The sequence below is a fragment of the Pediculus humanus genome, genomic scaffold, assembly GCF_000006295.1.
Source record: "Pediculus humanus corporis 1103172107591 genomic scaffold, whole genome shotgun sequence".
Taxonomy (NCBI): Eukaryota; Metazoa; Arthropoda; class Insecta; order Psocodea; family Pediculidae; genus Pediculus; species Pediculus humanus.
Window position 1 is genome coordinate 10,138 of NW_002987205.1, and position 116,992 is coordinate 127,129.

The 116,992-nt window shown below is 29.1% G+C and overlaps 13 protein-coding genes across 13 annotated transcripts; 5 read left to right on the top strand and 8 right to left on the bottom strand.

Annotated features, from left to right (window-relative positions):
* Window positions 1–8,943: 8,943 nt before the first annotated feature.
* On the top strand, window positions 8,944–9,761 carry Phum_PHUM227900 (uncharacterized protein; the record flags this gene model as incomplete). The annotated part of the gene is made up of 2 exons (XM_002425876.1): window positions 8,944–9,082; window positions 9,673–9,761. 2 exons carry the CDS (start codon window positions 8,944–8,946, stop codon window positions 9,759–9,761), a joined length of 228 nt encoding a protein of 75 aa, XP_002425921.1.
* A 1,798-nt stretch (window positions 9,762–11,559) lies between these two features.
* On the top strand, window positions 11,560–66,821 carry Phum_PHUM227910 (Nesprin-1, putative; the record flags this gene model as incomplete). Its single annotated transcript, XM_002425877.1, has 56 exons — window positions 11,560–11,563; window positions 11,723–11,784; window positions 16,242–16,379; window positions 16,742–16,864; window positions 27,445–27,724; window positions 28,004–28,107; window positions 28,204–28,422; window positions 28,524–28,685; window positions 28,764–28,990; window positions 29,096–29,294; window positions 29,395–29,523; window positions 29,609–29,848; window positions 30,093–30,334; window positions 30,413–30,641; window positions 30,729–30,998; window positions 31,095–31,269; window positions 31,353–31,525; window positions 31,602–31,872; window positions 31,941–32,139; window positions 32,214–32,340; window positions 34,197–34,422; window positions 34,660–34,728; window positions 35,355–45,166; window positions 47,380–47,526; window positions 47,620–48,042; window positions 48,121–48,559; window positions 48,647–48,803; window positions 48,889–49,089; window positions 49,191–49,494; window positions 49,578–55,382; window positions 55,468–55,622; window positions 56,055–56,331; window positions 56,409–56,957; window positions 57,046–57,334; window positions 57,503–57,630; window positions 57,703–57,853; window positions 57,923–58,056; window positions 58,106–58,383; window positions 58,468–58,722; window positions 58,803–58,940; window positions 59,032–59,145; window positions 59,331–59,378; window positions 59,662–59,715; window positions 59,803–59,871; window positions 60,124–60,295; window positions 60,393–60,510; window positions 60,614–60,882; window positions 60,948–61,065; window positions 62,570–62,655; window positions 63,892–64,032; window positions 64,826–64,942; window positions 65,126–65,312; window positions 65,394–65,526; window positions 65,622–65,735; window positions 65,861–65,923; window positions 66,290–66,821. The coding sequence occupies 56 exons, from the start codon at window positions 11,560–11,562 to the stop codon at window positions 66,819–66,821; spliced, it is 25,845 nt and encodes an 8,614-aa protein (XP_002425922.1).
* Window positions 66,822–69,001: 2,180 nt separating this feature from the next.
* Window positions 69,002–70,722, top strand: Phum_PHUM227920 (Phenylalanyl-tRNA synthetase, putative; the record flags this gene model as incomplete). Its single annotated transcript, XM_002425878.1, has 4 exons — window positions 69,002–69,523; window positions 69,613–69,913; window positions 69,984–70,382; window positions 70,574–70,722. The coding sequence occupies 4 exons, from the start codon at window positions 69,002–69,004 to the stop codon at window positions 70,720–70,722; spliced, it is 1,371 nt and encodes a 456-aa protein (XP_002425923.1).
* Window positions 70,723–71,623: 901 nt separating this feature from the next.
* Phum_PHUM227930 (uncharacterized protein) lies at window positions 71,624–74,477 on the bottom strand (the record flags this gene model as incomplete). The annotated part of the gene is made up of 11 exons (XM_002425879.1): window positions 71,624–71,771; window positions 71,847–72,097; window positions 72,186–72,325; window positions 72,417–72,622; window positions 72,710–72,843; window positions 72,985–73,065; window positions 73,371–73,457; window positions 73,553–73,699; window positions 73,813–73,908; window positions 74,026–74,265; window positions 74,349–74,477. 11 exons carry the CDS (start codon window positions 74,475–74,477, stop codon window positions 71,624–71,626), a joined length of 1,659 nt encoding a protein of 552 aa, XP_002425924.1.
* A 3,203-nt stretch (window positions 74,478–77,680) lies between these two features.
* Window positions 77,681–84,132, bottom strand: Phum_PHUM227940 (uncharacterized protein; the record flags this gene model as incomplete). Its single annotated transcript, XM_002425880.1, has 22 exons — window positions 77,681–77,904; window positions 77,969–78,103; window positions 78,182–78,356; window positions 78,428–78,590; window positions 78,665–78,842; window positions 78,921–79,063; window positions 79,128–79,531; window positions 79,610–79,795; window positions 79,878–80,065; window positions 80,166–80,397; window positions 80,472–80,609; window positions 80,695–80,922; window positions 81,018–81,252; window positions 81,330–81,457; window positions 81,566–81,736; window positions 81,813–81,968; window positions 82,030–82,161; window positions 82,242–82,459; window positions 82,550–82,717; window positions 82,806–82,994; window positions 83,061–83,215; window positions 84,065–84,132. 22 exons carry the CDS (start codon window positions 84,130–84,132, stop codon window positions 77,681–77,683), a joined length of 4,014 nt encoding a protein of 1,337 aa, XP_002425925.1.
* A 1,847-nt stretch (window positions 84,133–85,979) lies between these two features.
* On the top strand, window positions 85,980–88,719 carry Phum_PHUM227950 (glucose-6-phosphate isomerase, putative; the record flags this gene model as incomplete). Its single annotated transcript, XM_002425881.1, has 10 exons — window positions 85,980–86,110; window positions 86,216–86,309; window positions 86,437–86,628; window positions 86,705–87,001; window positions 87,143–87,382; window positions 87,696–87,835; window positions 87,902–88,091; window positions 88,178–88,382; window positions 88,459–88,525; window positions 88,599–88,719. The coding sequence occupies 10 exons, from the start codon at window positions 85,980–85,982 to the stop codon at window positions 88,717–88,719; spliced, it is 1,677 nt and encodes a 558-aa protein (XP_002425926.1).
* Window positions 88,720–93,170: 4,451 nt separating this feature from the next.
* Window positions 93,171–96,697, bottom strand: Phum_PHUM227960 (protein ariadne-1, putative; the record flags this gene model as incomplete). The annotated part of the gene is made up of 12 exons (XM_002425882.1): window positions 93,171–93,401; window positions 93,492–93,630; window positions 93,742–93,905; window positions 94,001–94,135; window positions 94,210–94,429; window positions 94,699–94,706; window positions 95,159–95,395; window positions 95,466–95,620; window positions 95,695–95,875; window positions 95,950–96,129; window positions 96,223–96,430; window positions 96,510–96,697. 12 exons carry the CDS (start codon window positions 96,695–96,697, stop codon window positions 93,171–93,173), a joined length of 2,046 nt encoding a protein of 681 aa, XP_002425927.1.
* A 95-nt stretch (window positions 96,698–96,792) lies between these two features.
* On the bottom strand, window positions 96,793–97,901 carry Phum_PHUM227970 (protein Vhl, putative; the record flags this gene model as incomplete). The annotated part of the gene is made up of 2 exons (XM_002425883.1): window positions 96,793–96,814; window positions 97,441–97,901. 2 exons carry the CDS (start codon window positions 97,899–97,901, stop codon window positions 96,793–96,795), a joined length of 483 nt encoding a protein of 160 aa, XP_002425928.1.
* A 192-nt stretch (window positions 97,902–98,093) lies between these two features.
* Window positions 98,094–98,767, top strand: Phum_PHUM227980 (uncharacterized protein; the record flags this gene model as incomplete). Its single annotated transcript, XM_002425884.1, has 4 exons — window positions 98,094–98,126; window positions 98,220–98,386; window positions 98,461–98,548; window positions 98,684–98,767. The coding sequence occupies 4 exons, from the start codon at window positions 98,094–98,096 to the stop codon at window positions 98,765–98,767; spliced, it is 372 nt and encodes a 123-aa protein (XP_002425929.1).
* Window positions 98,768–99,720: 953 nt separating this feature from the next.
* On the bottom strand, window positions 99,721–100,789 carry Phum_PHUM227990 (the record flags this gene model as incomplete). The annotated part of the gene is made up of 3 exons (XM_002425885.1): window positions 99,721–99,854; window positions 100,073–100,265; window positions 100,559–100,789. 3 exons carry the CDS (start codon window positions 100,787–100,789, stop codon window positions 99,721–99,723), a joined length of 558 nt encoding a protein of 185 aa, XP_002425930.1.
* A 1,120-nt stretch (window positions 100,790–101,909) lies between these two features.
* On the bottom strand, window positions 101,910–106,230 carry Phum_PHUM228000 (Exportin-2, putative; the record flags this gene model as incomplete). Its single annotated transcript, XM_002425886.1, has 16 exons — window positions 101,910–102,064; window positions 102,142–102,302; window positions 102,449–102,643; window positions 102,719–102,936; window positions 103,043–103,254; window positions 103,337–103,488; window positions 103,578–103,778; window positions 103,861–104,059; window positions 104,138–104,327; window positions 104,414–104,577; window positions 104,714–104,840; window positions 104,923–105,090; window positions 105,171–105,368; window positions 105,466–105,611; window positions 105,725–105,917; window positions 106,000–106,230. The coding sequence occupies 16 exons, from the start codon at window positions 106,228–106,230 to the stop codon at window positions 101,910–101,912; spliced, it is 2,910 nt and encodes a 969-aa protein (XP_002425931.1).
* Window positions 106,231–108,402: 2,172 nt separating this feature from the next.
* On the bottom strand, window positions 108,403–111,608 carry Phum_PHUM228010 (tryptophan transporter, putative; the record flags this gene model as incomplete). The annotated part of the gene is made up of 14 exons (XM_002425887.1): window positions 108,403–108,501; window positions 108,639–108,806; window positions 108,901–109,101; window positions 109,185–109,325; window positions 109,416–109,528; window positions 109,600–109,724; window positions 109,804–109,907; window positions 109,985–110,124; window positions 110,195–110,328; window positions 110,412–110,721; window positions 110,808–110,939; window positions 111,009–111,206; window positions 111,281–111,352; window positions 111,545–111,608. The coding sequence occupies 14 exons, from the start codon at window positions 111,606–111,608 to the stop codon at window positions 108,403–108,405; spliced, it is 2,001 nt and encodes a 666-aa protein (XP_002425932.1).
* Window positions 111,609–115,403: 3,795 nt separating this feature from the next.
* Phum_PHUM228020 (uncharacterized protein) lies at window positions 115,404–116,011 on the bottom strand (the record flags this gene model as incomplete). The annotated part of the gene is made up of 3 exons (XM_002425888.1): window positions 115,404–115,456; window positions 115,529–115,681; window positions 115,765–116,011. The coding sequence occupies 3 exons, from the start codon at window positions 116,009–116,011 to the stop codon at window positions 115,404–115,406; spliced, it is 453 nt and encodes a 150-aa protein (XP_002425933.1).
* Between the last annotated feature and the right edge of the window lie 981 nt (window positions 116,012–116,992).

The window sequence follows — 116,992 nt, forward strand, 5'->3', positions numbered from 1 at the left end:
CTCCCTCTCTCTCTTTTTCGAATTTAGGGCTATCGGTTTCTGTTTTTGCCCCATATTTCAATCGAATGATTCATATTAAATATGATTTTTGTAAGTGACGCCAATAGTCTTATATAAAAAAAAAAAAAGAAAAGTAGTCTTAGTCATCTTTTAATCAATCACGACGACGATATATGGTTTGGTGGCTCTTTATATACAGAGAAATGCTGCGAGATATTAAACAATTGTTTCTTTTTTTAAATGGTAATTTATGTTTTTGAATAATAAATCGGTAAATTTTTAACGTCTACTGCTTTATTTAAAAAGCATCACGGAGGCAATGTTTTAAACCGGTTTTTTTTTAACTCACTAAATATTTTTAATGTTTATTATTAACGATGAACAGGATGTATATTGAGTAATAAAAATTTCGAATCCAAAGTATTCTTGATTGATTGGGATTGTATAAAAGTGATTAAAGTCGAAATTAATTCTTGTTCAGTCAGGTTCCGTACCCGAATCCTGCCTGCATGGGTTTTATTCTTTTTGTATGATGTGTGCACCGCTTTTCGTAAAAACGGGTTAACAAATTAAACAAGCATGAATCACACGATAAATATTTCAAATACATAAATTAATTAAACAAAATGGATTCAAATAAATTTATTTTGTAAAAAAGGTTAAAATGAAAATAGTAGTGAATTAATTCAAAATGAACGCATCACAACCCAATAACTATATATATATATATATATAAAACGATTGTGTGTGTGTGTGTGTGTGTGGGAGGGGGGGGAGGGGAGCGCGCGTACAAACACGTAAATGTTATACATGTTGTTTACACTCTCTTATAAGATAGACTTGAAATCGAATGATTTGAGATTTTACTTGTACAAACTACTTTTTTTTTTTTTGAACTTATTGAGCTGGTACCTATGGGTAGTACTAAAGTGGGTAACTGGGCTAATATTTTACGGGGTATAATGGTAACAAAAAAAAAAAATTTATTGGAATTTATTATTATTCAAAGTGATTAGCACATGCGTTTGTTTTTATTTCAATTTCTATTGTTTTGTTTTGTTCCTGAAAATATTAAACGTAATCGTTACGGAGAAAATATAACGTATATTATATTAATAATTTATTTTCTCTCTCTGTCTCGCATGATGACTGATTACATTATAATATTACGCTCTATTATTCTCACATTCTGTTCCACCCCCTTCCTCCCCCCAAAAAAAAATGTTACGTTATAATTTTCCCGCACTTTAAAAGTTCCCCCCCCCCCATTTTAATTCTTGAGAAAAATTTAAAAATATGGCGGCGGTAATTTTTTATTTTCATTATTATTATTATTATTATTATTTAAGGCGTGATAAAAATTATGAAAGGTTGTAGGAAAAGGATAGAAATTTACAAAAAATAAATAAATAAATTTTGAGAATAGTTTAAACAAGAAATTGTTGGTGTTTTTTTTTTTTTTTTTTTTTTGTCAAAGCAAACCAATGAACCATAACTCAAAAACCGGAAACACTTTTTTTTTTTTTTTTTTTTAAATTATAATAAGCAGGTGAATGAATTTGTGAGGAAACTCCCAAACAGTTGGTGGCTCATTGTATTCAGGTGTGACAAAAAAATTTATCCGGTCAAAAAAGCTTTTTTTTATTTATTTTTTAATAAAAAATTAACACACACTGCAAAAAATTCCACCAAAATTATCATTTAATTTATTATTATGTTGTTCATTTCCTTACCGTAAATGATAAATATTTTCGTTTTAAAGAAAAGAATCATTATTATCAATCTATTGTATTAATTATTGATGTTTGAATTGATGTTTGTTTGTTTGTTTGTTGTTAAAAAAAAAAAAATGACGGTAATTGTTTTTGTAGTATTATATACACGTTTTGCAAATTCTTTTTAAAGAGACAACGTCAGTAATTGGGGGGGGAGGGTTTGTGGGAGGAAGAAGGGAAAAAGAAAATTTTATTTTTAAATGAGAAAGAGAGAGAGAGAGGGAGAGAGACCACCGAAGATGTCGGTTTAATTTTAGTTTTAAATGTATTATTTATATGACCCACATGTTGGTTTGAATGCATCACGATCGTCGTAGTGGTTTTTTTGCCAAGTTCAAAAACAGGTTTTTCGTTTTTTTTGCATTGCGTTCGTCATTGATTTCCTTTTTATAAATTTTTTTTTTTTAAACTTCCTGTCATTCAAAATTCATTGTCTTCGTTTTTATAAATACTTTTTTCTTTTTGTTATACTTTGCCTCTTATATCAGTTAAAAAAAAAGGTTTTTTAAATTCCCATGAAAATAAGTACGGATTTTTTTAAAAACTATTTGTCACGAATATTTCTCAAAACGTGATATGTTAACCTTTATTGTTTTATGTTTTATAAACAAAACAAAACATTAAGAAAAAAAAAGTCGTAATTTTTTCAGTTGTAGTAAAAACTAAATGATTTGTTATGTCAATATTATTGTGTGAAATTGTTTAATTATTAACTTTTATACGAATCAGGGGAAAAAAAACTTTTTTTTGTAGTATTCGAAAGAAATTAAAAATACATTCATTTGTTAATTTTATTTCGTTTTGTTTAAAAAAAAAAAAATAATAATAATAATAATTTTTAAAAATGTAAACAATTGAGTTTTGTTTGGTAAATCAAGGATTACCATAACGGTGTTGTTGTTGTTTTTAACAAAATGATTAACAGCGCCGCCCTGTGTAGTTTGAGAGAATTAAAAAGAAAACATTTTGTTTTTCAGGAAAAAACCGATAGAGGTCGGTAAAACGTGCCTTTCCCCCCTTTATAATATAATAGTTGGTTCGTTTTTTGACTCGGCTTTTTAGAAGGATGAATATTGGCGAGGGGCCAGAATGTTATGTATTGAGTAAGTGATGATGCCTAAATTAAATTGCTTTAAAAACGGAAGAAAACGGTTAAAAGTTAACCTGTTACGAAAAATTCTATTAAAAAATAAATTGAAAAACGTCTGATGCAAAGAGTTACCAATTATTATTATTATTATTATTATTATTCTGGGCGGATGATTTATTCGGCGCCATCTGTCAGCAAAAACCGGTTTTTATTCTATTTCTTTTAATAATTAAACTTTTTGCAAATATCCCCTCCCATTGACGTTTGTTTCAGGTTGTTTAAAAAACAAATTATAATCGTTGTTGAATCGATCGAAATACTTTTTGCCATTACACCGTAACACAAAAGAAAAAATTAAAACAATTTTTATGATTTCATTCGTGAATCACACACACACTCTATTATATAATGTTTATTTTGGGAAAATAAAAAAATAAATAAAATGAATGAAAAATTAGTTTTAAATATATATATACGTTAAGATTGAATTGAGGGGTTCTTCTAAAAGTTATTTTAAAAATAATAATAATTTCGAATGGATTTTGTTTTGAATTTTGTAAAAAAAAAAAAAAAAAAAAAAAAATTAATGTTTTTTAAATAAAAATGGCGTATGTTTATTAAAATGCAACAGCACCATCTATCGAAAGTTTTTTTAACTAGGAATCTTTTCCTTTACGGTTGGTATCTGGTTTGTAGTGGTGCATGTTTAACCGATATATTTATAAGTGCAACAACAATGAATCGGTTGAGAGGGGAAACGGGAGAAAATAAATAAAAGAACAGGTGCTGACACCTGGCGACAATAAGTTTTAGTTGTTGTTTATTTATAACTACGTTAGTACGGTAGAGCCGGTTAAGTACGAGTTTCAAATAGTGGGAAAGGTTTTTTTTTTTTTTTTTTTTTTTCTATTTTTTTTCTATTATTTTTCTATTTTTCTAATTTTTTTATTATTTTAAATAGTTATCAGTTATAGAGAGGGGAAAATAATAATAATAATAATAATAAAATGTAATACATAAGTGTGAACATTATTTGTACGTTATTCATAAAGTCAATGTTTTTTTTTTTTTTTAAATAATTTTTTGTTTTAATTTTAATTTTTTTTGGTTGATTTTTTTTTTTTTTTTTGTTTACAAAACGTTAATATTTATCGAAAACAACAAGATTATGTTTTTTGTTTGATTGTTTGTTATGTAAAACATAAAATGAAAGAATGAAATTATGTTGTTCTCTATGCTAACCGTGAAATTATTTGTAAATTCGCAATTACGTGTGTTCCGAATTAAGCAATTTAAAAATCCAGTACATAAATAACAATTATTATTATTATTATTAACAAAGTAGGTTTTTCAGATAGAGCAGGTTTTAATATAAAAAAAAAAAAATTTTTTTTTTTTTGTCAACCATAGCAGAAAGCTAAAGTTTAAAAAAATAATGGCGATGTTAGCACGTTGACTTATTTCATATCACAATTTGTCATTGTTAATTTTAATTCCATTGTTATCAGTTGTTGTTGTTGTTGTCGTCGTCGTCGTTTCTTTTTCTTTCGATCGGCTTATTGTTTTTATATGTTAATATTATTATTATTATTATTATTATTATTATTATTGTTTTTAAAAATTTTATTTTGTCTAGCTTTTTTTGTAAACATTCGATTGGTGGGTATTGATTGATTGATTGGTACGTACGTATGTGTGAGGATCGATTGGAATTTGTTGTTGTTGTTGGAAAGCAGTAGAAAAAATTTTTTCCAGGGTATAATTTTTATAATAATTTGTTGTATTTATGTTATCAAAATGAAGAGAGAGCAGATGGTAGATGGGGGGAGGGGGTAGTAATTTTATTTCATTATGCATTATTATATGTCGTTTAAATTAACGGTAGTAAACAATTTTTTTAAAAATATAATTTCATTTCGTTACAAATGATTTGATGTCCGAAAATAAATTATTTAATTTAAAATGATTTGATGTTGAAAAATAATTTGTACGGGAAAATTTGACGAACGAAAAAAAAAAAAAAACTTGTTAATGTTTTAGTAATCCTAAAGTAAAAAGACATTTTTTCGACTTCTTTTTAACCTCAAAAAAGTTTAAGCTTTTTTTTGTAAAGAGAAAGAGAGAGAGAGAGAGAGAGAGAGAGAGAGAGAATGTGTATGAACCCCTTTTAAATGACCTTAGAAAAGAATTTTAAAAAAGAAAAAAGAAAATGGCGAAAAAATTTAATTGAAAAAAAGAAAAAAAGAAATTGTTCATTAAAATTAAATTACGGAAATTGCGAAAAGTTTAGATTTTAATGAGAGGTTGGAGTTTAAAAAAAAAAAAAAAAAAAATCTCATGATATTTTCTTAGAACATACAATTCAGGTTTTTTTTTTGTTAAAAAAATTATTACTATTATTATTATTATTATTATTATTACTACTACTACTTGAAATTTATTAAAATGTTTTAGTTTTAATTCACTGTTATATAATATTTTTTTCACAATCATTCATTTTCAATTTTTTTTAAAAAAAAACTTTCTATCGAAAACCGGTTTTTTTTTTTTTTTCGAATGTAGTGTAAAAATATATATTATTTTTAACGGTAGTAGTAATATTAATAATAATAATAATAATAATAATAATAATAATGATAAAATATGAAATGATATTAATAATAATCAATCAATTATTTTTAAATTAGACATGTATGTGAATGATTATTATTAATTAGTATAATTTTTTTTCCTTTCAATTTTTTTTTTATTTGCTTAACCTAACATGGTCTCTCTCTCTCTCTCTCTTTTTTTTATTATTGTTATTTTTATTGTTGAACAATATGTACAGGTTTTCATTCAAATGAGAGATACCCGCGTTCATAAAAAAAAAATTGCCAAGTGGCGCCTGTTGAATAAAAAAAAAAAAGGCCCTTGAGAAATGATTCATTATAAGTGTCATGCTTCAAGGTAATCACGATCCCAAATGTGACTGTTGTACTCGCACATTAGGACCCCCAAAAAAAGGGGGGGAGGAATTAATACTTATTTGTTCAAAAATTTCAAATTTGAATTAGACACGGATTTAAAAAAAAAAAAAATTTTCGTGGAGGGGTCATCCATAATACTTAGTTTCGTTCGAATCAAAAAAAATCAGGGAAATTTTTTTTTTTTTTTTTTTGCACGAATTGAGAAATTGGCTATACTGGCTATAGTGTCGTCATTATTAATTACAAACAGGCTTTAACATGGTGCAACCTCTAACTATATTTTAATGCCTCTTGTTTTCTTTTCTTTTTTTTTTTTTTGCACAACCGGCAAGAAAGGTGTGACCTGAAATTGAATGAATGAATGAATGAATGTTTTTTGCATTTTCCTTTATATATTTATTTTAAATATAATTATTAAATGATCGAGGGGGTCATTCGATTCTGACACTTGTTGTAACCCCTTAACAGCTACCGTATTGTATTTTTTTTAAAGTTATTTATTATGTGAGGATGTGCACCACAACCTCAAGGTTGTTGTGTCGGGTAGTGAGTACCATTGCTTGCCATTTATTTAATCTTTCGTGCAATAAATTTAATTTTTTAACTGAAAAAATAATTAAAATTTTCATTGAACTATATTTTTTTTTTTATATTATTGCACCGGATTTACAGTCATTTAATTTCCCTTGCGTTCCACATCGTTTCACCACATATTTTACCACGTAACGAATATTACGGATTGAACCTACCTGCATACATACCAGGTAGCAAAAGTTTATTTTTGAAATCCGTTTTTACACATGACATCAGGTACAAAAAAAAAAAAAAAAGAAAAAATGTCGATTGTAATTTTTTTTTTTTTTTTAATCTGTTTTTACCTTATTTGGTATTTTTGGATCGTATGATTAATAATAAATTTTAATATAACTAATATATAAAATATATTTTTGTTATTAATTTTGATGGATGAATTAAAAGTGGATTTTTTTTTTTTTTTTATTGGTTGACTACCTTCACTTTTTTTTTTTTTTTTTTTTCAAAGAATATCGCCTACGTTTAGAAAAAAAAATTATTTTATTTAGTGATTTTTTAAAAAAATTATCGTCAAAATGAAAATTTTTAAATTAATTAGCTGATTGACCTTTGTTGGGAAAAAACGGAAGCCAAATTACCTGACCTAATTGTTGAAAAGTGTTAAGAATGAATATCTTGAATGGTGTAATATTATTTAGGTTCTTTGTCAAAAAAATGAACGGGAGATCGTAGGTGTTGTATTGACTTATCTATAACGAACAGTAGAACTTTTCATTCGGGAACAAAAAAACATTTTTTGGGGAGAAATTTGTAAATAATGAATATCATGTGTAAAAGTGCATATCGAATGCCATATCAATCTGAAAATTTTGTAATATTAAACACCTTTTTACTTATTTTTAATAGAGACATTTGTTATATTTATCGTAATAAAAAAAAAAAAAATGGCCTTTAAAACGTAAAATTAGCCTCTTGGCAACTGTCAAAATTTTTAAAAAAATTTTTTCGGTTGGTACTACTAACCTGTTTGTGTTTAATGTTTACCTTTTCTGATATTGGAAGCCTTTAATTTTTTTTTTTTTTTTTTTTTTTTAAACTTGAGGAGAATAATAAAAAAAGAGAGAAAGAGAGAGAGATAGGTCTGGTAATTAAAAATGTCCGTGACTTATTTTTCGGTCGGCTTTTTTAAAAAGAAAATTTTTTTTTTATATTGAAAATCAGATCGGAAAATTCATAAAGTATATATATATCTATCTTTGTCTATGTATTTAAAATAAAAAAAAATTTTCATAGTCGTTTATGGGTATATAAATTACTCGATAACCGTAATATTTTAAAAAAAATTTGTTATTGATTTTGCGTTGGTAGCAGACGACTTCCTACCTGTGAAACCGTTGCCATCATCCTCCCACGAATAAAACAAAAAAAAAATTTTCCCTAAATAGTCGTTCTCGTAGAAAATTTTTTTTTAATGGTTTTCTCTAAATCGAATCGATTACGTCGTCGTACAGGTATATGTATACATATGTGAGTGTTATGTGCGTGCGTGATTGCGTGTGCGTGGGTCCTCAAGACTACTACGTCAGGATCGCGTGAGTGAACAACTTTGTGTTTTTCGACACCTCCCAGTCATTTTACCGTCCATAGTACTCTCTCATAGCTTTTCTCCCACCGCATTTAATCAGGCAGAGAGGAAAAACCTCTTTTTTCCACGAGTGTACTTTTGGGACAAACTACCTACATATTTTATTTTCGGTTTCGTTTTCTCTCTCTCTCTCTCTCTCAACATTCTTCTGTAAGTTGTTAAATACAATCAGTTCACCATCATCGTTTGTCTGGTACGAAAGCTTTCGGTGTGTTTTTTGTCGTTTGCCGTAATAATAATAATAATTTGCGGGTTAGGTGTGCGGTAAAGTGTCTTTCGAAATTAAATTTATGGCATTTCATTTCATTTTTATAATTTAACTCAATTTTTTTAATTTTTGGTAAAAATTTAATTCGCCGGCATTTTTAAAATTTATAATTAGCATAGAATAAACATAATTTTTTTTTTTTTTTTTTAATTATATGTTGTAGGCTTGCTTATATGAGGTTAAAATTTAAATTTAAATTACTTATCATTATTATTATTATTTTACGTTAAGATAATTAAAATTAATTTGAAAAAGTTTTTGTTTTTAATAAATACGTACGCGTGAAAAAATTTATTTCGTTTTTTTTTTTTTTTAATAAATTATTTTTTTTTTTTACAGTAATTTATTTTAATAATTACTCAAATTTTTTTTTTTTTTTAATTTTAATTTAATTTATTAAAAAAAAAAAAAAAAAATTTCTCTAATGCGAAACTAAAAGTTTTTAATTTAATTTAATTTAATTTAAAAAAAAAAAATCAACCAAAATTTATAACGTAAAAAAAAAAAAAAACAAATAAATAAATTTTTTTATAAAAACCAGACGGCCATACCCTCATTTTTCAGGTCGACTTTTTATTATTATTATTAATAATAAAATAAAAAATTGAGTTTTTATAACGAAAAAGAAAGAGAAAAAAAAAAAAAACCGCGTGTGAACGAAAATGTCAACGCAATCTTATTACAAAGAAAGATTGGGATTCGATCAAACAGAATGGAATGATGGCATCAGTACTCCGGTATATGAAGCCAACCTTACCAAATCGAAAGGTTTGTGGCAGTTTTTTATCAAAGCCACATCAGGTACGCATTTTATTTCATTTTTGTTATTCCAACATTGAGTTTTAATTTGTGCCTGCGTGTGTGTGCGTGTGTGATTTTATCACGAGTTTTGTCGTAATCACACGCAGTTTTTTTTTTTTTATTTTATTTTAATTAATTATTTAATTACTTTCGTGTGAAGTAATAATAATAATAATTATTATTATATTTATTTTTTGTGTGTTTTTCGAGATTTATATATATATATATATATAAAATATAACAAAAATCATGTTGGAATGCTAATGAAATAACATGCGTATTGATTTTATTTTTTATTTTTATTTTTGTTTTAAATGTTTTTATGTTGTATAAGATTGGTAAAATAATAATAATAATAATAATAATAATAATAATAATAATAATAATGCGTAATATAACCGAGAAGATTATAAAGAATGTATATATGTGTGATGGATGAACGGGTAGATAGGTAGATGTTCAGGCGAACACACATGTTAAAATTTTTATATAAAATTTTAATTCAAAAAAAACGTTTCCACGTCGTTACCACGGTCATCATATTTAGAAGCGAATAAAAAATAAAAATAAAAAAAATAAAATGGTTGAAGGTCTTCTAGATTGTAGAAAAAAAGCGAGTTCGGAATCGACTATTCAGGAAGAACCAGAAGTTCAATATTATACTCTAAGGCGTGTATAATAATGGCAGAGGTTAAATATTTCATTATTATTATTATTATTATTATTATTTTTTATCTAAATAATAATAGTAGAGAAAAATGAATTATTATCATCATCATCATCATCATCTTAATTTTTTGATTTATTTATTTATTTAGGGTTTATTTTTTAGGAGGGTTTTTTTATTTCAATTTTATTTTACGCAATAAAAATTAACAATAATAATGATGATGATGATGATGATGATGATGATCTTGTTTTACTCCCAAAAGAAAATTATTGAAAATTAAAAATTTAAAGCAATTTTTTTTTGCACGCAATGTGTTGATTCCATTTACGGTCTCTCACGTTATTTCAACTCGTAAAGAAAAGAAAAAATTGCATTATTATTATTATTATTATTATTATTATTATTCGCAGTAAATTTAATTTTACAATTAATAAAAAATAATGTAAAACATTTCCGTTATGAGTGTACCAATAATACCAATTTAATTTAATTTCAATATTTAAAATGTTTATTTAAATATGTTTGAGGAGGTCCTCCCCATTTTTTTGTTTTCTCTACGCGAAAACATGCCTGTTTTTTTTTTTCTTGAAATCGTAAACAATAATTATGTTATTTTGCAAGTCGAAATAAATTAAAAAATTTAAATACTTGTGCGATTTAAACAAAAAAAAAAAAGAAAGGAAAATTTGCATTGTTATTATTGTGCGTCTCGTTTGTTTTTTAAGGGAAAACACGAAATGTTTAAAGGGTGTGTGAGTGCGTGTGCGTGCGTAGTAAATTTTTTTTTTTTTTTTCCCATTAAAAAAATTATTTTACTAATTAGGGCGTAAACGAAACGTTTAAAACTTGAAAAAAAAAATTGATTTGCGTGTAAATGTTTTTTTATTGATTCATTAAAGACGAATACGAATGAGAGTAATTTAATAAATTATTTTTTATTTTATGTATCCCTCTGTTGTACAATAATAACTGTTACATAACATTAAAATCATTTTAAATAAATAAATAATGTTTTTTTAAAAATGAAAAAAATGTCGTCGATAATTCATCTAAAATACTATTTACGTAATAAAATGTTTTTTCGAACATGTCTGTTTATGAACAAACAACAGACAAAAAAAAAATACAAACGAAAAATTTTATTCAAAACCGAGTCACGGTTTAAACCATTGACACACACACACACACACGTGTGTGTGTGTGTTATCCTAAAAATGTATTCCCATAATTTTCAAATTTTTTTTTTTTTACCACGTGACGTTTCCGGAAACTCGCAGTCATTCGACAATATACATTTTTTTTTTCTAATCGTTTACTTACGTATTTAAAAATAAACGATATTATTATTATTATTATTATTATTATAATTACTTACGTTGGTAAATTTTTTTTTTTTTTTTGTTGACGTGAGAATGACACGAACACTACAACATGGAGTTTAGAAAGGAAAAATTTAAAACGGAACTTATTTAAAACAAAATAAAATCAATTTGGATATTAATTATGTGTTTATTATTATTATTATTCGATTTGTTTTTTTATACATAAAAAAAAAACCCCCCGTCATCAAATATTTAATATTTAATTATTTAAACTGTTATGTGAAAAAAAAAAAATACTAATAATAATGATTAACTTTGAGTTTTTTTTTTTTTTTTTGCACATATTAATTTTTTATGGTTTTTATTTTTACTGCAATTATTATTATTATTATTATTATAATTAATGTATTTACCACACTTTCTCAGTGATTGAACGTAAAAAAGTTCTTCTGCTCGAGACTTTAAATAATATTGCATTTTATTTAATGAGTAAGTGGTGACCCCCCGATAAAATCATTTTTTTTTTTTTTTAGGTTTATCATAAGGTATCGTATTTTGATATTTTATAAATAAAATGAAAAATTTTTTTTAAACGAATTTCGAAGATTAAAAGTAATAATAATAATAATAATTTTGTTTTTGTTTCAGACGAAAGAGATGCGATACAAAAGAAAACATTTACGAAATGGGTGAATAAACATTTGAAAAAGGTGAGAATTTTTCCTCTTCATCATCATTATTATTGTAATTTACCACCCCCCCCCCCACTCATCCCCCCGGTCTGCTAAATGGTCATAATATTTAAAAGAAAGAAAAATTATTATTATTTACTTTCGTTTTCTGTACTTTTAACATTTTACGTATCGAAACGCCTACGTAAAAAAAAAAAAAAAAAAAAAGGTGCAAATTAATAATTAGTTAGGTTCATTCATAATAATAATAATAATGATAATGATAATAATAGTTTTTACCGAATTAAATAAATAAAAATTTTAAATTATTTATTTATACGTCAATACGTAAGGTAAGGTAAAGTGTAGTATATATGCCATATATTGATATCATATTAATATTATTATTATTATTATTATTATTATTATCATTATTATTATTGTTGAATAGTTGGTACGAGTGGTGGAAGGAAGGACAAGTTTTTTTTTTTTTTTTTAATACCTTACGACACTCCATATGTACTACTCGCAAATACTCGATTGCCTTCGTTTTACGACGACCCACGTTTTCATTATTATTATTATTATTATTATTATTATTGTTTTCCGAGAAATTAAACAAAATTATTACGTTTATCCTATCTATCGTTATCATTATTATTATTATTATTATTATCATAAAATTTTATAATAATAAAAAATAATTAATTTCAACCTCCGTATGAAGTTATAATAATAATAATACTAAACAAAAATTATTATTGTTATTATTATTATTATTACTATTATTATGGCGCATTAACCTAATTGTTTTAATTTCTTTTTATTGATTCGTTTTGCGTTTTACAATCTACCGAAAATTTATCATTATCATTATTATTATTATTATTATTATTATTATTATTATTATTATTATTATTATTATTATTATTATTAAATTTTTTTTCGATGGCCATTTAGGAGTTTTGTGTGTGACATTTTGTGAATATTAAACAAGTTAGTCGTTGATGACATTAATAAAAAATTATTTATTGTTTATTTTTGTTTTTTATTAAAAGCAGCATTGGAAATACGTTAAAGTAAGTTTTTTTTTTTTTTTTTTTTTTTTTAATTATTGCTCGAAATATTCGTAAAGTGGTAAAAATTCGTTAAAGTGGAAAACAAATTTTCATCATCATTATTATTATTATTTTTTTGTATGTAAGTTACCGAGCACCTTGCTCCCGAGAGTGTATTATTATTAAATAAGTCACGTGGTAATTGTTGTAAACATTATTATTATTATTATTAGGTTTTTTTTTTTCGTTAAATGCAGACAGACCAAAAAAAAAGATGTTTTATAATGATTTATAAAGAGAAAACGTTTATTATTATTATTATTATTATTATTATTATTATTATTAACGACGCCTCGGTTATTTCGAAATTATAATAAGACAAGGAGAGGAAGAAAGAAAAAAGCAATAATTAAAAGAAGAGAGAGAGAGAGAGAGAAAAAATTACCTTTATTGGCATTTGGCGAAACTTTAAGAAAAAAACTCCCACCACCCATCCTCTCTCTCTCTCTCTCTATTTCGAACACACATTGATTCAATCAATTTATCATGTTAATTTTTTTTAATCTGTCTAAATTATTATTATTATTTTTATAGGGAGCCCTTGAGTTGAGGAAGAAAAGCCATTTGTCATTTTTATTTAAAAAAAAAAAAAAAAAAAAACTTGCTTGAAATAAATAAATAAATTGTCGACGTGTCGTATTATAATAATTTTATAACTGCTTTTAATAAAAAAAAATCATTATTATTATTATCTTAATTAATTAATTAATCAATTTTAAAAAAAAGGTTACGATTGTCTATAATAGTTGTAAAAAAAAAAATTAATAGCGTCGGAGTATTTTTAATATTTTTATTAATAATATTTAATTATATTTAATGAAAAAAAAAAAAAAAAAAATCTTTTACAGAATTACACGTGTCTTCACGTGTGCATCAATCATCCACAATTTGGCCCCTGCTGTTCTCCCACAGTAAGTCGTCCGAATTCAATTATCGGCTAATCATTTATATATTGTTTTAAGCACGATTTTTTTTTTTTTTTTTTTTACATAAAGTAGCGCTTTGTGTGTGTGTTGTGCTTGTTTTTTTTAAATGTTTTTCTATACTACCCTTGTGTCTTTGTTTTCAAAAAAAAAAAAGTAGCTTTTACCCCCTCACCCTCCCCCTCCCCCTCCATCCCCCACTTGTTTGATTTTTTTTTAGTTACGTTTTTTAGATTTTGCAGTTTTTCGATGTTTGTTTTTTACTTTTTAATCCTGACTAACTGTATTATTTCTTTATTTTTTTTTTTTTTTTGCTCTGGCGGAAACGGATGTATTGTTCTACAAGAAATTTTTAAATTTATCTCCTTGAAACGAATATGTAGGAACTTGACTTGATAATAAAATTGCTAAAAGTTTTTTTTTTTTTTTTTTTTTTTTTTTCGTTTAAATTTGAATTATTTAATTGGGTTGCATTTAAAAAAAAAAAAAAAATTAAAAAACAATGCGTATATTTTTTTATTTATTAGGTTGGCATCAACTTCCCACATTGCAATTTTTTTTTGTGAGTTAAAAATGAGCGTTGGAGGAGTCCCCCCCATATACGTAAATTTTTGACCGGTTTTTTTACAATGGCAAATTCTTAATTCAAATATTTATTGGTTTATTTGTTGTCCGCCTTTTTTTTTTTTTTTAGATAATGTTAATTTTTTGTACCTTGATAAGTTGATGTCGTATTGCCCCCCGTCCCTCTATCCCCCCAAATAACAATGACACATTTATTTTATTTTGGCAAAAAATCATTTTTTAATTTTCAAACGAAATCGTGATCACTTTTGACTTCATCAAACCATATAAGTTGAAAAAAAAAGGTTTCAGGTGTAATTATCTACATTTCCCAACGGCAAATCGATACAATAATAATAATAATGATAATGTTTTTTTCCAACTGTTACGACATGACAAAACGTGTAAAAAATGTTTTTATATAGTCGAGAAGGAATCTGGTGGAATTAAAATGTTTATATTATTAATTCTTACTCATCGTTAATCCTATTTTTTCTTTACGTTTGTCGAATTTAATTAATATATATTAATACGTCACGTGTCATTATATTTATTTATTTATTTAGAAAAAAAAAGAAAAATTATTTTGTATTATTTAGCAAAGTTATCCAAGAACGCTCTCAAAACCTGTTAAAAGTTTATGAAAAACCCTTTATTAAAGTTTTTCTACTACCCCTGAAGGTTGTTAATAAGAGACTGCAAAAAAAAAAAAAAAACTCGTACCTGTTAATTAATAATAATAATACTTTTTTATTTATTAATAATACTCGAGTACGCTATTAATTTGTTATGTAAAAAAAAAATCAAATCAAATTTTATTTATTTATTTATTTATTTCTTCCTACCAATTTTTGATTTTACGTAACAAATCGTAAAAGAAAAATAAAATAAATAAAAAATGAGTCAGAGCAAGTTTTTTTTTCTCTCTCTTTCTTTCTCTTTCTCTCTCTCACTCACACACACACACACAATCTTTTAGATTTCTCGTAACACAAATAATAATAATAATAATAATAATAATAATAATAATATTTTAAATATCAAACAAATATTGTATTTAGAAAGTTAAATTTATTATTATTATTATTATTATTAACAATAAAATTACATTAAGTTCATAATGTTTTTTTTTTTTTTTTTTTTGTTAAGTGAATTTTCTAATGATAATAATAATAATAATAAAGAGTTAGAGTTGGGGAAAAGGTAGGAAGAGAATTTTCGTTGTTGTTGCAAAGGTGTGGGGGGGAAGGGGAAAAGGGGACTTAAATTTAAGAGGTTAGATAGATAGATAGATGATCTAACTATCCGGTTGATTGCCTTGACCGTTTAATATTAAGAGCAAACGTTAAATAAATACTATAATAATAATAATAATAAAACATGTTGTATGTTAATAAGTTGGGTTATGTGGACAGGGATGAGCCTAAATAAATATTATTATTATTATAAACGAAATTAATTGTTAAAAGAAAAGAATTTAATGATTTGTCACGGAGTAGAAAATTTTTTTTTTTCTCCACACTTTCCAATGTGAAAAAATTTTACTAATAAAGTTATTAAAGTAGATGATTATTATTATTATTAATATTAATTTACCCCGATGACAATAATAATAATAATATTTAATAAACGTTACACACACACACACGCGCGTATATAAATGTAAGTGTTTTTGTGTTATTATTTACAAAAACCTGCCTACCTGCCTGCCTGCCTGCCTGCCTGCCTGCCTGCCTGCCATGATGTTCGATTTTATTTATTTATTTATGTATTTTTTTTAATAAGTTTTATTATTTAATTAATTTATTTGAATCGGCTTGAAAAAAAAAAAAAAAATTTGTTTGTTATTATTTTATATAATGGTTAAAATTTTTTTATTTTTTTTGTTTAGGCTGGCCGACACGTCAATGACCTTTTCGAGGATTTGCAAGATGGGCACAATTTGATAAGCTTGTTGGAGGTTTTGTCTCAAGAAACCCTTCCAAGAGAGCGAGGCCGGCTTAGATTTCATATGCTTCACAATGTCCAGGTACGATAACCTTTTGAATTAAACAAGACTGGATTATTATTATTATTATTATTTAAACAATCCGTGGCCTCTGCCATTGTTTTGTTTACCTCAAACCGTAATATTGAATTTTTTTCTCCTTTTTTTTTTCCTTTTTTTTCCTTTTCTTTTTGGATCTTTGACCTTGGCATCAGTTTTTATTAAAATAAAAAAAAAATTATTTATTTTTCTATTCGTCCATTTCCGGTTACTTTTACCATATTACAAATTTTATTTAATTATTATTAATAATGCACGAACAAACACAAACACATTTGAATGTTTTTCCCCAAAAGAGATAAATGATTATTAATATTTTTTTTTTTTTCCTTTCTTCCCTCCAGACGTGTTTAGATTTTCTGCGATATAAAAAAATCAAGTTGGTTAACATCAGAGCAGAAGACATAGTCGACGGAAACCCAAAATTGACTCTGGGTCTTATATGGACGATTATTCTCCATTTCCAGGTAAGTTTTTTTTTTTTTTTTTTCGTTTTTTTTAGCCGCGCGAAATTTTCGTGATAAAAATATATTTAAAGTTTAATTTTAAGTTAAATGTTAATAATGGCGGTTGTTGTTTGAATAATTTTATCTTTTTATCGCGGTTGTGTTTGTGTATGGATTTTTCCGTTTAGTTTGTCGAACAAAAAATAAAAATGGAAAAATGGTGTAAACGCGAGTTGGGGTTTTTCTGCAGCTTCGTGCAGTTACTTATTTAAAATTTTTTTTGGAAATTACAAATTTTTTTAAACGTTTTTGCCTCCTCACGAAATTGTAAGGAAATTGGTCGTCACATGGCGCGATGATTAAATGTTTAACTCCTTAAAAAAAATGATTGCTTGAGTATGTAATTACGAGGGATTGATTGATTGATTGATTGATTGATATCGGTTGGGATGGTTAATTCGTTCAATGAGCCGTTATATCGAATATTTATTTATTGGTTTGTCATTTATAAATAATAACGACGTGCAGGTTTCAGGTTGTATTATTTCCTTCTTCTTCTTGTTCTTGTTTCAATCGAAATAATTTATTTGTGAAAAGTTTCGAGAAAAAAAAAGAAATTGACGGGATATTATGATGTGGTAGTCGGTGTAACTTGCGGTTTGATTTTAACCTATTTGAAATGTGACGTTTCACCGAAAGAAAAACTATGTAAAAAAAAGAGAAAATTTATTAAGTTTGTCGTAATACTGAAATTGTTGTCACATAATCATAATCTATACAAATTTTATTTTAGTCATGATTCGGTACAAGTTCTTTTAAATGTCAAATTTAAATGTCTAATTGTCGTTCGTCATGTTGTTCGTTTTTTGTCAATGTTCTTTATGCAATTCAAATCCTGTCTGCTTGTCAAAGTGTCTTTCAATATTTATTCCAGGTTTTTGAAAAAAATTTCCTCATAAATATATATATATGCTCGAATTGTCGTGGTGTTTGTTTCAACCCTCTTCCCCCCTGCCCCTGCCTCCCCCCTGATATTTCATATTTTTGATAAACGTGATAGATTTGCTGACTGATGTCACAGATGTCTGTATGTATTTACAATTGTACGAAAAGTCTCTACCTTAAACGAGGTTGTTGTATGATTGTATTGTGCTCTCTAATTTCACCTGTACCTTATCGATCGACGACATTTCGAGTCAGTTACAGGCACCCATTATTTGTATTTTATCAAAAAAATTCTTCTAGTCTTTTAAATTTAAATTCATTAAAATCTGTTAAATTTCACTTATGCAAAGAGTGATGCTTTCCTGTTAAACAAATAGACTATTCATGATTTGGCAGGCGACGACGTTCTATGAAACTACTATTAAATTGTAAATTTTAATAAGTTTGTTATTAACTTATGTATGTATATATATATATATATATATATATATATGTATATATATATATATGTAAAATTATTTATTTTTTTACTGGGAGTTGTAAATTTATTAATTAGGTAAAATTTAAAGTTTTTTAGAATTGGGGATTTCACAATTTGGGTGTCAGAGTTTGTTAAATTTTATGATTGCTCAAGTAGTTTAATTGAAGTAATGAGGAAGTGAAATCGAAGTGCCTTTTTTTTCTCCGTTCAAGCAAACTAAACAATCATAGTGGGTGGTAATTCAATGCTCTTGCAAAATGCAAACCTTCAAATTCGAACATAATAATAATAATAATAACCTTCTTCTTATATCATGCCTTTAACACAAATTTATTCGTTTGTTCTTGGCTTGTCTTGGCTTGGCTCGGTGTATCCATGTTTAAATCCAAAGGTTTGAGTAAGTAACTTTCACAGTTACAAAAAAAATTAAATTGAAACACGAAAGCTATTCAAAAATTATTTTTTTCACACATTAAATATAACTTTAAGTATTATTTTGTATGTGGAAAAAAAACCCAAGTTTTCAAGGCGATTCTTTTTTTTTTTTTTTTAAATAATGTATAAAAGTAATTTTTATTTTCACGATCATGGATTGTTTGTTTGTTTGTTTGTTTGAAGTGTAATATGGCGTCCTTGATTGACGAAGTGGAAAAAAAAAAAAAAAATATTTCGTGCGTTATAAAATGTATGGTTTTTGAAACCCCAACAACAACATTTGGTTTAAAAGCAAAAAAAAAAGGATGAAGAAAAACTAATTTAAATATATTATTATTATTATTATTATTATTTATTAGTCGTAGTCGTTTTGGTTCATGATTTATCCTTTTCGACTCATAATATAAAGCTTTTGTTGTTGCTGGAATTAATAAATTTTTTTTTTTTTTATTTACGGCATTGTTAGTCGGTTGTTAGAATAATTAGTTTGTTGTTTGTTTAGCAAGGTTAATTTTAATGAATTAATTGTTTTGTACCCTTACTCCGGATTTAGAATTGAAACAAAAACGCGTTTCCGTAATAAAACGAAAAAAATTTTGTTTGTTTTCTTATCAGGTCATGAGAGGTGCGGTTGTTTTGATAAAAAAGAGAGAGAGAGAGAGATTGATGATTGTACGACGACATCTTGATTATCTCTTTAAAAACAAAAAAAGGTTTATACAATAAGTAATAAATTTGTTTTAAACAAACGTCGTTTGTTAGTTTGTGTTTGTTTCGGTTTGATATTTGTTATTAAAGAAAAATTATAGTTGAATTTCCGGTTTATTTTTTTTCGGCGGTAAATTTAAATTTGTACCCTTAAAATTATATTTGTGAACGTTTTCGATTGGATATTATCATATATATTGTATGTATAATTTGTTAGAGAGAGAAAGAGAGTGAGAGAGAGAGAAAACTCGTGACGTAATAATAATTTGTTCGTTTTTTTGTTAATTTTCCACAATAAGTGTGATTTTTTTTTTGTACGATTTCACCTTGTTTTAATATTATTATTATCATCATCGGCGTCGGGCTGGGATGGGCAATGAATGAAATTTCCGTTTTTAACCTTCAACATTTTCGCAATATTCTTACCGACGAGATATATACCACCTCTCACTCCTTCCATGAATTTCTATTTTCGGCGATTTGCCAACGCAATTTTTGTGTTGTTGTTTGTTTTGACCATTTTTGGAGTTTTGCGTTATTGGTAGTATATACTAATGTCGATTTTTTAAGACACCCATTAATTTAGTTTTTCTTATTTTGTGTGTGTGTGTGTGCGTTTGTTTGTTTGTTTGTTTGTTTGTTTGCGTTCGAAATGAAAAATAAAATTTAAAAAAATTCCTCCTTCGTTTTTTATAAAATGATCATTAATTTAAAATTTTTTCGGTAGATAACCGCCTATATCGATTGATTGGGTGTGCGGGGGGGGGGTATTTGTGCCAATGTCGAAAAAAAAAAAAAATTAATGTTTGTTCAATACGTACACTACAATTCTAAAATGAAAATGGTGGTGGCACAAATTAAATTCGTATTTTATTTTATTTTTTATGGACGAATCTAAAATAAATAGATTTTAGGGCGCTAATAAAACGGTTAAAGGTGTGTGCGTGTGAGTGACATAACTTTTAAAAATTCTATACATGGAACGTCATTTTTACGTGGAGAGACCCAAGTAGTCGTCGTAGTCGTCGTCGTGGGCTTTTTAAATTCTCTCTTGTATACAATCGAGCAGTCCGGTTGCGGTTGGATCAGGGACTGGTTGGTTCTGTTCTTGTTTTGTGTTTTTGTGTTTTCTTGTTTCTGTTCTTGTTTTGTGTTTTTTTGTGTGTGCAATTCTCATCAGGTAGTTAGTTAGTTTGCAGTATTTAATAATAATTTTTTTGTGTGTTGTCTTTTTCTTCATAACGATGTGATTATATTCGTTATATCGACTTTGCTAATTTTATTGTCGTCGTCAGGGTTTGATGGTATCTCTTTAAAATAAATAAATAAATAATAGTAGGAATCATTGTTTTTTCTTTTATCAATTTTATCAAATATTTATTTATTTATTTTTGTTTGTTTGTTTTTGTTTTTTATAATAAGTTTGTATTTGTTGAGTGTATTGTTTGTTTCATTTCTCTCTTTTTTTTTTTTTTTTTTTAATTTTTGCAATAAATTTTGGGAAATAGGAGCAAAAAAAAAACAACGTTTTGTTGTTTTTGTAATCGATTAGGAGAATTTAATTCCAATATTATTATTATCATTTGATTGATATCAGTGCAAAGTCGTTTAGTTTAGTTTGGTTTTTTTGAAATTTTACAGTTTGTTGTGATTCCGTAATTTTTTTTTTTCTGAACTTTTGACGCGGGGAAATTTATAAAATCCTGATATTTGGTTATGATTTAATAACAACGCAAAAAAGAGGACATGTATCGGTTCGTTAAAGATTCGGGCTCTTCTAGATTGTTCGTTCAAGGAACGAGAGAAGGGTCGGATAGGGAAAATGTTTACGATAACGTAGATCCTACTAGCGATCGGAGACGGAGGAGTAATAATAGTAATAATAATGTCAATGACGATTTAGAGGCTCTCCATACGAGGAGAAGGTTCACGACCGAAATGGAAGGGTCCAACGAGGAATCCTCGCGGGTTCTTCGTAATAAATCCGAAGGAAGAAAATTGATAACGACGAGAATAATTCGGAAAACGACGACTCTTACTCGCGGAGAAGAGCAGACGGTGTCGGAAAGTCTGTTGCACTCCGCCGGAAGCGTTGTCAATGTCGTACCCATAAGGAGTAGTCAAAATTATTATCCGGCAATACAACCCAAAAAGCAAAAGGTAAGGAGAGCAGACATGTTGAAAATGAAAATTTCGGAATGGAGTAAATTTTTTTTAAAAAAATATTATTATTATTATTATTAAATGTGTTCTTTCAAGGTTATTTATTTCGGTGTGAATGGCACACAACAACATTTAATGCGGTTGTTGGCTATGGGGTACCCGTATATTCGTAACTCTCGTACATGGGATCGGCCGAATTGATGATGATGACCTTCTTGGTTTTTTTTTTTTTTTTTTCGTGACTTCGTTTGTTCTAAATTAATGGCACGCCCCCTCCCCATCCTCCCCATCCTCCTCCCCCGTACTCTTGTAAACTTTTCGCGAGAGAGAGAAAATTACGTTGCTTTTTTTTTTTTTTTTAAGGAGCTGATTAATATTACAAATATATATAAATAAATAAATAAAAAACGTGAATCTCTTTTCGATTATTGCGCCATTAAAAAATTTCGTGCACACGGATAAACGTTTAAACGTGAAAATTTTTTAACGATTTCATTTAATGGTTTTTTTTTTTTTGGGGAGGGGGGGTAAAAAATTGAATTTGAAATTTTTTAATCAATGAAGTATAAAGTAAAAGCATCCATTTCCTTTAACAAACAAACAAACAAACAAACATGGAAGCAAACAATTTTTTTTTTTACTTTTAAAATTAAATACCTAAAATGGATTTTCACGGTTTAAAATTTTCCTTCTTCTTTTTGACCATCTTTAATTAAAAAATAAGTGGTTGTTGTTGTTGTTGTTGTGGTTGTTGTAATTGCATTCCGTAAAAAAAAGAAATTAGTGAGAAACGATAAAGTGAGTGATAAACTTACTTCGCAATTATTTTTCCTGTCGGCTCCCCTGCCCCCCATTTTTTTAGTATTTGATTTTTTTGGTTTTGCAAATGATTGACAAACGACGACGTCGTCGTTTTAAATAAGAAAACCCACGTTTAAAAAAATTTCAACGTCACAAGGTGTGTGTGTGAGTGCGTGAGTGTGCGTGCGTGCGTGCGTGCGTACAAATTATACCATTTGGCATCATTCATTGATTGACTATTCATTAATTAAAAATCACGTGGGTGAATTTTTATTTATTTATTTATGTTTGTCTCTTTCCTTTACCTCTTTCATATTAAATTGAGTTATTAAGTTTGAGACTTGAAAAAAAATGGGGGGGGGGGGGGAAAAACCTTTTCTCACGCATCGCCAAAAAAACATTAACGAAAAACTAGCGCCATGTTGATGATGATGATGATGATTTAAACGTTCAATTGTGTGATGAGTTTTATTATTGTGTGTTAGTCTCGAGGTTATTATTAAATTTTAAATGGTGAAATCATCATCATAGAATAGTTAAGAGGAATTTAATAAACGGCGCAGGATTTCCGTTGTATTGTTATTATTATTATTATTATTATTATTATTTGCAAAAAATTTACCGTCTGTGGTCATATATTGAGTTTTTTTGGTTTGTTTGTTCATTCCACCTCTTTTTCAATCGGAAAATATATTTAAAATGATAATTGTTAGTTTTAATAGTAAAAGACTGTAATTATAAACAACAACAAATTTAATTTATTCTTTTAGGATTTGTTTAAAAAATTTCAAAATGGATGACATGATGAAAATATTTATTAATAACACAACAATAATAATAATAATAAAAGTAATGATAAATAATTGCGCGTTCTATGTATTGCAAAAAAAAAAAACTAGAAAAGAAAGTAAAACAATGAAAAGAATTATTATTATTATTATTATTATTATTGTATGCAAAAGTTTTGTTCGTTGTTGCTTAATAAGTAGTACTCGGATTAAACAATGAAAATAATAATAATAATAATAATAAAAAGTTGTTTAATGAGTTTTTCTTTTTCGAAATGTTATGTAAGATTTGAGTTGGGTTCCATGATTGCTTTATTTAAATTTTTTTTATTCTGTGTGTTGTTATCATTATCATCGAAATTAATAACTGCATTTGGGAAATTTTAAAGTATCGAGAAAATTATTTCCCCCCCTCCCTCTCTCTCTCTTTTTGTATGAAAGAGATGAACGAACTTTTGTGTCTCTTGTCTTTTTGGTTTTCATAAAAAAAAAAAAAAAAAAAAAATTGTACGTTTCGATTTTTCTAAATTGTACGAACAATCAATTTATCGTAATTGCTTTTTTTATTTTATTGCATTAAAAGGATTTTTTTTTGGGGGGGGAAGGGAAAGAGTGGAGCATAGGGAAAAACCGGTTTTTTTCTCTCTCTCTCTCTCTTTCCTCTCCCCCGCCCCAGGTGTTGTCAAATAATATATATATATATATATATATTTTTTTAGCCTTAATGTTTTTCCCGTTTCCTCCCCTCACCTCACTCACACCTTCCCCCCTCTCCCCCCCATTATCCGACGTAATAAAACGTGAATTCGACAACGTCGTCGAGGAGGAGAGGGAGAAGGAGAAAAACGTGTTAAAAAAATTCTTTACACTGTTGCAAAAAAATGGTTTTGTTTCTTTATTTGTTGATTTGTCATAACCTGGTTGTTTGTTGGACTGTTGACTGGTTGTTGTTGTTGTTGGTTGTAAATGAAGTCATTTCTAAAAAGTTTAAAATAAAACGAGAGAGAGAGAGAGAGAAAATGTTTAATAAGTCGGGGGCGATGAAAACACGAACCAAGGACGAAAACGTGTTAAACGAATTCATGTTGTCAGCCCTGTTTTTTTTTTTTTAAACATGGCAAATATTTTGGCAGTTTTATTATTAAAACATTTCAAATTTTTTTATACCATTTTGAAATTTAAATTTAAATAAGTAGACGGAGAGGGAGAGAGAGAGAGAGAGAAAGAGAAAACAAGTTTTTTTAAATATAGATAAAAATAAACGTGTTTTAATGGCACGAAAAATTGGCGGAAAAACTATTATTATTATTATTATTATTATTATTTCATTCAATTTCGGTCAGAGAGTGTTATCAGTTTATCAGTCAGCGTATTTTTTCACAAAATTTTGATAAACTATTTAGAATCGTGATTATTATTATTATTATTAACACTATTTTGTTATCAATAAACGATTTGTAATTATTATAATCGATAAGAATGGCTTATCTCGTTGATAAGGGGGGAGGCAGGGAGGGGGGGGAAATAAAGGGACGACTAAAATATGTGTTAAGGTTCAATTCACGAACAATTTTTTATGGATGAACCTAAATTTGGGTTGAATTTTTTTTTTATTTTTATAACGGTTTTTTTTTTTTTTCGTGTTCGAATGAATTTATTTAGTTGAATATTAATATGAACAAAAAAAAAATACTCTCTATAAATTCTTTTTTTTTTTGCATCGTGATTTTATACGCATTGTTAATGTCAGTTCATAGACCTTTATGCGTGCGTTTGTGCGTCCGTACGTGCGTGGTGCTTTTCTTTTTAAATTTCTATATTTTGCCCCTCGTTAAATAAACGTTAATTATTTCTTTCTTTAAGAGTTTCCTCTTTAACCTTTTCTTTTTTCTTCCTCCTTCCTTCTCCTTCCCCTCCCCTCTCTCTCTCTATTCCTCCCTCCCTATATATCTATCTATCTATCTCTTTCTCACACACACACACAAAAAAACGTTAAAAAAACAATAAAAAATAAAACATTTAGGTTTTTTTTATTATTATTATTTGTTTCGTCATATATATTATTATTATTATTGGAACACATTCATTTCCGATAAATGTTTCGATATAATGTTTAACTTATTGCATCATCATCATCACAAAAAAAAAAAAAATTTAAAATGAATTTGAAAAAAAAAAAAAAATTTTTTTAACAATAACAATAACTGATGGCGATGCTTTCACTAGAATAAATATTTGTTTTAACATAAAGATAAATTTTATCTAAATTGTCAAGAGCAAAACGGTTTGTTTTGTTTAAAAATAAAAACAACAACAACAACAACGACAGAAAAAACACGCACTCACGCACGCACAAACGGGGGGAGAGAGAGAGAGAGAGAGAGAAAAATTATTTAAAGGAAGTTCAGTATAGTTGTATTAGTTGTTGAATAATCAATGTGTTGTCAGATTATGGTTGGCAGCAGTGTCGATAGTAAATAGAGAGAGAGAAAAAGGAAGAAAAAAAAGGAAGAATGAATAATAATAATAGTAATTCGATAATTTGTCAGTTAGGTGTTAATAATTAAAAAATAAAGAAAAGAATTTTTCTTTTTTTTTCGCGAATAAAATGAAATGGTTATTGTTTTGCAATAATTGTTGGAGGGGATTTTTGAATTTCGTGAGAGAAGGTTGCGTGTCGTTACGTGAAAATGAAAATTGGAAAAACTACGGAATGGCGGCATCGATATCATCGGCTGTTTTCATAATTATATTTTACTTATTTAGGAACAAGAAAAGAAGAAAAAGTCAAATGGCGAGTAATAAAAATAAAAAAAATTATTATTATTATTAGTGATAATTTAGTGTGTTTAATTTATTGCTTTGCCATCCTGGATCACCTCCGGAAAATTGCGTAAATAATAATAATAATACAAGCGATGGCGTAAAATTTTCTCTCTCTCTCTCTCTCTCTCTCTCTCTACCGTACCTAAAAATGATAAAAGTTTTATTTTTTTATGCTTGAATTTAATACGTATTTCAGGGAGTTGTTTGTTGATGACGTTGTTTGACGTGATGACGTTTGACGTACCTGAATAATAAATATTTTTATGTTGATATCGATAGATCGATCGATCGTTCGATTAATCGATAACTTGGAAATTGTTTTTTTCGTTTTGTTGGAATTTTCGAATATGTTTTAACGTTAATTATTAATAATTTTTTTTTTTTGTTGCAAAAAGTCGTGACGATGACGCAAATAATAATAATAATGATAATAAATGCAATGAAAAGGTAACTTGCAGAGAGAAAACTAGTTTTATTTGAAATTTATAGCAGAAGTTTTTTCTTTTTTTTTTTTTTTTCTTTTTATGCCGATTGAAAGCCTTGAATTTTATTTTTTGTAAAATTTTCCTTTTTTTCTTTTTAAATTCGTGATTATAGTTGTTTAACCGATTGTTGGAATTTATAATTATTTGCCACGATTCTTTTATTTTTTATTTTTTTTCTAATTACACGTCGAATCTCTTAAATTAAAATGAAATGTTTTCATATCTAATGGTGCCCACATTTTTTTTTTTTTTTTTTTTTTTTTACTTTTGTTTTTGTTTATCGAGGTTTTGGGATGATTTTCTATTTTTTTTTTGTTTTTCTGGGTCGTTTCATTCGACACAAATATCGATCGGTAATCGACCTTCGTTGTTGTTCCCCCCTTCCCCCCCAATCCCTTCCCTATCTGTCGTCTGTTGTTTTTAATCTTAGGTGTGTTCAATGCCTTTTTTGGATCTTTTACCATACCACACGTAATAATATTTATTCTTCACTTTAATTATTCTTTTTTTTTTTTTAATCTGTCGTGTTAATTTGTCTTTCGTGGTAGGAAAAAAAAAAAAAAAAAAACTTGTTAACTTTTATAACCGGCTTATTTATTTTTTGAATGGAAAAAAAAAAAAAAACTCGTAACGAAATTTTAATGATTTTAAATACAAATATAGGCAATTTGATTCCGATAAAAAAAATTTTTTTTTTTTTTTACCGTGGGAGTAGACAGATAAAAATTTGTGAGTGCTTTCAAGTGGGCGCGCGGTTTTTTTATATTTCCCCCCCTCCCCCTCTCCCTCTTAGTTTTTAATCTGTCTAATTTTTATTAGAACATGATTCTTATGTAATATCCTTTCTCATTTGATTGGAATGAATTTCAAGTGTGTAAAAATTTGCATCCAATCGAAAGGCGGAATTTAAATTTATTTATTCTATGACGTGTTAATTAATAATCGACCATCTTTTGATTTTTCTTTTAGATTTCCGACATTATAATCGGACAAGAACCTAATGTGACGGCGAAAGACGCATTGTTAAGATGGGCCAAGAAATCGACTACGAAATATCCGGGAGTGAGAATCAACGATTTCACTTCCTCCTGGAGAGACGGTCTTGCCTTCAATGCCATCATTCATAGAAATAGACCTGACCTTATAGATTGGCGAACGATTAGATCACGACAGATTCGAGATCGTTTAGAAAATGCCTTCCACGTAGCCGAAAGAGAATATGGAGTCACTAGACTCCTCGATGTCGAAGGTAAGAAAAAAATTCAAAAATATTTTCCTACGGGGAGGGTGGGGGGAGAGTAAACATGAGTCGACGAGTAAAAAAAAATTTTTCCAGTTGATTACGTCATAAGTCACGACTCTGTTTTTTAACTACCTTGATGGGTTATAGGTTAAGATTAAATTTTTTTTTTTTTTTTTTACATAATATTAAAATATTTTTCCTTGCTACGACGATGAGGTGAGGAAGGTGGTGGTAGCCATTATGCTTGTTTTCAATATTACAACTCGAAAATTTTTTCTGTTTCAGATGTTGATACGAACGAACCAGATGAAAAATCTTTGATTACGTATATTTCATCACTTTACGATGTTTTCCCAGAACCACCCGTCCATCATCCGATGCAAGAAAATGTAAGGAAGGGGGGGGAGGAGAAAAAATTTTTTCTTTTTTTTTTGTATTTCAACGGGGTTAATTTTTTTTTTATCATCATTATTTGGTTTTTAAAGGAATCTCAATCTCGAACAACTGGCGGTTACCGCGAGATGGCCATTCAAATGCATTTATGGATTCGAGAAAAATTATCATTGATGCAAGATCGTTCTTTTCCCAATTCTTTACCCGAAATCAAAAGAATGGTTGCCGAATCTAACAGATTTAGAAATGAAGAGATACCAGCTAAGCAAAGGGAAAAGCAAAGATTACACAGCGCTTTTAGAGATCTTACCGTATGTTTGTTTTTTTTAAATTTATGAAATGTCGCCGTTTATTTATTTACCGGAATCATTCGACAAAAAAAACGGTTATTTTTTCTTATTTAAATCTTTAGAAGCATCATGATTCTTACAACGATTTCGACTTAGAACCCGAACTTCATATTGATAATATCGAGAAAAATTGGACTCGACTTTTGAAAGCTCATCAGGACAAAGATTTGGCCATACAAGAAGAACTCAAGAGATTGGAAAAACTTCAAAGATTGGCCGACAAGGTACGAAACACGTTAATTACACGTGTCCTCATATGGTGAATTATGCATTTAACGGTATCATTTAAAAAATTTTCTCAGGTTCACCGTGAAATGAAACAAGTTGATACGAGATTAGAAGAATTGGAACAACAAATCGAAGTAGAGTCGACTCGATTGGATCGATTACATCCCGTCGATGCTAAAAATATCGTCGAACAATTGCAAATGAATATACGAATGGTCGAAGAAAACATTCAATACATACTATCGGATGTGCAGTACCTTAGAGAAGCAAGATATCCTCAAGCTCCAGAGCTTTACAAACGGTAAATTATTAACTTGCTTATTTCAAGTAGAGAGAGAGAGAGAGAGAGAGAGAGAGAGAGAGAGAGAGTGGAAATGTTGTATTTATATCGAATTATTTTACGTAGCGTTGAAAGATTACGTCAAAGATGGGAATCACTTCAAAATCTCTTGCATTCTCGTATCATAAATCAAATAACGAATTCATCATTCGAAGAACGAACCGTGATACGTCAAACGAGAACCGTCCTTGAAACCAGATTGGTCGACAGTAACCCACATTTTCGACAACTTCAGGATTGCATCGATTGGGTTAAAAATAAATTGGTAACGTCATTATCATTTTTTTGGGGGGAGGAGGAAGGGGAGAGGAGAATTATTTGGTTTAAAAAAATCTTTTTTTTTTTTTTTTTTTTTCCGTTTTTAGGCTTCGATTAACGAACGCGAATACGGATCTGATTTGCCGAGTTGTCAAGCCGAATTAGATGCTGTGCAACGAGAGCAAAAACACATTGAACAATACCAGCAAAAAATTCAGCAGTGTGCCAACTCAAAAGTAATTTTCCCCCCATTTTTTTGTACGTAAGTTAAATCGGTCGGAATTGAATTGTCTTGATGATATTAAAATTTTTATTACGCAGAATAATTTCCACGGAGAAGAACATCAATTGTACATTCAACATTTGAATAATTTACAAAAAATCTACGCCGAATTGTTGGTTTTGATAAATAAACGCATGACGGATCTTGAAACGCTTCAAGATTTTCTTCAAAGTGCCACAAACGAACTCGTTTGGCTTAACGAAAAAGAGGAAACGGAAATAACGAGAGATTGGAGCGATAAAAATTTAGATTTGTCTTCTGTTCATCATTATTACGAGGTATTATATTTATTTATTTATTTATTTTTTTTTTTTTCCTTCTCCCCGAAAAAAAATGTCAAAAGTTTTTATAGACTTTATAATTTTTTTAATTTTTCTTAGTGTGCTTTTGGTTCTGGAGGCACGGTAAGGCAATTAATAATTGGTTTTCATGAAAATTTTTTTAATTTTGTTGTATGCTGACACGTTTTTTCAAAAAAAAAAAAAAAAAAAAAAAAATTTCAAGTCATCTTTTTTTTTGTAGTCGTTGATGTCTGAATTAGAAAGACGAGAAATTCAATTCAGCGCCGTTGTGGACAGAGGAGAAGCACTCATCTTGCAAAGACATCCTGCTTCCAAATGCATCGAAACGTACATGACAGCACTTCAAAATCAATGGTCTTGGGTTCTTCAATTGGCTTTGTGTCTCGAAACTCATCTTAAGCAAGCTCAAGTTTATCAGCAATTTTATAAAGACGTGAAGGAAGCAGAAGATTGGATTTCAAAGTACGCATCATCGTTTTTCTATCAAGGAAAAAAAAAAAAATAAATAAATAAATAACTTATTTTTTTATTTCATTATAGGAGAGACGAAATGCTCAATACGATTTATAGCCAGTCAGACTTTAGTTTAGATGATGGTGAAAGGTTGTTGAAGGGAATGCAAGATTTGAGAGAGGAATTAAATCATTACGGTGATGTTGTTAGTCAACTCGCGGAAACGAGTAAAGATGTCGTACCATTGAAACAAAGAAGGCAACCAGTTACCAAACCATTGAAAGTTCGAGCCATCTGTGATTATAAACAAGGAAACGTGAGTTGAAAAATCTTTTTTTTTTTTTTAACCTGACCTAAAAAAAATTTACTCTTTGATAAAATTACGAAATTTTTTTATTCTCAGATAAATATCGACAAAAACGAAACTTGCGTTCTTCACGATAATTCCGGTCGCGTTAAATGGCGTGTTAAAAACATGGCAAACGTCGAAGGAGTCGTTCCTGGAGTCATATTAGCCATACCACCCCCCGATAAAGACGCCATCGAAGCAATCGAAAGATTGAGACGTCAATTTGACAGAAGCGTTGCTTTGTGGCAGAAAAAACAATTGAGAATGAGACAGAATATGATATTTGCAACTATAAAAGTTGTCAAAACGTGGGATTTGGCTCAAGTAATGATTTTTTTTTTTTTTTTTTTCTGTTGGTATCTCTTGTTTTAATTTTCTGCCAACCGAAGAATAATTTTTTTTTTAAAAATAATCTTTCAGTTTGTCGCGATGGGACAAGAACAGAGAAACGCAATTAGGAGAGCATTGAACGATGATGCCGAGAAGCTCATATCCGAGGGAGATCCGACTGATCCTCAATTGCGAAGATTAAGACGTGAAATGGATGAAGTGAACAGATTATTCGATGAATTTGAAAAACGAGCCCGACAAGATGGTAGGGGGGGGTGTAATACCTTTTAATTATTATTATCATCACTCCGAATGATATTACGTTGTGTTCTTTTGTTCATTTTGTAGAAGAAAGCAAAAACATGGGAAGGATTTTCGAAACTCAAATATCGACCCTTCAAATATCTTTAGACGAAGCCGAAAATGCTCTAAATTCGAGAATATCCGCTCCTGTACCGAGAGATCTTGACAGTTTGGAACATATGGTTATACAGCACAAAGATTTCGAACAACGTTTATTGGTACCTTTTTCCTCTTAATTTTATTTATTTTAATTAAATCGTGCCTGGAAAATTTTTCTTTTTCGTTACCTTTCAGACTTTGAAGACTCGCGTCGACGAAGTTCAAAAAACATTCAGAGAAATTCCGAAAAAGACGCCGCAACAAGAATCGAAATTGAAAAAATTATTGACTCAATGGGATGCTTTGTGGCACAGCAGTCGATTATACGTCGAAAGGCTCAAATGCATCGAAATCCTTTTGTCCAGTTTGGAAGATGTTACCACAAAAGTTTCAGAAGTTGAACACAAATTGGCGAGTTTTACTCACATGCCAAGCGAAATAAAACCTTTGCAAAAAGTAATTTGCCGTCTTTTTTTTTCCATTTCTACTCGAAGCAAAAAACATTCATTTTGTTTTTTTTCTAGGTTCACGAAGAATTATTAGTTTTACAATCTAAAGCCACGGCACAACAACACGTAATGAATCAATTGAGTGACGATGCACACAACGCGAGAAGAATCGTAGAAGAATCTAGAAAACATCGAGGGCCCTACGATGATCTTAACCGTTTGGATTCCGACATAACGAGATTAAATAACAGATGGTCGACTCTTGTCAATCAATTGAGCGACAGGTAAAATACCAAAGAAAAGGTTTGTTTTGCCTTAAGAAAGGAAAATAAATAATAATAATAATAATAATTTATAGATTGAGAAGTTGCGAAACGGCTTACGGAATGTTACAAAAATTCACGAATGCTTACGATACCGAAGTGAATTTCGTTGAAGATTCTTATCAAAAATTAAACGCTCCGCAAGACCTCGAGACGACAAAGGTAAAAATATTTTCCCCAGGTTTTTATTTTATAAAAAAAAAAAAATGGCGCCCCCCCCCTCTTCGACTGCCGTGTGAAAATTATAATTTTTTTTTTTATTTTTTAGAATTTGTACACGAACGTCATCGAAAGGACTCAACACATAGAACAAGTGAACATGGTCGGAGGAAGATACATTCGAGAAGCTAAAGTAATATATAATGATTTTTCTTTTCTTTTTTTTTCTCTCTCTTTTTCTCTCTCTATCTCTCTCTCTCTCTCCCTTTCACACACACACACACGCCAATGCAATCAAAATCGAATTTTTGGGGTGTAGTGGGTGAGTGGGGGTAAGGAGGTGAGGAGAGTGAGGGGAGGGAGGGAAAATTTAGTCGTTAGAATTTTTTTTTTTTTATTTTTTTTGTGTGTGAGTGTTTCGTGTGCTTGCATTTTCCTACTTCACCTTGTTTTTTACGTACTCAGCCTCATTGCTTTTATTTATTTATTTTTTGATCACGTGATTTTATTTATTTATTTTGATCACGTGATTTTTTTTATTTTTTTAATAGTTGTTTTGTTCCGCAGGATTTTTTTTTTTTTTTTTTGAATTATGTAAAAAAAATTCAACAGCTTTTTTATTTTTTTATTTTTTTTGCATGTTTTTTTATTTGCAGACTACTAAATATGCACAATTTGCAAAAATTTTTTTTATAATAATAATAATAATAATTACACGTGCACATAAATATTATTTTAATAATAATAATAATAATAATATTTATCGGTATATAAAGCAGAGCACCTTCGCCAATCACGTTCGTAGTGAACGAATTAAAAAAATTTTATATTTTTGTTGTTGTTATCATTTACAGTTTGTTTGTATGATAACTTTTTTGTAACCGCCATTTTTTTTTTTTTTTTTTTTAACCACTTATTATCATTATCATTTCGATTGATGACATCATCTATCGCAAGCTAATTTCTTTTAGTTAAACTAAAAATTAATTTGGAATGCACATCTTTTTTTTTTTTTTCTTTTTTTTTTTTCTGTTGTTTTTGTTTTTGTTGTTGTTCTTGTATAGAATTAAATGAATTACTGCTCAATTAAAAAACTTTTCTCAATGTGCTTCATAGAATGTTTAAAGAACAGAAACGTTTTCTAGAAGCTGCTTCATATTTTTCACTTTTTTTTTTTTTAAAGCAAAAAAAAAAATTTTTATTTTATTTTATACAAAGCATGGCTAATTAATTTTTTGTGTATATATGTGGTTGGTTTAAAGAAGAAGAAGAAGAAAGAAATTTTGTGTTTATTATTTATTTAGTAGTTGTTTTTATTTTCGTTTCTTTTTCGTATCTATTGTCTTAAATGAAAAAAGGTTTTAGGGTTTTTTTTTTTTTTACAATAAAAAAGAAAAGAGGAAAAGAAAAAGAAAAAAAATGGTGCGCTTCACAACACGTGGGTTTTGCACTATCATCACATTACGCACATTTTTTTTTTTTTTTTGATTACGTTACCATCTTTCTTGTCTCTTAAATTTTTTATTATTAACTCTTATGGTATAAAAAAAAAAATTTTTCTATCTCTCTCTCTCTCTCTCTCTCTCTCTTTCTTATTTTTTTTACTTGATAAAATTTTAAGAGACAACGAAACGGTAACGATTTAATAATAAAGAAAAGAAGGAAAAGAAAAAAAAAACTAAAACCATTTCATAATATTAATATTTAAATAAATAAATAAATAAATTGTAATATAAGTAAATATAAACTTATTTATCTATATATATATATAAATAATGAAAAATGAAAGAAAAAAAAAAAAAAAACTAATGCGAGTAACCCAATTACTTGAATAACAGCTATAACACTAACATATTTAGATATATGATCACGGGGTCGACAAATACGTGGATTGGTTGTTGGCGGACGTTCATCCATCTTTGGACGCGACCGTCAAATTGTCTAAAACGGATTCCAGCGGTGGTGATATCGTAGCGAGTCGTCTGGATGATTTGAACAAAAAATTCCTCCAGTTATCGTCCGACATTCGCGGATTGTTAAAAGATTATTCGGCGAGAAATCCACAAGATAAACGAATCGTTGTAAGTTTTTTTTAAATTTATTATTATTATTATTATTAAGTATTTTTCTTTCACGTTTTTTTTTTTTTTTTTGGAATGATAATAATAATTATTATTATCATTATTATTAAAAGAATGATTTATGTTTTGAAAAAGTGTAGGATTTTTTTTTGAGATATTATGGGTGTTACTTTTTAAAAAAATGAAAAATTTCAACTTTCCGTAATTGGAAAATTCATAAAATTTTCCAAAATGTGTCCAGTTTTTTTTTTTGTAAAATGTCCAGCGTGTGGGTGTCAAAATGTTCTTTCCCTCAAAAGGATTTGTACAAGTTTTTAGTTTTTTTTTTTTTTTTTTGTTTTGTTGCCATCTTGGTGGCGTTCAATACCACCGTGAATTTTTTCTTTTCTTTTCTTTTTTTTTATTTTCCTGGTTTATTTTTTTTATTAGTTGTGTATGACGTCATATTTTTTTTGGGGGGTTAAAATTATTAAAAATATATATTATGTGTGTAATTTTTTGTCGGACACACACACACACACGAGGAGGAGGTAAATTAAATTTTTTTTATTTTAGTTTTTTAGTTTTAGTTTTAGTTTTTTTTAAATAAACTAACCAAACGTTTTAAAAAACTTAAATTAAATTAATTTCGACAGGTTTTCCTATACGAAACGGAACCAAAACCGTTAAAAACGTTTAGAACTGAATTTAGCATATCGGAAACGGCAACATCGCCATATTTAATCGAAAGGTAAGTTTTTTAAAAAAAAAAAAAATGGTTGTTTAAAATGAAGTTGAAAAAGGTACTTATCGAAAATTTCCCTATTTTTTTCAATAGAGTCCCGTCCGTGCAACAGCAGCAGCAACATCGTACCTTACATCCCGTAGTTTCAAATAACGTTCAGCTGAATGGGGATTCCCCTGATAAAAAAAATAAAATTAAAAAAAACGTTTTAGAATCGGTAACGTATGTCGATTCGCCGTCGGCCGAACAATTTTTTAAATCCAAAATGGATTTAACGGAAAATAAATCGTTTAAAAGAATAAAAACGGTCGGAGAAGGTATCGAAAGGGATTCGGTGATCGACATATTGGGAATCGTTCATCCGGAAACGAATGAATTGCTAACCGTGGGAGAAGCCATTTCCCTTCGAATTTTAGACGTTCGAACGGGAATGTTTAACGCGATTGTAAATAATAAAATAACACCGATTTCAATAGAATCCGCTGTCAAGTACGGGTTGATTGACGGAAAACTCGCGGAAAAACTTTTAGGTCCGTGCGGCGTGTTCGAAAACGACAGAGAGATTTCACTTTTGGAAGCTATACAGCAGAACATATCCGATGCGGAATCCGGTAGCAGTCTGGAATATTTAATGAAGGTAAGAGGAACGCCGGTTGAAATCGATAAAAAAGATCCGATTTTGTATCAAAAATTTTATTTTTCGAAATTTGGTAACAATTCTCCCAATGATATGACCATTCAAAACGCTATAGAAAAAAATAAATTAAATCCCAAAACGGGATTGATGACGTTGGAAAATGGGGAAAAAATCCCCGTTTTGGATGCTTTTAAAAGTGGAATTTTATCTAGTCAATTTTCTCGCGGCAAAGAAAAAGGTTTGAGTTTGATGGATGCTCTCGAACACGGATTAATCGATGGAAAAGGTTTGATTTACGATCGTCAAAATGGCGGCAAATTGGATTTGGACGAGGGTATTAAAAAGGGTTTGATTAATCCGAATTTTCGTGAAATCGTCGACTCGGGAAAAGACAATAAAATAACCGTTAAAGAAGCAATTAATAATAAAATTATTAATCCGAAAAACGGTAATTATTATCACGTGGCATCCGCGGAATTGTTGCCTTTTCACGAGGCTCATCGTCGGAGGTTGATCATAAAGCCGATGACCTTGAAAGAAGCCGTCGAAACCGGCGTGTATTTGGAAGGTGATCACCTTTTGAGTCCGACTCATAACGATAAAATTAATTTGCTCGAATCCATCGGACGTGGAGTCTTGGATGAAAATCGAATCAAATGCGTAACGGATGTGAAAAACGACGAGTTAATAACGTTGGGCGAAGCAATAGGTTCGGGTATAATTCTAGTCGATGGAAAATACGTTGATAATTCAACGGGAGAAATAATGACCATTCCGGAAGCAGTTAGAAAAGGTTTGATCACTTCCGTGACAATCAGAAGCATTTTCGACATTGACGCATTCGAGAATAATAATGAATTTGTCGGTTTGAACACCGCACTCGATCGTAAGATTATCACTCTTCGAGGTGATGAAATTTATTTCAAACACGATAATAATTTTGTCACGCTCGAAGAAGGACGAGCGAAAGGAATTATAAGAGCAGAAGTTTTAGAAATGTTGAACAAAAACATTGGAATAAAAGATGAAAATGGGAAGGAATTAACAGTTATCGAAGCTGTTTTGAAAGGATACATAGATCCGAAGAGAGGAATGATTGCCAATCCGAAAACGCAAAAATTAATTCCTACAAACAACGCCATCGCAAAGGGGATCATAACAGAAGAAGGAGCTGCTTTATTCAACAGTTTATTGGTCGTGTCTTTGACGACGCAAACGATAACCAAGACGATAATAACATCCGCAGGAAAACTTCAACACGTGGGTTCTGTCAATTTCGAAAGTTCAGACAGAGGTTCTAACGTGTCTCCAGCAAAAATGGAATTCCAAGTGACGCCAAAAAAATATGCTCACGAAGAATTGAAACGTTTTCCCGTGGAAGTTCATCATCCGTCGAAGAGATTGAAAAGCTCTCCCGATTCTACGGATTTCATCGTTTCCGAAAAGATCAACTTGCGAAAAGAGTATGTCGATGATCAACCTGGTGACGTAACCGTTCATTCGAGTATTCACATAACGAAAGGTCCCGAAAAGAAACGTGTTAAAAAATTAATAGAAACAATCTCTTCGGAAACCATACAGAAAACGGAAACGATAACGGAAAAAATCATTGAAACCCATTACAGTTCAAGTGAGAGAAAAATCAAATCCAAATCTCAACCCGATGTGCTCAAATTGGAAACCGTAAACGTTGAAATGCTCGAACCTCCTGAAAGACCAGTGAGAACCAAAAATTCAATCAAAAAACCCGAAACTGACGAAGTTGTCATGAAAATCCATCCGGAACAAATAACCGTGCCGACGGGAAAACACGAAGATCAAAGTCTGGAAACTCCCGAAAAAAAAGAAAATTTTCATTCCGTTTCAACTGTTGTAATTACCGAGGGTACTCCCTCCCGTTCCGCGTTAAAACTTGATCCCCAGTCCCAGTTTCAGAGCATAAGCTCATTAACGATAAAGGAATCAGTTTCCCCGATTAAGGAAGATGTCAGTCCGGAAAGGCCCGCACGTAAAAAAAGTAAAAGTCCACCCGTGAAATCTGTGCCTAAAAGCGAAAAATCTAAGTCGAAGAAACCGGAAATTTTAGACACGTTTAAAAAGGACGATCCGAAGAATGAAACTCGTGATACAACCGATATGGAATCACTTCAAGGAATTCCTGAAAAAAAGGTGCCTGAACGCAAGGACGTTACAACAACAAATAAAATCGTCATTGATAATTCAGATCAGATAAAAGAACCCGGAAGAAGCAAAGACGATAAAAGCCCTGAGAAAACAATAAAAGCTTTTATTACTGGTAAAAATGATGTCACAGACAAAACCGAACCGGAAGTAAAAGTGCCGGTAATCACGCCGACAAAACCTACGAATGAAAGTCCATCGAAAACCGTTAAGAGCGTTAATTTAAAAATTGATTCTTTCGAAGAATCAACAAACGTGAAAGAACTTCCATCAAAATCGGACGATGTGCCCAAAGAATTTAAAGATAAACCAATGCAAGTCATAAAGGATGATAAAGACGCGTCAAATTATTTCATTGCTCATGAAAAAGAAATTATGAAACCGGAAGTGATAAAATTTGACCTCTCCCGTGACGAAAAAATTAGTCCAAATGTTGTTGATGATGGAGGTCGTATTCCTAGTCAATTAGTTCCCGACGAAAAATTTATGACGGCCATACAAAACGAAATATTGGAACTTCCCGAAGAAGGTTGGTATTTGTCGGAAGTCATAAATGAAAAAATTTTCGATTCCGAATCTGGATTGTTCATCATTCCAAAAACGGACAGGTTGGTGTCATTCGAAGAGTGCATCAAACTCGGGATAATCAATCCAGAATCCGTACTAGTCGTAAACAATGTCAATTCGACGTTGATTCCAGTCGACCGAGCATTAGAAAAGCAAATAATTGATTCGACGGGTCATTATTATTTCGATCGCGAAGGAAAAGAGGAAAAAGCGGGGGCGGCGGTGATCACGATGAAAGAAGCCATCGAACGTGAGTTGATTATCCCGAAGGAACGAGATTACGAAATTGAAAAAAACACTCGTAAAAAATTTACCATAACGAAATATTTTGATTATCCGTCTCTTGAAAGTTATCAGTCTTTTTCGGACGCGAATGAAAATGAAAATTTAAAAAAGAAAATGAATGAAGTTGTTTTGTCGGATGAAGAAATTGAAAATGTTATTAGCGAGACGGGATTGCTCAACGATCAAATCGATACGGATTTGATAAAGGTAAAAGATCCGAGGTTCAAAGACGCCATAAGTTTTAAAGAAGCCGTAGACAGAGGTATAATAGATAAAACTACCGGAACTTACAAGGATGTTCACGGAAAATTAATTCCGTTGCGAGAAACCGTTAAAACGGGTGTAATAGTTTTGCTAGGTGCAACTGCTATGAGTCCGACAAAAATTATAAAATCAATACGTGCCACATTTATTAGCGAACCGAAAACCGGAAAGGATTCATCGGTTGAAGAAGAAGAAGAAGAAGAGGAAACCTTGCGAAAGGAATCGATGATAAGTCGCGATGAGCCGAAGAGTTTAGAGGTTGAGGAAAATAAACGTTTTGAATCAAAGGATCAAAAACCAGATGAAAGAGTAAGAGACAAAACTGAAATCATTCCTTTGGAAAAATCTACCGTAAATAAACCCGATGACGATGTAAAAACTGAAGAAAATGATGACGACATTGAAGAATCACTTGGAAAGAAAACAAGGGAAAGAGTAACAACGGAACCCAAATATAGAGTTGCCATTGGTCGCGCTCACTCTTTATCACCGAGCCTGGAACAAAGAGCGAAACCCGTCGTGCTTCAAAAAATGCGTAAAAAAATTATAAAACCAAAAGAAGGACTCGAACATGGAATCATCGATGAGAAAACGATGAAAATGTTTGAAAATAAAGATCCTCATGACACAGTGCTTGAAGCATTGAAAAAACAAAAACTCGACGGAGATCGGGGATCGATACGGGATCCTCAAATCGGGGATATTATAACGATAAAAGAAGCAGTAGAGAGAAATATCATCAATCCTGAAGTGAAAGAAATAGAATTATTGATTCCCGTTGCCCGAAGTTTAAGTATACCGGAAGTTTTAAAACAGGGTCTCATAAACGAAGAGGGAACCATCATACATCCGGAAACGGGTGACGATCTCAGTTTGGGCGAAGCCATAGTTTGCGAAATCGTCAATCCCTTATGTAATCTCTTGGACGATACGGGGAAAAAAATAACATTAAAAGATGCCATATCGAAAGGAAAAGTAGATGAAAATAAATCCGTTCTTAAAACGAAAGACGGTGACATGGATTTGATGACGGCGAGTAAAAAAAATATTTTCCTCAACGACGAAAGAGAAGAAATAATGGGAATTCCAAAAATCGGAATGACGCTTCCCGTTCTCGTTCAAAGGGGATTAATTCAACCCGATGGATACATTGTTCATCCTGTGACGCAAGACAAAATTTCCATTAAAGACGCCATAGATAAAGATTTTATCATGTCGTACAGTCCTCATCCCGTCATGCCCAAGAGCATACCCCTGATGGATGCCCTGAAAGAAAATCTCGTGAACACCGAGAAAAAAACATTTTTGAACAAGGAAACCGGAAAGGAAATTCCCATCGAAGATGCCATCACATCGGGATTGTTGGTTGTCAAACCCGAACCCAGCGAAACGATAGTCGAAGTAATAAAAAGTTATCAAACGATTCGACGAAAAACTATGGAATTGAAACCTGGATACATTTTGATAAATCCAAACGAAATCAAAAACGTGAAAACTGGAGAAATCATGAGCCTGAAAGAAGCTTCGAAAAATGGGATTGCGTACGAAATTTCGGAAACGGAAGAAACGATACAAAACTTATCGGATCCGAAAAAGGAAGAAGTCAATAAATCGAGTCCCGTTGAGGAAAACTTGAATAAAGAAAAGGATAAATCTGGAATCGTTCCCGATGACGTTCGAGTTGACGAGACGATCGAACCCGAATCTCCAGTAAAAACAGTACAAAAGACACCCTTGAACTTGTTGGAAGCATTAGAATACATATACGATGACAAAACGGGACGTTTTAAACATCCTCAGAAAGAAGGAGAAACAATCGATTTGAAGGAAGCAATAGCTTATAAAATAATCGATCCGACAGCTTTAATAGTCATCGACGGACAGGAAATGCCAACGGAAACGGCCATTAAAAATAATTTGATAGATTTAAAATCGGGAACGATTAAAAATTCATCAGGGAAAAAAATAAACATAAGGAAAGCTTGTAAAACGGGATTGTTGGATTCGGTTAAAACTCCGTCGGGTGTCAAACAGGATAAAGGGAAAGATTCAAAAGGTAAAAATCAAAAAGAAAAAAGTCCCGATTGGAAAATTCCATTGGAAAAATCAAAGGAAAATTTAAATGGTAAAAAACCCGTTAAGGATTCGAAAGATTCAAAGGAAATTTTACCGCGTAAAATGGATATCATCGAACCCGATGTTAAAAAAACAATAAAAGTCGTTTTGAGTTCCAAATTGTCTCCCAAGGATTTACACAAAATGGGGATTTACGATCCGGATAAAAACGAATTTGTGGATCCGGAAACTCGGGACCTCGTTCCCTTTAACAAATGGGCTCACAGTTTTCTTAATTTGAATGACGTCACGGTTAAAAATCCATCAGATTTAAATAAGTGTGTAACTTTGAAGGATGCTTTGAACCTCGGATTCATAGATCCCGTTAAAGGAACTCTTAAAAATCCCGAGAATGATGAAACGATATCTTTTTTCGAAGGATTAAAATTGGGATTGATAATGGAAAAATTGCCGACGGAAACATTTTTAAAATTCGGCGTTTTAGATCCCGAAACTGGAAAAATAAAAGATTTACGAACGGGTAAAATCATAAACGTTTTCCTGGCCGTTAAATCGGGTCTACTCGACGAGGATAACGTGAATATTATGAATCCCGCTAATCAAGAGATAATCCCTCTTTCGAAAGCTGTGAAATTGGGAATAGTCGATTTAGAAAAGGAATTCGTTATTAATTTGAATACGAACGAAAGAATCGATTTAACGGAAGCTTTCAAAACTGGATTATTGATTATCGGTTATAGGAAACCGATTTCATTGAAAGCCGTCATAATGAAAAAATTATACGATGACGAAACGGGAAAAATAATTGATGACATCACTCGGAAAGAATTTAATTTGAGGGAAGCCGTTTCGCGGGGTTTGATCGATTCTTTCATATCCGAGTGTAAAAATGATGAAACCAACGAATGGCTTACGTTGGAGGAAGCAATGAAAGAAAAATTAGTCGATGGAAAAACTGGGAAAATAAAAATGTTTTCAGGAAAACCAAACGTCGGTTTAAGAGAAGCACTTGAAAAGAATTTGATACGTACTAAACCGTTGAAACTCTCACTCATCGACGGGATCCGAGAAAATTATTATTCTCCGGAAAATGGTACATTTTTATATCCCGATACGGGAACGGAAGTCACGTTAAAAAAAGCCATCATCGATTTGAAATTTATCGATGATGGCGGCGTGGAAATCAAGGACGTTGATAAAAATTCAGTCGTTAGCGTTAGGGAGGCTATGGAAAGAGGATTGTTGGATGGAGAAAAAGGTATTTTAACCTCTCCTCCGATGAACCTGAAAGAGGCTTTGGAAAAAGGTTACTTGATAACAATGGAAAAACCCCTACCCCTTTCGGAATTGTTGACTCGCGAAAATTACGACTCGAAAACCGGGAAATTTACGATTGGTGGAAATGTTGACGTACCTTTGGAAAAAGCAATAGAATTGGGAAAAGTCAACGTCGATGAAGTCACGGTGGTGAAGGATAGAAATTCAGGGGATTTTATTACGCTTTCCGAAGCGATAAAAACCGGGATCGTAGATACGAAATCGGGAATCGTTCAAGATCCCGTCACACGTGAGAAAATTCATTTGTTGGACGCTCTTAATGACGGTATCATAATTCCAACGAAACCAAAATATTCCTTGTCGGAAATTGTTTTCAAAGGGCTTTATAATCCTAAAACTGGAAAATTTGTCGATCCGGACACGAAAGAAGAATTATCGATCGATTCGGCCATCGAGAAAGGCACGATAGATACCGTGAACACTTTGGTCAAAGATACCGATGGAAATATGATTACTTTCGAGGAAGCCGTTAAAAAGGGCATCGTCGATGTGAAAAAAGGAATAATTTGCAAATTGGGTTCGAAAAATTTAGAATTAGACTTTCAAGAAGCATTCGATCGAGGTCTGTTCGTGGAAATCAGGCTGCCGATGACCTTGACAGAATCCATCATTAAAAACGTACTAAATAAGGAAAGTGGGAAATTTTTAAATCCGAACACGGGTAAAAGCGTGAGTCTTAAAGAAGCCATCGATATAAATCTCATCGATCCTAATTCGGTCGAAGTCAAAGACACAACTACGGGAGTCTGGAAAAAGATGCCTTTGGTGGAAGCCATCCGAAACGGTTTGGTGGATGGAGATTCCGCGACAGTCAAAGATTTGACGAACAAAAAAAATTATTCGTTGATCGAAGGTCTCGAATTGGGGTTGTTGATAGACAATAAAGCAGCCGTTTCCGTTCAAAGGGCCATTCATCAGGGTTTGTACGATGAAGAAACTGGAAAGTTTAGCGATCCTAACACCGGAAGGAAAATAACATTGCACGAAGCGGTGAGACAGTTCATAATCAATCCACTTTTGCCATGTTATTGGAATGAAAAAACGGAAAGTCTTATGCCTCTGTCTGAAACTTGTCGTGCGGGTATAATTGATAGAAGAGCTGGAACATTTAAAGAGCCGGACTCTGACTCCAGCGTACCTTTATCAAAAGCTTTGGAACTGGGACTGATGGTCGATATAGAAACTTGTAACTTTGATTTATACGAGGCCATAAAAATGGGCCTACATGACGACGGTTCCACCTTGTTCGTGGTTCCATCGACGGGCCGAAAGTTAAACTTAAAAGATGCCATCAAAGAAGAATTGATTAACCCCAAAGGGTCTTTCATAAAAAACACAGCCGATGGGGAGTATGTGAAACTCGACGAAGCTATCGAGCCTCTAAAAATAATTGATGACGAAAAGTGTTTGTACATTTCCGGCGATGATTGCATGTCGCTGAAAGAAGCAACGAGGAAAAATTTAATAATACCCTCTCACAGGCCCTATGCCATCGACGAAGCCATTAAATACGGTTTGTTTAAATCGGATGTCGGACGTTTTATCGACCCGGAAACTGGTCGTGCTGTTGATTTGGTTCAGGGAATGGCTTGTAATTTATTATCATCGGAATTCATATTCGTCAAAGATCCGGTGACACAACAGGTGAAGAACATAAACAAGGCCATCGACGATGGAATCGTCGACGTCGATAGGGGATTAATCGTTAATCATAAGACCAACGCCGTTTTCCCTCTGGATAAAGCTTTAGCCGATGGCATTTTGTTATCGGTTAAGCATCCTTTGACCGGAAGTTCACCCGCTTCATTTTCGAAAACATCAAAAGAAATGATTCCCGGGGAGAAATACACTCTCGAAGAATTTATCGAAAGTGAAATAATCAATCCGGATGAGGCGGTTGTTAAAGATTTCAAAACCAATCAATACAAATCTCTCAAGCAAGCCATCATTGACGAAGACGTAGATTTAAGTGAAAAAGGAATTTACGAAAAAACAACGGTCGAAAATCAAAATATGCCGATCGTTTTGAAATCGGGAATAAAGGTTTTCCTTAAGGAACCTCTCACGTTTGATGAAGCTCTGGATTCGAAACATTTGAGCGTCGTCACCGGTAAATTTACAAAACCCAAAACGTCGCAACAAATGAGTTTAAAAGATGCCGTGCAAAGTGGGATCGTGGATTCGGATTCGGCCGTCGTCAAAGACGTTGCAAAATGTAAATTATTAAACCTTTCGGAAGCCTTCGAAAAAGGTTTGATAGATTCCGATAAGGCAAACGTCGTGGATAGCGAAACGTCAAAACTTTACACCCTCGCGAAAGCGATAAATTCGGGACTCGTTTTGACTCCTCGCGTGGGTCTACCCCTAATCGAAAGTCTCAAATACGGTTTGTACGATTCGAACACGGGTACATTCGTCGATCCCTTTTCAACCGGAAATGCAATGAACGAAAAAAAACGTTTGACTCTTAACGAAGCCATAACATCCGGTTTGATCGATCCGTCGTCGACTATGATCAAAGATTCATCCGATGGAAACGTCGTTCCTTTATCGACCGCGATCGTCAATAAACTCGTAGACGGGGATTCGGGTCAAGTAAAAGACGTTTCGAATGACGAATATTTGGATTTTCTAATCGCTCAACAAAAGGGATTCGTACTCGCAGCAAAAGCGAGGGTGAGTAACGTTTTAATTATTTTTATTTTTATTTATTATTTGCTTGTTTCTTTTCTCCCCGCCCCGCCTCGCCCCCCTTCTTGTTTTCGTATTGAAATAATAATGATAATATTCGATGACGGTTTCAATACGAAAATAAAAAGAAAAAAAAGTGCATGTTTGCATGATGAACGTAAATAATAATAATAATAATAATAACAACGTTTTAGGGTGAAAGAAAGAATTTTTTTAAACAACACTGAAATTAAAATAATAATAATAATAACATTGATCACCACCACCGGAAGTGACGAATTAAAAAAAAAAAAAAAAAAACATTTCCGCTTTCCGTTAAAATTCGATTCGATTTTTTTTTTGTTTACAAACAGTGGCGGCAGTAGTAGTGATAGTAGTAGTAGTAGTGGCAGTAGAAAATAGAGAGTAGCAGTAGGAAAATTGAATTTAATTTTTGGCGCGTATAAAAAATATTTGAAATGAGCTCATGCTTTTCTTTCATTTTGTTTATTTTCAGATTCTTACGAATGATTATGTTACCACAAACATACATAAACACAAAAACAAACGTAATAATAATAATAATAATAACAATAACACACTAAAAACAAAAAATAAAATTAAAAAAAAAAATTTTTTTTTGCGGATTAACGCGCGGGAAATGGAAAATACATACATGCATACGAAACGGTCTGTCGTTGCTTTTCTTTCTTTCTTTTTCTATTTTCTCTCTCTCTCTCTCTCTCTTTCTCTCTCTATCTCTTCTCTCGCTCTTTTTCTCGCTCTTCTGGCATTTTAAATTATTTTTTTTTACGAGCTTTTTTGTTTTTTTATCCTCTTCCTCCGACGACGTGGAGGAGGAGGAGGAGGAGGTGGAACTTTTCCCCACTTAGCACGATATTATGAAAAGAGAATGAAAACATTCTCGGTGATTGATTGATTGATTGAAAATATTCCTTGCTGCCGGGGATATGATATGATTCGAATAAATTTTTTAATATTGTTCATCCTCGCGTAATAACGCGACGAGGTACAATACCCGATGTTGTGGTTCAAAGAGAGGAAAAAAATAAAAGGAGAAAGACATATAAAAAGAAGCAGAAGAAAAAGAAGAAGAAAGAGAGAGAGAGAGAGAGAGAGAAAAGATTTAATCAATAACAAAACTACGATTTAAAATTCGACGATACATAAATAACAAAAAAAAACCCGCTGCTTTCATCAAGAAGATTAACATAATAATAATAATAATAATTAACAATTTCAACAAAAAAAATCTGCATTAATTAATAATAATAATAATAATAATAATAATAACAACAATAATGCGAATATGAGGATATCATACTCTCACACACACACCCACGCACACGCATACTTCATCGTTTAAGTCGTCGACTACTTCACGGATTTTTAACATCGGAAACGCGATTAATTTTTTTTTACATTTTTTTTTTTTTTGTGGTGTCTCCACCATCTTGAAATGAAAAAAAAAGGACGAACCTTTTTACCGCGTAAATGACGTCATCACACGTCACGTGTTAAATGTTTTTTTTTTTTTTTTTTAATGTATGTTCGTATTATTTGCATTGATTAACAAACAACACATTCAGGGGAGGATTTTGGAAGGAAAAGTAAACAAACAAACAAAAATCAATCATTTAATTATCATCATTATTAGCATGTACACGATTCAAATTATTAATAATAATAATAATAATAAAACAATTTGTAACTTTTCCAGCACAATTTTTTTTTTGTTTGTTTAAAAACAACAATAATTTACATTTTACAGCACATTTTAATTTTTTTATTTTTCTGTTTTTGATGTTTTTTTGATGTTTTTTGTTTGTTTCAGGTTTTTATTTTTCACACGCACCTCGATTTATTTAATTTAATTTTAATTTTTTTTTTTTTTTAAATGTTGAAATTTTAACCTTTTTTTTTTTGTTATTTCTCTGTATCCTTTTTATCATTATTATCATTCCTCCTCCTTCTCCTCCTCCTTTGTTTGCGTGAGTGATGTGAATTTTTTTAAATTATCATTTTTTATTATTTAATTACTATTATTATTTTTCAGGGTTCGAATGAATTGTTTTTGATTGATTGATTGATTGATTGCCTGTTTGTCTGTTTGTTTGTTTGTCTGCTTGTTTTATTTGTTTGTTTGTTTTTTTTTTTTGGGGTAATTTTTAAGTTTTGGTTTTGAAAATTGTTTACAGCAAGCCATGGAGGAAAAATACAAAATATGCGACGATGCTCTGCAGAAATTATTGAACTGGTTGGGTGACGTTGAGACAACCGTGTCGCAACAGGATGTCGTCAAAGAGGATTCCGAACAATTAAGAAATCAAATCAATACCATAAAGGTAGGGAAAATCCCATGGATGGATATTTTAAAATCATTTTTATCCCTTCCCCCTCGACTTTCTTAATTGATTTTTTCCTCTATGAAAATTCAGGCGATAAAAGATGATATTCACGGTCATAATCGTCCCGTCACGACCGTCTTGGATCAAATCCGTCAAATCGTCGCAACCGGCGGTGAAGTTTTATCAGCAGAAGAAATTTCAAATCTGGAAAAGAACGGACAAAATTTGAAAAAACGTTTCGATAAAGTACAAGATCGAACGGATAAATTATTGAAAAAATTAATATTTGCCCGAGACGAATTGAGTAAATTCAAAACGGAATTATCAGTCTTCTGCACTTGGATGGACAAAGCAAGGAAAACTCTCGAAGATAAGGAAAAAATATTATCGGATCTTAATAAGTTACCATCGAGTATCGAACCCATTCGAGATTTCGTAAGCGATGTTATCGTACATCAAGCCGATCTTCGATTTATCACGATGAGCGCTCAAAAATTCGTCGACGAATCCAAGGTGAGAAACTGCCAAGATTTGATTTTTATTAAAAAAAATTTTTTTTTTTTTTTTCCTAATATTATTTTAAACTTTCAGGAATATTTGAGTTGCCTTAACGAATTTCGAACGAGTTTGCCACAACGTCTTCCACACATCGAACCCGTGTCTAGTCAAGATTCAATGGTTCGCAACGAAGTCTCCGCAGCGACGACTCACTACAGAGAACTTTTGTCGCGTTCAAACACGCTTTCGGATAGGTTGTCCGGTTTGGGAGGAAGACAGAGAGAATATCGGGATGCTTTGGACAAAGCGAAAGCATGGATGAGAGAAGTCGAACCTAAAACGACTAAATTGGTTTCGGAACCATTGGGAGCCGAACCCAAAGCCGTCGAAGAACAGTTGAGCCGTGCCAAGTCGCTGAACGCCGAATTCATGTCGAACGGACGACTCATTGATTCTGTTAAACAAGCCGTTACCATTTTGTTAAGATCACTGGAAGGTCAACAAACTCCATCGGATATGGAAGCCTTAGAAGGTGACGTATTATAATGTTTTCCCCCCCCCCTCGCTATTCACTACGTCAGTTCCATGATGATTGAATTTCTTATCATTGGCCTTACAGTTCCAGTAAAAGAATTGGAAAATAAATACGTTCAATTATCCGAAGCACTCAGTGAAAAACTTCAAGCGTTGGATGCTGCTCTCGTTCAAAGTCAGGGACTTCAAGATGCTCTCGACTCTCTTTTACAATGGTTGAACACAATCGAAAGTCAACTCAAGTAAGTTTTATTTTTTTTTTGGTACGAACGCGCGTATATTAACGTTGACGTCTAACCTTTGACTCTTTTCACTGGAAATTTTCAGAGCTCACATGAAACCAGCCAGCCTTAATAAAGACAGATTGGAAGATCAAATTCGAGAACAACGTCTCATTCATGCGGAAATTGAAAATCATCGGGGAAGTTTAGAATCCGTCGCTTATTCCGCACAGGATTTGATTAACACGAGTTCTAATCCGAGATTAGCATCGAAAATACAATCGAAATTATCCGACATGTTAACGAGGTAAATGCAACGGATTAGAAATTTTTTTTTTTTTTTTTACTCTTGCCATAATTATTATTATTATTATTATTTATTAATTATTTTTATTGTATATATTGTAGATACGAAAAAATACAATTGAAAACTTTGCAAAGGGGAGATTTCTTGGATGAAATATTCCAATGTTTGAGTAATTTCAACGTTCAAGTTGAACACTTCGAACAATGGTTTACGGATTTGATTGAACAATTGGAATCTCGTGAATTGAATAAATTGACACACGATGAATTCGTTACGAAAATCGAACAATTGAGCGACAAGAGAGATCAGCAAAAGAACAAATACGAAGACATGATCGGTAACGGAAAGAATTTAATATCTAAAAAAGATGTCAGTGACGTGGGAATAGTCAGGGAAAAAGTTAAGGTAAAATCAAATTTTCATTTAATACAATAAAAAAAAAAAAAAACACTTCGAAATGATTGATATAATGGATTTTCCTTTGACAGACATTGGAGAGCATGTGGAAAGATTTAAATTCTGGTTTAGAAGATAAGCAAAAATCATCTCGAGCTAGAGCCGAACAGCTCAGCGCATACGAAAACCTTCGGGAAACCGTTTTGGATTGGTTGAGTAACATGGAATCGAAAATTAGCAGGTTGGAAACGGTCGCATTGGATTTGACCATTTTAAAAAGGCAAGCGGATGAATTGAAACCCATGATTAAAGAATATAAAGATTATGCTACGACTCTTGAGAAATTGAACGATTTGGGTTCGGCTTACGATTCTCTCATGAGATACGATTCTCCAACGAAACGTCGTAGCTCCGCTTATAATTCTTTGAAAAAATCTTCTCTCTCTCAAAGACCGAGCGTCGTCGATGGACGATCTTCGTCACCTAATAAAAATTACATGAATTCAATTCCATTGTCTAGCCCTCTCGGATTCGGTAGCAGAAGATTATCAACGGAAAGTTTCCATCTGGAAGATTCGTCTCCCGTTCAAAGTCAAATTAGCGAAATAAACAATCGTTACAGTTTGCTTGGAATTAAATTGAACGATCGTCAAACGGAAGTCGACACAGTGAGAGAAGAAGTTAAAAAATATTTGGAAAATCTCAAAGCTTTGGCTCAGTTTTTGGACAAAGTTCAAAGGCAATTGCCGAAAGAATTTGTACCAATGACGAGAGACGAATCCGACAAAACTGCAAAAGCTATCAAGGTCGTGTTGGAGGAAATGTACGAGAAACAATCGTTGTTGGATAACACGAGAACTCAAGTTAAAGATTTGCTTAAAAGAAAGGGTAACGCTCCAGGAGCCGACAGATTGTTCGACGAATTGGAGGATGTTACGTCGAGATGGAAGATATTGAACGATCGTTGCAAATCGAGAATAAAATTAATGGAAGACATAAAAGAATTTCACGACACTCACGATGGTTTGCACAATTGGTTGGGAGCAAAGGACAAGATGATGTCTGTTCTCGGACCTATTTCCTCAGATCCGAGAATGGTTCAAAGTCAAGTTCAGCAAGTTCAAGTGCTCAGAGAAGAATTTAAATCTCAGCAACCTCAGTTGGTTCATCTTAACGAAGTCGGAGATTCAGTTTTTTCGCAAATCGATGAAACTTCCACCGATGGACAAAGGCTTTCGACCAAACTTAAATCTATCAAGGAACGTTGGGCCGATTTGTTGGCAAAACTCGAAGAAAGAGCTTCGAGTCTCGGTGCCGCAGCTGACACGAGTAGAGAATTCGATGCCGGCGTCACCAGACTGAAAGATGCTTTGCAAGCTATTAGTGACCAACTTGACGAGTTGCCTCTTGACAAAGACCCAGAAGAGCAACTTCGAAAAATACAAAACTTGGAACGTCAAATGGAAGGTCAAAGGCCTTTGCTAGCCGACATCGAAGCTGCCGGTGTTCAGTTAAGCGAAGTTTTAACCGATCCAGCATCAAGATCGGAAATCCAAACGAAATTGGCAGCTTTGGCCAGACAATACAATACCATACAAAAGAAACTCGACCATAGAAAAGCTGAAATCGAAGGTTCGTTGAGAGATGGACGACAACTCGAACAATCTTGTGCGCGAACCGTCGGATGGCTAAGTGACGAACTTGGTTCTCTTTCCGAAAAACTTTTAATATCTGCCGATAAGCACATCCTTCAACAGCAACTTGATCAATACGAACCTATTTACAAAGATGTCGTTAACAAAGAACACGAAGTAATTATGCTTTTGAACAAAGCAAGAGACAACTTATCCAGAAGCGGTCAAAGGCCGGATAGCAGAAACTTGCAAAGGGATATTGACAAAATACAACAATTGTGGGATAAACTCAAAAAAGACACCGTCGAAAGGCATACAAGACTTCAAACTTGCATGGAGCATTGCAAGAAATATTACAGAGTTTTGGACACGTTCGTGCCGTGGCTCAGAACTGCCGAAGATCGTTTGGACACACTCAAACCCAATACTTTTAAGAGAAAAGACATTGAAAAACAATTAAAAGAATTGTCAACGTTCCGAAATGACATTTGGAAACATTCTGGAGAATACGAAAATACCAGAATGTTGGGCGAAACTTTCCACGGTGCTTGCGACGTAGATAAGGAAGTTGTCAAAAGTGAATTGTCCAATCTCAAGCAAAGATGGGACAAACTCAACAATGATTTGCTCGAAAGAACTCAGGTCCTCGAAGACACGGCCCGATCTCTCACCGACTTTAACGAAAACCTGAGAGAACTCGAACATTCCATTCAAAGATGCGAAGATAAATTATCCAATCATGACGTCGGGGATCCCAAATTACTCGATAAAATAAGAATATTGAAAGAAGAATCAAGCGGTTTGCATAAACCCATGCAAAACGTTAGACAGCAAGTTATTGATTTGGTTGGATCCGCTCGAGTCGTCGGTGGCGATGCTGGTCATCTCCAAGACGACGTCGATGTTTTAGGCGAAAGATTGGATCACTTGAACGCCATTTTGGATGATCGTTGTTCCGAACTTCAAAGTGCCGCAACTGCCGTCCAACAATTCAATGAAAAAGTTAAAAATCTCTTTATCGATTTGAATAATTTGGAACAAGAGTTGGATATGATGAAACCGGCCGGAAGAGACATTAAAACTGTTCGTCAGCAATTAGAAGAAGTTGCCTTGTTTATCAAGAAACTCGGAAAAGCATCGGATGACATAAATGACATAGTTACCGCCGGAGATAATTTAGTCGATTCCGGTTTTACTCCCGACAATCTTCAAACTCGAGAACAAGCTGATTCGTTACAGCGGTCTTTGGCTAGGTTAGACGACAGAGCGAGAACCAGAGAAGAAGATTTAATTAGCGTGCTCAAAAAATTGGAACAGTTTTACGAATTATACACCGTCGTAACGGATGAGATTAATGAAGTCATAGAAGAAGTGAGACGATTGAAACCCGTCGGCTCAGAGGTCGAGGGAATAAAAGCCCAACAAGAAGAATCGAGAGCATTGAGAAGAAACGTTTTCGAGCCTTTAGGTCACCAAGTAACGGATTGTAATAAGAAAGGACAAACTTTGATTCAATCCGCTGCCGGAGGTGTGAACACCACGGTCATAGAAAAGGACTTGGAAAAAATGAATGATAAATTCAATAATTTGAAAGACAAAATGAACGAAAGAGATAGAAAGTTGGACGTTGGACTTTTACAGTCTGGCAAATTCCAGGAAGCTTTGGATGGACTCGATAAATGGCTCTCGGACACAGAAGAAATGGTTGCTAATCAAAAGCCTCCTTCGGCTGATTACAAAGTTGTCAAGGCGCAACTTCAAGAACAAAAATTTTTGAAAAAGATGCTTTTAGATCGGCAAAACTCCATGTCGTCTCTCTTCACTATGGGTCAAGAAGTTGCTTCCGGAGCTGATCCATCCGAGAAAAAAGGAATTGAACGTCAATTGAAGGAATTGATGGTCAGATTTGATAAACTCACAGACGGAGCACAAAGACGAATGTTGGATTTGGAACAAGCCATGCACGTTGCTAAAGACTTCCAAGATAAATTGGTGCCCATCGTCGAGTGGCTTGATAAAGCCGAGAAAAGAATTAAAGAAATGGAATTGGTGCCGACCGACGAAGAGAAAATACAAGATAGAATTAAAGAACACGAAGATTTGCACAGCGAAATCCTTCGCAAGAAACCCACTCTCATGGAATTGACGGAAGTTGCAGATACTCTCATGTCGTTGGTTGGTGAAGACGAGGCAGCTACCGTGGCCGATAAGTTAAGTGAAACTGCCGATCGTTATTCCGTCCTTTGTGACAATAGCGATGCCGTCGGACAATTGTTGGAAGCCTCTCGCGCCGGATTGCGACATCTTGTTCTCACTTATCAAGAATTGCAAGCCTGGATGGAAACGATGGAAAAACGTCTCAACACTCATCGCGCTCTCGGAGTTCACACCGAAAAACTCCTTCAACAAATGGATGACCTTGCTAATTTGACTGAAGAAATATCAGATAGACACACTCAAGTCGATTCAACCGTTGATGCCGGATTGGAATTAATGAAACACATTTCCAACGACGAAGCCATTCAATTGAAAGATAAATTGGATTCCCTTCAAAGACGATACAACGACTTGACATCTCGCGGCTCTGAACTCTTGAAAAATGCCCAGGAAGCTTTACCCTTGGTTCAACAATTTCACAACAGCCATCACCGTTTGGTCGATTGGATGATGGGAGCCGAAAGCCAGTTACAACGCGAACCTCGTCAAGAGGACATCGAAAGATTGGAAGGAGATATCCAAGAATTCCGTCCGGTTCTTGAAAGCATTAACCTCGTCGGCCCGCAATTGTGTCAACTATCGCCCGGAGAAGGTGCAGCGACCATAGAAGGCCTCGTTACAAGAGACAACAGAAGATTCGACGCCATTGTCGAACAAATTCAAAGGAAAGCCGAAAGATTCAACTTGTCGAAACAAAGGTCTCTTGAAGTGACTGCAGACATGGATGAATTACTCGACTGGTTTAGGGAAGTTGAAAACACTCTTAGGGAAGTTGAACCTCCCTCAAGTGATCCCGATGCCATTCGCGCACAATTAAAAGAACACCGTACTTTGCAAGATGACATCACGAGTCAAAAATCAAGAGGGCGTGACGTATTGTCTACGGCAAAGAAAGTTCTCCGCGAGGCTTCCCAACACGATGATACGATTACCATTCGCGAGAAGCTTGAAGATCTCAGAGAAGTTATGGATATCGTGTCCAGCCTTTCTTCCGACAGACTTGGAATTTTAGAACAAGCATTGCCGTTGGCCGAACACTTTTTAGAAACGCACACCGGATTGACGTCTTGGTTGGACGACATCGAGACTCAAGTAAATGCCCTCGCTTTGCCCGCTCTTCGACCGGATCATATCGCGCAACAGCAGGATAAAAACGAATTGTTCAGTCAATGGATATCCGATCAAAAGCCTTTGGTCGATAAATTAAATAAAACGGGAGAAGCTCTCATACGATTGGTAAACGACGACGACGGAGCAAAAGTTCAAGATATTATAGATGCGCATAATTCTCGGTATTCGGCACTAAGAGCTCACCTAAGACAACGACAACAAGCTTTGGAACAGGCACTTCAAGAATCGAGTCGGTTTTCTGACAAACTTGAAGGAATGCTTAGAGCTTTGCAAAACACAGCCGAACAAGTCAAAGTTTCCGAACCGGTTTCGGCGCATCCGCCCAAGATAAGAGACCAATTGGAAGAAAACAATGCATTGGTGGAAGATTTAGACAGCAGAGAAGAAGCTTTCGAAGCCGTTAAGAGAGCTGCAGATGACGTCATTAGCAAGGCCGGCAACCGCTCGGATCCGGCTGTGAAAGACATTAAACGAAAATTGGACAAATTGAATTCCCTATGGGGAGACGTTCAAAAAGCAACAGCGGATCGTAGCAGAACTCTCGATGAAACATTAATCATTGCCGAAAGGTTTTGGTCCGAACTTCAAACGGTCATGGCATCGCTTCGTGATCTTAGCAACAGCTTGAACAATCAAGAACCGCCGGCAGCTCAAAAAGAAGCCATCAAAGTTCAACAGGAAATCTTGCAAGAGATTAAACACGAAATAGATCAAACGAAACCGGAAGTTGATCAAGTCAGACAAACGGGACAAACTTTGATGAAAATCTGCGGCGAACCAGATAAACCCGAAGTTAAAAAACACATTGAAGATTTGGATAATGCTTGGGATAATATAACCGCTCTGTATGCCAAACGTGAAGAAAATTTGATTGACGCAATGGAAAAAGCAATGGAATTCCACTACACCCTACAGGTAACATAATTTGTTCATATCTCACTTCGACTCCATTTTGTATTTAAAAGAAAAAAAATTTTCATATCGTTTTATTGTTTTTCAGAATTTGTTAGAGTTTTTAGAAAAAGCCGAAGACAAATTTGCCGGAATGGGCCCTCTCGGATCGGACATTGAAATCGTTAAAAAACAAATATATCAACTGAAAGATTTCAAAGAGGAAGTTGATCCGCAAATGGTCAAAGTTGAAGCTCTTAACAGGTTCGTACTCACATATACAATTATTATTATTATTATTATTATTATTATTAGAATAATGATAACGTGAATGAAATTAAATTTTTTTTTATTTTATTTTTTCTGTCGCGTCTGTTGTTGTCGTTATCACAAACAGAATTTTAAGGAGGCAAGTTTTACTATGGAAATTATTATTAGACGTGTTTTTTTTTTTAAAAAAAAAAAAAGATTGTAAAAGAATGCATTTTATTGTTAGATGATGACTTTTTCTGTTAATCGTATTGCATGTTTGTTTGGTTTTATAAAAAAAAAAATTGTGTAAAATTCAAAACTTGCTTGTTTCCGTTGACCGCCATTTTTTTTTTTTTTTTTTGAAAAGATGTATGTTGATCCTACGAGCATGAACCATACTCGTGGTAATTAATTATTTTGTTTCGATATTTATTTAATATAAAGGCAAGCACACGAGCTCACGGAGAGAACATCAGCTGATCAGGCTCTGGCCATAAAAGAACCTTTGAATCAGGTGAACAAAAGATGGGATGATTTGTTGAGAGGAATGGTCGAACGTCAAAGACATTTAGAGCAAGCATTACTCAGATTGGGACAATTCCAACATGCTCTAAGTGAATTGATTAAGTGGATCATAGGAACTAATAACACATTGGATACGGATCTTAAACCCGTACCTGGTGATCCGCAAGTTTTGGAAGTTGAATTGGCCAAATTGAAGGTTTCCCATATTGTTTCATTTAAAAGAAAAAAAAGTTGGTTGTTTTGGTTCCCTTGTAAAGTTTATCATTATTTTAGGTTTTGGTTAACGACATACAAGCTCATCAAAGTAGTGTCGACGCTTTGAACGATGCCGGTCGTCAATTGATCGAATCGAGTCGAGGAAGTCAAGAAGCGTCGAGCACACAAGAACAATTGAAAACTTTAAATCGTCAATGGAAAGATTTATTGGAAAAAGCATCCGACAGACAAAGAGAATTGGAAGATTCGCTTAAAGACGCTCAACGGTTCAATGCCGAAATACAAGATCTTTTGTCTTGGTTGAGCGACGTTGACGGCGTGATTGCCGCATCCAAACCCGTCGGTGGATTACCCGAAACGGCTTCGGAACAATTGCAACGTTTCATGGAAATTTTCGACGAACTCGAAACGAACCGTCCCAACGTCGAATCCGTTCTTCAACAAGGAAACGAATACCTTAAACGTTCATCCACGGCCACAAACCTTCAACACAATTTGAAAACTCTTAAACAAAGATGGGATAGCGTGACGGCAAGAGCGAACGACAAAAAGATCAAATTGGAAATTGCTCTTAAAGAAGCGACCGAATTCCACGATGCTCTTCAAGTAATCAAACTACTATTATTATTATTATTATTATTATTATTATTAAATTTCGATGAACAATTTTAAATGTTTTGGTTTTTCCATTTAGGCTTTTGTCGACTGGTTGACAAACGCGGAAAAAACATTGGTCAACATGAAACCCGTATCGAGAGTTATGGAAACGATATTGAGTCAAATAGAAGAACACAAAGCTTTCCAAAAGGAAGTTTCCGCGCACAGGGAAACCATGTTGAATCTCGATAAAAAGGGAACACATTTGAAATATTTCAGTCAAAAACAAGACGTCATATTAATTAAAAATTTATTGATAAGCGTTCAACACCGTTGGGAGAGAGTCGTTAGTAAAAGCGCCGAAAGAACTAGATCGTTGGATCACGGTTATAAAGAAGCCAAAGAATTCCACGACTCTTGGTAATTGGTCAAACGATCTTTCGCTTAAAGTTTGTAACATTAAAAAAAAAAAAAATTATTTGAAATTTTTTGTTTTTTTTTTTTTTAAAGGAACGCTTTGATGAATTGGCTAACGGAAACTGAAAGAGAATTAGATGAATTGGCGAGAGAAACCGGAAACGATCCAGAAAGAATCAAACAAAGATTAGCCAAACATAGAGAATTTCAACGAGCGCTCAGCGGCAAACAGTCTTCTTACGATAACACGATGAAAGCCGGAAAAGTAAGTCGAATTAACCTTATATCACGTGATACTTTTTTATTTTAGTAATAATGATAATTTTTTCTTTGGCAGACACTCAAAGACAAAGCACCTAAAAGTGACGAAGCACCTCTTAGAGACATGATGAACGATCTTAAAAACAAATGGACGGCCGTTTGTGCCAAAAGCGTCGACAGACAGAGAAAACTCGAAGAAGCACTTCTTTTCTCTGGACAGTTTAAAGGTGACGAATTGAAAAGAGAGAAAGAGAGAGAGAGATAGAGAGAGTTTCTTATTTTTTGTTAATTTTTAGATGCCGTGCACGCTCTCATGGAATGGTTACAAAAAGCGGATAAGATTTTATCAGAAGACGAACCCGTACACGGAGATTTGGATACCGTAAACGGTTTGATCGATCAACATCGTCAATTCGAAGAAGATCTTCAGGTATTTTGTTGCAAAATATGGAGAAAATGTTTTCTTTTTTTTTTTATAGTTAAAGACTAATATCGATGTCGTTTTTTTTCAGGGACGATCCGTTCAATTCGAACAAGTTAAAAGAACGGGAAGAGATTTACAGGAAAAAGCTTCGCATGCGGATGCTCAAACCATTCGTACACAACTTCAAGAATTGACGACGCTGTGGGAACGCGTGATTAGATTGAAAGAACGACAGCTCAAACGTTTGGAAGAAGCACTCAGAGAAGCTCAACAACTTCACAAATCCGTCGACATGCTTTTGGAATGGCTGAGCGATGCCGAAATGAAATTAAGGTGAAGAATTTTTTCTTATGGAAAATCCATCTCGCAGTCCGAACTCGTACGAAGATGAATTTTATGAAATGATTCGATTTACAGATTTGCCGGAATACTACCCGATGGTGAATTGGAAACGAAAACTCAAATAGCTGAACACGAGAAATTTTTGAGAGAACTTTCGGAAAAAGAACACGACAAAGATGCCACGTTGAATTTGGCGGAAAAAGTTTTAGCCAAAGCTCATCCCGATGGTGCTTCAATAATAAAACATTGGATAACGATTATAATAAGCAGATGGGAAGAAGTTTATTCATGGGCTCATCAGAGACGAGCACGTTTGGAAGAACACATAAGGTGAGTGATGGTGGCGGTGGTGGTTGGAAGGCACGAAGAAGTTTTTCCATTTCTTTTTAAACGTAATTGTCCTTTTTCAGGAGTTTAAGAAATGCCGACGAACTTCTAGAAGAACTTTTAGCTTGGTTGGCAAAATTGGAAAAAACTCTTGTCGCGCTCGAATCCGAACCCTTACCAGACGACATTCCAACCATAAGACAACTCATCGAAGAACACAAGTATGACCCACACGATATCTATATAGTCACGCACCTTCTCACGTCTATTATTTTTATTATTATTGTTTCTATCTTTGTTTTTTTTCGACAGGGATTTTATGGAAAATACACAAGTGAGACAAGGAGAAGTTGATAGCGTGTGTAAGAGTAGACAAGTTCAAGCGGCGACAAAAGATAAAAAGACGTCGAGACCGAAAACTCCTTCGTTAGTATTTTTCCTTATTTATTTATTAATTTAATCTCTTTTATTTATTTATTTATTTATTTTTTCTTTCTTTTTTTTTCGTTTGTTGTTTGTTTGTATGCGTTTGGTGTGCACTCAAATTCTTCCCTACACTTTTATCGTGTTTGTTGTTGTTGTTGTCGTGACTTGTTTGTTTTGGACTACAGTAAAGAGTATGATAGAGAAGGTTCACCAGATTTGGATCGTAAATCGAGGTTTGTATTTTCATTATTATTATTATTATTTTGTTTCGATACCTCTTAAGATTATATTTTAAGGTTTTAATTATAAAAGGCGATGGTAAATTTTGCTTGGATTTTAGTATTATTATTATTATCATTTGAAATATAAGCTTTTGAATCAGTAGGGGTTGTTATTATTATTTAGGGGTAGTTTATATGAATTAGGGGTTGTTTTTATTTATACTCGTGGCATGAGCGTTAATGGTTTTTCGTTTTTTTTTTTTTTTTTTTTTTTGTTAAATTTACGAAAATTCAGCTTGGCGAAATCTCGGGAAAGCTTGTTGGGAAAAGACCCATCGCGACGTGGAAGGTAAAAAATTATTATTATTATTATTATTATTATTTTTGTTTTGGTGTTTTTCGTGCATGTTTATTTTGGTGATTATTTCATTAGTAGGCTCAGTCCGGTGAGGGATGGTAAATTGGATTTGCCACATTACGGACCCAGATTTCCGCCTAAAGGAGCGTAAGTTGACTTTTTTTTTCTTTCTCTCTCTCTCTCTCTTTCTCCCTCTCGCTTTTTTGCCTTTTTTGCTTTTTCTCTCTCTCTCTCTCTCTCTCTCTCTCTCTTTCTCCCTCTCGCTTTTTTGCCTTTTTTGCTTTTTTTCTCTCTCTCTCTCTGTCTTCGTTGTGTAATTTTTTATCGTTTCTTTCTTTCTTTCCGAATGAAAACAAATGGCGAATGAAAAGAATTAATTTATTGTGTTTATTTTTATAGGAAAGGAACCGAACCGACATTCCGTTCACCAAGAGTTAAATTACTTTGGGACAGATGGAGAAACGTTTGGGTTTTATCTTGGGAAAGACAGAGGAGACTCCAGGAAAAACTCGTTTACCTGTTGGAAATTGAGAAGATGAAAAATTTCAGTTGGGACGATTGGAGAAAACGAGTGAGTTTTGATCTCCGTCCGTCCGTCCGTTTGGAAAGATGGAGGAGGAGGAGGAGGATGATGATTAATTTATTATTATTATTATTATCATTTTCAGTTCTTGAAATTTATGAACCACAAGAAATCAAGACTGACGGATTTGTTTAGAAAAATGGATAAAAATAACGACGGACTCATTCCGAGAGATGATTTCATTGATGGAATCATGAAAACTAGTACGTGGAAAAATTTTTTTTTTTTTTTTTACCTTTTTCGATTAATTATCATTATCATTATTATTATTATTATTTTCTTTTTTTTTTTTTCTCCAAATAAAAGAATTCGACACTTCGAAACTCGAAATGGATAAAGTTGCCAATCTCTTCGATCATCATAACGGATTTATCGATTGGAAAGAATTTATAGCCGCTTTAAGGCCGGATTGGGAAGAAAAGAAACCGGAAACGGAAGCGGAAAAAATTCACGACGAAGTCAAGAGATTGGTCATGTTGTGTACTTGCCGACAAAAATTCCGAGTTTTCCAAGTCGGAGAAGGAAAATACCGAGTGAGTCCCGAAATTTTCATTTATTTATTTATTCCTGTCGTCGTGCGTTCGGGAACAAGTGAAAATTTATTATTATTATTAATATTATTTCCTTTTTTCTATTAAAGTTTGGAGACAGTCAAAAATTAAGACTCGTTAGAATTCTTCGATCGACCGTCATGGTTCGTGTCGGAGGAGGTTGGGTCGCTTTGGAAGAATTCTTGCAGAAGAACGATCCTTGTCGAGGTACGTTTGTTTTTATTACCAATAGATATAAGATATCGTTTAATTTTCCCCCCCTCTACTCCCCGCTGGCCCCCCTTCTGCCCCCCAATTTTTTTTTTTTTTTTTTTTTTTTTTTTTGTCAAATTGGTTACATTGACTGTCGAGATATAAATCTCCCACATCACTCTACCCCCCCCCCCATTACTGCTTCCCCTTTACGTGATGAGGGAAAAAATTAAAAAATCATAATTAAAATTTATTAACTACTAAACGATAATAATAATAATAATAATAATTTAATTTGCTGGAAAAAAAATAAACAAATAATAATAATAATATTTATTCTCATTCACGTAACCAAAAAAATTTTTTTTTAAATTTTATTAATTACGTAATAATATTGGTTGATAATATCAAATTAATGATAATAATAATAATAATAATTCGCAGCTTATTTACATAGTAATTAATGATAATGATAATAATAATAATTAATAATAATAATAATAATTACAAGTCCGACGGGGGTGTTCTTTTGGTGCCTTAATATTAAAATATAAAATAATACAACAAAAAGAAAAAAAAATAATAATGATAATAACGATAATAATATTAATAATGATAATAATAATAATAATAATAATAATAATAATAATAATAAATATAAGTTTTATTAATGCATAAGTTGAAATTGGGTTTCGCGCGTAAAAGCATTTTATTTTATTTTTTTCGTTTTTTGTTTTCTTTTTTTTTTCTAATTTTCATTCTTCGTTTCGATCGATCGATCGATCGATCGATGGATCGATTGATCGATTCGCAATCTCACGAGGGGTTTTTTTGTTATCTTTCGTTATCGGTTTACCATCGATGATTTTGTTATCAATATGATTGAACACATTCGTTGCTTTGATATGCATACATACATACATATATATATATATATACATATGTATATACATATAAGCTTTATGCGCACAATTTTTTTTTCGCACATTTTCTTTCTATTTTTTTTTTTTTTAAATCAAGCAAAATTTGGCTTTAATTATAAATAATAATAATGATAATGATAATAATAATAATTTCGGAATTAATGTTTAAAAAAATTTATTATTTATTTTCGGTACATAAAAAAATGGCTTTTAAAGTTTTGTGACGTCATTGCATATGAAAGAAACGAATTTTTTTATTTTATTTTCTTTTTCTCTCTCTCTCTCTCTATCTCATTAATACTATTATTATTATTTGCTTTTTGATGTAACGGTTAATTAATTAATTAATTAATTAATAACTATTATTATTATATTAATTTAGTATAGCACTACTAACTTCGGGGCTTTGCCGTTTTTTTTTTATTTTTTTTTATTTTTTATTTTTCTTTGTCTTTTGCTGCTTGTAACGACTAACAATCAAACAACAAACAACCAACAACAACAATCATCATCGGATAATGACGGTAAAATTTTATTTGTAACAAAAAAAAAAAAAAAAAATGTTCGGGTGGTTTTTAAATTAATTTTACGTGTAGTTGAACTCATGCCCATACCCGATCCGAACAAACCAGAGGAACATGATCCTTGGTGTATCTACGGAGTCATTGAAACAGGCAAGAATGTTGTTAACATTTGCCCCCTCCCTCAACCCCCCCACCCTCCCGCTTCTACCTCTTCTCCCCCGCCCCAACTCCCCCCTTTGCTCACGTACGCTGTTGCTTAATAAAATATAAAAAAACAGTCGAGTTTTCTCTAATAGTTTTTCGATGATGTTCGATCGATGAGACACCGAAACCAATCAATCATTCATTCATTCATTCATTCATTCATTCTTTGACATTTCATATCACAATCATTAGTCGCCATTTTTTCCCGCGTTTTTTTTCTTTTTCCCATATCGAATAAATCATCACCATCGTTTAGATATGAGTAGTCACTATAGAAAAATGCATGGTAAAAATTATTATTATTATTTTTTTTTTGTGATAATTGCTGTCGTAGTTTATCGTAGTCGTTTGTAGGCACATGTACCACCTGTATTGATGGTTCTTCTGCTTTTTTTTTTAATTATTGGTTGGTTGAGGTAAAAGTTGAAAAATTTTCCCTTATTTTCAGATTTTTTATTTTTAATTATTATGATATATATAAGAGTTACATTTTTGCCTGCATTAAAAATTCGTCGTTTTGCATCTGTGTGTGTGTGTGCGTGTGTCATTCAATGAATGAATGAATGAATAATGATAATGATTTTTTTAAATTTTTAATAATACGCACAGGCAAAACGCTTTTTTACTCTCTCTTTCTATTTTTTTTTTTTTTTTTAGAAATGTTTACTCGGTAGTTGAAAATCGATTTAGAATAATAATAATAATAATCGATTTTCAATTCGAGTGATAACCCCCTCCCCCACATACACATCTCCCCGTCCCCCCTCTTACTCCCCCCCCCAAGAAATTTTTTTTTTTTTTTTTTTAATGATTTGGTTTATTTTTTATTTTTTGCTTATTAGTTGTTTCTGTTTTTTTTTTTCTTTCATATTTCCGGTTCCGGCTTTGGTTTTTTTTTTTTTTTTTTTTTTACACACACACACTTTTCCTTTTTCCATCCGTTTTCATTGTATAAAAAAACGTATACCGTTCCTTTTCTCTCTCTTTCTCTTTCTCTTTTTCTTTCTTTTTTTTTTTCTTTTGACTAACACCGATTTTTTTTTCTCCGCCACACTAACTGCTCGAAAAAAAAACAAAACAAAACAATACGAAAAAAAAAAAAAAAAAAAAAAAAAAAATGAAACGCACGGAATTGAACGTCGTTGGCTTGTGTCTTCCTCTGTCGTCTGTGTGTCGTTTAACTAGCTAAGGGACGAACCAATATCGAACTTCGCGAGCAATTCATCTTGGCCGATGGTGTAAGTCAGAGCATGTCAGCATTCAAACCCAAGACTTCGGCTAGCTCGCGATCCACGAGCGTCACGTCTAGCTCTGCTGGACCCATCACAAAGGTTAGTACTTGTTGTCGTTGTTATTATTATTATTATTATTAACCATGTACAGTCGGTATATTTGATACGTCGATCCTGAAGGATAAAAAAGGAATGAGATCAGGTAAGAGAGAAGAGTGTTGTTTCTTTTAAACGGTTGGATTGATGAATAATTCAAGTACAAGCTGTTTGTTGCATTCTTTTTTTTTTTTTCCCCCGCCGCTGCCACCGCCGCCCGTCGCGCACCTTCCCCCACGTGAAAATAATAATAGTTTTTCTTTTTGTACATTTTCCGTGAAATCGGTTTTTTTTTTTTTTTTTTTGGTTTTTCTTAACTACAAACTATTTGTTTGCATTTGTTTGTTTTTTTTTTTTTTTTTTGTTCTTCACATTAGATCTGTTAAACTTTCGTGTGGAGGGAAAGGAGGGAAATTTGTTTGGGACACGTTTGATTTATAAATGCTCGCTGTGGACAAGAGCGATCAAGACTTGTTTAAACTGTTTTTTTTTTTTTTTATCCTTGCACATACACACCCACCCACGCACACACACGTGGATTAGATAGTCGTAGTCCGACATTAGTTGTAATTTTCCTCCTTCTCGTTCTATCGGTTTCTTCTTTTATTTTATTTTATTTTTTATTATTATTATTAGTATTTTATTTTTTAATCGAATATTTGATTCGGAAGGAATATGGGATAAGGGATGGGGGGAAGGGGGGAAGAAGAGAAACGAATGACTAGATAAAAAAAAAGGCACCAAATAGAATTCGCGGTCGGATTTGGTCATAAACCTTCCTCCTCGTAATTGAGAGAGAGAGACCGTATCTGACTGTGTGTTGTCTTTAGCTGAAGAATTTATGAGTCATCTTATGCCGATCATTGAGAGTGTTAGGGCGCAACAAACGGTTCCTGTTGCTTACCCTCTCAAAGTAAACACGTCAAGAAGTAGGATATGCTCACCGCCGCAGCTTCAACATCATTGGGTAAAAAAAATTTTAAAAAAAAAAAAATCAATTTTTTTTTTTTTTTCTTGTTATTTTGTTGTTTTTCTGTTGCTGTTGATGCTCCTGCTGTTAAAAATCGTAGTTTATAGTCCACGAATTTTTTTTTAGATACGAGAAAAGAGTTTGAAAAGCGTGCCCATGGGTAGCACGAGAGGAACGAGATCATCCATATCTCAAGGAACTCCCGATTCGTTGAGCGACAACGAAGGAGGAGTAGGAGGAGGAAGTGGAGGATATTCGGGAAGGCCCACGCCGAGAAGGTCGACATCTTCGTATAGATCGAGCGTGACGCCAAGTAATTTTCAATTATTATTATTATTATTATTTTAGTTTTTTTTCAATTTGATGCCACGTAATAATGTAATATGATATTTAGGTGGTAGCTTACCTGGTTCGAGAAACAGCAGTAGACCCGCTAGCAGAACGGGTAGCAAACCTCCGTCCAGACACGGATCGAATCTTTCCTTAGATTCTGCCGATGATTCAACACCTGGAAGATATTCGAAAACGTTAGTTTGTTATTTTTTTTTTTTTTTTTTATTAAATTATCAGTTTTTATTGATTCGAATGTAAAATATATATGATTATATGTTCTTTGGTTTAGATCCATGGGTTCCAGGACTTCAAGTGCTAGAAGTCGGTTATTAGTCCCCAATGGAAGTTCTTACGGAAGACCTAAAACACCGACGAGCGGATCTTCTTCGACCATGGGTTCGAGGTTAGTAAAATAATTTATATGGTGAGGACGTCATTTTTCCCCCCGGCCCCTCTCCCCCTCCCCCCAAAACGGTCGACCATCTTAAAATAATTAAAAACGCTTATTTATTTATTTATTTTTGCAAGCTCTCGATCTCGGATCCCCATATTTACTGGTTTCACACCTGAACATCCTCAGTCTTCGTCCGGGTAAATATTCAAAAACTTCTTTTTTTTTTAAAAAAAAAAAAAGCAGTTTTTGTTTTTAAAAAGTGAGGGATTTTTTTTTTCTTCGAGTTCCTTTTATTGTTTTTGTTTTTGTTTTTGTTTTTTTTTACTCTATGACTTTATGACAACGTCAGAAAATTAAATAATACCATCGAGAAGGCTGTGAAGAAAACAATTCCCATTTTTTTTTTTTTTTTTTTTTTTTTTTTCTAATATAAAACTTTAACTATTTTTTTTTAATTTTATTTTTTTCTTGCATGATTTTTGCATGTTACAAAAAAAAAAAAACAATTGCATGTTAACAACGCACGTAACGCTTTTTTTTTAAAAAAAAATTAACGACTGCAGGCAGCAGCCGATGAGGAAATTGATGACATTTAACACGACCAAAGGACTCTGCAGCTTATCCGTTAATCTCAACGATTTGAAAAAATCATCGTCGGATTTAACTCCCGTTAAGAAAACGTCATCGGCCATGCCGGGAGTGACGCATTACGAAGCCGAACCGAAAAAAACCGTTAAAACGAATACTACGGGTAACAACGATCAAGAAATCGGTGATCGGTCGTCGTCGTCGTCGTCATCATCGAAAAATTTAAGAATAAGAAAAACGATCGGAAGCGGAAGCGGTGCCAGTAAAATCCCGATGCCGAACGAAATGGCGAAAAAATCGCGAATCCGTTCGCCTGGAACAATAATGATGAAAGAAACGAAGAAATCATCGGAAGATCGGACATTGTCGAATCCTTCCCTATCCGAATCCTCGTCGTCGTTTAAAGGTGATGATGACGTCAACGATGACGTCAATGCCGGAACCGTGACGACGGAAGGGGACGAAAAAATCCGACGAACCCAATCAACGGATTCAATTCAAAAGTGATATACAAATATTATAATATGTATACGCGCGTGTGTTACCTCATTAATTATTACGTCATATTTTTACAATATTAATTGACTAATAATAATAATAATAATAATAAACCCGATCAATGCTTTATCGACAATGCATTGATATTAATTGATGATGATGATGATGATGATGATGCGGTGTCGGTTTTTCAACCGGGGCGAAAGCTTCTTGGTTTTGTATTTTTAAAATTAATTTTGGCCTACTACTACCACTACTACTACCATCACCAACACCACCATTAGTGCCCGCCGCCACCACCACCAACCATCAATAAAATCAAGGTGAGATCTCATTAGTAATGAATAATGATGATGATGATGATGATGATGAAGATGAATAAATACAAAAAAATTAAATATTTGAATTATGGTCAGGATGTCAAAACGAAAGTAATTAATTAATTAATTTTTTTTTTTAATATGCTCTTTGGGTGACGGTTTTATTGTAATAATAATAATAATAATAATAATAAATAATTTATTATCTTGATTAACTTTGCTCTGCTGTGTGTGTCCCTTTGATTTACGAAATTTTTTAAATAGAAAATTCTATGATGACGTCATGACACGTTTTAAATTTTTTCTCAATGTTTTTTTTTTTTATGTAAATAATACAATAAAACGAATTTTTTTTTGCAAGTGTGAGTCGTGTGATGGGTTGAGGGAATATAGAAAAAAGAAAAGTAAATAATAATCTAACGAAACGTCATCGATTTGATCGATGGATCGATCAATCGATCGATCGAACGATACAAACAAATTAAATTAATAATTTGTTTTTTTTGTTTTTTTTTGGGGAAAAAATGAAGACTTAGAACGTCAACGACTCCGATTCCACCTGGAAGTGGTAGTGGTAGTGGTACCACTACTACTAGCAGACTTCAACGTAAACCATCCGGTGCCAGCGATATATCGACAGCTTCGAGGAGAAGCACGACGAGAACGCCAACGGATACGAGAGCACCATTCAGATAAATTATTAAGAAAAAAAATTTTATTTTTTTTTTTCTTTCTCGCTCGCTCGCTTATAACTCATCATCACCCCTTTTTTTTTTTTTTTTTTTTGTTATTAAATTGCGCGTTATTAATAATTATATCGCTTCTTATTATTATTTTTTACAATAAAAAAAACCAAAAAAAAGCTGTATTAATATTTGAACGTTTCATTATTATTATTATTATTATTATTAAAATTACAATTAACCGTGGGGGAAGAAACGTTCGTTCGGTTTTGCATTTTATATTGTTTATGGGTTTTTTTTTTTTTTTTTAATAAATAAACAAACTAAAAAGTGCCAAAAAAAAAAAACGAAAAAAAAGAGTAATAATAATAACAAATCATTATTAATTAATTAATTAATTTAATTAAATTAAATTAAAAACATGTCGCTCTCCGCCATTATTATACAATCGTTTTGACATACTGAAAAAAATGTGTTTGTCAATGAATTGTTATCAAATTGTTATTAAAAAACCTGAGAGAGATATTTATAAATAAATAAGAGATCTGTGAAATGTTTAAAATAATAATAATAATAATAATAATAACTTTAGTTTTTTTTTTTAATATTTAAAAAAAAAATTAACTTTTTTTTGTTTTTTTTTTGTTTAATAAATTTCTTATGATACTATAAGAAAATATTTCTAACTTAATTTTTTAGATAGTATAAGTAGATATTAACAAATTTTTTCAGAGTAATTTATTTTTTCATTAAATGTTTGCATCAAGACTAAATAATATACATATATAAATATATACATAAATAAATAAATAAAAAATTTTGCTTAAATGAATTGTTTTGTTTTTTTTCTTTATCCCTTTCATTCTCTCCCACTCTCACCCTCTCTCTCTCTCTCTCTCTCTCTCTCTCACAAAAACTTTTCAAGTAATAATATTTTAAAGGTTAATATTTGTGATAAAAAACTAAAGTCTTAGTATTATTATTTTAAAAATTAAATAAAATAATATAAATTATTTTTTACCTTATTGAAATCGTGATTCTAGAAAAATTAAGCGCCATTAATGATTTGGAATTAACGGAAATCTTTTGAACTAATTTTCTAATGACACGTTCAAGGGATTGTGTGTGTTTTTTAAAAAAAAAATGGTAAACCGTACGTAAGTCGGTAATATAGGGATAGTATAGTATGACTTTAAAAAGATTTTTTAGCCGTAGTAAAATTAACAATTTTACTGCGGATGCAGTCAAAAGCGTAAATTTGAAAACGTTAGAACAAGATTCTTATACTAATATAAGTCCGAAAATAAAATCTCTTTTAAATAAAAATTTATATAACCTAGAATATCATCCGTTATGTCTTATCAAAGAAAGAATATTAAAATTTTTTCAAAAAAATTATGTCAATTCTCGGGGAAATGCCATTTTTTCAATTTTAGATAATTTAAATCCAGTCGTGAGTGTAAATCAAAATTTCGATTCTTTGCTTATTCCAAAAAATCATCCGTCAAGAAGTAAAAGTGATTGCTACTACTTGAATAAAGATTTTATGCTCCGGTCTCATATGACCGCTCATCAATATGAATTTATCAAAATGGGTTTTAATAATTTTTTAACAGTTGGAGATGTTTACAGAAGAGATTCTATCGATTCAACTCATTATCCAGTTTTTCATCAACTTGATGGTGTTAAATTGTTCTCACCATTAGAGGTGAGAAACAAAAATTTTGATATTTTCACACTTAACACACTCACACACACACATATATAAGCATTACTTAAAAATGATTAAACTTTTAGCTTTTTGCCGAGGAAGATGATGGGATCAAAAAATTTGAAATAATGGAAAAAGAACCAACAGCAAGAACTAAAGAGAAGCAAGAAGTTTACACAAGTGAAGCGATTAAACTTGTTGAAAAACATTTAAAATCAGCATTAGAAAATCTTTCAAAAGATCTTTTCGGATCAGATGTAAAATTCAAATGGGTTGACGCTTACTTTCCCTTTACACATCCATCTTGGGAATTGGAAATTTTATTAAATGATAAATGGATTGAAATGCTCGGTTGTGGCATCATAGAACACAAAATTTTAGAAAAAGGTAGTCATCATTTTGATTTTTTGAAATTGATAAATAAAAGATTGATTCATTGATTGTTGTATTTCGACAGCTGGATGTTCAGATAAAATTGGATGGGCTTTCGGATTAGGATTGGAAAGATTAGCTATGATTTACTATTCAATACCTGACATAAGACTTTTTTGGTCTGAAGTACCAGGATTTTTAAATCAGTTCAAAAATAAAAGTTGCTATGATAAAATCACGTTTCAACCGTTCAGCATTTACCCTTCGAGTTATTTTGATATTAGTTTTTGGATTAGTAGTAATGAATTTAATTGTAATGATTTTTATGAACTTACCAGAGAAGTTTGCGGTGATATCGTCGAAGAAGTTTCACTCATTGATGTTTATAATTGTAAAAAAACAAATAGAACGTCATATTGTTTTAGAATCGTTTATAGATCACTTGTAAAAACATTCACTTTGCCAGAATTGAGAGAAATTCATGGTAAACTTGAAAAAAACGTTGTTAACGAATTTAATGTTGTTATAAGATAAAAAACTTAATTTTTTTTTTGTAAATATACATATTTAATGAATTAAATTAATTAGTTATTCAAAAAACACCGTTAAAAATAAACTATATTAATTAATAATCAATTTTTTTTACTTTTTGTTAACTTTTAACTTTTCACTTAGCATTTCCGTGCTTGTCTGCACTACCTAAATTCACAACATCTCAACTCGATATAATACGTAACTTCCGGTTATCGTTTAATTATCGACACAATCAAAATTCAAATGTATTAAAAAAGTATTATTATTTTAAATCATACCATAATGGCTGATGTAAAATTGAAATATGATGACAGGTAATCATTTTTTTAAAATGGAAATCGTGATAATATTACAACATATGGATGTTTTCATACCAATTATATTTGTCAAATTACGGAAAAAAAAAAACAAAAACTAATCTCTAACAAACAACTAAATAAATAAAATTAAATAATACATTTGTGAAATTTTATTCACAAAATAATAAGAATCCCTAAAAATTTACCATAGAGTATAACCTATAAATTGTTTAATTAAATTAATTAAATGTAATGTTTTTTTTTTAATGATAACAAATTCGTAATCGTATGTAAATACTATTTATTTCGTAAAATATAATAATTATACAAAACAAAATAATAATAATAAATGTATTCTACAGTCTAATTTTACATGATAAACCGACAGCATGTCGAAAAATCTAACATATATTTAAATTTTTTTACGCTGATTTTATATGCGAATATATTATATATATATAGATATATTTAAAAATACGTTATTTTAATAATAATAATAATACAACAGTGAAATTTTATCGAATTTGAAATGACATTACTACAAAGAAGATTAATTAATTTTTTTTCTATTAGAATAAAGAAAAAAAATGGCGTTTTTTTGAAAATCCCTAATAAGACTAATTAAATGAAATATATTTAATGTAAACATTTTTTTTTTCCTTTTTCTTTTTGAATATAAGTATATAAATTATTATTTATTTATATCTATATAAAATACAATAAAACATTGGATTACTGTATTAAACTACAGCGTTAAATATACTATATATAAGCTTTTAAAGCTAATAAATAAGTTAAAAAATTTAATTTGAAATATTTCGAATGCTTCGTAAAGAAAAAAAAAAAAAAAAACCGGTTTTTCTTTTCTGATAAACTGCATAAATTCTTTGGCTTACAATGAAGATTTTAAATTTGGCGTACGTACTGGTTCTATTTTCTGTCTTTCTACAACTGCGCTCATGGTCGGTACCGAACCTACAATGTTTATACCTGATACTTTAGCTCTGTGATATGCGACCACGGTATTCATTCCCAAAAACCTACAAATGAAAAATTTGTTTATTATTATTACGTGATGAAATTACTTGGTATTAAAAAATGTTTTGTTCTTGTACCTGGCGCAAATATACCACACTAAAATAGCTAAACTCGCAGAAAGTAATCGTATGTATTGATCTGTGAAAACTTGGATGGCAGCCCAAGCTCCTGCTCCTGTGACGCACATAACAGTCACAATAACGGCCGTTTTTAACCAATGTTGAGAATTGAAACCGTTTTGCCAATTGAGTTTTTGAGTTCTTTCAACTTCGTACGGACTATTACAAACTTTACAAGCAAGGGGTTCTTTCGTAGACGAAGAAGAGCTCTAAAAGCAAAACAAAACCGAACATTATCTATAACGTTAACGGAAAGGAAAGGAAAGGAAAGGAAAGAAGACAAAAAAAGAAACAAACCTCAACTAGCCAACGTCTTAAACAATCGTGATGAACACTGGAAACGTCACCACTACAAAGACAAGGTTGAATTAAAGGTCCGGCATCGGTTCTCTCAATGTCATAACAAATCCAACAGTCTTTAATCGATTCACTGCCATCTTGAAAAAAAAAAAAAAAAAATGTTTGATTCGAAATGATTTCGTACAAATAGTAAGAGCAGGATGGGAATAGAAAAACAATAACACTTACCAGTGGATATAGTATCACATTTATTTTTATCAAATTCTAATTGCGAAGCCGGCTGTTCCAATTTCTTTAATAATTTTCTAGGATTTAAAATCCAAAGTTGATCCGGTGACATACAATTCCAAAGAACGCAAGGAAACCACAAAACGACACCGATTTCAACTATTCGAAAAGCAATATCGTGCCAATTTCTCGTATAAATCGGAGCTCTGCAAATATTTTTTTTTTTTTTTTATTTACACACAACTTTAATTTCAACGTTACAAATATACAAAACTCGATAAGTTAAACCTTACTTGTATTTCCAAAATTCACCCAAAGTTTCACTGAACAAAAATCCGACAACAATTATAAGCATAAAAGCTTGCGAAAGAAGACCCAAACGACTTTGATTTAATTGAGATATATCGACACCGGTTATTATGTTTGACTGAACATCCATCATTAAATTAATCACCATTAGTAATTTTGCCATATGTATATATACATAAAAAAAATAACAATAATAATAATACATTTTTATACGTTTTTTTTATAATACCTGTAAATTTGTGCATAATTTGGTCGACACCTGAGACGGTTCTTTTTTTTCGCTTGTCGGTGTTCGGGTTGATATATTCGTAACGGATTCCCCGAGAAATCCTCCTCGAACCTAAAAAAAAAAAAAAAAAAAAAAAAAATACATAAAATATTAATTTAAATACTTTTTTTTTATACATTGGACACTACGGTAATAATAATGGTATGGCACATTTTAACGGTATTTATCAAATTCGGTGTGACCAACCAAAGAAAAATAAATAAATAAATAAAAGACCTTGTTCATATGATAATTTTGATTGTTATTTATTAATAAAATTTATTGCCCAACTTATCAAATGCACACATTTATTATTATCATTTTAAAAAAAACTTAGTTTCATGATGACATTGATAAAATATTTAAATCAATCTTACCTTAAAATAAACTTCAACTCCATAAATCAAAAAGAAAATAACGACAATGAATAGCAAAACTGCGTAGCAACCATTAAAAATATGCTGCTGCAAAAGCTGAAATTATTTTTTTTTATAAATTTAATAATAATAATGATTATTAAATTATTTAAAAAAAAAAAAAAAACAATAATAATAATTACTTTTTTTTCAGCGGTCATTGAAATTTTGGTCATTATAAATTCAGCAATGAGTAATGAATATGTTAATATATTAAATGTTACAAATCCTAAAAAGGATTTGCTTAAGAACTGATTTCTTTCCCAATGATTATCTTGCAAATGAAACACCTAAAAAAAAAAAATATCATAATTATACAATGATAATTATAATAAATGTGAAAAAATAGTCATAAAATAACAAATATATGTTGTAATAAAAAATCTTATTCACACACACTCACTTCTGCCCAAAAGCAAACCAGAAGAGATGAGCCGGAAAGCAATAATGGATAATAAGCACTCATTAAACTAGATGACCATCCTTCTCGAAAAGCAGTCTAAAATTTATTTATATAAAAATAAATTTAAATTATAAATTTTGTAGAATTAAAATAAAATGAATAAAACCAATTATGAAATGATAGTCATGTTTTAATACTTGTATATATACTCACCGGGCTTGTAAAATAGGCTCCTCTTATAACAGCAGCGAGAAATACAAGAAAGTAAAGAAGTTTCTGAGTTGTTATACGAAAAGCCCTAAGTACTGATGGCGATTTCATTTTATGATATTCTGCTGCTATGCACATAATTAACTGAATCATGCATACTAATGCGAGTATGAAGAAAACAGTAGCAAAGCCCACATAATAAGGTATGTTTGGAGTTAAACACTCTTCTCCATCATATTGAATCTTGAAAAATTTTTTAATTTTAACTTTTTTTTTTAAATTTTCCAATCTACACATTAATAAAACAATTATGTTTTTTGTTTTACCTCGCATAAGCAAGTTCCATTCATACATTCACCATGTCCAGAACAATTTTCTCCTGGGCAAGACATAATATATGAAGCCATGAAAGTAGACAAAGTGTTTTGTCTTGATAATTTCACAAGTTGAGCCATCACAACTGAAATTTTTTAAACTGATTAAATAATAAATGATAGAGTTTAAAAAAAAAAACTCTTGATTTTTAATAAACTGTTATACTTTGTTTATATGTTAGTTTTACCAGAAATTCAAGTTAACGAGTCTAAAAAAAAATTAGGTGAAATGATTACTAAGAAATTTTTATCGAATGAATAATCTAAAATTTTTATCCTCAAAAATGGTTTTTTTATCATTGCAGTAAATTATCAAATATTGTTGTTTTTCATTCAGTTAAAAATAAAATAAAATAAATATTTACATATATAAATACATACTACAATTTAATAAAACAATCGAAACAAATTATTATTGTTATTATTGATAGTTGTTTGCCGATGACAAAGTTTTTGTACATTTTTAATATTTAAAAAGATAAATATTAAATTGAATAATGGTAACAATAGGTCCTTGACAAAAGAACAATGGGAAACTAATATTCTCTTACAATATTGATTTTTTCAAATTTTTCAAAATGTTTAATTTAGTGTATACACTCTTTTAAATTGTAAACTTTTGAATGTATTTTTACAATATGTAAAACGCTAATTGTAAACATTAAAATATAATGTAAGTTTACTTAATATCTAATAATAATAATAATAATACTTTTTTTCATCACAAATATCAACTACGCACTACTAAGTCTATAAATATAGATATGCAATAAATAAAAAACAGTAATTTTACAAGTTTTAAGCAAACAAATGTTTAACAAGCAAATTTTATAAGCGAATATAAAGATTTAGAGAAAATAACACAAATTATGTTGAGAATAATTACATAATTAAAAATTCATATAAAAGGCTGTTGATATGTTGAAATTATAATTATTAATTAACCAAACAAAAACATTTTTTTTAAATTGAAGCTGTTAATGTAGAAATTATTTTATATTTTTTTCAAATAAGATATTTTCAAATAATTTCATTAGGCCCATTATATCAAGGTTAAAGGTGTTAATAATGCATTTCAATTTTTGTTAATAAATTAGGACATGCGCATTTTTATTTGTTAATTTCATAAAAAGAATTAATTTTTTTTATAAATAAGACATCGATAATGAGTTATTAATAGTATACGATGTCATTGAAAAAAAAACTTAACAATAAGAAGCGGGGGGGGGGGGATAAAAATTACAATTTACAAAAAAAAAAATTTCACATAAAAAATTCATTTCCTAATTCTTAAGTACGTACGTACCTATTATTTCGCTGATTTGTGCATTATAAAAGCATTTAAAATTCTTAACTGTTTAGAAACAATTTTAGAATTATTAAAAAAAAATAAATAAATTATTTATTTTTTCGACATTATTAAAACATTTTGTTGCAATAAAACAAAAAAAATATTAAAAAAAAAAAAAAACCTTTTTTAATCTGACCAATTGATATAAATATTATCTTAGTCCAAAACACTTTGTTTAGTTTTATCTATTGCCACGAAAAAACTAGAGAGCAAGAGTTCATACGGATTAATTACTACCAACCTGTAAAAAAAAAAAAAACTTTTTTTCTAATCAATTTTGTTTTAAAAATAAAAACAAAATCTTATGAAATATTTTAATGCATTAAAAAACTTTTAAATAACAACCAACATATTTATTCATATCTTTTTTTTCCGACATTAAAAAATTTAATTCACTTCATGGGATTTTCTTATTGAATCTCCATTGTAGAGGAGTACAACAAAACGTTTCGTATTTTTTTTTTTTCTTTTATAATCCTACCATTAATATGGCCCCGGTATTCCTTTCGTACTCATCGAACACTACAATTTTTTGTCGTATCAATTCATATCATATTGCTCCTGCTACGAGACATGACCACAAACTGCCTTGAATTTACCTCATTAATCAAAAACTATTTTGGAGAGAAACAAAAAAGAAATTAAATATCTTGTAGCTAAACTTCCAAGCTTTACAAACACGAATTTAACGGTCAATTTTACATCTCTTGTCATATCATCCCTACCGTTCGTAACACTCCTGATAAAATAAAATTTTTGATAAGACGTTACCCGATAAGAGTTCAATCTTATCAGGCTGCCAACTTGTGCGGGTAATCGTACATGAGAATCCCTAATCATACCTGTTTCCGTCTAGAAAAAAAAAAAAAAAAAACAAAGTTTTTCTAAATAGTTACAAGTAATTTATTGTTTATACTGATTATTATTTACAAGTAAAAATTATACATAATAACTAACACAATTAAAAATTAAAATTAAATTAATAAACAAAAAATAAATTATTAATTAATGAACAACAATAGTTTTATAAATAAAAACATTAATAATTAATTTTATTAATAATTTATCATGAGGAGGACTTTATAAACTTTTCATTTAAATTTAAATGAATTTTTAACAAATTACCCAAAACCGAAATTTTTAATTTTTTTCGTTGCATTACCGTTAATATTAAATTAATTTGAAAAATTAAATATGGTGCGATTGTTGTTATTTAAATAATTTTAAAACAATTATTAATAATTTCTATCTCTTGAACTATTTATGTATGTAAATTGAGAAGGAATACGAATATGAAAACAAAATGAATCTTTTTTTTATACATAATAATCTAATACATGTTTTTTTTTTCTTGTTTAAAAAAGTAAAGATTTCACCTTAAATAAATAATTTTTATAATCAATAATAATAATAATAATATTTAATAATATTAAATAAAAGAAAAAATTTGCCCAATTTAAAAAGTATTTGAATTATTTTGAAAAAAATATTTGATATGTATTAACATCGCTTTAAATATTAATAATAAATTAATAAAATTTTCTTTTTGTTTATAAATAAATAATTAAAAATTATAAAAAATAAAATAAAGTTTATTGTAATAAAAAAAAAAAAAAAAAATTGAAGAAAAAACAAAAAGTTAAACTTATACTATTTTTATCCAATGTGTATTTTTAAAATTATTTAAATACATTTTATTATGATAAGAAATTGTTTGTGTTAATGATAATTAAAATTGATTTTTATAAATATTTAATTTTTTACCTGATTAAAATTATTTCTTATCATTGTCAAATATTATAATTACATAATAAAGAGAGAGAGAGAGAAAAAAAAAAAGTAAAATTATGAAGAAAAAATAAGTAAATTAAATATACAAGTTTATTTGATGATTATGACAAAACTGTTTTCTTTTTTTTTATTCGATATTTTGTCATCTTCCTTCTTGATTTTCAGTCAGTATAAACGTTTTCCCATTATTTTCAACTTTACCATATGGTACTGTATTTTCTCCAATTTCTTCTATTTCCGGTCCTTTTAATATCAACGATTTTATATCGAGTTCACCCTTAAGTGTAAGTGCAACCATTTTACCTCCTTTACCTAATTCGCAAGCGCTAAAAGGCTTGGGGGGTGTGTACACCGCCAATAATTCTCCTTAAAAAAAAAATAAAATTAGAATTTTACAATTGTTAAATTATTTTACTACAACTCGATGTACCTTTGATGAGATCCCATATTCTGATCGATCTATCCCTATTTAAAATATCAGCAGATAAAAATGAACCACCGCAGGGATCTTTTCTAACAAGAGTCACTGGAGCCGAATGTCCCCGAAAACTCCATCGACAATTCCCTAAAAATTATTATTATTATTATTATTATTACCCAAAAAAAAAAAAAAAAAAAAATTATTTAAAATTTAACGACGTACCCGTTACTAAATCCCATACTAAAATTCTTGCATCAGCGAGACCGGAAATGACGCAAGAATCTTTTGATGAAATGTCAAGTGATGTTGTGTCAACACCTGGTTTCCATTTTTTAAAAAGTGTACCATTTTGCAGATCGTACACGACTATAAAATTTGGTCCGGGTTCAATAACTTCCTGAAAATTAATTTTCCAGATTATTATTTTATCCTACATAAATATTGATTGTAAAATGAGTACCATCGTACCTTAGCAACACAACAAACATAATGACCCTCATGAGTTATAGCACTTAAACTCGTTATAAAATCATGATGTGGTATTCTGAGGTCATATAATAATTTTCTACTGGATAAATTCCATACGAGTAACGGAAATGGTTTTTGTGTTTCATCCCCGCAAACTAATATTCTGGAAAAAAATAAAATAAAATAAAAACATTTAGTGAGTTTTTATAGTAGGTGAGTTTATAATGAAATTTTTACCTTCCATCACCGGAAACGAGCAGGGAATTTAAAAATCTATCTTCTCCAGCTTTGAACGTTGTTATACAATCTCCATTATCCAAATTCATCAAGTTTACATACATTCTATTTCTACTTAATGTAACAAGATGATTTTTATCGTGCAAACCGAAAAAGGCCATTTTTTGATTCATAACACCTTTGAAAATCAAAACACAATAATAATAATAATAATAATTCATATTAATTTTTTTTAAAGGAATTTAAATAATTATACCTTTTAACCTTGTTACTAATACTCCATCATCTAAATTATATATTCTTAATTCGCGACAGCAAAGAACCACAGCTCTATAATCATCGATTAATTGTAATGATGTCGGATGAGTAACACCTTTGATACTACGAACTTTTTCACAACTGCTAAGCAATAATTATTAAATTAAAATTTATTTTAATTTAATAAATTAATTAGCGAACTTACGTGAATAAATCCCACACGGCAATTTCTTCTTGTTTCGTCGATACGGAAACCATAAAATTTGGATTATCAATTAAACGTAAAATTAAATTAATATTTTCGTTAGATTCTTGTTGATTATTTTTTGTATTTTCAAAAGGCGATTGAGAGAAATCGCTGACCCGCAGCGTTTCTTTATTAACAGGCATTAAAGAATTTATTGGAGGATTTATTATTTTTTTATAAAACGATTCCCAAAAATGACTTTCATTCAAACATTTCGAATTTAATTCATTAAAAAAATAAGTATACATTTGTCGTCCGTCATAATTTAACGCTTTGTGATTGTTTTCTAATATATTTTGCAGTAGTAACAAATCATTCGATATATCGAATTTTCCATTTATTTCCTTTATATCATCGATAATCTACAAAAAAAAAAAAAAAATTTTAATAACAATAATAACAATAATATTTAATCATTTATTTTTATTATTATAAAATACTTGAAAAACTCCACATCCGCATATTTTATCATAAAGCCATTTTTCATTTAAAAGAAAATCATCAACGGTATTATAATTTAATATAATTGATTGATAAGGCAATTCAATCAGTTTTCTTTTATAAGACGATATATCAAATCTCTTCAATTGATTTGCAGGTTTTTCAATGGAATTGAATTTTTCGTTCTGTAAAAAAAAATAAATAATTAACCACAAAAAGAAAATTTGGAATGACCCAAAAAAAAAAAAAAAAGATGGAATGACTTACTTTAAAATATTCATAAATCAATTGAGAATAAATTTTATTTTCTTTTACGTATCGTTGATTAATAATTTCTTCAAATGTATTATCGCTAATTTTTAACGTCAAATTATTACCATCTGATACCCATTGAAAAAATGGATTTAAATATTTGAGAAATCTACTCAAAAACAAACATGCCGGAGCCCATCGTACTAAAAACATTAATTACTATAATTTCAATACAATATTCAATTATAAAAATTAAAAATAATAATAATTTTCCATAAAATAAATTTTATTTTTAAAACGTACAATAAGTTTTTTCCGAATGGAAAATTGTTTGATTTGAAAATATATCAAGTAATTCTGAATCTCTCAAACCGTATTTGGAAGCAACAATAAGTGAAACGGCCATTTTAACTCTGTTCGAATCTAACATGGCATCAACATAATCCAACATTGAATTCATTTCTTCTTTTAAATTAACTTTCGGATCAAATTCATGTTCTATTTCTGTAAACCAAGATACTCTCCATGCAAGAACCTAAAATTTGAAAAGTTATTTGTTAACGGAATTCAATAATTTATTTTTATAATGAATAATAAATAAAATTAAACCTTAACGTAAAGAGGAAGCCGACAAAATTGCAAAACGGAAAGAACACGTTGTGCTGCTTTTGAACTCACGGAATGGCTATATTGTGAAACAGAGGATAAAAGTAATCTTTCGGCTTCCGATTTACTTAATTCTGGAATCTAAAATTGTTAAATGATTAAAATATAAAGTTTTTTCAAAGGAAAAAAAAAAATGGTGCGTGAATTTTTAAAAATTCTCCCTTACTTCAATGAGAAAATTGTTTGATTGTAAATTTGATTTAAATTTATTATATAAACTACTCTCGGTTCTGGCTGTTATTATTAATTTGACATTGGTTGGTAATTTCCACGGTAGCCATTCTAAATTTAAATTTTTTAAATGATCGAGACCATCTAAAAGAATGACGACCGAACGTTGAAACGATGACGTCGTTATAAGTTTCGAAAATTCTGTCCCGTATGTATTTGTATTCTGTTAATTTAAAAAAAAAAAAAAAAAAAAATTTATTTTCACATTGAAAAGCCTTAAGTACTCTCGATTAAAAAAGAAACATTTTATTTTCTTACGTAATTGCAAAAAGTTTGATGTCCATTGCTTAACAACGATAACTGATCGCAAACGGTTTTTAATATGTCAGTCAAGGTATAACTTAATTCTGAAATTTTAGCAAATCTAAATAATGAGTACGAATCTGGAAGCCATGTTTGAATACAATGAACGGCACGAGATAATATTGTTGTTTTTCCAGAGCCTTGCACACCATGTATCAGCAAAGGACTCGTTGAATCGCTCGTGACGTAGCTAAAAAAATTATATTATAGGCGAAAGATATAGAAATGTAAAAAGTTTTATTGAAATCTAATGATAAAATTTGAAACCTTTGTATGCTTTGTAAAATTTCCTCTCTCATGACGGAACTTTGTACTGCTTTTTGGCAAAATAGAGCTTGCCATTTTATTTCGTTTAAAAATTGTGCTTCGATACCAAACATTGATCTTATTACAGCCTGTTTAAAATTTAAATTTTTTATTGTCGAAATCAATAGTTAATAACATAAAACGTTAAAAATTTGTGTAATTAATACGAGATAAATAATTAAAATTTAAAATCTTACCTTCGATTGATCTTCTTCAATTATAGTAAATATTGTTGCTTTTAAATATTTTGTAAGATGAGATGTAACATCGTTTATATATTGAACATGCTCTGGAATGTTTTTGTCCACAATTCCATCTTGATTCCATTTAACATTAACTCTAACAATGTGCTTTTCAGTTAACTGACTCTGAAATAAAAAAGAAAAAATTTTTTTAAACAGTAGGCTTAATTTAAATAAAATTTCAAATTTTTTTTTTACTTACTCTTAATTCTTTATAAACTATATCAAGTCTCCTCTTTTGTTCCTGTGCAAGTAAACTCAAAGTTTGTGTAGATTCAGGTTTCTGAGTAAAAACACGGTATAACCACAAACATCTTCTTGCCAATTCTTGAGACATTAATATTGTATTATGCACTTCCTAAAAAATTAAAAACTCTTCAATTGTATTTAAATAATAAATTTGAATAATTTAGTCATACCTGTTCTACAACAGTTGTTAAATATGTGTTTCTTAATTCTTCTGAAAAAGCTGATATCATTACAGTCAAAGTTTTTTCAATTTCACTTCTCCATTCTTCTAATGCTTTTTCTCTCTCTTTCCAAGAATTTTCCTTTGAAAACATTAACATGTTAATAAAGAAAAAAGTTTATTTATAATGTTTAATACACTTTATGTTTTAAATAAAAGAACCTTAAATCCTGGAATATGAGAAGCAACTGGAACTAATCTGTAGCAAGGAGGTTGAGCATCTGAATCCAACCTGTACCATTTTTTTAAACTATCTTTATCTTCAGCTTGACTGAGAGCCATTTCAAAATCTTGTGTTTCAACTGTTTTTGGTAATAATGGTGTTCCCAATGAATTTGAGAGAAACAAAACCGGTATAATGTAACCAACTTCCATTTGACCTTAATCAAAAATTTTTTATTTATTATGTAAATCAATAAATAAATACTTATATATATTTTGTTTAATGATAAATATATTTTAAAACTTACGTGCAAGTTCTTCCAAACACAATTCGGGAAATTCATGATCTTGTTGTTTTTCCAATCCTGTTTTCCAATGTAAATCAGTTATGTGAAATTCATAACCTTTATCTCTGCAGTAATTTCTCAATTCAGGGCCTACAACTTGATGAAGAACTCCTTTTTCAACACAACAATCTAGAAATAAAAATATATATAAATATAAAAAGATAAAAATAAATTTTGGATGACATTATGTATATGGTTTGGATTATAAAACACACACCTTGGGAATCAGCAGCACATACATATAAAACAATTTTTCTGCTCTTAAAATTTAAACTGTGTTTTGCAATTCTCCCTGTGATCAAATTCTGGAAAGATTCTGGAAGTTGAGTGAGCTCATCAGGCAAAAGTGGTGGTTCTGTAATTTCTTTAGGGCTTAGAATAGGAGGTGATGGCAATGAATTAGAATCTGAAAAAGTAAAAACATTAAACATTAAACATTTTTTATAAAAAGAAAACAATTTTTTTTTCTTACCTGAAATACTAGTAACAGCATTTCTTGGTTTTGCATATTCTTCAGAGGGTAATTCAGTTGGTTTTAAAATTAATCCAGTTTGAGGTTTATTTTCACCAAATTTTGATTCATCATCTTCTGTATTTTTCTTTATTATAATTTGATAAGCTGGTGACCTTAAACAGTTAAAAAGTTTTTTAAATAAATCCAAAAAGAAAAATTATTTTTTATAATTCATGACAAATTTTTATATATTTCTGTCCAAAGCAAAATTAAAATAATTTTTTCTTCTTTTCCATTAATACTCCCTTAAAAAGTTTAACTTCCTTTAAATTTTAGTACATATAAATATTTTTTTTAAAAAAACAAAAATAATTTAAATAATTAAAAAAAAAAAAAAAAAAAAAAAGGAAAAAAAAGGTTTCCGAATATTAAAAGTCGAGAAAGTTCGTTTGCCATGCCCGGCCGAACGATTGACGTCAGAGCTAACGTAAAATTTTTCTATGACGTAATACTCATATAGTAACGGAAAACAAATGAGAACGTCCATTTTTTTTTCTATTGTTTTTTCCCAATTATATATACATTTTTTTTTTATTATGTTAATCCATATTTAAAACAAAAAAAACAAAAAATAAATATTGATTAAAAAGATTTTTAAAACCTATTAAACCTGATCTATGAGTTTAATGAAATATTTTAATATGTTGTAAAAATAATTTCAAATTCAGTTATACATAACTCATTAAAATATTTTTAAAAAACAAATAGAAAAGAAATTATAGATAAAATGTATACAAAGTAATAAAAGTAATAAAAAGTAAATCAAATAAAAAACAAAATATATTAAATATAAAATGAAAGAGAATTTTTATTAAATTTTTCAATGTTTGATAAAACCGTTAAACTCTCCATTTTACATACCATTATATTTATGTTATAAATATCATTTATCAAAAATTGTTTGAATCAATAAGAGTCCAGGATGTTTAATAACAGAAAAAGAAATAATTATATATACTCACTCTTCAGATTTAGTTGAAACACTATCTTTGTCTTTGTGTTCTTGCCTGGAAGAACAACTGCTTCCCATAATTTAATATTTTACCTTCTTATGATAGTAGCCATTCAAAGAAGTGACACATGTCAACTTCATATTCATAAAAATTCAACATCCATAAATTTCTGAAAATAAAAAGATATCACATTATTATTTATTAATCATTATAATTAATACTATTGGATTTTGTACTTTTTCATAAATTTTAAATAAAAAATTCATAATTAGTACTCACTGATAAATAAATTTAAAAAAAATTATATTTAATTATGATTAGTTGTTGAAAGAAAGCTTAACATAAAAAAATGAAATTTTAAATATTTAACAAAAAATGTAAATCATAAATATTTAAACTTATACTAAAGTAAATGAAAAACTTAATGAAAGTTTTCTTTTTTGTTATGAAATAAAAAATTTTTAGAAAAAAATTTAAAAATAATTAAGAGGAATTAACAAATAGCATGAGTTTAGTTTTGTAATAGAAAACATTTTTTTTTTTTTTTATAAAAAAAAAATAAAATAAAAATATTCATGATAAACATTTTAGTTACATATAAATATATATGTATATATTTATAGAATTTTGCACAAAAATAAATTTAACTTGCCTTGTTAAAAAAAAATTATAAATAATCATGATGAAGACAAAAAAACTCCCACTTTCATCTGAAAAATCATTTTTACTTTTCCCTCAAAATAACTAAACAGAGATGAAAAAAAAAAAAAAAATTGTGTTTATTTTTATAACGATATAATATTTTTTTTTTTTTTTTCAAAAAACACGATTTTATATTTTATTTAATCGAATTATTTTTATTAATATTTTATTTTAATTTAATTTTTATATAAATATCTGAATGATATAATAATTGAAAATGAAATGCATATCTGGGGTCATAATAGCCCTAGTTCGATGGAACTGATTTGCAAAGCTCACATAAAACGAACATGCGCTCGGGGGCGGCCAGATGAAACTTTGCGCCGTTACGTAAAATCAAGGGATGAATCTAAATTTTCTCTCACTCTCTCTCTCTCTCTCTCTCTTACTAATAATAATAATAATAATAATATTTTTCTCTCGTTTTTGCAACATCACAAAATAACAAAAAACCATTTTACTCCTTTTATTTTATATTATAATACCGAATCTTTATTTATGATTATTTATTTTTTTATACTTAACATTAAATTTCATCTGTCCTATATCTGGATCCACATCCTATACTATGATATTAATACATTTTCCAGAAAATATATTTAAATATTTTATTCGATAATAATAAGTTCAAAAGCTTAATGAGTTTTCTTTAATTAAAAAAAAAAAAAAAAAAAAAAAAAAAGAAATTAACACTGTAAAAGTCAAGTTTCATCCAAAGAAATACTTCAATTATGACATATGAAATAAATACTAATTATAATTATATATTAAAATATATTAAAATATATTGAAAGCACATTATAATTTTTAAAAATTTCGTTAAATTTTGAGTATTTTTTGTTTCATATCCAAAATATAATACATCAAAGATAAATAAATATAAAGTTTTCCCTTCTAAACTTAAAATTAGTAAGTACTTGTATGAAATGTGTGTATTATTAATTTACATAATACATAAAAATGTTTGTTTATAATTAAAGAATGATGAAGAAAGAAGAAATTATTTAAAAAAATATGTATGTAATGGAAAAAATAAATGAAAATTAATAAATAAATGAATGTAAAATGAATTACGATTTAAACTATGTAATCCGTGAGAGCTTAAATAAAGAAAAAATTTTTTAGTGACAGTATGGCCAACTTAATAAAAGTTGGCTTGACTTTTAAAGACAAAGTGACCTTTTAACGTCAGTAAAAGTCATTTTTATTTACTTTTTTAATTATGGAAAATAAAGTATTACTTTCGGAAAAATCTTCTTTCAAAAACCTTAAACAGTATTTTGAAGATAATAAAAATGAATTAAACATAAATAAATTATTTACGGAAGATCCTAATAGGTTCGAAAAATTCAGGTATTTATTTAATTTTTAATAAAAAATTTAAGTTTTAAATAAACTTAGGTTTTTTTTTTAAAAAGTTTCATTAGTTTTTAATAATAAAATTCTCGTTGTGTTTAGCTTAAAATTGTTAACTCCATCAGATGGGGAAATTTTAATTGATTATTCAAAAAATAGAATAAATCAAAAGGTTTTAGACTTACTTTTGGCACTGGTAAGTGTAAATTTAAATAAAACTAAAAATTTCAAAATAGGTTTTATATAAGGCTGTAGCATTGCATATAACAATTTGCAAACAAGTTAAGTTTTAAATAAATTGTAAAACTTTAATTTTGTTTCAGGCCAGAGAATGCAAAGTAGAGGAAAATCGAGATGCAATGTTTGAAGGAAAAGTAATTAATGTTACAGAGAAGAGATCAGTCCTTCATGTTGCCCTAAGAAATCGTTCTAATTCTCCTATATTTGTAAATGGTGAAGATGTCATGCCTAATGTTAACTCAGTTCTTAATCATATGAAAGAATTTACAGAAGAAGTTAATAAATTTTTTTTTATTAATTTAAAATTTGTTATTTGAACTTTAAGAAAAAAAAATAAAAATTTAATTTTAGGTTTTGTCTAAAAAATGGCTTGGTTTTACTGGAAAAGAAATTACAAATGTTGTAAACATTGGTATTGGAGGTTCAGATTTAGGACCATTGATGGTAACTGAAGCACTTAAACAATATGCTGTTGGTCCAAAAGTACATTTTGTATCAAACATTGATGGCTCTCATTTGGCAGAAGTCCTTAAATGTCTCAATCCAGAAACAACTCTCTTCATCATAGCTAGCAAAACATTTACAACTCAAGAAACTATAACAAATGCCTTATCAGCTAGAGAATGGTTTCTTAAATATTCTAATGATGTGAGCTTTTATTTTAGTTAAAAAATCCTTCTTACTTCTTAAAAAATCTTTTATTAATTTATTTTTTTTTTCTGTCAGTTTTTAATACCGATTCTACTTTAATAATATTATTATTTACAGGCAAATATTTTAAATTTTTAGGTGGGATCTATAGCCAAACATTTTGTCGCAATATCAACCAATGCTGCCAAAGTAAAAGAATTTGGAATAGATGAAAAAAATATGTTTGTGTTTTGGGATTGGGTCGGAGGAAGATATTCTTTGTGGTCAGCTATTGGTTTATCCATATCTCTTTATTTAGGATTTGAAAATTTCAAAAAGTTATTAGAAGGTGCTTACTTTATGGATTGTCATTTCAAATCAGCTAGTTTAGAAAAAAATGCAAGTATTTAAACTATACAAGTGTTGAAAAAAGACATTTAATTTTAATAATTCTTCTGATGCTAAAATTTAATTTTTGATTTATCGTATTTGGATGTAGATGAAATTAAATATAATTTACTTACATATTTGTTAGTTTATATTCGGGATACTATTTTAAAATGTTTTTAAAGTTGTTCTTTTACAAATGAAATAAATTTTAATTTACAAAAACACAAAATAAAAAGTTCATAAAAACACCAACAAAACAAAATTTTTACTGATTTCTATGATGTAATTTTCTTTATTATAAATTTTATGGTTATTTTTTCAGGCTCCAGTTATTTTAGCATTGCTAGGAATTTGGTATTCAAACTTTTATAATGCTGAAACACATGCTATTTTGCCTTATGATCAGTATTTACATCGTTTTCCCGCATATTTTCAACAGGGAGATATGGAATCCAACGGAAAGTAAGTTCAATTAATGCATTCTAACTGTAATTAATAGAATATGTCATTTTAATAAATTGTTTTCAGATACATCACCAAAAATGGAGAGCAAGTCAATTATTCGACTGGTCCTATTATATGGGGAGAACCTGGTACAAATGGACAGCATGCTTTTTATCAACTTATTCATCAGGGTACTCGTTTAATACCTTGCGATTTTATTGCAAGCGTTCACCCGGCTCAACATACAACCATTGATAGTATGAAACATCACACAGTAAGAAAAATTTTTTTATTTCCATACAATTAATTACAAATAAATACAATTAATTAAATTTATTAATCTTGTTTATTTTATTGTAGATTCTTTTGGCAAATTTCTTAGCACAGACGGAAGCACTGGCCAAGGGAAAAACCGAAAATGAAGCTAAGAAAGAATTAGAAGCATCTGGTATGGATGAAAAAGACATTATTCGATTATTGCCTCATAAAGTATTTACTGGAAACAGACCAACAAATTCAATTGTCATTAAAAAATTAACACCCTTTACTTTGGGATCTCTAATTGGTAGGTTTTCTTTTTTTAAAATTTTTAAAATTCAAAATTTTTTTTTTACTAAATTTGTAACATTTTTTTTTTACAGCTTTATACGAACATAAAATATTTGTTCAAGGTGTGATTTGGGATATTAATTCTTTCGATCAATGGGGGTGAGTAATTTATAAAAATAATACATACCTGTATAAAATTTTAACTAAAATTAAAAAAAAAAATTGTTTTTAGTGTTGAATTGGGAAAACAATTAGCAAAAGTTATTGAAACGGAATTAAAACACGATAAATGTATAAACTCACACGATTCATCTACCAACGGTATTATTAATTTTATTAAAAAAAATTGGTGATTAAAAAAAAAAAAAAGGCTTTTATCTGATGAATTTTATTCGTATTTTACTTTAATTATATATATATTTATTTAGAAAAAGTATTTTTGTTTTTAAAGTATATTTTTATTATATCGAATTGTTTGCGTTTGAAAAAAAAAAAAAATTTATATTAACAGATTGAAAATATTACTCGAATTTATTATTAAAAAATTAACTTGAGATTTTATTCTGTGTTAAAAAATGTGTATTTAATATTATTCAATAAATGAATTTATTTAAAAAAATGTTTTATTTATATATTTTTTATGTTGATTACTCTTAACAACCGCCATCAACCACTCACTAAAATTTTTACTTGTATTATGATTCGATTATCGATTCGATTATCGATTCGATTATCGATTCTTGCTCCACGTTTGTGTTTGTTATTCTATCGTATCAGAATACACTCGTAGCGAAAAAAAAAGCGTTATTTTAAAGTAAAGATGTTGTTTACATAAATATATGATTTAAAACTAAAAGTTAATCATTTTGTTTTTAAATAATGCTAAACACGATAATGGAGAATGATAAATTTAATTAGTAAACAAAAGAATATTATTTTGGCGCGAAAATAAACATATATAATAATCGTACTAGAGTAATTAATTTTTGAATATTATTTTTATTCCTGTATGTTAATTTTAAAAAATAATTATATTATTAATTAGTTTGTTTCTTAAATTGGGGGGGGAAGAGGGAGAAAACATTTGATTAATGGAATAAAATTAAAATATTTACAAAACAACATAAGAAACTTTTAGATATTTATTTAATTTATTAATGGACACACTACATTTTTTTTTTAAAACGGGAAGCTAAATTTAAAGTAAAAAAAATTAAAAAGTTTTTAACCGATTTCGTGCTCACTTTTTTTTTATGTTTTTTTTTTTTTTAATCATTGATTACACTAAACAAAATGGCACTTTTTGAATAAAAGTAATTTATATTAAATTTTCTTTAACTTTATCACGTTCTTTTTTAGATTTTTTCTTTCTTTTAACACCGCATTTAGGTGATCTTTCTAATAAAAATAAAACTTCGTGAAAATCATCCGAACTTAAATTACTTTCTTGAACGTGTAAAACAGAACTTAAAGCTCCATCCGTTGATGATTTTGGAAATTTAAACATTTCTTTTTCCCTTTCCGGTTCCGATGCGGATTTCGATTTAATACTTTTATTTATACAATCTAAAGAATTACTATTTAATTCTTCATCGTAATTATTTTTTATTTTTAAACGTTCCATTCTATCTAAATTATTTTTTTCCGGGGATTTTGAAAACGGATCGAGAAAATATTCTTCTTCTTTTCTATTTACTATTATATTTTTTGCATCATTATTATTATTATTATTACTATTATTATATCTTTCGTATTCGTCGATTATAGAATTCGAAGGTGGAAAAGATGTCGTTATTTGCAAATTACTCTTTTTAACATTTCCCGTTTGTGGTAATATGGATGTAAAACTACCATTTAAACTTTTCTTTTCAAAATCATCGACATTTTTAACGGTTTTTGGAACTGTCAAACTAAATGATCGACCCTGTCGACCGAAAATAATTAATTTATCATTCGATAAAGTATTATTGGTATCAGTTTCGAAAAAATCACATTTTTTACCAGATTTAAAATCCAAAGATGATGGAATTCCATTTAATAACGGATAACTATTATTTTGACCGTTGACGTTAGATAAATTTTTAAACACCGGTGATAATTTCGTTTTTACTTCCGGACTTTTTTTCTCGTTATTTCCGGGTTCGGGTGTTCGAGATATCGAAACACCGCTTATAAACAATGTCGGAGATTTTGGTATTCCGGTATCTGTTTCGTATTCATTCGAACTATCCGTTGCCAAAGAATTTTTAGCTATACGAATTCTTAAATTTCCATTATTTTTATTATTCGAATGTTCGTTTAAAGGTTCTAAAAATTTTGATTTTTTTTTCCATAATATTTTTCCACCGGCTGCTTTGAATGCTTTCTTATGTGCTTCGTGTAAATTTTTTTCACTACCCAAAAAAAGACTCCTCGTCGTACATGAATTTTCATCGTATATAAATTGTTTGTCGCTTTTGTTAACGTATCCTAAATTAATAGCACTTCTAGCCGAAGATTTCGGTTGATTTTGTAATGTGGAAATATTTTTTTTTATTTTTCCCGTGGATGCTCTTTCAGGATAATGCCTTAAAAATTCACTTTTTTGATCATTATTATTATTAACATTAATAAAATTATTATGAGATGACATCATTTTTATTTGATATTCCGTAGTTTCCAAATGTCCTATTGAATTTTTTCTTTTTGTTACCGACGAAATATTATCCCGAGATATTTTATGTTCGTTGAATTTTTTTACATTCGATTGATAAACGTCGACGACATCTTTTTTTATTTTATTTTCATCCTTTGAATTCAAATTAAATAAAAAATTTCCCTTCGATTTGAAAGTGTGTCCAATAATAATTAATAATCGCAGCGTGTAAGAAAAAAAATGGGAAAATTAATAATGTTTTATTTATTATTAACATTATTTTTTTATTAACACCAACTCACGACTGATAATAATAATATGTGTATATAAAAACGATTTACTTTAGTTTAACGTAAAATTAATAAATATATATTTAAAATATTAGATAATTGATGATTAACCAATCAATCAATCAATCAATCAATCATACCCGTGAATAAATTGTCATAAAGTATTCCTCAGATTACTTTCAATCATTTGTACTTACAGTTCTCACGTGTTAAAAAATTACATATAAACTTACTTTCCGCCATTTTTTTTCTTTTAAACAACTTTTTGAGTTTTTACCTCATTAGATGATAAAATGTTGTAAACTTCCAAATCAGCTGTAAGTGATTCATTTGTTGGAAGGCGGTGATTGACCGTTATTTGTTGAAATTTCTTTTCATCTCCAACGGAATTTTCAATTCCAACTGCAAAAGAATTTAAAAAAAAGATTTTTTTATTTTTTTCGTTGGTAAGAGATTTTCAATTAATAAAAATGAACAACAATAACCTGAATCGGGTTTTTCGATATTTTTAAACTTTGGCGGTGGCAATTTCGTCGATTCTTCCGGCGTGTCGTCATGTTGACTGGAATGATCCGAATCCAAATGATACCTGATTTAAATAAAAAAAAAAAATTTTCTTAATTAAATCCTTTCATTTATGAACAAAATTTAAAATTAACTTACCCGAGTTCTCCTTTTAATCGTCCTTTTTCGCAAAAATTATAGGATAAATCACCCATGGACCGAACGCGTCTCAAACATTGTTCTCCTTTATCTTCTTCGTGAAAACAAGTTTCGTGAATGTCACCAATTTCAAATCTTCCATCTTCAGATTGACGAGGTCTAAAATAATAAATACAAATTACATCTTTTCATTTATTTAAAAAAAAACTCGATTTGAAATTCACTTACCTCAAAATTAAAAGTTCTCTATCCGTGTATGCTTTATCCTTGTCGAATGAAAGCATGCTGTCGGACATTTGATTCATGTTTTGAAAATTTTTTCCCGCCAAAGTTTTTAAAAAAGAATCAACAGTCAAATCCTCTCTGTTTTTTCTAAAAAAAAAAAAAAAAACAATATAAATACGAAAATCAAGAGAAAATGCGAAATTTTTGGAAAGACTTTTTACCTGAGATGATAACTTTTTTCATAAGAATTCTCCTCATCTTTTACATCAATTTTATTATTGTCTTGAGTCAAAGATAATTCAATGGCTTTGTTTAAATCTGTATCCGAATCCGTTTGCTTACTGGAATTTGTATTAGATTTTAATTTATTTGATAATCTAAAAAGAATATGAAAAATTATTACAACAGATCAAACAGATGGTAAAAAAATTTAATGAATAAAACCTACTGATTAGCTCGTTTAAAAGTATCTTCTATCATTTGTAATCTCGACATTTCCAACGCAATAATAAGATCAACGGAATCCTCGCTCGCAACGCTTTGCAAAACGCGTTTAAATCCATTTTGAGTTCGAAATTCATCGAGGGCCTGTTTAGAATAATTACCCTGATTTGATAAATGATTTCCTTTTAAATAACGTTCGTTCATTAGAGATACGGCATAAGAACGACTGATTTCCGATTCTTCTTCACCGTCGATTTCTTAAATGTATACAAAAAAAAATGTTTAATATTTATTCGATACACTCATTATATATATATATATATATATATATATATATATATATATATATATATATATATATACAATCTATACTCACGAGGCCATTCATTCATTGTTAAAAAATTTTTTTTTTCGCTTTCCTCGTCTTTAGATGATTCAAATGATTTGACGCGTTTGAATATAACATGGGATTCCCCTTTCTACAATTACAAACATTTTATTTTTATGCATATATATATTTAATGTAAAAAAAAAAAAAAATCATTCATCATACTTCGTTATTTGTATCCAAAACAAAAAATCCGGGTAATTTTTTTTTCTTTTTCCTGAAGGAAGGAGGCGTTTCCGGCGGGATCAAACCTTTAGAAACGGCTTGAACGAATTCGTGTCTTTTTCTTCTTGAGAGTAAAGTTGTGAAAATAATTGTATGACGGGGAGTTATTAAATACGGTCGAGCTATCATTTCTGATAATTTTTCCGTAACTACTTCCAGCTCATTCTACAGAAAAAAAAAAAAAAAAAAAGAAAATTTTTACTGATTCATAAATTTTTCAGTTCGCGTTTTTTAATTATATAAATACCAAAATACCTGCATGAATTCATAAATGGTTTTGTTATAACCGTGATCTTCCAAATAAAAACCGTAAACGTAGGATCCAGATAAAACTCTACGAGCTTTTAATAATTCACGAACGCCATCTTCTACAAATTTCGTACACGTTTTTCCTCTTTCGAATAATTTTACTGTAAAACAAAAAAAAAAATTAGAAACATTATAGACAATAAATTAACGATTTATAAATAGAATAAAAAAAAAAAAAAAAAAAAAAAAATGATACAAACTTTTTCGATCAACTAAAGAAGACGCGAGGACTTCCATTTTGGGTTTGACGGCATTTAATAAAGATTCTTCTATTTTTCTACTGTGTTCATGATTTTTAAATCTCGTATAATAATGCAAGAATCTATTTAACTCTTGAATCCGTTGACTTTTAGCAACTGCCTAAAAACAAAAATTAATTTTTATTAAAAAAAAAAAAAAAAAAAAAAAACAGAAATGAAAAAAAAAAAATCATAAATTTATTTATTTATACTTACTTCATTAATTAAAACTTCTTGTTTTTCGTCTGCTTTTATTGCAGCCGGAAAGCGATTACATCGAAAATAACCACCGGTAGCTGACGAATGCTTTTTCCAAGCTTCTAAGCAAACCCAACAAAAGTCGAATTTACACTAAAAAAAAAAAAAATTTTTAAGTTATTTTATAAAATATTAACGTGAAAATATAAAATATCTAAAACACCAACCTTAGAACATTTTATATGATTGCATCCTTCATTTTTCTGAATTGGACTTTTGCAATTGGGACAAGGTTTTGAATTAGAAACCAACCATAAACAGTTAGAAGCATCTTCTAAATTTTTCATGTCATTACTTAATTGTTCAGGCCTTATTTTATTCACCTTTTCCAACCATTGCTTCCATTGAGTACATCCACTTGGTGCATGAGCTTCTCCCAAACATTCCCTAAGGAATATTTAATTGATTTCAACATTTTTTATTATTTAAATCATACATTTTATTTATTATACATTTTTACTAATTTAAGTCACCCTATTAAAAAAAATAATAATGATAAATACAAAACATTATGGGACGTTACATTTAGTAAAAAAAACCATTTTTGCAAAGTTCCCACTAATTTGCAAAAGTAAATTGCAATAAATTTTTGATGAATTAACATTTTTTGTTTACCGAAAATTTTGATTTTCTTCTTCTTCTTTAACAAGAAAAACAACAAAAACTTTAGTTCGAATTTTTTCAAGGTTTTTGCCACGAGTTTGTTCTTTCTATTAAAAAGTCCTGGATTCTTCGGACACTTTAAATGAATTAATTTTGACGTGTCAAATTATTGCAAAAAAATCGTGCAAAAGAATGAAACATTATAATTTCCCTTACCAACAGAAAAAATGACCGTTTCCACAATCAACAGCGTGAGATATTAATGGTTCAGTCTTTCCCGGTGGAGAATTCGTTGAATTTGATTGAATTTGCTCCATTTCGGGAAGTTTAACTGCGCGTCCGCATCCTGCTACTGGACACCATTTAATGCTTTTGCTACTTTCTACAAATGCCTTCAAATTAAATGTAAACAATATTAAATTATAGTAAATTATAAGACGGTAAGCTTTAGTTTTTTTTAAAAGATTACTGTTTTTTTTTTTTTAAATATTTCCATAAATAAAGAAATGTTACCTTGATGTCAAAGTGTAGATAACGTCTAGCGAGGTCAGGACTCACGAGGCGTTCAATAACGTCATTTGGTACTAAAATGTGACAATTAAAAGCAGGACACAATATGTTGTGTTGTATTCCTTCTAAAATTTTATTCGATAAATACATTTCCCAGCATTGAAAACAGAAATTATGGTTACATGAAATCTTTATTGAAGGTTTATCGTCTTCTGTTATCGACAGCATACATATTTCACACTAGAAAAATAAATTTTTTTGTAAATTTTTACCAATGAAGTTCAATTTCATTATTTTGGATACTCCTTACCTCATTATTACAAGAGTCTTGATTTTTCAATAAACTGGAATCTTTATAAGTGGCAGTTGCATTGAATGCTGATTGTGGAGGTTCAACACCAGCTGAATTACAGCAGGAAACGGCGTCTTTCATCCATTTTTCTAATAGCATTTCTCGAGACCATTCTTTAAAAAAAAAAGTGGTAAACTCATCTGTTTCTCCCGGTTTTTTATTAAAATATATTCATCTATTTAATTACCATTGTTTCTTAACAAAGCTTCTGCCGTAAATAATGGCACCTGCAACATATCCGAAGTTTGAACTAGCAATTGATCTTTAGCTTCTTGAAGATCCTGAGTTCGTAATCCACAATAAAGCTCTTCTACTTCATAAGGATTGCTATAAGATTCATTTTCACATTGAAAATCTAAGCAATCACCCTAAAATATTAAAATGTTTTTCATTAACATATATTAAAAAAAAAAAAAAGTTATAATCAATGAATTTTTCTTACAAAAACCATATTTGTCTCCAAGAGTTGAGCAATGGTGTGTTGTCCATTTTTAACAGCTAAGTCACAGGGAGTCATTTTATCGTTATTTTCTAAAAATAACGGGCTACCAGCATTTACAAGAACTGTAACACAACTTTCTAAACCAGAGGCTGCTGCTATGTGCAAAGCTGTATTTCCTTTCTGAAAAAAATAAATCCATTATTTAAAAAAAAAAAATTAAACAAAAAAACTAATAATTTACTAAATTGGAATTTTCTCATGACTGAATCCTACCTGATCTTGAGCTGCTAGATTAATTTTTTCTTTCCCACTGGGATCCCTCAATAAACCTCTCCACTGAATTATAAGGCTCACACAGTGAGCTCTTCTTTCCATTGCTGAAAAACTCTTGTTATCAGTAAGTTGGCAAGCAGAATGTAAACTTGTTTCATTATTTCCATTTTTAACATTAGGATTTCCTCCTAAATCATTTAAAAAAGTCCTACAAAAACAATGCAAGTTCTTTTATTATATTAAAAAATTTTTGTTAAATAAGAATCAAAATAAAGCTCAGAACTCACCTTAATAAATGTTTCATTCCATGTTTAGCAGCAAAATGAAGGGCAGTATCATGATTATAATGCTCTCCATAGCTCAAATTTGGGTTTAAATTTTTTTGAAGTTCTGGAGAACTTTGAAATACTTGCATAGCTGCAAATTCATCTCCGTGATGCAAATATTTTTTGAATTTTGATGATGAACTTCCCATTATTTTGTCAAGAATTTTTAAAAATGTTTTTAAAATTTTTTTTACAATAGCAACTCCTTTTTTGTAAAAATATAAAGGAATTAATAAACCTATTATTAATGTTCATAGCTAAAATATCTAAAAAAAAAAAAAACAAATTTATTAGTGTTTTAAAATAAATTATACACAAATAAATTGCCTTCTAAAATATTGAAATGAGTTTAATTCATTATTGAAATTTTAGTATTTTAAAATTTTTAAATAAACTACTGTGCATACTAAAGTATTTAAATCAATATTTTTCTGTGAAATGCAAATTGAATTCAGAAAAAATGAAAATATTTATAAATAATATTATTTTTTATATATATAATTCAAATTTTTCGGTAGTATTCATTTATAATTTGATATCACTTATAAAAAATAAATATTGTGCATTCATTATTAACTTTTTTTGTACACCTATAATTTAATAATTACGATTTCTAAGTGAATTCCCTGCCGAAAAATAATTAGTCAATACCGAACTAATAAGGCACAACACAGTTTTTATAATATTACAAAATAATACGTACAATCAAAGAATTTGTTAAATTAATCTTAATCGCCTTTAAAACACATATTAGGCTTTAACTATTATATTAGAAATTAAAAGATATTGATTTATAGTAATGACAAAATGGCGGCTAAAATTCAAGTTAAACAAAACAATAAACTTGGCATCCCCTGATCAAACTTCTTCCACGACAACCTACCATTAATACTGAGATACAATTTTATTTTTTTCTTCATTCAATTTCAAAATCTCTTGCTTCAAAACTAATGGCAATTGCAAATTATCAATATCACTTGTATTTTTTAACAATGAAAGCACAATTTGAGAAGTTATTTGTAAAAGACTAAATACGGGTAGTCGTATCGGAATAGGAATTCTGATCACTTGATCCGCATTTAATCTCAAAATTCGAATGACTTCTGTATTAGATAAAGGGTAAAATACAGTCCCAGAGCCCACTTTCATTTTTATTCCAGTTGTGGGGTCTACAAATATCCATGGATGTGTTTTATATGTATCAACGTTTAAAGTTTCATACGGTTGCAAAGATCCGTACTTTTTTAATCCTCCAGCGTAATTAATCCACAAAACATCGATTTTTCGATTTGTTTTATTTTGAAATTGTACAAAAGCAGAGTCGATATTATTTATAGAACGTATAGGTAGCATTATAAGAACATCACCAACAAATGTTTTGAACGTAAATTGTTTATAACACCGAATTTAGTAATAAATTTAATCACTAAATAATATTTGCATAGTTGCCATTTTTGCGTTTTGACAACATTGAACTTCAGTTTTATAAAAACATGATATGTCAATAAAAGAGGAGGGCCGAAGATATTTTTTTTATTTTAAAAAATGGTCGTATGCATTGCAGTTGTTGGAAAAGATGTAATATTTATTTTTATCAATAATTAAAAATTTATTATGGAAAATACTAAAAAGATTTTAAATATATATTATTTTTTTGTCGTTTGTTTATAGAATTCTCCTCAGTTCATATGGGTTGCAAATCCTGAATTGGAATTACAGTTTCATTACAAAATTCATACATCTTTAGATATTATTGAAGAAAAATTATGTAATACGGGTTCGTCAGAGGTTAAAAAACTTTACCTAGGTTTACTTCATTCTACTGAAGAGTATAAAATGTATAGTTTTTATATTTATTTAATTATTGGTAAATGATATAACTGTTACTTATTTCTAAATTTTTTTTAATTAGATATGGTTATGCTACCAACACCAAAATCAAATTAATAATAATTGTTAGAACTTCTAATGTAGCTCTAAGAGACAGTGATGTGCACAGTGTAAGTTTAAAATTAAATTTTTTATTTATTTCATTGATTCATAAACCTTTTTGAACAAATATATGCATATTATTTTTTAAATAAATGTTTGTGAAAACCTTGGACAAATTTTTAATTATAGTAAAATTTTTTCAGATGTTTAAAAAACTACATAAAAGTTATGTAGATGTGGTTTCCAATCCTTTTTACATACCAGGTGATCCTTTAGTTTCTAAGTGAGTATTGTAAATTTACAAAATAATATTTTATAGCATATTTTTTTTTGAAAAAATTTACTTATTTATTTTTTTTTTAGGAATTTTCAAAGCATTGTAAAAGAAATTTCTCTGGGAGAAACATAAATAATAAAATTAATATATATATATATGGATTAGTAATAATTAAATAATAAAATTTTTATAATAATTTTTTTACTGTATAAAATATACTAAGTATGTAAGTGCAAAATGTATCATAAATAAAACTTAAATAAATAAAATATTAAAATTTAATCATTTAAATTATTTCTTTTAATTATTTTTTAATACCTCTAATTTTATTTCATTAGTAAATTAAAAATATTCGAAACTTGTTATTTAATTAATATTATTAAAAAAGCATTTTTATAGATACTTTATAGTTTATTTCTATGGTTATGTAGAGAAATGAATATTAGTTTTAGATTTAATTAATTATTATTATTATATTTAGAGTTTTGATTTATTAATTAAGAAATAATAAGGGTCATTTTGTTTTAAAATAGCTTAGCACAATTCAAATTATTTAAAACTTTTCAGTAGTGTTTTCCTTAATAAAAAGTTTTATTTTGATCAGGGGATGATGACACCTAAAAGGTTTTTTTTTTTTTTAAAATTTCCTGTTCATATATAGATGATGATTTGATATAATATAAACCTTAATTTTAAACTTTTCTCCTTTTTAGCTTTTTTTTTTTTTTAATGAAGAATAATGTGTAACAAAGTGAATAGGATGCTTTACCATAAAAAAAAAACAAAAACAAAATAATAATTTATCAATTTTTAATTTCAAAATGAATCACCTCTACATTTATTCATAATTAGTATATTTCTACCGAATAATGTGGAAATTTCAAAGCATGAGAACTAAACAATTCAGTTTAAATTAAGATTTAAGACATTGTTTTACATTCTTATTATTTAGTGATCACAATTTTATTTCCAGTCATCTTTTTCATAGTCCCATTTTGATGATACACCACTCAAATGACCATATTTATTAACAAGCATATGCCTGAACATTTTTTGCCTATGTTCTTCACTAAATGTGCTCGGTAATTTTGGTAACACTAAAAGTTAATAATAATTTTTTAATTTATATTTTTATCTTTAAGCCTTTTCTTAAGTTTTTTTTTTCGCTACTAGTCAATGTATGCATAATATGAAAGTCCAAAGTTTTATTAAAACAAAACATCAGCTAATGATGCTTTTAAAATAATTAATGGGAATATAAAATAGTAATTTTATATTGAATGAAAGCAGTAAATAGTACTAATTGTTTACTCACCATATTTGTAACAGGCCATGTATAACCAAATTCCCAAACCAGAGATAAAAAGTAATGCACCCAATGTAGATTTCCATTCACCTGTAGGTGCATTTACCTCGGCAAAAGTTTGTCGAAAACTTGCCCTGTACAACTTCTTTTTTTCATCCATCGTTAAATTTTTCCAATCCCCCTTTTCCTTTTCTTTCAAACCCTTAAATAATATTTAGTTTATTTTGTAAAAGGATTTCTTAGAGTTTATATTTAATTTGAAAACGTACAATAAGTAATGATTACATTATGTGTTTATGAATATTTCCTAATTAAAAAATTTTTAAATTTCATCAGGATAGAAATAGGAAAACAACTTTAGAGGATTCTTCAGCAAGAAAATGAAGGAGTGCAGGTCATGCAGGATGGGTGTTCTGAATTCAAAAAATAAAGTAATTTATTAAATAAAAAAAGGAAATCTCAATTTTTAAAAATTTTGAATATTTTAATACATACTACCAAATCCCCAGTAATTTCCTTAAACCTAACAGCTGGCATGGGGCAATCAATTCTATCAAAATAATTAGGTGATGAATAAAGACCATATCCAACCCATTCTCTTTTGCCAATGGGACGCCTTTCATCATGCCAATCTCCACCTTTGGTACAATAGCCAGCTATTGAATACTTAATAATAGGTGGTTGTTTTTTTGTTATTGTTTCTAATAATACTTTGTTAAGCAGCATCTTAAAAAATATTTTCAAAAATTTTCGATTATTTAATTAAATTTAAAAAAAATATGTATGAAACAATAAATAAATAAATATTCTAAAAATAAATTCATGAGAATAACTAAAACATTTAGAAAAATTGAAATGAAAAAAAAAAAAAAAAAAAAAAAAGAAATTTAATTTTAAAAAAATATTTTCAAACCAAATTAATAAAATAAAAATAAAAATTTAAATAATACCTTAACCACTACAAAATTAAGTGTTACAAAAAAATAATTTTAAAAATAATAATAATAAAAAAATAAATTTAATATTCTAAGTTAAAATTACCTTTAGTGAAATTTTTTCAATATGGCCGACTTACTTCGTAGTTTTTTTTTCCTTGCAATATTAGATTATGATCTAGAATTTTTATAAAACGACAAAAATTTTACAATTAACTTTGTAAAATCCTATTTTATTTAAATATGCTGTTTTTAAATAAAATTATTGCTCAAAACTCTTTTAAAAAATTTTATATAAAAACTCAAGTAGTAAACACGTTAACTGAACAGACATTTATTTATAATGTTTTTTTTTCGTTACAATTTATGATCTCTAATTATTATTTTACTTTAAAAAATAAAAATGAAATATATGAATTTTAATTATAAAATATATTTTTTTTATTTTTAATGATACCCAATCTTAAAAAAAAAAAAAAATACTATGATGACGTATTTTTATTCAAAATTAAATGACGACGTAATAGGAATAAATGATGGAAACATGTATTCATTTTTTTTTTTTTTGCAATTTTTTAATTTTTGAACAGGATAACAAAAAAGCCTAGTTAATATATATTTGAAATAATTTTACATAAATAATAATAAAATTATATTAAAAAATACATTATTAAATAATGAGTAGAAATTCACAATTTTTTAAATTCATACAGTAAAGATAAAAATAGACACAAAAAAACTTAATATTTTTTTTCATTATACATTACATAATGCACTAACTTTTATTATTAACTGTTAAAAATTAACTTTTGTAATTTACATAAACATTTATTAAATGCTAATGATTTAACTGTTTTAAAAATTTGACACAATGTATTATTATTATTATTATTATTATATTTATTCCCTTTTTAAGAGATTTGAACATTTGCTGCTGCCATATATTGAGTTAAATTCACTTTTTCTGCATCTCCTAACGTTCCAATTAAAATGCCGACTTTTCCCGGTGAACTAACGGATAGTTTTGCTAGACTATGAGCTAAATATAGTCTGGGGTCCACAATGTCTAAAAAGTAACATAAAAATATTATTTAATTTATTTATTTTATATTTTAAATCCATATTAAATAATTAATTGGGTACCTTTAAATGGATCGAATGGGGGTTTTTGAGCATTTGCAAGCTGACTATATGCCGGACTATATTCAACGTTATCTTCGTAGGCCATGGAATTTTCTTCAGGTTGAATTGAATGATCATCTCGAGATTCGAAGAGAGCCATTAATGAATTTAATAAAGGAGACCTTAATAAAATAATATTAATAAATTATATAAATAATGGTAATTTCAGTAAAAGTGAAAAAATCAAAATAAGTTTAATTTTATTGTCAGGGAATTTTGAATAAGAAAAAAATCAGGACAATGAGTTTGACAACAATAATTAATTTACCAATATTGTGAATAATTTCCATTTAATACAGATTCGCATTCGCAAAGTGTTTTTATTACTCCTATGGCTGTTATTTTCTTATCTACGGGATCCACAATTTTTTTTATATCGGGTATTACGATTCTTTCTAAAATCATTCCAAACATTCCATTTTGTATTGAATCAATTAAAGCTATCAACTCGTTTGGAGAATACCTGTAGGTAACCAAAAAGAACGTAATTAAAATTAATTTAAAACGGTTAAACAATCGTCCATTATTTAAATCCTACCTTGATGCATAGAATGATAAAAATACTATAACGCCTTTAATAAATTTAGCCGTTTTTGATGATTGTAACCTTGTAAAAATAAGTACGAAAACCTGCTTTATGTACGGTTTTAAGGCTTCTTGAGGAATAAAATGAATTAGATGTTGCATCAAGCTAAAACCCTCATGACTATTTATTTTAGATGCTATGAGTTTTTGAAAAACTCCAAGTATCCCATTCTGAAACAAAAAAAAAAAACAAAATTTAATCTCGCTAAACAAACCTTTTTTTTTGTAAACATGATTCACAAAATAATATTAATATAAATGCATATTATATATTTACCAAAAGATTTTCTTTTACTATTTGTTGTGGGCCCAAGGCAATCGCAGCTTGAAGTAATCTAACAAGAGGTTTGATATTACCACTTTGTTCCCATAAAACCGGTGCTAATAAGCATGGGAGTAGTGCAAAATATGAATCAGGAATTTTTCCTACTGTATTACTAAGAAGTTCCAACAACATTGACAACAATTGAAAAACATAAGGAATAAATTCTGAAAAAAATAAATAAATTTTTTTTTTCTCATTTTACAAAATGTTTGAATTAATTTAAATAATTTTCAAATCCGGATTTACCTTGTACGTCTTGCTGTAAAATAGCTTCAAATGTTGGAAATAAAACAACTTCGAAATTTGAAACGGCTTCAGGAGTTTGAGCGCAAACTATTTTTATTGATAGAGCCAAAGTTTCAAATAAATAATGATTAAAATATGGTTTACTAGGATTCCTTTAAAAAAAAAAAAAAATCATAAAAATTAATTTTTTTTTTTTTTTAATCACACTAACATTAAAAAATGTTAAAATGTTAGAAGTTACCTAGAAACTAGACAAAGTTTTTGAGTAAGTTTCGGCAAAAGTTCACCGAGATAAGGAGTGACATTACTTTGAAGAACTATAAAACTTCTCATGATCGCCTTCATAACATATTCATTTTCCTGTGAAGCTGTCGAATCCAATAGTCTAAATAAATTGGCCAATAAATCCCCTGCCAAGGGAATAACTTCTTTCTCATCAATTCTAAAAAAATTAAAAATTATGTTTTTTGAAAACTGTTTATGAGAGATACATAATTATTTTCTATTTACACAAAAGAACCTACAAACTGCTACCATCAGGTCCTTTTAAAGCTAAAATCTTTTCGATGGCAGCAGCTGCATACGTATGCACAACCGGGCTTGTTGACAACAAATGACGTACTAAATTGGGCAAAGAAGATGCCACAACTTTTTTGGGTAACACTGATCTAAATACCATTGTATACTTAATAGCATCAGCTTTTACTACGGGAAATGCGTTAACTAAAAAAAAAAAAAAAAAAATTAAAATTAAATTCAATATCAAAGAATTAGGTTTTTAGCTATCATGTGAAATCTTACCATCTGGTTGTGAGAGTTCAGTAAATACATGAAAATGAGCGAAATCCGATAAATTGACCAACTGTGAAGTTTGAGTCACACCGTGTCTCTCTGTTTGACCTCTTGAAGCAAGAGAAGTTACCAAAAAACAAGCTGCATCTTTAGATTTCCAATTTTCAGCTGGATTAGCAGCGTATTGTGCTAACATTGCCTATTAAATATAAAACATTGAATACAATGAAATATTTTACGCGCCAATTCATGCCATATTGAATATAAAAAATTCAAAACACTCACCTCCACATATTGTCCAAATATTGACATCATACTTTGTTCGAATTTTTTTGCCAAAGCTTTTACCAAATCGCAAGCAGCTCGCCTTCGCGTATCCACATCACTTCCTTCAATGTCACGTCTGATGTACTCTTCAGGATTATCTTCAAATAATTCTTCATCACTAGCTATGAAAAAAAATAAAATTTATAGTTTGCTAATAAATATATAATACATATAAATTAAAATTTTAATGCAAATTTATTTATTATGATTGTTTCATATGTTATAAAAAATTTGAATAGAAAATTAAAGTGAACTTACTTCTGAATTCCAAATTAGGAATGACGACATTATTACATATTTCATTCAAAACATTTGAATCCTGATATAGAGTGTAGTGTTTCCTTTCAGCAACATTTGACATAAAACCTAAAGCATTACTAACTAACTGAAAATTTAATTATTTACATTATTAAAATATTATTATTAATATCAGATAATTATTAAAAAATATCAGATAATGTATTTACATGATCATATTTGGCTTGTGGACCAATTGATATTAATAAGGCTTTTACAGCTGTGAAAAATGTCGGCATGTAATTTGAAAATTCTTCATCATATTTTTGAGCATACAATGATATATTGTCACAAACTTGACCTTTCAATTTTTCTAAAATACCAGCATTATCATCATCCTGTAAAAAGTTTAATTTTTAAAAAAATTCTTCAATTTGTATTTCGAACACTTTTAGTACTTAATGTTAAAGTTTGGTACCTGAGTATGCAATTCTTTTATATCAAAACTAAGCAATGTTAAAAAGTGAGTAAACCATGTTTCCATATTATCTTCAAAAAATTCTGGTAAGTCTTGAAAATTTAAAGAATAAAATACTTTGCAAATCATAGTAAGACTTGAGCAAATAATTTTTAACCCTTCAATTTCCTTAAGGCTTCCAGCAATATTCATAGTTGCCTAAAAAATATTTATTTAAAATTTAATGCTTTATTTATGAAAAAACAATAAGATGATTTCTATCAATGATAAAAATTAGCAGTTATTCATCACTTACATTAAAAAGATCTGTCAAAGGTTTGGCAAAATTGTCTAATACAAATTTTATTTCTTCCCATAATGTTTGTGATTTAAACTGATGCCTGTATTTTTTGAAAAGAGAATGAGCTGTTTGTAATACTCCATTAATTACGTGAAAATCACCTACAAATACATTATAAAAACTTATTATATTAACCAAGTCGAATTTATTTTTCTTCAAAAAATAAAAACAATTAAATTGTTTTTGATAAAAAAGTTTGAAAATGAAACCTAACCAGATGAAAACTTGCTGATCATTTGTTCAATTAATCCAGGCCATTTTTGAGGAAAATCATAACTTCCTATGGTTGATACTGCATCACTTAACTGTTTTTGAATTAATTCTGGTGACTTTAACATCAAATCTATAATTAATGATTTAATAGCTGTTCTATCATCTTCATGTATTCTATCTGTACCTCCTTCCTCCTAAAGAAATTTTACAAATACATTAAAATAATTGCAAAACTTTATGTGTGATCTTACAAAACTGATGAAATTAAATATTTACCACTTTCCAATTTCTTTTTATGTAATTTTTAAAAGCCACAGAGCCAGCAACTCTTATAGTTAAATCAACATCTGTCTTATCCACTAAGTATAAAAGTAAAATTGAAAAATTTTTGTTAATTTCCACAGATTCAAGAAATTTTTCAGCTGGCCTTCTTACATTTATATCAGGATTTAAAGTATGTTGCAGGTACTCGGATAATGTAGAAATATTACTATCAGTCAATTCCATGACCTTAAACAAATATTAAATACAGTTAAAATTTAGAAACATTATTATATACATAAATAACATAACATTATATTAAATATTATTATGCATTCTCAAAGCACCTACATATTATTACTAATACATATATACATAGATTGTTTACTTTTTAAAATAAATCATAAAAAAACGTGTAAAATACATGGAAAATATTAAACAAATATCATTAAGTTATAATAAATATAAAGATTTAATTTTAATTTTTGTAACCTGATTTTACTTGTTTCAGAACAATAATCAAGTTTATTTCACTGCCTAACCGGTGTCAATATTAGCGGTTAAACACTGTTTGGTAATATTTCAAAAAAATAATTACAAACGTTTATTTTTAAAAAATAATATTTTATATATAACAAAATAACTCAATTTACCGTAAAAAAAAATTTAAACACCTTGGTAAACTATGAAAAGTATATTAAAATAAGTTACTTTTTCTTGCACAAGAAAAGAGTTGTTATTAAAGTAAATTTAATTTAGTAGCGACATATGAGAGTAGCCAAAATGCACATGTACATATATCATCATTTTTAAAAAAAATTTGAAAATCTTTGTAAAAATTTGTGAATTAATACATTAATAAAATTTGCTATTAAATATATAAAAAACAATTTGAATAAGCATTTAATAGTTTCATTTTTTTTTTTTTAAATAACTGTGCTACGTTATTCGACCAGTTTTTTTTGTCGAAAAAAGTTAGAAAGTTGTCGCACTTTCACAAAATAAAATACTTTTAACGAACCATATTAAAAATTAAATAATCAACAAGGTGAGTTATTTTATTTTTATATTTTTATTTAACCCAAAGAATAATTTAACATTATTTTAATCGTTGAAAAACTTTTATTTTATTTTGTGGTAATTTTTTTCAATGTAACTTTTGTCTTGAATAATAATAATTAGTTACATTAATTTCTCATTTAAAAGGATGAATTAATTAAAAAAAAAAAAAAGAAGTTTTCAGCATTATCTAAAGGTATCTTAACAAATCAAATTTTTTAGTCTTTATTATACATTTTACTATCTAGTACATAAATTTTTAAATCGACAATTTTATCTGCGTAAAGTCGGAGTCCAATTAAACAAAATGTCTAGTTTGCATTCGTAAAAATAGAAAAATGAAAAAACTTTTTGAAGGACACATTCATGAAATATGACTATTTAAAAGGCTTGAAACTATTTAAAATTTAATATGAAATTAATTGCACATTGAAATACATTTAATCATTTTCAAAGGTTAAACCGTATGCTATTAATTTAAAAAAAAAAAAAAAAAAAGATCGAATAAGCACTAGGAAATATGTTTAACATGTATCATTAAAGTCACACAACTTTAAAATTGTTTTAAATTGTGATAAAAATTAAATAGTTATAAAATAGGGAAAATTATTGGGGTTCTAAAATCATGTATTTAAAAATTAAAATGTTTTCCCAACCATCATTTTATCAGTTTATCATTAATGGCTACTAAATTTTTCCTAATTTAAAAAATATTTAAAGAATCATTTTAAACTTATTTAGGAAATTAAAGAAAATATTTTTTTTTTTTTATTAAGTGATGATAATTTTAAAAATAAAATTAATTATTATTATTATTTTAATGAAAAAATTTATTTTATAATTTTTATCAGTTATAAAATGGCCCTTTCTGTCAAATAAAAACGTTTTTTAACAAACAATTTTATTTTAATTTTTAAAAAAATTTACAAGGTCGTTATTTAATTTGTTTATCACCTATAATAATAATAATAATAATAATAATAATTTTAAGCAGTGATAATATGCAAAAATTGTTGTAAATTATATTTTTCCTATATTGTGACTTAATAATAAAAAAAATTATTATACTATTTTTATTAATTTTATTATTTTTTATTCATTTTACCCGAATTAAAATGAAATTTATTTAAATATACAATGCCGCCATATTTTATTTGAAATATTCAAGCCTAAAATATTTCATTATCGTATTTAAATCTAATTAATTTGTTTTTTTTTTTATTATTATTTATAAGTAAATAATTGCATTCAATTTGCATTAAATAACGTTTTTTGTAATGTATCAATCAGCAGGTTATAAAATTTATTTTATTTTAAGCGCAGCTTATTGTCAATACTAATTAATATTAGTAAAAAAAATTATACATAAAGCCAATGGCGTAGTTTAAAACGTTCAGTCAATTTAGTTCTTCTTAATTCTTCATGTTCTTCTTTTGGAGAAATACTAATTGCTATTCTCTATAAAACATAAATAAAAAAAATTGTCCATTTGCGTTGAAATTTACCTTTTAAAAACTTATCAATAATTTTCCTTTTAATATATTATTATTATTATTATTATACGGTAATCGTAATTTATTTTTAAAAAATTTTACCTCTTTCAGAGTGCCTTCGGTTCTACATAAGGTAATAATAGCAGTTAAAGGTATCATTAATATCGAAGACATAGCCAAACTCCATCCAATACCTTCAGCCCAACTTGGATACCTGTATTCTTCATATTGTAGTGACTCATGATAAAAGAGCCCAAACATTACAACACCCTTATTCAAAAAATAAAAATTCATTTTTGTTTTGGTTTTTTTTTTCTAAGTTAGCATTCTCGTTATAAAATCAAAATTTTTTTTTGTAACTCACTATTATAAAAACAGGACTTAAAAATTTCCAACAAATTCTCCAGTATAAACCTGGACGAATTCCAATCATAGCTTCAATATCGTCTCCAAATTTTTCTAAACCGTAAAACCAGGAAACAGCAATTGCTTCAAATAAAGCAGAACATAAAAGAGAAATACCTGCTGCATAAGTATCGAGTAAATGAAATGTGTAAATCCCTCCCTAAAAAAAAAAAAAAAAAGAAATGCCAAGTTTTTGCTTTTTTTTTTCTCTCGAAATTTCCTTATTTTTAATAAAAAACTTACGGGAGTAACGTTGATGAGAGCGATAGAAAAAGAAACTGTGACAGCACAAAAAGTAAAAATTTCTCTTGAAAATTTAATGGATTTGAAAAAATGATGAAATTCATCCATGAGACCTGTTATAACACATTCCATGCCTCCCATCTGCAAACAAAAAGAAAAACATTCGTACCCGACAGCAATTTAATGCAAATATTTATCTTCTTTTTCCAGAAAAAAATGAGTAATACTCACTGCACTGTCCAATCCGAGCATTATGAGCATAAAAAAAAATAACATGGACCAAAAATTAGAACCTGGTAAAGTGGAAACAGCTTCCGGATAAACTTGAAATACCAAACCCGGACCTAAAATATAAATAAAAAGTAAGACATTGTTTTTTTTTTTTTAAACTTATTGTAATTATTTAATCAACTACCATCTGTTGCTACGGAACTTATGGGAACGCCATGTTTGTACGACATAAAACCGAGGTATGTAAATATAACAAATCCTGAGAAAAAACTTGTGAAACAGTTTACTCCAGTTGTTATTAAACAATCCCTAAAAAAAAAAAATTAATGAAATATATTTAAAAGGAAAATTAATTTTCCAAATTGTGTGTGTGTATGTATTTTCTTACTTTAAACAATTATTATGAAATTCATTATAACTCGCATAGGAAAGATGAACACCAAAACCCGCACCGACAGAATAAAAAATTTGTACCGCAGCATCCACCCAAACCTTTTTATTAAAAAAAAAAAAAAAAAAAAATTATTTTGATATTTTTAATAAAGTTTACTTTATCATTTTACAAGCACCTGGGTGTCTTTGAGCTTTGTAAGTTCTGGTTTAAGATAATAAGAAATTCCCGATAGTGCTCCAGGAAGCATTAATCCTCTTATTAAAAGTATTGTAAGTACAGCATAAGGCATGGTAGCCGTTACCCACACTACCAAACCTGTAAAATATCATTTTATTATCGTATACGCGATCGACAATTTTTAAAAAATTTAAAATTTGTGACTTACCAGATGATTTAACACCTTTGAACAAAGAAAGATAAAGCATAATGTAAACAATCAATAAGCAAATAACTAACTGCCATTTTGGATAACCCATGGAATGTAAACCTTCAGACCATTGCATTTCTAATACAGCACGACTGTAAAAAAAAAAAAAAAAGTTTTTTTTTACAACTTATAATTTTTAGTGTTTAACAAAAAAAAGAAAGAAAGAAAAACGTACTGGAAATATTCCGAGGCAGGTGAAAAACGATTTTTTATAGAATCAGGTACGGATGAATGTGTGTTGATTGATTCGTCATAACTTTTCGCGTTTTCCGTTAGATTTTGCATAAAATAAGAAACATTATCTGATATTTTTTGCACGGTTTCAGCTGATTCCCAACAGTGATCGGTATTCCAAGAATTATTACAATGAACCCATGGTAAATTTGGCGTCGCACTGGCAGTTAAAAAATAAAGAGCCCAAGCTATAATTACGTTGTAGTAAAAAGAAACGTAAAAAGCAACCATGACTGCACAAAAACCGACTCCTAAAAATTAATAATAAATAAATAATTTTTATCGAATTTTATAATATTTAAAAAATTTGTTTTTTTTTTTTTTTTTTTTTTTTTACCTTTAAATAATGGGCATATTCTCCAAACGCTTATGGGACCCTGTCGGTTATATTGTCCCAAAACAAGTTCCATGTAAAATAAAGGAACAGCACCGAAAACCATCATTAGAGTGTAGGGAATGAGAAAAGCGCCTAAAAAAAGAAAATTTTTTTACATTTAATATAAAAATTTTTTAGTGGAATGGGTTAAATCCAAATTACCTCCGCCATTTTTATAACACAAATATGGAAATCTCCAAACGTTAGCCAAATCGACAGCGAAACCGATTATCGATAATAAAAAATCAAGTCTTCTTTCCCATGTTTCCCTATTCAAATCGGAAAATTCAATAGTTGTAGGTATGACAACGTGAGATTCTACTCCGACTTTTTTTTCATCTAATTTAACTTCGATGTCTCCTGTCAAAAAAACCCCCCCAAAAAAAAAATAATTAAAAAAAAAAAGGAAACGTTTAAGTAAATTTTTGACTTACTTTTTGTTAGCCAAGGAAATGATATCAATACAGGTTTGGTTTGAGATGTTTTCGATTTGTTCGATGCAACACCTGAAACACAAAAAATAAAAAAAAAAATTATGTTTTTCTTTTTTCTTGTTCGAAATTAAAATAATGATAACTAATAACACGAAAAAAAAAATCCCTTTAATTTATAAATTATCCCCTTTGAAATATTTTATTACGTTAACAAAATTATTATTATTATTATTATTATTATTATTAAAAAGGGGGGATTTAAACAAAAAAGGGGAGGGAAAGATTTTCTCATAATGGCTTTTAATTTTTTATCTAAAATTTTTTCCATTTTCATTATTATTATTATTATTATTTTGATATTCATCTACCATTCATTGTTTTTTTTATCAATTTAATTATTATTTTTAATTAAAGAAATTTAATTATTACTCTCAAGACGTTTTTGTTTTTTTTTTTTTTTTTTTTAAAATTTTTGGCTCAGTTAACAAATTCTATTTAAAATAATAATAATAATAATAATGATGATGATAATTATTACATAATAATATTCAAGTGAAAAAAATTTTTTTTGTTAATCTGTGTCGATTTACCTGTATATACGTCACACAATATATGTTTTTTTAAAAAAACGTGAGAAAAGTGTTTAAGTAAATAAAAATTATTATTGGAAAACGTTTTTCCCCTCCCCCCGCAAACATACAAAAGAAAAAATATAAAATACATACATTGAAATTTATTGTTAACAATTTAAATATTTATGTACATAAAAATAAAAATAAAATTGGCAAAAAATCTTTAAAATTTATAAATATTTTAAAAAAAAAAAACTAAAATCGCAAAAGTACGAGGACAATAATAATAATAATAAATTAATATATAAAAAAATATTTTATTCCGATATTCATTTATGAGTGAATGTGACGTTTTTTGTTCGGTTTTTCTTTTCCATTTTTTTTTAACCCTTTTAAAAATTTAATAATAATAATAAATAAATGTTTGTATGTGAATTTAATAATAATAATAAAAATAATAATAATAATAATAATAATAATAATAATAATAATATGTGATGTGGGAAAAAAAAAACAAAATATTTTATACATTTAAAAATTAAAAGGAAAAAGAAAGAAAAAAAATAGAAAAATATGAAAATAACAAAAAAAAATTCTGGAGTAATGGGAAAACGGGGAGGAGGAGGGGGAAAATGAAAACCGGAGGGTTTTTAAATTAGTCGGGATAAAAATAAAAAAAAAAATTGAGAGGTAAAGACTGGAATTTTATAAAGAATTTCACTTAGGGCTTAGTAATACCATTTAAGAAGTAAGGAATTCCACACTCCTGAGGAATTCTGACGCTTTTTATTTTTTATTTTTATTTTTTTCTCGAATAAATGAAAATCGTGCCATACTTTTTTTTTATCATGACCTTCTCTCCATTTTCTTATCCTTTATAAAAGACGACGACGACGACGACAACGACGACGCACTTTTTTTAAATAAAAATCTACGGTTTTTACCTTTTTTTTTTGGTCTCATTTATTTAATATTTAGAATTTTCATTTTCTGCTCTTTTTATTATTATTTTAAGTATAAAATAAATTTAAATTCTTAAGTTTCAATTCATCGTTTTTTAAAGAAGAAGAGGAGAAGGTGGAGGAGGAAGAGGAAGTATGGTTCTTTTATAATATTTCAATGAAAATATGAGACATGTCGCATAACACGATCTTCCGGATATCAATTACACACACACACACACACAAACGTATTTTACTCATGGTTTCTTTTTTTTTTTTTTTTGGAATTAAAATTTTCACAAAATATAAATGAATTACATCGGTTTTAAAATAATCCATTTCATTTGTTTAGAAACCCAGGTCTTTTTTGTTCGCCATGAGTATCAGTGTCTCCTGATACATTTTTTTTCTTATTGTTTTAATAGGAAATATTTTTTTGTCGCATAATGACAATCAAAAATTTTAGGTTCTTCATAGACATAATGAAAATTATTTTTTAAATGGTCACACACACACGAAGTATTCCGCACACCTCTTTTTTTTTATAATTGAGAACTTATAAGCTACACACCGTGAATAACAATGGCGAATAATATTGGTTTAACCCCTTTTTTTTTCGCAAAACCTCTTTGGAATTATAATTATTATTTTTTAATATCGCTTCTCTTATATAGATAGTACTTGTTCTTTTGTTCGTTAACAATATTTTCTCATATTCATAATAAATTTTTTTCCCGCTTATTTATTATTTTGAACTTATTGAAATATATATCGAATACAATATATATAGAACGAAGAGGTCGCAAACGTTCAATATTCATTTTTAAATTTTATCATATAAAAATTTTTTCCCTTTGAATATTTATTATTATTCCGTATACTCCTCACTTTTATTATTATTTATTTAACCCCCCTCAAATATTTTTTATGAAAATTCCCCCTCCCCCCGTCTATCAAATCAAATTAAAAATTTTATTTAATTTATATACACATCATCAATCGAATACTTTAAATAAAATTTTTATAATTATAATTATTATTATTATTATTATGTTTTAATTTATGAAATGTGTAACTTGATAAATATTGTAATTAAAAAAAAAATGGGCGGTATAACGAGTAATTTATTATTATTATTATTATTAGAAGAAGAAGAAACATAATTAAAAAATAATAAAACATTTTTATATCCGACATTATTTTCGTAAATCTTAATCCAATACCTTATGAATGACAATAATAATAATATCTTATTAAATTACTGTTTATATTAATTCGACCTAAATAATAATAATAATAATAATAATAATAGTGATAATAATAATAGTAATAATAATAATAATAAAGGAAAATTATCATCATTTATTGTTGTTTTACATTCATTCAAACTTTTAATTTTAAAAAATATAATTTTATGTTAAAGTAATAATAAAAATTTTCCACGTTTCAATGAGTAATTTTAATAAAATAATAATAATAATGATAATGATGATAAAATGGCGGTAAAATTATTTAAAAAAAAAAAAAAAATTTATTTTGAATAAAAATAATTTAAGGGGAATTAATTTTAACGGTTTACACTTATATTTTTTTTTAAAGGGTAAAAAACTTTTTCGCGGATGATGATGATGATAATAATAATAATAATGCCACGGTTTTTTTTTTTTTTTGGTAAATAAGGACAAAACAAATGTCAGGAATTTGTATGAAAAGGATTCTTAACAAAGGAGTAGAGAGAAGGAGGAGAGTTATTGTGATGACGTCATTTAAAAATTCAATAAATAGAGAAAAATACAATATAGTATATTTTTCCCTCTCCTCCCTCCACTTTATCCTCCCGATACCTGATTTCCCGAAATTAAAATAAAATTTTTTTCCCGGCGGAAATTTAATTTTCACACGAATTTTTTTTTATGTGCGTTTGCGTGGGTGCGTGCGTGAGTGCGCGTTCGCGTCCATATAAAAATTAAATCCAACATTAATTTTTTAACAATTTTTTTTTTTTTTTTGCAAGCCATTTAAACAATCAACAACATCAAAACAAAAATTAAAAAATGAAAAATGAATTTTCCCTCCCTTTTCCAGATTTTTTTCTCACAATTTTTCCAACTGAACTTTATCAGTTACAAAAAAAAAAAAAGTTTTAATTAAAATTAAAATGTTTTAAACAGTTTAAAAAAGTTTTTCTTTTTTTTTTTTTTTTTTATTTCCTGACAAGATAATTTTTTTAAAAATCGACATTTTAGTTGGTTTATTTTTGAATTAAAACGGCGCCGAATATGTACAACAGCAGAAGAAGAACAAAAAAAAAATTATATTAAATTTATTTATTTTATAATAATAATAATAAGTGGTTTTATGTTTTGTTATTATTTTAAGGAATATCATAAAGACTAAATTTTTTTCTTTTTTTTTTAAATGAGCTCTTAAATGCATAATATTTTCCTTATTGGAATAATAATAATAATATTTTTGTGTGGTTTTAAATTATATTCGTTGCCATGGTTTTATAAATTATTATTATTAATATTATTTTTTTTTTTTTTAATCTCGCGAACGATTATTAAATAAATAATTTTTAAGGAGTACCTCATGTTTTTTTTCTTTTTTTTATCCTTCCAGTGATAATAGATAACGTGGGGTCAATATTTTAAAGGTAAACACTATTATTGATAACTTTTTTTTAAGTAATGAATTATTTAAATAAATTTATGTATTTATTTTATTTTTTTTACCTGCACTATGAGGTGATGAATATGAACTTCCATAACCGTCGTCACGTTGCATTGCCAACATCTTATCAACAATTGTGCCATCGACGCCTATGCCACTACACGTATCATCATCAGTTACGGTCATTGAATTTTTCTTATCATCCATATTATCATCTGCTAATTTATTTATTTATTTATTAATTATAAAAGTACCAAATAGTTGTAATAATAATAATAATAATAAATAAAATACAAACCAATAATATTTTTGATGATGGTCTTAGACTTTTCCGGAATTTGACTGAAAGACGTTTCTCTCATTTCTTTATTAACATTCTCTTCGGAAAATTTAAATTTTTCACTTTCGTATTCTGGTGATAAATTTTCTTCGTTTGACGATCCAGAATGTTCTCCATAATTTGCTTTTAAACTTTCAGACGATGATGAAAAATTTTGATCTTTCGAATTATTATTATTATAACCCGATAAATTTTTCTCATCCATTTCCACTGTTATTATTTACAATTATTATTATTATTATCACGACACGTTTTCGTCGCAATATGTCTCTGTAATAAAAAAAAAAAGGAAAAAAAACGTCATGGTAAAATATAATAATTACGTTCACAGGTGTTTTTCCGACTTTTCTTTAAAAAAAAAAAAAAAAAAACAGGTGGACTAATAACAACACAACGTGGGCAAAAATGTAAGTTTTTTTTTTAAAAAAAAATTTTTCTTATTCGAATAATTATTAATGATAATAATAATAAATTTCATTCGCCGATTAAAAAGTATTAACGGGAGAATTAACAAAAAAAAAAAAAAAATAATAATAATAATAATAATAATAAGTAAATATATGGCTTCGTGTTATACACAAAATAAAAAAAAAAATTTTATCGATATTTTTTTTCTCTGTTTGAAAAACGTTTTGAAAAGAAAACACATGAAATGATGATATTTTAAATAAATGATAATATTCGAAAAGTATAATAAAAAGGAGGTTGTTTAAAAGATAAACGATTAAAAGGTCGGTCACATTAAAAACATATTCTAGCCAATAAAATAACATCAACAACGTTAATTCATTTAATAATATGTACATATATAAAATTGTAGTTATTACCTTTTAACACTCACTTGTCTTTTCCCCTTTATATTATATATTAATATTTACCGTAACATTTAACCGCCTATAAAAGAAATTTTTTTTTTCTTTATTTGTTATTATTTATTATTAAAGTTATTGAACATAATTATAGGTTTTTTTAAATAAATAATTTATGATTAATAATAATAAAATAATGTAAACAAGTTTTTTTTTTTTTTTTTTTTTTAATAGAAAATTAATTTTTGAATTAAGTATATATAATTAATATGTAATAAATGACTATATTAATATTTTTTTTTGGCGGCGGGGGCGGGGCGAGGGAGGGAAGTGGGAGGGAAAGGGAGGAGGGAAAGGGAGGAGGGAAATTATGAACG